General features: G+C 43.1%; 6 protein-coding genes across 8 annotated transcripts; 3 read left to right on the forward strand and 3 right to left on the reverse strand.

Annotated features, from left to right (window-relative positions):
• Positions 1-23,274: 23,274 nt before the first annotated feature.
• Positions 23,275-27,503, reverse strand: kynu (kynureninase). Of its 2 annotated transcripts, none has more exons than XM_022760626.1 (14): positions 27,275-27,503; positions 26,436-26,630; positions 26,203-26,323; positions 26,045-26,127; positions 25,372-25,433; positions 25,118-25,189; positions 24,811-24,885; positions 24,533-24,679; positions 24,355-24,453; positions 24,205-24,278; positions 24,066-24,118; positions 23,904-23,989; positions 23,578-23,808; positions 23,275-23,444 (listed from the first exon to the last, which is right to left on the reverse strand). In XM_022760626.1, the coding sequence occupies exons 2-14, from the start codon at positions 26,602-26,604 to the stop codon at positions 23,322-23,324; spliced, it is 1,395 nt and encodes a 464-aa protein (XP_022616347.1). In that variant the 5' UTR covers positions 26,605-26,630; positions 27,275-27,503; the 3' UTR covers positions 23,275-23,321. The 2 variants fall into 2 exon arrangements, with proteins under 2 accessions (XP_022616347.1, XP_022616355.1); XM_022760634.1 differs by having other exon boundaries at positions 23,361-23,488.
• A 4,050-nt stretch (positions 27,504-31,553) lies between these two features.
• Positions 31,554-57,079, forward strand: LOC111232294 (von Willebrand factor D and EGF domain-containing protein-like). Its single transcript, XM_022759744.1, has 33 exons — positions 31,554-31,653; positions 35,564-35,772; positions 35,943-36,171; positions 36,302-36,367; positions 36,479-36,711; positions 38,088-38,177; positions 38,274-38,415; positions 38,905-39,122; positions 41,159-41,232; positions 41,373-41,649; positions 41,817-42,019; positions 42,154-43,064; positions 43,206-43,342; positions 43,432-43,593; positions 43,696-43,800; positions 44,696-44,810; positions 46,129-46,400; positions 46,590-46,809; positions 46,997-47,134; positions 49,314-49,793; positions 50,059-50,229; positions 51,138-51,523; positions 51,634-52,129; positions 52,516-52,611; positions 52,738-52,833; positions 52,930-53,025; positions 53,259-53,354; positions 53,450-53,545; positions 53,667-53,762; positions 54,050-54,145; positions 55,218-55,313; positions 55,657-55,754; positions 56,354-57,079. The coding sequence occupies exons 1-33, from the start codon at positions 31,554-31,556 to the stop codon at positions 56,372-56,374; spliced, it is 6,321 nt and encodes a 2,106-aa protein (XP_022615465.1). The 3' UTR covers positions 56,375-57,079.
• Positions 57,080-58,858: 1,779 nt separating this feature from the next.
• Positions 58,859-62,503, forward strand: LOC111232303 (transcription factor 15-like). The gene is made up of 3 exons (XM_022759757.1): positions 58,859-58,945; positions 60,563-61,351; positions 62,468-62,503. Exons 1-3 carry the CDS (start codon positions 58,859-58,861, stop codon positions 62,501-62,503), a joined length of 912 nt encoding a protein of 303 aa, XP_022615478.1.
• A 2,689-nt stretch (positions 62,504-65,192) lies between these two features.
• On the reverse strand, positions 65,193-72,815 carry LOC111233010 (basic leucine zipper and W2 domain-containing protein 1-A). 2 transcript variants are annotated; one of them, XM_022760738.1, is made up of 12 exons: positions 72,719-72,815; positions 70,942-71,015; positions 70,646-70,822; positions 70,367-70,461; positions 70,152-70,217; positions 69,313-69,448; positions 69,112-69,221; positions 68,828-68,998; positions 67,912-68,058; positions 67,096-67,234; positions 66,517-66,639; positions 65,193-65,926 (listed from the first exon to the last, which is right to left on the reverse strand). In XM_022760738.1, exons 2-12 carry the CDS (start codon positions 71,003-71,005, stop codon positions 65,895-65,897), a joined length of 1,260 nt encoding a protein of 419 aa, XP_022616459.1. In that variant the 5' UTR covers positions 71,006-71,015; positions 72,719-72,815; the 3' UTR covers positions 65,193-65,894. The 2 variants fall into 2 exon arrangements, with proteins under 2 accessions (XP_022616459.1, XP_022616467.1); XM_022760746.1 differs by lacking the exons at positions 70,942-71,015; positions 72,719-72,815 and having other exon boundaries at positions 70,456-70,461; positions 70,646-70,723.
• Positions 72,816-73,893: 1,078 nt separating this feature from the next.
• On the forward strand, positions 73,894-85,466 carry LOC111232312 (aldehyde oxidase 3-like). The gene is made up of 35 exons (XM_022759769.1): positions 73,894-73,941; positions 75,045-75,102; positions 75,474-75,570; positions 75,866-75,974; positions 76,057-76,183; positions 76,313-76,380; positions 76,542-76,619; positions 76,706-76,786; positions 76,870-77,014; positions 77,156-77,248; positions 77,391-77,542; positions 77,718-77,811; positions 77,936-78,045; positions 78,164-78,348; positions 78,538-78,700; positions 78,794-78,883; positions 79,344-79,513; positions 79,699-79,825; positions 80,382-80,504; positions 80,583-80,679; positions 80,771-80,895; positions 80,993-81,126; positions 81,215-81,302; positions 81,692-81,778; positions 82,046-82,237; positions 82,365-82,595; positions 82,888-82,983; positions 83,082-83,210; positions 83,340-83,414; positions 83,634-83,686; positions 83,794-83,908; positions 84,033-84,098; positions 84,440-84,628; positions 84,751-84,918; positions 85,416-85,466. Exons 1-35 carry the CDS (start codon positions 73,897-73,899, stop codon positions 85,464-85,466), a joined length of 4,011 nt encoding a protein of 1,336 aa, XP_022615490.1. The 5' UTR covers positions 73,894-73,896.
• A 238-nt stretch (positions 85,467-85,704) lies between these two features.
• Positions 85,705-98,455, reverse strand: LOC111232447 (aldehyde oxidase 1-like). The gene is made up of 35 exons (XM_022759976.1): positions 98,384-98,455; positions 97,286-97,343; positions 97,072-97,168; positions 95,622-95,730; positions 95,265-95,391; positions 95,006-95,067; positions 94,769-94,831; positions 94,428-94,508; positions 94,031-94,175; positions 93,846-93,938; positions 93,611-93,762; positions 93,363-93,456; positions 93,115-93,224; positions 92,515-92,699; positions 92,061-92,223; positions 91,865-91,942; positions 91,599-91,768; positions 91,399-91,525; positions 91,092-91,214; positions 90,688-90,784; positions 90,450-90,574; positions 90,000-90,133; positions 89,709-89,796; positions 89,433-89,519; positions 89,100-89,291; positions 88,770-88,997; positions 88,492-88,587; positions 87,835-87,963; positions 87,638-87,712; positions 87,491-87,543; positions 87,293-87,407; positions 87,133-87,198; positions 86,802-86,990; positions 86,496-86,663; positions 85,705-85,954 (listed from the first exon to the last, which is right to left on the reverse strand). Exons 1-35 carry the CDS (start codon positions 98,432-98,434, stop codon positions 85,904-85,906), a joined length of 3,981 nt encoding a protein of 1,326 aa, XP_022615697.1. The 5' UTR covers positions 98,435-98,455; the 3' UTR covers positions 85,705-85,903.
• Positions 98,456-109,772: the final 11,317 nt, after the last annotated feature.

Genomic DNA, 109,772 nt, shown 5'->3' on the forward strand with positions numbered 1-109,772 from the left:
TAACCAGAAATGTGAACACAAATATTTGCTTGAGATCCATTATTTCATTTACAAGAGATCTGGGCCAAAGCGGAAGGTATCGCACGCACGCACGCGCGCGCGACACCCAGCTTGAAATCCGAGCGCTCCGAATCAAATATCTTAATATTTTTGAAGACAACCGTTGTAAAAGAGCTCAGCTGTGTACAGGTCTGCCCTGGATGCAGGTGATTTTGGAGGGTCAGACGTGGATTACTCCCTGTCTCAGCTTCGCCAAGTGTCCAGCAGAGACAGGGAAACGGGCAGCAACTCAGCCTCACGCTGTGTTTCCTCCTCGGCGGCCGGGCAGCGAGGTCAGTGAGATTACCGGACACTCACTCAGCCTCGCGTTCAACATCTCTCTGCACAAACCTCCTCCGGCCAAACAAAAGCCGCTATCAGAGGATGACACGAAACACCAGCCCACAGGGCATCCTCCTCCTCCTCCTCCTCCTCCTCTTTTTCTTCCTCCTTCCTCCACCGCTCTGGAGCAAACGCATCACTGGGTTTCACTTTAGCTTGTTTGCGGCCATGTTGGAGGCAAGGTGACAAGAGCAATACAAGAGAAACATTCCTATAATTTCCAAAAAGAGCTTAAGGTGGAATTGTTCTCCAAGGGGGGAAAAGCTGCCACCTCTCTTTCTTCTTCCCCTCCTTCCCCCTCAGTTTACCTAACTCGCCAAAAAAAAAAAAAGGGGGGGGAGGGGGGTTTTACCCACACACACACACACACACACACACACAAACAGACACACAAACAACCCTCCTGAGGAATGGCTGGCGAGCAAGGAAGAAATGCGCCCTGACAATCTCCCCTTCCCTCCGGCGGCTGGATGCCAGAAACGAGCGCTCTTTCTTCTGAGAGATCTTTTACCGAAGATGCCAGGGATTAAGAAAGAAAAGACTGCAGGACACTGCTGTGTCACCTAGCATTAAACAGCCCTAAACTCTCCGGTTATGAGATACTCTGTGCAAAATAGGTCAGGCCAGGCAAAATGGAGAGAAAAAAGGAAAAGAGAGGTTTTGATTTCTTATCTTTTTTCACCGTTTTTTGTTTTTCTCTCTCTCTTTTTCCTCAGAGCACCGATGCCTCCGGACTCGGCGGTCGGTGCCTTAACGCGCACACAATCGTACATGCGCATGGAAATCAGAATGAGATTTTATTTTACATGAAAGTATAAAAGAAATGTTATAATTAAAGAAAAAACGTCTCAAATGTAAAGAATCCCGCAACGGGATCTGTTTTCTAGGATTCCAGGCATGTAGTTTTACAACTGTTTTCCAACTAGTTGTAGATGCATAAAATGTGAAATGTATATTTGTAGTCTGATGTCAAGTTTTGTTCTCTCTCGCAGGCATCATACTCTGGTACATCAACGCAGAAAGAATCACAGGGGTGGAAGAAGCTGAGGTGGGTTAAAAAGAAAAAGTATAAGGAAGGCGCATCTAAGAATTTACCATAGCTTCTGTGTCGGTTTAGATTTTTTTTCATTTTCAGGTGAAACACGGAGCTCATCTCGTACAACGTTTTTCTTCTGGAGGTCGGTTGAAATTTCAGGTTTAAGGCCGGGGTCGGTAATTAAAGGAGGAGCACGCTTTACCAAGGGCTTTAATATCAAGTCTCTTTCGTAAGCTGTCGGTTATAATTGAAGAACTTTCCGTCATTACGTTTGGGACCTGGTGCTAAAGGCAGATTCAAAGTTTCTGTGGGCCGAAAGATCCATCTTTTTTCTGAAGCTTTTACCGGACAGTCGGTTAAGATACCTACAGGGAAAAGAAGGGGAGGGGGGGAGGGGGGCAGACTGAATCCAACTGGTGCGTCTTAACCACTAGGTCACCGGGATGCCCTAAATAAAAAAAACTTGGTCGACAAAGCCTCTTTCAAGCGGCGTCTGGTCGTGCATTATGAAAGAAAAGTTTCCCGTCGTCTTTGCGAAGCCGCTCGGCCCGCTCTGAATAATTCAGCGGCTGCCCGGTCGAATGCAAACAAACGGAATAAAACATAGATAGTTATGAGGCATAAATATGAACAAACAGCATCTAAAAGCATTAAGGAAACACAGAGCGTCGGGGGTTAGGAGCGACAGATGAGGACAGTGCGTTTGACCGGTCGGACGGAGCCGTTACCCCCACCCCCCACATCTCCTTCACCCCCCTAATGATGTGTGGCCCGTCAGAGAGACGCAGCCAAATTACATTCAGAACTACAAAGCCTTCGTCCGAGGTTTGCTCTCTCTGTGCAACACCCTGCAAAACAATAACTGGGATTCAGCAGCTGCAAATTGCACTAAAATTTCCCAGTCTCTTTCTGTGAATTATTAATGAGAGCCAAACCAAAAAAGACAAAAAAAAAAGGGAAAGGGGGGGGGGGGGGGGGGATCTACAGCATGCCCGAGCAGTGGAGAATGCTATAAAGCTGCAATTATGCCAGAGAATGAGAAATGGAACAAAGTTGTTGGAGCCAGAAAAGGCGAGGCAGAAACTGAAACTAAGCGCTGGAAATTTAGAGCTGCGAGGGTGAAAAGAAAAGTAGTTTTATTACATATGCAAAACGCCAAAGCTGCAGGATCGACACACAATTAAAACGGGAACGAACAACAGCATTTGCATCCGTTCCTGTCAGGTTTGTTCTGTGTGAAAGAGAGAGGAGAGATGTAAAAGAAGAAGAGGAGGAGGAGGAGGAGGAGGAGGAGGAGGTCATAACGGCAAGATACACGGGATCTGTTTTGGAACGAAAAGCCCGTTAACTGCAAACATGTCGACTTTTTAGGAAATATGAAAAACAGCCTCGTTTTCCCGGCAGGAGTTTGAAACCATTCATAAACTCGAGCGTCGTACAACAGAGACACAGAAAAACCGCCGGGTGCAACCTGACGCTCACGAATCCAAAACCTAACGACTAGAGATAATAACGTCAGCTCGTCTAACGAGACACAACTACAGGTCGCGAGAGGAGGCAGTGACCGGAAGCGACGCACTGTACGCGGAAGAATCTGAAGTATAAATAAATAAAACAAAAAACTACCGCTTTAGGAGAGAAAACGAAGAGATGAATCCAAAGCAGGGGGTAATATGTTAAAAGAACAGATAAGCGAATAAAACAGGTTATTAAACTGCAATTTAGTCAAAAAACACATGAACTTCACCAACAAGAGCTGATGGTAATCTGTAGTCTTTTACTTTTTATGGTACAAAAAAAAAGATGCTCACTCCCCATAGCAAAGCATCCATCCATCCATCCATCTATGTCTGTAAATGTGTGCACGTGTACATGATACATGCACAGAATGTATGTACAAATAAAATAAACCAGACAAATTGGGTGTGTGTGGGGTGGGGTGGGGGGGTCTCATAATCTGTCAATGCTGCTGAGTCATGGGCAGCTCCAGCTACAGTTAACTATCTCTTAGCTCAGCCAGTTAAGTAGCTTTCTAGAAAAAGCAGCAGTAGCAGTAGTAGTAGTAGTAGTAGTAGTAGTAGTGGTGGTGGTGGTGAAGAGAAATATTCTTCTCCATTAGTCTTAGTGAGAGAGCAGCCCCTCAACAGAAGAATTATTCTATATTACTTTATGTCACTTTTTGGTTTTTTAATCTTCCTTTAAAATGTCAAGATAATTGAATTCAAGATAATAACAAAGGTCTTGAAAGGGTGAAACTATTATAATAGTTTCATCCTTTCAAAACCTTTGTTTACTTTGTTTGCATGAGGACACGCTCTGCTGTTCTGCCTTCTTTTGGCGCGATTGAGAAAGTGCCAGCCAGAGTATCTCCCCCTCCCTTCCCTCTCTCTCTCTCTCTCTCTCTCTCTCTCTCTCTCTCACACACACACATACACACACACAGTTCAACCGAGGGCCTGGCATGGATCCTCTGCTCACAGGAGGCAGCAGCGTCCCTTAGGGATCCATAACCAACCAAATACCTCTGAGAGAGAGAGAGAGAGAGGGGGAGAGAGCAGCTCGCTTACCCAGCTGGGCACTCTCTCTCGCTCGCTCGCTCTCTCTCTGTTTGTTTCTGTGTGTGTGTGTGTGTGTGTGTGTGTGTGGAAGAGGAGGAGTATGGTGCACCAGATGACACAGGCGACTTCCAGCATACTGGGGGTGAAATGAGGTTGATCACCTGATGTGGAGAGAGAAATGAGGAGCAACAGCCAAAAGTATGTGGACACCCAATCATCACACTAATATCATCCAACCGCAAGAGCTATAACAGCTTCCAGTTTTTTGGTTGCAGGCTTCAAACGCTTCACATGAGTCAATGCGGAGTTAATAGGTCTGTGAAATTCCTGACTGTTTAAAATTTGTTATTTTAAGGTGTATGGTCTGAAGACAATTGTGATATCAAATCCCCTTCCCCTTTTTATCTGTCTGCAGGAAATGCTAAAAAAAAAAAAAAACAGGGCGCTTCATGGACCCACAGCAACGGCTCTGAGAAAGTCTGATAATCTGCAGGTGAGAGGATGAGTCAAAGAGTTCACAGACAGACAGACTTTTTACCTCGCACGGATCCTGTTAACTCCACCCGGTCGGGGTTAAAGGTCATCGTGTGTGTGAGACAGACACTCAGTATTTAAGAAGTCTTTGGCGGGTGTTGGGTTGCAGGTGTTTCCTGGTGCTGTTGTGCCCTCTTCTGGCTGCTGGGTGGAAGTGTCCACTCAGAGCCAATATTGCCTGTTAGTATTCATCCTTTAAGTCCTGTGTATGCGCTACTTAATATGTAAGCATTGATTTACTTTAATATACAACCTTAATCTGTGACTAGTCTAAATAGCAATTCAAAAAATGAAAGTACAAGTTACTCAAACGGTAAACTGTAAGTTAATGTGAGTTAAAGCTAGTGTTTTCCTAAGCCCTCTGACATACAGTATATATGTGCTTATCACGGGCGTCGTGGGTTTCTAATGTCGCTCTCGAAGCAGGAAGCGCCGCAGTGAGGCTTTGAACCAAGGGAAACATTGTATTTTTCACTGTGTGGGTTCTTCTTTAGTTAACGCGTGGAGTCGGTTAAGTTGAGTTCTGATAGTTTATCTTGACATGCGGCGTTGCTTCTCTGTTTGTGCATGAATATGTGTACTGTGTGTGTGTGTGTGTGTGTATGTTTTTTAGAGCTCCTGTCAGTCCCATCTCCTCCTCCTCCTCCTCCTCCTCCAAGAGTTCAAGGTCGCCGTGCGGCTATTTCCAGCTCGTCTTCACTCTGATCCGTGTCGCAAAATGACAAGGTAACGAAACTCGGGGGGTCAGCTGTGTTACAGGAACGCTTCCGAAGATCGGGAAAGAGGAAATCAATCCCGCCTGACAGTGTCTTCAGGATACTCTGACCTGACCGGACCACGACAGGAACGCGTAGACACACGCACAGCTTAACACTGGAAGTCTCACTAACACGCACACAGATGTACACAAACAAACACTCGTAGGGTACACAAACACAAGCCGTAACCAAATATAGCGCTCTCCAGCTGTCCGTCAGCTCCGGTCAGTCCGTCGTCTCGTCAAGGTGCATCGGAGAGACAAGGCGGCCGCCGAACAGTTTGTCACCGTCTAAAACCGCGCCGACGTTTCCAAAGATTATCGTCCTCTCCTCGGAGAGTTTGAGCGACGACCGTCTTCATATAATACAGATACAGAGATAACCGTATCCGCCCTCCTCCCTCAGAGGTTGTAACGTCCGGTGTTTGTGTGGCTAAACAATCCCTGTAAGCAACGGCAGCCATTAGACTCAATCTCAGGTCATTGAGCATTCCCTGCTAGCTAATTACAACAGGGCCCCCCCACCCCCCGCCTTACCCTGTCTGGAAACACACGGGCATCTGCGGAGGACGGTGGGAGGGTCGCGGGGGGGTGGGGGGTGTATTTCTGACAAATGTGCCATCTTCATAATTAGCTCGGAAGCAACATATGAAACATTAAACACGCCGGGCGCCGACGACAATCAAAACATTTCATTTGTTGTCAATTATTCATTACTTTGAAGGTTCTGAAGGGGTCGTTAATATGGAAATAAGCTTGCGATGCTAACAAGGTTGTAGTATCTGATTCCAAATCATCTAAGCGCAGAGCACCCCTTCCTTCCTTTTTTCTTTTAGGCTAATATTGTGCCTTTTTTGTCTTTTCTATTGTGATTTCTCGTCTTATTCACGAAGCCCGCTCTTCAAACAAAACCATTTTTCCGACTTAAAAACAAGCCGCTTTTATCCACTTTATTAAAGGAGGAAAAGCTGTACTTGATGGAATTGTTTGATAGCGTCAAGTTTAGCTCAGCCTGAAATGAAGTTAAACCACCCAAAAGTAATCCACTGCATTTTTTTGTTTTGTTTTTGCACCCGGTTTTATTAGCGTTCAGACCGAGAGAGCGGTCAGTAAAGTTGCCCCCGTCTGCACTTTTTCACAGTTTAGTTCCTTTACAATTAAGGACAGTCCCACACAGCATCTCACTGCTGCGTCCACCTCTGCCAGCTGTCAAATGGGAAAGATGCGATGTGGAGAAAAAAAAAAAGCGAAACAGAAGGAGTCGTTATTATCGTTATCTGGACTCAAATAGTATAACTACTTACTACAAGATATCTTAATCTCAGTTAAACATCGTTTCTCGTTAATTCATTTATTCCCACCGTTGTCAGCATTTGTTTAAGCAGCTTTTGATGACTGATAATGCAGTAAGGCATACAAACTTCACAGTACAGGAGGACATAAAAATGTATAGTCGTTACTCCCACCATGTAATCAATACTTGGAGGTAGTTTCTCGCACCACTTTGGAAGCTGCAGTGCAAATGAAAAGAGGCGTGTAGAAGAAAGTAAAAACACCGGAAGCAAACGGGCCACGCGCGGGGAGAAAACCACAGAGCCTGATCAGAGAGAGAGAGAGAGAGAGAGGAGAGAGAGAGAGAGAGAGAGAGAGAGAGAGAGAGAGAGAGTTTGAGTTTAAGTTTAATCGGGTCATTCTTCCGGCCAACAAACTGCGAGCGAATGTCTGAAATGTCGGCGAAACTACAGCGACTAGGAAATGGAGCGTTACCACAAGAGGCGAAGCTAATACGTAGGCTTGCAGAATACACTGAGCTATTTAGACAAAATGTTAATGTGATTCTATCCTTACATGATGTTCATTTTCAAGAAATATAAGATTTGCCACTGAGGAATAACGATTGTAATGAAGTTAAAAACTAAAAACGTGCCTTTGTTGACACATTATGTATTAATATAAACAAAAAAATGAAAGTATTTGTCATTCAGTAAATGAGGGTCATTTTCTGGAAACTCAGACGCGAGCGCGTAGTCAGGAGTCGGGTGTGTAAGAGGAAGCAGAAAAAGGCCATTTTGTTCAGACCGCGCGCCAGCATGGCAGTGAGACGAACAGCGACGTCACCGCGGAAGGCGACAGCGGTGACTTTCCAACGCATTTTCGACGAGGATCAGCCACTGTAGCTTTACCAGAAACGAAGTCCCAGCTAGAAGGAAACGTTCCCACAACATCGGCTAACGTTACCTACAAGTTCTAATAACGTTTTAAAGAAAATGTTTTAACGTAATGTTCAAAGAGCGTTTTAAGGATGTTTATCATTTCAAATAATGTTTCTATCAAGTTAAATGTTAACTAACACATAACGTTTTAACTGCAATATTCTGAGGATGTTGTTGAGGTAACAGATTGTAGAATGTTGTTTTATAAAACATTCCCACAATGTTACACGATAGCAAAGAAAGAACATTCTCAAAGCAACATTGTAAAAATGTTTTCAGGATGTTATCGAGGCCTGAGATGACAGAACATTTTTTATAAAACGTTCCTACAATGTGATAAGTTAAGAAAAGTAGAACGTTTTCCCTGCAACATTCTGAGGATGTTGTTGAGGTAACGGATTATAGAATGTTGTTTTCCAAAACATTCCCGCAATGTTACACGATAACAAAGAAAGAACATTCAAGGTTACATTGGGAAAATGTTTTAGGATGTTATCGAGGCCTGAGATGAGAGAACATTTTTCATAAAACGCTCCTACAATGTTATTGTTAATGTTATGTTGTTTTCCCTGCAACATTCTAAAGATGTTTTGAGGACGTTGAGGCAAAGCACAGTTTCAAGTTGTCATCGGTTCCGCCGATATGTCAATCAAAAGGACACAATGGAATGTTTTTTCATTTCTTTCACAGACCAATCAGAGGCATAGTAGGGCGGGTCATGACTTTGCGGACCACTACCGGGCCACAACGCTGACAGTGCTACGTAACGGTAAGATAATGATATAACTCACCACATTTTAAATGTACAGTACCGGTCAAAAGTTTTAGAACACCACACTTTTTCCAGTTTTTTACTGAAAATTATTCAGTTTATTGTGTCATTGCACTCTGAAATGAAAGAATAGAACAAATAAGCAATTTGAGTTGAAAAAATAATCAATTTATAGACCAAAATGTATTCTAAACTTTTGACTCATCAAGTAGCCACCTTTGGCAGATATAACAGCTGAACACACTCGTGGCATTCTTTCTACAATAGAAATGAAATATTCTTCAGAAAGTTCTTCCCAAGTCTGTTTCAGAAGTTCCCATAAATGTGTGGCACTTGTAGGTTGCTTGGCTTTCACTCTTCTAAAGCAGTCCAGTTCATCCCAAACCAGCTCGATGGGGTTTAAGTCTGGAGACTGTGCTGGCCGCTCCATGTTTTCAAGCTTACCATCTTGTCCTTTTTTCCTGAGGTAGTTTTGGCATAGCTTGGACTTGTGTTTTGGGTCATTATCTTGCTGTAGGATGAACCTCTGACCAACTAGGCGCATACCAGAGGGTATCGCACGGCGCCGCAGAATGCTGCGGTAGCCGTATTAGTTCAGGGCGCCGCTCACTCTGTACAAGTCACCGACCCTGGATCCAGCAAAACAGCCCCAGACCATCACACATCCTCCTCCATGTTGGACAGTTGATGTCACACACTGTGGAACCATCCTCTCGCCTACTCGACGGCGTACAAACATCCTGCGTGATGAACCGAAGATTTGAAATTTTGATTCATCAGTCCATAATACCTTCTTCCAGTCTTCAGTAGCCCAATGGCAGCGTTTCGTGGCCCAGGAGAGCCTCTTTGTCTTATTCTGACATCTTAGCAATGGCTTTCTCGCTGCAGCTCGAAGTCTTCTCTTCACAGTTGAAACTGAGACTTGCTTACTACGACCACTATTAAGCTGTGCTTGAATCTGTTGTCCTGTGAGCCGCCTTCACGCAAGCTCATAACTCTCAGAAACTTGCCAGACCACTTCCTGTCAGAGTTTCCCCCAGTTTGTGAGTGCCTTTTGATGGTGAAGAAAACTGTACTCACTGACACCTTGACTTTCTTTGCAATTTCCATGTAGGAAAGACCTACATTTTTAAGTGTTATGATGGTCTGTCTCTCTTCCATTGTTAATTGGCTTTTTCCTCACCATTTTTGTAGCAACGCACTACTTTCTGCAGTACAATACTGTTCACCTGATGCTCATGAGGGTCTGGTACCACAGTGTGTTCCAACACTGCTTTTATGCAGACAGAGTCAAGAAAAGTTGGAACACCTGTAGGAATTAGTAGCACCAGCTTTCAAGGCTGATTCAACCTTCATTGCTGCAGAATTGTTAACCCACTTTGTGTTCCCTGAAAAAGGCCTTTTTGTATAATTCTGAAATGTACATTATTTTTCAGTTTTGGGTAACCAAACCTTTTTTTTTTTTTTTTTTAACCTCTGGCTGTTCAGTACTTACCTTTGTACCATTTCAAGCTATTCATTGGACTTGCATGACTTGAATTGCAATAAATAAGTGGAAAAATTAGGGTGTTGTAAAACTTTTGACTGGTAGTGTATATAAGTAAATATTCAGAAATGAGGCATATTTATTAACAGTTCCAATTATTTTCATTCGTTATTACCAAGCCCGTCGTCGTCGTTTGGTTTAACGTTGTAACTAATGTTAGCTAAAGTAGTTATTAGCATGATCAGTTCACTGATGCGAAGTGTAAATTAGCCTGGGAAATGCTTATGGACTGAGGGGTATTCATTTTTAGTAAGCGCAGAGAGACGGGGAGAGAGCGGGCAAAAAGGATTAGTTCAGGGTGATGTGTTTTACTTAGTTGTGCATACAAAACGAAGGCAAAAGTAGGCCTAATTGTTGGAAATGATACTGCAATCGGTTGGCTACGATAAATACGATATGTTACATGTTGAAATACATATTTTACTTGCTATAGTCGACCTTATTGAAAAACGTTCCCAAAAAAGAAATATATAAATAAAAAGGTAATAATTCCCGCTCTAACTTTTGAAGGTCGCGCTCAGCTCTAGGTCCGCGCATGCCGATTATCGTACCGGTAAGTTAGAGAGCGTCGGCTCACCGTTCAGGGGTTTTACGGGTCTTACAAAAACATTTTTTCAAATTGAAGATTTGAAAAGCTATTAAAAACTGTAATTTTGAGAGATTGTAGGGCCGGGCCATTAATGGAATTTATTAGGATTAGATTATGGAGATAAAAGGATTATTGCGCCGCATTCCGTTTTGCAGCGAGAGCGTCTGAATGTAAACTGTGTAAACTGGATTAAAATGTACTTGACAAAGTAGACCATATACTCCATCTTCTTCTTGTGACCACTATAAAATGCGCTTTTTCAGGGATGTTGTGTCGTGTAGTTTTGCCCATTATTATGATGATGATGATTATTATTATTATGATTTACTGATATTTGATTTAACGTGAATGTTACTCATGTCGGCATTGTTTGCATTCTTCTCTCTTTACAGTGTAAACAGCATGGATTTCACATGGGGCTCGGTATGTCCTTTCTCCTCTGATTTTTCATAATTTTTTTTATTTATTTTTTTTTTGGGTGTGTTCAGGATTTTGGAAAGTTGCCATGTCAGATAAAAAGGGCAAAAAGATCAGAAGATAAATGTGCACGTGACCAAAAAACTGCATGGGAGTTTTTACCGGCAAACATTCCTCTTCAGTGTCCTTCACTTCACTGTTTCTACAGATCTCACTGCAATCTTTTGAGAGCCAACAAAGACATTTTCACTGTTAATATTTGTAGTTTTGACGGCTCTATATGACCGACCGACGTAAACAAAACCATCAGCGAGAATAGTGCCTATTTATAGAGAATTATTGGAGCTGTTTGACACTTTGTCTGTCAGATCCCTCACCTGAAAAGACAAAAGCCTCGGTACACATCTCTTTGTCTTTCTTTGTCTTTAGAGGCCTGTCGCAAGAACCACCCCAACGTGTTCCAGAAGACGATCGAAATGCGTGTAGCAGACACACTGAAATATGCTCACCACAGAGGGACTCAGGTCAGTGTTTGTTCAAGCATTTGTTCAAAAAAGATGTTGAAAAATGTGACGCCACCTCACGATCCAGACAGTCTCTAAAACAGTGGGCTTAAAGCAAAGATATCTCTAGCTAACCCTAGAGGCCAGCAAACAAGAGTTGAAGTAGCCTAGGAATGTGTCAGAGTGAGATGACATTGAATTGAGAACAAAAATTGAGTTAGTTAGTTAGTTTGAAAAGAACATTTCTAACATATATATAATATATACAAGAAATCCATCAAATGATAACCACTATTTAAATGGCTCTCATACTTGAAAGCTACCTTGCCTGTTTTAAGTGTAAGGTTCATCTTTTGAATAGTATTTGTGAGGAATTATTTACTGCCTTAGTCAAGGCGCTATCCTGTTGTAAAAAGCACTGTCGCTATTGTAGGTTNCCCTTAGTTTGAAAAGAACATTTCTAACATATATATATATATAATATATACAAGAAATCCATCAACCACTATTTAAATGGCTCTCATACTTGAGAGCTACCTTGCCTGTTTTAAGTGTAAGTAAGTTTCATTTAAGTATATATACATCTTTTGAATAGTATTATAATGAAGAATTTGTGAGGAATTATTTACTGCCTTAGTCAAGGCGCTATCCTGTTGTAAAAAGCACCGTCGCTATTGTAGGTTCGTGTGAGGTTGCAGCATACACGAAAGGCGACACCATCCACTATTTATGCATAGCGGCACTAGCTGCTGGTTGCAAGTTGAAAAGAAAAAAAAAAAAAAAAAAAAAGACTTGTGATGAATGAGAAATGATTGTGATTTGAATAAATCTTTTTGTCAGTCATAATGCAGGTGGATAATACAGACAGAACATCTGTGACGCTTCACATGAACGCAGCAGCACCTGAGGGGAGCCGAAGCTCTTCGCTGACTAAGTCCAAAAATATACACCATTGGAAGTAAGTTGAAAGTTGAATTTGTTTACGGTTAACTGTACAATGTTTAGTAGTGTTTAATGTTTTCACGCAGAATAAATGAAGGAAAAAATTTGTTGTTAAATTTGTTGAAAGAATTTTGAATACTTGTGTATTATCAACCTTTTACATGTGTTAATGATAATCATACTAGTGGCCACAGTGGTCAGTCCATAATGTTAAAATGTTTTAATGACACGTTACCAGAAAATATTTGTATCCTACTCTAAAATAATATTCTGGGAACATTAAAGAAACTTTCCATTGAAAACGTTTTAAGAATGTTGAGGCATAATGTTCAAGCAATATCATCATCAGTCAACATTCTGGGAAAACGTTTTAAGGAACGTTTGGGCATAATGTTGTAACACTGTTGTCAGCAAACATTTTTCGGATGTTTTTAAAGAATGTTATCCTAGAACGTCGTAGGAAGCAAAAAATGTCTAACCGGGGAGGTGGAGAACACGAGCGTGGGTCGGATGTCCGTCATTCCTCGGGAGCCGAGCGGACCGAAAACAAGCCGGCGCGTTTGGGTCTTTGCTTTGTTTCGACTTGTTTGATTGTGCTTTCTTCACTGACTTTGTCTTAATCAACTACAGGAATAAGTGAAGCATTTATATGACTTGAGTAATTAGTTTTGGAAATGTCTTGTCTTGTATTTGGACTAGATCCGTAATCAGCAGTGGCCTTTGAACTCCCCTTCCAGGACCCGGCGCCGTTTACGGGCTCCACGAGGAAGAACCGACACACGGACGAGGAACCGCGGCGCGCGGGTGCTTCCCGGGAAGTCGGAGACGGTTCCGGCCGAGTCGGGCTCTAACCGGAGCGTGGACCCCGGGTACGAGACACGCTACACACACAGAGCCCTGAGTGCGGTAAAGGTTTGCAGAATGTTTGTTAGTAGAAATACACATGTGGTAGAAAGTCATTGATGCTTTAGCTAAGAGGAATCAGCTGGTGGCAAAGAGCTCAGCTTGTAGTTTGTGCATCTTTCTCTGACAGACATCCGACCGGTTGTTCACGACTGGCGCATGTTTCATGGGCACCACCCATCTTCTCCTGTGTTTCCACTTGGAGAAGAGAGTGATTTTCCTCTGAAGTTTAGAGTTTACTTCTAAACTGGCACATGATAATAATGGCAGAGAGGAGTGTTGATTTCATACTGTCTGTGAAGAGTGTTCTGCTGGTCACAGTTTGTGCACGGATTACTAAGGATTCACACCTTAGTGTTAATCAATCAGTCCTTTTTGTTTGTTGTTACTTGTCCTATACAAGAAACAAAGTGTCCACCGGTTAATCCTCTGGAGTTGAGTTGACCCTTTGACCTTTGGTGCGGTTCCGTGCGGTTGGGACATGCTAAAAGCATGGTCCGTTTGCGATAGATGCTACAAGGTTATTGCAGTGAATGTCAGTAATGTGTGTTAAGTTAAAGAGTTAAAATGAATGCACGAGTCCAGGTTGTAGATGCAGGGAGAAGGTGCTCTGAGTAACAGTGTCACATGGCAGTCCACACACTGCAAGCAAGCAAGTAAGTAATGGAGATCAACCTTTTGAGTTTTGTACAAATGAATAATTGGACATTTTTGTGAGCTTGATGTTTGATAAGAAGTTTAGTTTGAGTAGCTTTGACTGTGAATGATGTGAAGAAAAGCAACAGAGCAATTTGTGTGTTGTGTTCCTGTTCCTGTTCCTGCAGGGAGCGAGGAGCAATCAGGAGCAGTCAACGAGGCGCACCTGTGAAGGCTGGGGTGCCGAGCCGCGATTGGCCGTGGGCAGGTGGGGAGCAATCAGCGGAGCGGTACTTGAGCAGCAGAGGAGCGCTGGAGCGTCAGCCCAGCGTCAGCCCCAGTGGCAGCCCCCGTGCTCAGACCTCCGGGAGTGAAGACCAACGGGAGTAAAGACCTGCGAGTCAACCTGCGCGAGTCCACCGAGCAGGGGCCGCCGGGGGCGCCCCTAGCCCCTTTTGCCCTCCATTGCTCGCAGCTGTGCGGGACAGACAATGGCAACAACCCAACACAGCAGGTAACTATCTGTTTGTTTGTTTGCTTGCTTGCTTGGTTGTCTGCCAGCCAATATTGCACTCTTATGTCACTTCACTGTTGTGTTTTGCTTTTACTTTGTACATTTTAGATCAATCCCAGTCCATTAGGCCCCAGCACCTTCTACACTCTTTGCTTCACAACTGCATCAACTGTGTGTGTGTGTGTGTGTGTACGTGTTTGTGAGCTAAGCTAACCCCACCCAATCAATCTCTCTCTCTCACTCAGGAAGTTCCCAGTGGCACAATTCCAACAAACTTTGACTCCATTGCTTTTGTAAGCATCCCACCTTCTTCCCTGCACAGGAGCGCAACAGGACAGCCGTGTGGAACTTTTACAAAGTCTGTACCACTAATTATAACATACCTCAAATAAATAAATACATACAAACATTTCCTAATAAAAAGCCCACAAGCTGCCTCCTGTGTGTGTGTTTGTTTGCCAGCAGGATTGAAGTGCAAGCGTGAAAGAGAGAACACAATCATTTACCACCTTTAGAGCCATGACCATAGGAGTTGAATTAATCAAGAGGTCACAACAGGCTTTGGTCCATAGGTTTTACTCAATGTCAAAAACAACTTCATTTCACTTCAACACTGGGCACAACAACTTTAAGTGGAAGTCTGCTGTAAATTGACCCATAGTCCTGTTGTACAAGCTCACCACAATTTGGGACAACATGGGCAACAAGTTAGCACTGCCCCCATGCCCCATGCTAGCACTAGTGCCAGTGCAAAATAGTGACAGCGGTAGCTGCGAGTTACGACCCCACATCCTTGCTTGGTGGCTAGTCGACTCCGTGTGCGATTTAACCGCCTTAACCCCCATCCACGTAATATGTATAGCCTTCTTACAGACTACTGGCCAAAGCCGGTCTTTAAACTCTGATTCCTCCGTCCGTTTGCCCATGTCTGCGGTAAACTAACAAACTCGCACAGATGTTTTGGCTGTGAGCCAGCCAGGTACCCACATTCGACGCACACGTGACCAATGCACGTACATCATTCCAATCACTCAGGTCCTACTCGCAACAAAAAATTAATTCACTAAAGTTTCATAACTTAATGGCCTGCAGGTAAGTTAAACAAACAAATTGAAAAACACATAGGTCCGGTTGGATGGAGGCTCAACATTTACTACTTTCTACAACCCCACGGCCACCCTGCAGAGGCAAATGACACAAAACAAAGTCCAACGGCTCTTACATATAGGTAGCTGGACAACCAAAGCGGTCTGGCTGGTGCAACAGGTCACAGTGGATAGCAGCAACAGCACTGGTGACGCAAAAGTACCCCTAGTCTCTACCAAACATAACATAATGAAGGGACCCTAGACACTAGCACCGTACATTCAGAATACCCATCTACAACCTAACCATACTGATATTCGCATACACTAAACTTTTGGCCTAATAAACTAAAGAAATACCCAACAAAAGCCAAACTTCATTCAAATCCATCTACCCACTCCCCTCTCTCTTTCCTGCCCACTTGGTACAGCCTGATAAGGCAATTGACACCTGCTGAGTCTGGTGGCTGCATTCCCATGTGTGCACCCCCCCCCCCGACAGAGAGAGTGGTTAGTAGGGGTTCCCAAAATAAGAGCACAACAAAAATCAACTTCCTGCATTAGCCAATGTGTTAGGGGTGGGCAATATGACGATATTAGATCGTGAAGGAGATCTTTCAAACTGCAGAGATCGTGGGATCGTCTAGGGCACATTCTATAAATTGCAGTTCTATGCTGATGCACCCACGCACCACACGTATTGACGTCGTCGACCTGACCGACCGATCGTAGCAAACTACGGGCGGTGAGGCGCTTTCCTACCCGCCTCCTTGTTTGTTTGTGTGTGTGTGTGTAGCGGTAGCACATGGAGAGTTGGTCGCTAAAAAAAATTCCACCTCCATTATATGAAATTGGTTTGGATTTTCCGCAACTGATCGAGCGCAAGCAAATGTCATTTGCAAAGTTTGCACGGAAACCGTTCGCACCTCGGGTGGTAACACGACGAACCTGTTTAATCGCCTGAAGAGGAAGCACTAAAGCACTACCAACTGTTGCACTAAAAGTGATAACCACAGTCACTTTAGTTTGTATTTTTGCCTTTCAATAAGCTATTTAGTGTTTTCATAAATAAATCCTCTTTAAATGACTGTCAGTAATGTCTTTGATTGATATTTTACTTTCTGTTACTTTTGCAAGAGTGCACTTTATTAGACTGTTATTGTTGTTTACCTTAAACTTTACATTGTTTGCACATGCAGGCAAAACTGTGACTATTTCAAATAAAATCTGTTAAGAAAGGGTCTTTGGTCTAAATTGTCTGTTTTTCTTTTTCCAATTTAAGATCGTGATAAAATCCAAATCGTGATTTTATTTTGAAAAAATCCTGATATGATTTTTTTTTTTGCCATATCGCCCACCCCTACAATGTGTATTGTTTTTTCACCTTAGTGAGGGGGATGCTTGCCAGCTCCCTCACCGTTTGACTCACCGGCATCTTTTGGAGCCACTCTACCGTCCGACTGACGACGCTAACGCCGTTCGTCTCTCCTACTTGCAGAGTACCTGAAGCGGAGAAATAACACGGTCATAAAAGCTCTCGGATAATAAAGCAGAGACCGGGAAACCCCGAGAGTTAACGACAGGTAGGGAGCCCGGCTAATATAACAAACAAGCAAGCAAGCAAGCAAGCAAGCAAGCAAGCAAGCAAGCAAGCAAGCAAACAAACAAGCAAACAAACAAACAAACAAACAAACAAACATCACTCCGGTATGATATGACAGTGAAACACATCATCTTTCTTTCACACAAAATCTCACCACACTGGCTAAATCAATAGCTGAGAGTGTTCCCGCAGACCTTGCCGTGCTGGCCGCGATACGGCGGTTGAGCTCATTCTGCCCTAGAAGAGACGGGCGGAAGCAAAACTGATTGATTACGCAACAACATCTTAGAGTACAGCACACTTTAACGCACTAAGCTGTTATCAAGTTGTGAGAAATCTTCTAAATAATTACATTGCAAGAGTGTTGTCAACTGCTTCAAGTAAACAATAACTTCCAACATGTAACCGCTTGCAGACTGTGCTTTTCAGATTGGAGGACATTTTCATTCTCTAATAGCAAATAAATATTGCTTTTAACTAACAACTCTTATTGCAAATAAACAAATGCGCTGACATCTCTGCGTCACACCCCCGGTCCCGCTCTAGAAACAAAGCCGGAATGTAGCGGGGAGCGTGACGGTGCTAAAGACGTGCTCGGGCGCAACGGAGACTTTCTATTTCGTTGTGACACTTGATGGAAAAACTTCTACAGCGCAATATAATGCCAGATCCTACATTTCCACTCCTGACATCGCACATCTTGCACCAGTTGCACAATATATATATATATATAGAAATCTATTCCTGTGATGGAACCTTCCTTGAGATAACAGACGGGGAAGTCTACTTGGATGTTGCAAATACGGTGAGTATCGCACGGATGTCAACGCTTCTCAAGCTGGAGGTCCCTCGTGAGAGGCAAAGACCGCCGCTGTTTGTTTGTCGTGTGTCGCTCGCGGAGCTTTGCGCCCGCCCGGACGTTCCGTCTACACTCTTCATTCATATGTCCTCAAGTGTACAACCCAGAAACTCGCAGCACTACAGCAAACTCATGTGCCTAAGTACAATTCTTGTCACAATGCTTTTTTTGTTGTACAATGGATGCTGGATATTTGTGTTACATTCGTAATACTCACCTGCTGTGACCTTTGAAGAGGGCACTTTGTGCTGGTACCGACAACTTACGGCTCTGGTTACGTCTGTCCGCAACATTTCACCATCTGGGGTCAAATGATAAAACCGTAAAATCCACAGCGTAGTTCCAGTGTAATAGTCTGCCATACGACTGCCTCCGTTCTGATCGTGTGTGATTGATTTAAGGATGGGACCCTAGGAAAGGTCAGGCGCCACGAGAGGGTGAGCGCCCCTTCCTTTTCTGTTTTTCAGACATTCCTAAAAGCTGACATTTGTCTTACATAAAACTATTTACGGTATCCTTTATCTTCATATAGAACGGGCATAAATCTTGGCTCTGTGCCACTATAGGTTATTAGGAATTGCTAATAGCTATGCCACGAATATACATTTAAGAGGATACTCGGCCTATAAATTGTATGGCTCTCGCAGGCTGTTTTGATGCTGTATATGTACGTGTATATACAACTTTCTGCTTGCGCTGATGAAGTACCTGAGGCCCGTACTACGAAGCGGGATTTCATCTCATCGAGGTTTTATCTTCGGGTTTAATTCTGGCTTTTCGGTACCACGACGGTAACTTGCGCTCAACTCCTAAACTGCTCCGACGCAGGTTCACTTCAGAGGATCGGATGGAAACCTTTCACCGGCATAACTACCGAGTCCCGAGTGTTAAAAATAAAGCAATCCGTGTGTCCGCTCTGGTTTTAAAACAGAGCTTCTAAAACGATGCGGTTTATCGCGCTAAATAAAAAGCCCTATATAATAACTATTTATCATAGCTTCGTTTTAATTGAACAGATATTCTTTCATCCGACAGGATTCCACACATTGATGAAGCTTTCGCCGTATTTTCCGCACTATAAGGCGCACTTAAAAGCCTTTCATTTTCTCAAAAAACGACAGTGCGCCTTAATTCTGGTTGTTATGGCTACCGTAGTCAGTCACCGTAATATTACAGTGTGTGTGTATGAAGACCCCAAAATGGCACCTGTCGAGAAAATGACCTGCGTCGAGTAAAGAAGACCGCGCAGAGTTTCCGAGGGAACGAAGCCAGATGGCTGCAGTTAGAGGACAAAATTCAACAGTGGGTTACTGAACAGAGAGCGGCGGGTAGAAGCGTCTCTACGGTCTCTATTCGACTGAAGGCCACGGCGTTAGCGCGGGACGTGAATATCCGTGACTTTCGAGGCGGCGCTTCTTGGTGCTTTCGTTTTATGAAAAGACGTAATCTCTCCATCCGCACGCCGACTACCGTCTCGCGGCAACCGCCAAAAGATTACAAAGAAAAGCTGGCCGCTTTCCGCACATACTGCAAAAACCGGATCGCCGAAAACAAGATCCGGCCAGAGCGCATCGCCGACGTGGACGAGGTTCCCCTCGCCTTTGATGTCTTTGAGTTCTCGGTCGCCCGGCTAATGGTCATTTTCAAGAGGAAGACTTTGCCCAAAGAAAAGTTTCCGGCCGGCGTCGTCGTCAAAGCTAACCCCGAGGGCTGGATGGACGAGGAAAAGATGAGTGTGTGGCTGAGAGAAATTTACGTCAAGAGACCGGATGGCTTTTTCCACAAATATCCGCCGCTATCTATCTGCCGATGGACCGCGGATGCCTGGGCTAAGGTATCGGTCTCGACTGTGGTCCGAGCTTTCGCAAAGACCGGAATCATCGCTCGACTGCCGGGTAACGGCGACGACGCCGACTCGGATAATGACGCGCGCTGGATGCCGTAATCGCCCGACTGTTAAACTCGGACACTGAAGATGAAGAATTTGGGGGATTTGTGGACGTGGAAGAAACTGAAAAAAATCAGACTGTGTTTTTTTTTTTTTACGGGTTACGACTCGACAATGTTGAGAGTTATTGTGAACGTGTTTAATAAAGTTTGACTGACTTATCTGACTGTTTTCTTTCGCTTAATGCGCCTTATAGTCCGGTGCGCTTTATATATGAAAAAAGTCCAGTGATTACAACAATTAGTCACACGCCGTTCATTATTTCACTCACTCTGACTCATCAGACATCAACTACTACTCTCCCTTTTCTTTCTCTCTGCAGCAGAAACAGTCTGACAAAAGAGCCAAAATACTCATATGCAATGATAATTCATGCACTTACATACAAATAAGAAATAATATACAATCATATTTTTTGTTGAATGTCACTTTTGGACGTTGCTATAATTCAACTTAGCGGCAAGTATCGTTCACGGTTCTGACGACGCTGCTTATAATGAACAACTCCGCCTCGTAACTTCTTTCTTGTGACATCGCAAAGTTCCGCAAGTCCTGACGGCTCAGTTTCTCAACTTTCACAGTACCTAGACCTGCTTTATAATCAAACGACACGTGGACCTTTAATGTCCCTGCTTCTGTACAACTTGAGCAAGGCTACAAATATAAATCATGCATGGTTCTGCACTGATAGAAAAACACGGACAAGTTTGTGAAAAGACTGTCGATGAATCTACACAAAATGTCACAACTACCGAAACAAAGAAAATATGACGAAAGACTGCGGCGTGTCGTATGTCTCAAAATATTAGCTTCTGACGGTATGAAGCGCAACGAGTTAAGATGCCGCTTGGAGACTTCACGTCCCTGACACAAAGACGAGCCTGTCCGTTCCTTCCTCTCTCTCTCTCCTCGACTGTCGTGCGCTACCGAGTAACTTTACTAAAACGGCATCGGTGCCTTCGAATGCTCGACTTGCCCCCTACGAAGTAGCCTACGGAGTTGCTCGGTGTAAAAAGCCACACGCTATAGCTGAGGAATTAATACTTCCTTCTGCTACTGATATGGTTTCAACTATGATTGATGAAGCGTCGGCCAGCAAACCAAAGGCTATCCCTCTGTCAAACAATACTATCTCCAATTTATGACATGTCAAAAGATACAGAGGAGATTAATGACAAAATTCACAGCAACAAAGACTGGATATTGATAACGTACTGCAGACCGATTATTCAAAATCAGTGACACTTACTTAAAAGAGGCTGATCTGTAAGAAGAGGACTGGAAGGGGGATCTGCGAAGACGGGGCTCAGGCAATGGCTGAGGTGAGCCCCGATGGCTGTCACGTTTTATCCGGGGTGTTTGAATTGCCAGATGAGATCAGAATCTTCTTGGAGGAAGGCTGTAATCAACTTGCCCACAAGTTTAACAACAACAACAACAACAACAACAACAACAACTGTGACATGTTTCAGAATTTCAATAAACTAAACCTGCAGATGCAGGGCGGCACCAACACGCAGATAAAATGCTTTAAAAAAATTATAGATATACAGAAAAGGTTTGGGAACCACTGACATACGTTTTATCAGTTTTGCACACTTTGTAAAAGTTCCACACGGTACACAGTGCTTCTCTCAGCCACAGACACCGGAGTGACTACATGCATTATTTCCCATCTACCGATCGCGTATTTTTTAATGAAAATCGGATCGTAGCCCGTGGAGTAAATAGGTCCTGGTCTTCTGTCAAAGTGACTGAGAAAGTCACATAAACAAACACACACTTACCCACGCGATATAAACGACTGAAAACGGAAATAAGACCTATAGTTATCACTAAAAGACAATGCTAACGCACGCTGCTAATTAGTAAGCTCATTAGCCTTACCTGTGCGCCTCAGGTGTGTTCAGCGTCCGATCTTTCCAGTCATACTCGACAAAAGCTGCTTATTTTAGTAAACGTTTGTTGCTAGCAAACCGAAGCGATCACTCAAATGTTGCTTTTACTCCGTATTTTCATCACTTTTTCTCTATTTGTTTCTCCTCCGCCGCTGTCCTCTTTCTGCGGGAAGGCGTGACGTCCGCCGATCAAAACCTGATTGGTCGGCTGACTCTGCTCTGCCTAACAACCGCTTCTGATTGGTGGAAATAACTTAGATCAGCGCAGACTGTGAGAGTCTTACTTATCACCGTGACCACTGGAGGGCAATGAGTCTCTTGTCGCTTTACCAGTCCGGTTCCATCCACATTAATATGAAGCATGGATGTTTGCATTAAAGACATCACTGTTGGTATCAGTGTGATTACAACAATTCTAATAACAAAATTGAAGTCTTTTCATTTCATCTGTGTTCATTAAACTGACATCATGCCATCAGTTTTTTTTTCCACCACCAGAGGGCGCGACATCATCGTCAATGAAGAGCAGGAATCCTTCACTGTTAATGGAGATATTAGTTCCGTTAGAGCTCAACTGATCGATAATCAATCATGCTACTGTTGCAGTTGTAACAAACAGGGAAGGTGGGAAAAAAAAAAAAAACCTCTGTAAGTCATCATATGATTCAGGAGGCTGAACGTTACATTTATATTCAGTTTCTCAACCAAACCATGATCATTTAGATGAGATATTCTTGTGATCATTTTCAATCATTTTTTTCATCTCCAACTTATAAAAAGTAACAAATGAAACAAACAAAACATAAAACACTCAAGTAAAAGCAGGGGGGTTACATACCAGAAAACAAGAGGGGGGGGGGGGGGGACATTTTAATTTAAATTGGATTTTAATGGAACATTAAGTTTACAACGAAACAATTATCAATGCTCTTGAGATTAACAATGATATAATGGTAACATACTTATACGGATGCAAATTACATGTACAGTTCTAAAAAAAAATGAGAAAAACTGTTACATGACCTACAGGTACAATTGTGTTTATGCAGCATAAGATAAGTATCATCGCAGTCCTACATAAGAGACATCTTATTTTAACCAAGAGCAAATGTATATATATCATCACATATTTTTATAAGTGAATTTAACTTCTATTTCAGTGTTATTGTTGCTGATATTAAAAACATATGACATTAAAAACAGCCACAATACCCAGCCTCTTTTCAATTATTTATTCTCACATCACCCCAAAAAGAAAGATGACAAATGCTAATTCTGGTCCATTCCCCAGCTGGCTATCCAAGTGCTCATTAGTTTTAAAGAAGGTTAATCCATTTAGGTTTTGCATATTGATATGCCAATTATGTCTGATCGTGGAATAGGCATCCGTCAAGGTAATAGTGCATAAACACATGCAAGAACATTAGGGAGAAGTCAACGTTATAATAAAGTAGGTGTTAATTGGTGAGGGGATGACTGTCGGGTAACTCGTGTGTGTAATGTACAGCTCCGGGGGGGCGGGGGCGGGGTCGCACCGCCGTCGCCGGGATCTCTTCCAAACCGCAACGCTAAGCGTCTACCTTTATGAGTGTGCAGCTGTCAGAGTAAATTTCAGTCCGCTTTTCATTCATTTGTTGCTGCTGGCGGCGAGAGCTGATCCCAGAGTTTCTATGAAGCGGTGAACGTCGCTGAAGGTGTTGTAGAGCGGCACCGGAGCGATTCGCAGCACGCTGGGCTCCCTCATGTCGCACTGACAGACAAGAAGGTCAGGTTCAACAAAAGGCAGTTGGTGAACTACGCATTACGAGGATAAAAGCACAAAGTTACCGCACTGTTTTTACTAAACTGTTACTGTTTAATGCCTTTATTTTGTCAGCACTCACAGCGACTCCCCTCTTCTCCAGCTCCTGGAAGACCTTCCTGATGGGGACAGAAAAGGAGAGCGAGAGCTGGCAGCCTCTCTGCTGAGGGTCAGATGGCGTGATGACTCGGACGTGAGGTTTGCGGGGCTGGGCGGGGTCTTCGGTGTAGTAATGCCGGATCAGATACTCCAGGTAACCTGTCAGCAGGAGGGACTTCCTGCGCAATGCCTGCATACTGGTCATGCTGAATACCTGGCAAAATAATTGACCGATGGATTCGTTCGTTCGTTCGTTCGTTGTTGTTAAAACCCATTAAAATCGCGGCATTAACCAGTTTACTGCACTACCTCTAAACTGGCCTGCAGGGGGCAGACCAGCAGGATGGGCTGGTTGGACAGTCTGAAGCCGCTCACCCCAGGCTGCAGCTCCAACACTACAAACAAACAGGAAAACATTTTGACACCTCAAGTGGGACTGAGTGGGAAATATAAAACGAGGATTTCTTTTACCGTTATTCATCTGGAACCGAGTTTTCAGGTCATGTCCCCACCATCCCAACAGCCTGATGGACAGAGAAAAAAAACTGTGTACCTTGGTACTGATTTTAGAAGTGAAAACTTTCTCTTGTTTTTGTGTGTAAGAACTCACGCCGGTCTGACGGAGTCTTTATGTTTCTCGTGGACGAACGCTCCGGCTAGACCGCCGGCACCTGAATTTAGATACTGAGAGAAGACGGTCGGTCGACACTTATACGTGTACGGTATCGTTTGCGTGTGCGAAAACCTGAGGTCGGCTGACCTTGTAGGAGCACCAGCAGGCAAAGTCCACTCCCCAGTCGTGTAACTTTAACTCAGCGTTTCCTGCAGCGTGGGCGCAGTCGAACCCGACGTAGCAGCCCTGATGGACACACGGGATCGTTAGTTCTTCATTAGCAGTAACGTTGGTTAAACTGTTGTGTTTAATGTCTGACTTTCACCTTTCTCTGACCGGCCTCAGTGATGGCGGCCATGTTGAACAGCTGGCCGGTGTAATACTGCACTCCACTGAACATCACCACAGCGATGGAGTGGCCCTCCCTCTCGATCACCTCCAGGATGTCCTCTGTTCTCAGAGTCTCTTCTCCCTGAACGGGAAGCGCAGACATCGTTCAGCCACAGACTGACAGACACAGAATTTAAACGGCTCGAAGCTGAAAGCTAATGATCAAAATCCCCGTGTGGAGCCTGAACCTGTGCCAAACGCGTCGGGACGTACCGGTCTGGGCGACAGCAGCAGCATGCTCTGCTGAGGGTCGAATCCCCGCAGCCTGATCTGAGACTCGACCGCGTACTGAGGACAGGAGAGAGAGAGAGAGAGAGAGAGAGAGAGAGAGAAAGATTCGTCGTCATTAGCTGGGCAGGTTATACGGCCTTATTTATCCAAGTATCCCACCGCCTTTTACACTTTGAGGAAATAATAAAACTGTTGTTGTTCGCTTCCACGATAAATTATCTTTATGTATGAACGTGTATGAATCTGAATATGAGAATCAATCGTTTCTTGCTTTTATGGATTCACTCACATGGTCGGAGGGAAAGGCTTTGTCTTCTAGAAGGATTTTGTGCCGAGCTGCTGTGGGTTTGTAGAAGGAAAGCTGCAGAATAATGCAACAACTGTCAGTCCTCAAACATCTAAGGTTTCATTATTTCATTATTGTGGCTTTATTATCCCATTTCCCATTCACAGCTCTATGACAGACAAACTCAGACACTTCACACTCTGGACATTTTATCCATAATATACACTCCAACGGAAAGAAAAGAAACAGTTTCTCACCAGTAGAAGGTGTAAATTAACTGTCAGGCCGTTCATCAGTGCCACTTCTTCAGTTTTAGCTCCTGGAAGAAACAGAATATTGATCACAACTCAACAGGAGAGGACAGACGGGACCGTGGCATTATGGCCTCATCGTTTCACATTCATTTTAAGACCTTCACTTGTACTTTGGACTCTACAAAACAGACCTGGACTCAAAAGTGCAGCGACCTTTACAAGCCACCTGACAGAAAAAGTCTGAGCAAGCTGTATAAGTAAGTATACGAGCGACACAAATACAGAATATGCGAATATTTCACTAAAGAGCTTTGTGAGTTTGTCTGGACACAAACAGAAGTGAAAAACACAGACACTGACTGACTGACTGACTGACTGAAGATTAATACACAAGATTATTATTGATTATTGAGGGGACAAGGCTCACACAAAGTTTTTTTCAACAAGAACAAGGGACAAACAAGTGGACTGAGATCGGTCCGGATACATATCAGCTTACTGCCGATGACGCATTCACTGTCACAGGAGAAACTCGGGACTGAATAAACGGTCGACCGATAACTTCACCTCCACATTTTGGTTTTTAAATGATAAACCAACGATTTCATCTTCTATTACTTTCACGTGCTCCTTACATGAACACAAATAAGCAGATTAGCTGAATAGTCTCTCTTACCAACAACATTAGCCATGAGTTCCTCTATGTTGTTTTCAGCCCACCCCCAAGGTCGAGAGCCCAATGTGTGGCCGTGAACACCCCTGTAAAAACAGGTTATTTCAATGCAATAAAAAAAACACCTTTAGGTAAATACGGAAATACGAGCGTTTACACACATTTTCGACCATTTATCCAGCTCCTCTTCCAGATATTTTCTGGCCATTTTGGGCTGAAGCCCCAGAGAGTTCCCCACCAGGTAGATGCAATCCTTGCTGCCATCAACCAGGGAGAGATCAGCTACAGACACGTCACAGAGGAAGGAGTCCAGATCATTTTCACATCATTAACACTGAAATCCAGAAAACACTCATCTCCGTCATCTCACATGTATGTGGTATCTTTTACTCACAAGGAGGCAAATCTGCTATTGTGGGCACCAGGAAGTTCTCTCTGAGGTGTCTCAGTTTGTCATGTTTGTCCAGATATGAAGCCACCTCTGCAGAGGTCGGACTGCAGCCCAGCGACGATGAAACTCGCTCCAGAGTTTCTCTCGGGGTTGAGCCGATGAACTGGTCCATTGCTGTGCGAATGGGAGGCCGCTGAGCTGCAGAGAGAGGAAATACGCCGCTTTATAAAGTCACCGTACAAACTACAAAGACCCTTTTTAACCCCTTTGGTCCTCTTTCTCTCCGAGACCTGCCGTGACATGTGACATGTGACATGTGACATGTGACATGTCCGCCTTCTGACAACACGCTATCGATTCAAGGTGAAAAAAAAGCCCAAAATAAATATTTAATCATGCAGATCAAATCACAAAAAAAAAAAAATCAAAGAGTTGAGTTATAGCAGAAGATACAACCACACAGCTGCTGTAAACAGAAAACATATGAGGGAAATGCAATGTTACAGTGTCCAAATTCCATTTTCCACAATGTAATATGTAAATGTAGGAGATGTTTCTCATAAACATATTGAAAGAAACGTGCATTTGTTTATGGGGAGAAAAGTCACACTTAATTAACTTAATCCAAATGACAGTAAAGTTAAAATGGCCTTTTTAAACACTGTTCCAGTTTTACTGGACACGTCCAGCTGCTTTCTTTGACTTCTATCAGCTTTTCTAGAGGGTTTTACTTTAAACAACTTCTGCTTTCATTTCAAAACAGACAATAATCCTCTGCCTTCAAGCAAATTCTATTGTAGTCCAACGCCAAAATACAAAAGATACTGAGAGCTGTAACTCACAGTCGGATCAGCTGATTTGTAGTGGAGCTTCCTTTTTCTCTGCAGTCAGACTGAGTGAATCCTCTGCTCTGGGGATGCTCTTTAACCTATCTGCAGCTTTCAGTTAATCATTGTTCCAGTGAACCGACCTCGAGGCTGAGATAAAACCACAACTGAAAATTTAACCCTCCATGGGTCAGACTAATCCCTGTTACTGGATGTGCTCTGCGTAACAAGCATGCTTTCACTTTCAAATGTGCCAGTCCAAACAGAGAGTGACACACGCTCACGAGGACTTCCCCGCTGGAGTAGTCAGTGGCATTATCCGGTTCTTCCTGTTCCCTCGCCCCGAGGTCTGTGGGGGTTTTTTTTTTGAACGGGTTTTTGGTTCGATGCATGATGTCTGCACCATCCGACTACTAGTGCACCTCGAACAACCTCGTGTGTTGGAGAGTCCGTCTCTTCTCTCCTGTGCTTCATTTTCTTCTTCTTGCCACTGGATGGCAGCAGAGTACTGTGATTGGGTGCGTTCCACTGGACTGAACAGATTGCATGCTGGTTAGAAATGTTGCCAGATTTTCGCCATATATTATTAAAACCCAGACGCCGGGGGCTACAGACGCTGCACAGACTGGAGACCGCCTCTGTGACGACAGCACTTTGTCCTGATTGGCTCAAGGCTCCACTTCTGGTTCTCCCTGTCAAATGGGCAATTTCTTTGATCTCTGATCTCTCACTAGTGAAGGAGGTGAAGGCTGACGCATGTACAGCTAATATACCATAAATTCACTATATAGAGTCAATACAGGAGCACTATAATTATAGATAAGGTACATTATTGGCAAACTGTTGGCGGACCATCTCTTTCAATGTTTGAATTCATTTAAAGAAGCAGATAAAACAAGATTTCTTTTCTTCTTCTTCTTCTTGCTGCTTTTCAGTCATTGAATGAATATTATTTTCTAGATAACGATGCACATTTGGTTTTTGTTTTGTTATGGAAATGTAAACTGGAGAAACCTTATCAGAAAAGCACTTGAAATATTCCTGTAATATGACTTTGGGCACTTGTATTTTGTTTTCCTGGAGTTTTATTGAACTCTATCACCTGTATTACCACTATAATTAACATTCAGTAAAAGTTCACTATGGAATTACGTATATGTAGAGGTATGATCTTACCTTATCAAAGAGGCCAGTGTTGTTCATCTTCTTCTTCTTCTGCCTCATTATTCATCTCTCCCTCACAGCTCACCAAGCCGTCAGCTTTCGTTTCATCACGTTAGCCGGAGCTCCCGCTCCTGCTGAAGGTGATATTTTCCATCCACACTGCATCAAACTGTGCCGGGGCCCGAATGAAAACACACACAGTCTGTATTAAAAGCTTAAAACTGACTCTTCTTCACAGCAAACTGACACTGTATCAGCGACACCTCGTTGTTTGGGAAATGTCCCGTAATCGAACTCGACGGAGTGAGAAAACCGGCGCTGGAAGTTCAGAGGTCACACTGTATTGTGATCTACAGTATGGAGGTGTAACCTGACCTCAGTGAGGCCTGTGTGTTTTGACTCCCGAACACAGTGTCCATATGGCGCCGATAAACCGACTTCTAGAGCCTCACAAACACGACACCTCACCTTCAGGGACAACTATGAAGACGTGCAGGTCAAGCTGATTGACCTCCGACCCCTCCTCCTCCCTACCCTCGACCTTTGCAGATGCTGAAGGATCATTTTCGGTTCATCATTGTCTATGCCAAAACAAATATGTGGCGTTTAAGACATGAGGTTCTCGTTTGTGTCTTCCACATGAGCTGCAAATTAGCTTGTTGTTTCTTCTCTAAGAAAAACCGACATAAACAAAGCAACCAGCAAATATGTTTTTAACTCCCCCCTGCACTCTGAAAAATCACATGTCGTTTTAAACACACAAGGGCAGCACATATTACAGCCTTTTTCCAACTCGTGCGATTGTAAGCAAACATGTCATGACTGCATGTGTTGAGAAAAACACGCCGTGTTCGGAAAGGAAGCGCGGAGTTGATGTTATGAAAAGCTGAGCGTGCAGGCGTGTTAAAAGTGACTCATGGTTTTTTTTTTTTTTTTTTTTTTTTTTTAAAGAGTGCAGAGACAATATGGTCGCAAGATGTTTTGGGGGCAGTGGAGCTGCCGACATGCCTCGTGCATGTTCCTCCCTTGCCTTTCTCACAGTAAAAGAGGATGTGTGACATCTGGAAGCGCTCAGGAGGCAGGACTCTAACCCCCCCCCCCCCGTACGTTTCTCAGGGCACAAACATCAAAGCAGGCGGCAGATAATGTTTTCTCTCAAAGGTGCTTCAGCAGCGAGCCGCCACCGCTACAGCCTCACACCGGGGGGGGGGGGGTCTAATGTGGATGATGAGGCACTTTTCGACACGTATAGGACAGGTGTGAAAAGGCTGAGATACGGGACAAACTGGAAGTAGCTGGAAAGTATTTCTGTTGAAATATCCATCTTTTTCTGCAGCATCTTATCAAACACTTTTCACCTCCTTGCCTCCTACACAGTCTATTTAGTAGTTGTTCCAGAGCTTTCAACTGTTTCACAAAATCTTCCTCAACAGCTGGATTCGGCCCAGATATGTCCCATCCAGAAACGTGTTGTTGATACACTCTGCTCTCGTCCTGGATAAAAACAAAAAGCTAAAAGGCGTTTTCTGGTTCAGTAACAGGTGAGCTTCTTGATGTGATGTATTTCCTGTTGAGAGAGGTGACTGAGGGGTCAACCTGAAGTATAAACCAATCAGCGTTAAACTACAGAGAGAAAGACAGTTTGATTGGATAAACAGGTAAAAAAGAATTTGGATTTTTTACTTCAGCTGACAGTTTCAATCCGGGGGCTGAAATAATATTGTCAGTCGGTAAATGTGAGTTTGTGTTAAAACAATCTGTGGAGGGAAATTAAAGGATGGCCGTGACATATGTGTGTGGTTCAAGTTTAAGCAAGCTTTTATTTTGTGGTTTAATTAATCACACCTCATTTCCTGTCTTCTTTTTTTTTTTGCTGTTATGTGTCTGATTGAGACCAAAAAAAACTAACTTTAAAGTTAAGGCCTCAGTATGCTTCACGTGAATCATCCAACGTGACGGTCTGAGACTTTCTCACAGCGCTGTGTTGAGGGTCTGGATGAGAAGGCGAGTGCAGAACACCTGCTGCTGCTCTCAGGTCTCTTATTTAGTGGAAAGGTATGTCCCTTCCTCCCTGAAGCCTCCAGCACCTGATATTTACTCCACAGCGCGGAGGCCGACCTCCTCCGTTTCAGCTCTGCAGGTTCTCGCTTTCCCCCGCAGTGAAACCATGTCAGCCACAAACTGTTTCCAGTCTCATGAGGAGCTAATGAACTGAGTGAGCAGATTAGGCCTTTTCAGCGGTTGGTGTTTAGAAGGGCCGTCCTGTCTTTTGGTCAATAATTGGTGTAATTAAAAAAAAACATCTTTGGAAACGTTTTTTCAGTTGAGTGCTGAAGAACAGGTCTGGGCGAACATCTGTGTACTGTTTTACCTGCTTATCCAATATCATAGGTGTCTACATTTTCTGTGTTTAAGATTAACATATGTTTATAGTTTATTTTTGTTAAAGTATATTAAATAGCAGTATAAGAAGAAAATCAGCAGCTTAAACTTGAAAATTACATTCAAACAACTAAAGTTTACATCGTTTTTCAACTGTTCGATATTTTGAATAAAGTCTTTCACACTTGTTAATAATTCATTTCATGTGCATCATTTCGTTCTCACGTTTCTCTGAATTAACACTCCCTTCCTCTCCAGATGTTGACTGCTGGGAGCGCATTCAGCTGCAGCAGAGTTCGTGTACACGCAGTGTAGTAACATGTGAAGAGACTCGGTTCGTGTTTATTTCTCTCCTTGGAGACTGAATGCGATGCTTTTATTTTGACGCTATATATCTTCATCTGTGTCTTGCGGTTTTACAGCAGTGACTCTGGAGGCTTTTCCGCTCGGACTCTGACAGTTGGGATGGATCCTTCATTGATGTGATTTGTTGGGCCCACCTACAGGAACAGACTCTGCAGTGCTTGGTCCCCTCCTCCCTAATCTTCTCTCTTTGTCATCTCGCGCTGCGCGCCGGAAAAAGCCGCAGTCTCCAGCGAGCTTAAGCCTCTTATTCTGTAATTGCCGGACGGAAGTGAGGAGATAAGTGCAGTTTGTGCCACTTTTGAGCTTTCGTTTCTCCAGACTGTCAATGGGACCAGACGACTGAGGCGAGTCTGTTGCATCACTTCACCTCGGAGCCGCAGCGATGGACTGTTGCGCATACGGTTCGGTGCGCCTCCTGTTCCCTGGATATTTACGCATCGCGCTGCTGTGCCTGCTGCAACTAGAAGCGTTCGCGCAACATGGTAGGTGCATGTAAAACTTTGTTGTGGCTTTAGTTGGGGAAAAGACTCTAAATCTTTTGGTCTCCATCTGTTTTCACCTCTTAGATAAAAAAAACCCAAAACAAAACACTGTTTCTCATCTTCATGACAAGAGGCTTTTCAAATAGAAGCAGATGTCTAAAGCAACTCTTACCTGTCTAAAGCAGCGGATAGAGCAGAGCTGGTGAGCTGGCCTGAGCTGCTGCATTCCCATCACTCAGCAGGTCCAGAGTCAGTGAGATGGACCTTCACAAGACAAGAGCAAAGCTAATCACACACAGAGGAGACAGTGGAGTCAGACAAAGGTATTTTAGTTCTTTCTCAGGGTCTGACTGATCTAAAGACAGACATGGAAAGATAATTGCTGCAGCAGTCATTACCTGATCTATTACTGATCTCAGTCCTGGATGTGTGGAGTATTATTCCCCACCTGAACTTTATTCATTTAGAACTAGCTGATAAAACAGTTCAAGAAACGCTGCAAAAACAACATGAATAAAATCAGCAGACTTGTAAACAGAATCATTAAATGCAGCTGTAATTGGAACAAGACTGGAAAACAGAGATGTTGCTTAACACCATCCAGTAAACCGCATCACACTCGTCTCTGTGTGCTGTTTAGTCAGATTTCCTCTCCCATCATGCTCTTGTCTTTCTGTCACCGCTGTCATGACGTGTGTGATCGTAAATTTAAAACAGGATTGTAAAAGCTGCACAAAACCTTTATGATTGTAGCACATTGATTCCTTTTGTGGGCTGCTGTTTTGCAGGAGGGAGGCTCTGATTTTATTCCTCATGTTTTCATATCATTTATATAGGATGAAATAATAAAGTTATATGAGCATATATTAAGAGTCCTCTCCATCTCGCTCGATCTTTGTCTCCAGGACGAACAACGACAGATGAAAGCACACAGTCGTAAACTTAAAGACAGGCCGTCGTAAAACAAAATGCTGTGGGTCCTCACAGAGCTTTGCACCAAGAACACCAGGGATTTCTACACCAACCACAACACATTTTGTCCAGTTTGCTAAAAAAAAAAAAAAAACAGTTCCGGTTTAAGTTGCTGAGAGAAACGTGTTTAAATAGTGTCAAGTCTTCTAAATTCTTCCTCTGGCAGTGAAAGCCCTTTAACCCTCCTGACCTTTCAATGAAAAGTCCCAATGTTTAATAAGATGCAAAATAACTTCTCGACAAGCAGCAACGTATCATTGTCAGTCTAAAGAAGGTGGGTTATCTGACTTTGAAGCTTCGTAACCAAGAGTATTTCAATCAAAAATAAACATTTTTTGGATCTTAGTGTTAGTGCGTGCTATGAAACAAACGCATCTATGGTACTCAAAGAAAAGTCATTAAGCCATCAGGAGCCTCAGCCCAAAACTGGTCTTTAAATACCATGTTATTAAGCTCTGCTCTTAAAAGCAGACAATCAAGTTAAAGTAGCAATTGACACCTTTCCCCCCTAGTGTTTCCAAGCGGTATCAATTTTGGCGCCTTCTTTGCGTCCTCTGACAACGGGGCTCTTTCTTTTTCCACAGTTATGGCGTTTGTTGCACCGTCTACCGTTTCCGCTACCTGGGGAAATTTACCGATAGCCACCCGGAAAAAGGAAAGCACCGTCCTCTCTCTCTGTTTAGGTTGTGCAGTGGTAAGCGCACTTCCTTAGTGCCGTAAATTGAGACTTCAATTTTCCACAAACCTTCGTGGCCGGTGGCTTATAGAGAACCAATCTGAAGGCTGATGGTGTCATTATACTAAAGCCATTACGGCTGTGCAGCCACAGTGTTTTCTGTTAAAATAAAAAAAGTTGTCCATCGTTAAGGCCTATTACCTTGTCTGTGCTGTCTGGCGGTGAGTGACAGGCCCTCTGGGAAAAGGACCTGTAACCTCAGTTATGTTAACACCACGCTCTCCCAAATTAATCTTCTTTCCTGAGAAACAGGAGAATTCCCTGCAGAGTCCCTGCACATCTGGGCTGCTGAGGGCCCCTCTCTCAGTGGGAGCTCCTCCACCCAGGGGCCGGTTCATTAGCTCACCACCCCCCCCACTCACCCGGGGCTCTGTAAACTCATTAAGCCGCCAATTGGAACAGTTTAGCCAGCAGCCAAAGTCTCGCCAATTGTCCTCCTCCCTGAAAACCCTGGCTGTTTGGACAACCTGTGACCTCAAGTGTTGTCAGCCGAGTTTCCAGACGAGGTGTACACGCAGACAGGCGACGACGTAAACAAAACCATTTGCTTTCAAAGGGCTGTCAACATGAGGGCCAGCCTGTAAGACCTTGTTTAGGCTTGGGATCACTGGCAGTAACTTCGCCCTGTCCATTCAAGGCTTTGACAGTCTGGAGACATCCTAAATTCCCTCAGTGTTTGTTTTCCCTGACTTTACGCAGCCGCTACCGCCGTCAAACTCAAGCACAAGAAAGGGAAGCGAAAGAACAATTTGTTCTTTTTGTTCAGGTTCGCGAAGAAAGGCCTCTGTTGACGACTCTGACCCACTTCACTTCACAGACGTCGAGCTTTTGAGAGTGTGCTAGTGTGGAAAACTGCATGTTCTGCTCAAGTAATTTTCCCCCGGTTGTTTCGGCCCCCAGCTGCAGGCGGTGTTCTCATGCGCCATTGGCTTTAGCGTCCTTCCCGGGGCGAGTTTAGAGAGGTGAGAGGCTCACAGGAATGTCTGTTATTCTTAGCAATTTAGATAACCTCTGGGGGTGAAATGATCTTTCCAACTCACCTCCTTAACGCCAACTGACACTTTAAAGAGCAGTCACACTCTATTCTGTCGCCTTTTTCTCGCCACCCCTTCTTGTTGTCCATGTTGACAGTGAAGTTGAAGTTCTTCAGTGTCAAATCATTCCCTTTTGGAGCGTCACAGGCATATAAACACACTGCTGGAGATCCTCTAGGTTGTTTCATTGCTACATGGAGGTGCTGCCATAACTTCAAATGTACATCGCTGGAATATGCTCAATTAAATCCTTCAGTCTTTAACTAGGACCAACCAAGACTAAAGGATTAACTTTTATTTTGTGTGCAAAATAATCTAAAACCTGGTTTTTAAAATGAGCAGGATTGAGCTGTTGAAACTCTTAACATGCATTTAGAGGCAAAAGCAAAAAATTTGAAAAGCCAAGTCTTCATTAGCATATGGACTTTACAACAGGACACAGGTTATGATACCTCCTCATGTAACCACCTGTTATCATGAGGCCAAAGTTGCATACTTAACTCCATCCGCTGAGGAAGACCATGAGATGGTAGATAGCCCTGGAAAATGCTATTAAAGGGGATCTTGAGTTAATAGTTAATAGTTCCTCAAATTACTATTCCCAAGGCCAAGAATAAACGTTCACATTCCAGTTTAAATGAAGTCTTTTCCCTACCGTACACTGAGAGAGAGATTCTCTGTCAGGCCAAGGACAAGGAGTTGCTTTTGTTTTGTCTATCTCTGTAACGTCTTTCCCCTCAGATCGGTCCTGAACGCAGCCGAACCAGCAGGACTGTGTCGCAGATAAAGACATGATCTAATCCTGACCTGAGATTCTGCACTTTTCATTTCCTCTTGATTAAACTGTTTTTTTGTTTTTTTTTTGTGGTCCACATCTGTCAAAGCGAGAGGAAGGAGGTTTTAGTTGGAAATATTGATTATTCAGTGAAGGAGAGCATCCAAAAAGATTAAACTTCGCCAGAAGTGGAAAATCATTGAAGAGTTTCACAGCAGGGTCACATCACTGCTCAGTGTGTTTGTCACTTTCTAGTTTTCTTTTTGCCATAGAACAACATCTGCTGAATGTGTGTGTGAAAAAAAGCAGCATATTGATAAAAAGCAATATGGGCTGTTTTAGGCATTTGAACCTTTCCACATTGTCTTGGTTTCATTGCTCTTCTGCTTTCAGCTGCCCAGAGTTCACCTCTCTCAGCGCCAGAGTGTTCCCCAGAAGGCCATCAGACTTTGCATAATCCCTACCGGAGCGTCGACTTCGACTCCACAGAGATCCAGAACACTGCCATCCAGGATCTGATCTGTGACCACTCGATGTCGCCGGGCTGGTACAGATTCAGGATCAACAACAAGCCGGCGGAGATGCCGACCACCTGTGTTGAGGTAAGACACCAGAGCAGCAGGTGAGCTCTGTCAGAGAGGTGGTTGTTTGTTGCCCGTGCAAACATCTAGCGCCCAGCAGGCATAATAAGCACCTTCAGCCCAGCTGGAGGGTATAATAACCCCCTCCCTGCAGGTAATGACTGTTTCTATCGACACCTCCACCTCCATAGATGAACCGCTGTGGCACACAGGCTCCGGTGTGGCTGTCGCTGAAGGACGCCTCCCTGCCGCGGCCCGGCGAGGTGCGCCAGCTCTCCGCCTGTGCCACCTGGCAGTTCTTCCACGGCAGCGCCAAAGACTGCTGCCTCTTCCGCATCCCCATCTCGGTGCGGAACTGCGGCGACTTCCTGCTCTACTACCTGCAGCCCACGCAGGGGTGCATGGGATACTGCGCTAAAGGTGAGCACACTGGACGGGCAATTTGTTGTTGCATACTGGCTGGAATAAGGTCCAGTACCTAGATTTTTCTGAAGTGTAAATTTAATGATCTTTTTTAGCCAATAATGAAGAAATATTTGTCATGTTTTAGTTGCTCCTGATTTGGCACCAAGACTTTGCCCACCAGGTGAGCTGGAAGTCAACGGCCGATGCAAAGGTAGGACTCCTGAAATGTTTATTAGAAACAAGTTGAATATTTGTACATTTAACTAAATTATTCGGCATCATGTAGCGCTCCACTGATGATTGCCCAATTCTCTGTTTTCAGTTGCCGTCCCGTCCCTGCCCTCCCGGCCGGTGATCACACCGGAGCTGATCGGCCACAGCGTCCACCTCAGGTGCTCCTTCATCCCGCCGCCGTGGAGCCAGACGCTGGGCTTCCAGGTGGTTTGGGCCAGACACATCGGCCACAGCATGAAGGCTGAGATCAGGCAGGAATCCACGCTAAAGCCCTTCTCTCTGGTGGAGATGGATGGCGTTCACTTCAGGCTAGGAGAAACGGTAATTCCTGCCAGACAGTGTGCTGAAAGTTTCGGGGGGGCACATGTGGAGGGTTTGACCCCTCGAGCAGGCAGCGTAAGCCATGGATCATGCTGACCTCCTTTTGCCTGGGTTCAACCTTACAAAGCAAAAGCGAAGACATAACGTGTGTCATATCCCGTTAAGAAAAGGCAAGAGGAGGGCGGGGAAGTGAAATCAGTTGCAGGTTGGAAAAGCCTCGCTCCACATGCTTCCCATTTAAACTCTCCATTCGAATCTTCACAATAAATTCAAGGGAAGTTATTTTTATATGGACAGATGCACACGTATACAATGAAGCTATTTCTTCTGATACACTACTACGCTACACTGTTTTCTTGACAACTCGGCACTTACTCAGCAGGATTTGCTGCTCTTGCTCACAGACACTCTGGCACTGATACAGCCGCAGAATCGTACGTGCACGTCAGCAGTCGGATGGCCATCAGCTGTAGTCTTTTACCAGAGGACATGAAGTGATTCAAAGCATCTGATCAGTCAGCTTTTGTAAGCACTCCATGTTTGAGGTCGGCTTGTTGTGTCAGGACCATCACACTGTCTCTTTGACTGCAGCAGAAGAGCTGCATCAGGGAAACGAGGACGTAAGATCCGAGTGCTGATGGGAAACAAGAGCAGCAATGCTCTCATTCAGCACCCACAGACTGGGACAGAGGCAACAATATTCATTGCTTCATGGCAACAACTAATTGCTCCAGGAAATGAGAGCCGTCAGCAGCCTCTGTGTGGAAACGGGGCTGAGCAGCAGACTGTGGACATGCTGGAAAGAATAAGTTTAATCATAAGTTAGATTAGATGTAGAAACTGAGCTGATGTCACTCTCGCTGTTCGCCCTCGTACAGCTGTAGACCCCTGCGCTGCCATATTTGGACACCGGGCTTGTATTAGTTGTGTCTGGAACATGTTGCAGAGGGCTGGGCTCGCTCACGGGGCCCGTCTTTAACACATGTTGATGCTGCGGCTGAGTTGGGTCAAGGGTCATCTCCAATTTTTTTTTTTTTTCTTTTACCCAGAGAGTGAGTTAAGTGTTAGTGCTCTTAAGAGCCGTGGATCAGAGGAGCGCTGCGCAGGGAGATGTTTTGATAAATCACAAATACAGTGTCAGCCGTACATTGTTAGTCTTTCTCACCAGTAACAGTCACACATCGTAGGAATTTGAAGCGCTGGTTCTCTTGGAAATATAATCAAAACCAGTTCATGTGATGTTGTGGGGCTTAAAATGAAAAAGCACTGTGTCATTTATAAGAACAATTTTGACTTGATGTGATATTTACGTTAGCTTTAAAGTCAACTCTCTGATTGGATAAAAACTCTATTATACATTTAACTTTTCCTTGCAGTTCTCCTGCAGCGTGGCCACTGTCAGAGCCAACTCCAGCACCAACAGATCTCCCCCAAAGGAAAGTGAGAGTTTCTATGCTGGACTGAAGGTAAACATTCTTGTGTGATGTTGTAACTGCACTCTACACCAGGATAACAAGTGTCCTTCCTTTTTACTCACCAAAGGCTGCTTTTTTTCCCTCCAGTTCTCTCCAGACTCGCTCCACATAGCGGAGAACAGGAAGGAGCATGAGGTGACCGTGCACAGCACCGTGCCCATCCCCTGCTTCACCCCCGACAGCGGCCACCAGTGTGGAGTCCCTTTGGCTCTGAGCGTCCACGACCCAGGTCGGACCTACAGGAAAACAGTGATCTTTATGTAACTGCAAGGAGTTAATGAAGCCTACAGTTGGAGTAGACTGCCAGTTAACCATCGTGTTAGGTTGTGGAGACAGAAAGTCCTGATTTTGGCAATGAAATGGGATGTGCTGGAGCAACCGCCACAGCTGACCAAACATAACATTCTTTAAACCTCAACATCCCCTTAATTTGACAGTTATTATTAAATTAGTGAGAAAAACACAAGTTAGAGGAGCTGAAAGTGAGCCCAAACATAATTATTTAAAGAATAATGAATTTATTAAACATGATTAGAGGGCCAGGTTGCCCTCCTCGATCTTCTTTCCTGTTGGATTGTCTTCTGTTGTGCTCACACTCTCACGCTCACTCTTTCTTCATCATCACATGAAAGCCAGGTCAGGGAGACTTTATTACAGCTCTGCAGGCAGCTGCTCGCCGTCCATTAACACTAACTTACCGCTGTGTTGACATCCACAGACAGTCTCGGACACGAGGCCTCCAATGTGGCGCTGTCCGCCTGCCAGGTGGAGCTCCAGCCTAACGCCTGCAGCGAAGGCAGCTGCGGTCGGGCGACGTTTTTTGTCACCGCTGTCACTGATTTCACACGAGATGGGAACCGTCCGAGTCTGGTCGGTGCTCTGCCCGCACCCAGCGCACCACGACTCTGGAGGAGCTACGTCCCAGTGTCCCTGAAAGTGAGTTGAAGTGAAACTCCTTTAATCTCATGGATAAACACACGTAACTCTGTTTTCTCGTTAGTGTCAACTCTTATCTAGATCTGTGTAGTTCCGGGGATCTGGAGACGTACAAATTGTCATTGTGACCCATAATGGGGTTCAAGAGATCCTTGAGGATCCCCGTTTTCCTGGGGTTCATGAAGACCCATTCCTGGGGCTATGCTAACAAACTTTAAGAGGTTTTATAGAAGGATTGATGAGTACTCCGGGAGATTCCCGTCATTCCTGGAGGGTTTCCAGTGGTCCTGGAAGTCAAGGAAAATTGGAATTTAAGGCGTAAAAGTTGCATGGGAAGTTACCGTAGGTCTTTCAGGCTCTTTTATGAGATAGAAGTGGTCTGTGGAGATCCAGGAGCACTCATAGATGTTCCAAAAGTATTTTTATTGGATGGATTCTTGATATTAGGCTCCTGTGTTATGAAAAATGCATAGGATACGGTCCTTACAGGGGTTCCTGGGTACTCCTTGAGGATATCCAAGGGGTCTTTGAGGAGGTTCCAGTGGCGCTTAGGGATTCCAGGATTCTTGGAGGGAAATCTTTATTGGGTTTTCATATTTTTTTACAAGAACAATAACAATAAATCACAGGTCACAAGAGCCGTGATTCATGAGTTCTCCTGCACAGTAATGGAAGAAGAGTCAGGTCCAAGATAGTTCAAGCAGGGCTGCCAGACTTTGTAGAACTGGTCTGCTTTGATATGTAGAATATTCGTAAGATATTCCAGAGGAACCAGCTCAAATATGACCTTATACCAATCATTAACAGAAGGGCTCTCATCACTAATCCACTGTTACAATATACTTTTCCTAGCAGCAAAAGTAAGAATGTTAGATAGTGGTTATACGTCTACTTGGGAGGCCCAAAATCAAATATATTGGATCCGTTTCTAAATCCCTACCAAATATTCTTTCCATTTCACATAGTAAGTCAGATCAATATTTCTGTAATTTATGACACACCATAGGCAACGGGTTAAGGTACCTATTTTGGTTTTACATTTAAGACACAGAGGAGAAAGTGATGTACAGATGGATATCTTTTTAGCGTAACTCCAAATATCTTCCCATGTCTTCTCGCCAGTAGTCACTGATAAGCCCTTCTCCCATACGTCTTTTATCCCCTGTGCACTAGTAGAAGACATACCACACATTGCATCAAAGCAAACTAAGAGACACCTTCTCTGGATGTTGAAACAGCATTTTCTCAATAGCAGAAATCCAAGGATGTTCAATAAGGGTCGTACTCTTAGCAATATAATGCCCTATTTGTAAGAAACGGAAAAAATCTTGTTTGGGGAGCTGGTATTTCTTTGTCAATTGTTCAAATGCTGTTAAACTATTATCTGAGAATAAATCTCCCAGCTTGGTTAAACCTTTGTTATGCCATTGCCGGAAGGAATGGTCCAACATTCCTGGCAAAAAATCAGGATTGTTAATTATTGGAGTAAATGTAGAAGTCGATTTGAGCCTCCCCTCCATACGACGAGGTGACCGCCATGCCTTCAGAGCATTTATTGTTACTGGATTGGCACAGTTATCTCTTATGTCCAATCTTGAATTTTTTAACAGGGCACCAGGGTCCAAAAACAAATTAGGAACAACAGCAGAGTCATTTAATAATTTAAGTATTACTTTAATTGGAGATTATTAGAAAGACTGTTGTAATTACAGGTGTCTCTGTCACTCTGTGTACATATACACACAGTTATACAGTGCTTTATGGAGTTGGTGGGGAGGAGGGTGGGGGTTTAAAGTCTAACTGTTTGATGGTTTGACACAATGTTTGAGGAGCGCTGCTCTAAAGTGCTCATTAGTTGCGTCCACACAGCTATTACGTTATGTAAGACGTGATGTCAGCCCTCCAGACATCGTGTCTCTGAGGAGTCCACAGAGGAGCTTTCCCATCTGTGTTTAGTGAAAACATCAAAGCCCAAAGGTCAAAGGGTCAGTGGGTGGGGCCCCCTTAATCTTTGTTCTCCTGACCTCTGCCCCCAGGTCACGGTCCAGGACGTTCCTACTTCCATCTGCTACTCTCTGACTGACCCGCATGTCATTACACTGGATGGCAGGTAAGTTCCCTCCTTATCGGTTGTTAGCAGTTGTTAAATGGTCATTTAATTCCATTTATAATGTTGTTATAATAGATAGTAGTTTCAGTTTGCACCAGATGACATAACCTCATGTCCTTCTGTAAATTTGCTATGTGCAGGCGTTATGAAAACCACCAGACTGGCACCTTTGTCCTCTACCGGAGCCTCGTCAGGGAGTTCGAGGTGCATTCTCGCCAGTGGGACTGTGGCAGCCGACACTATGCTGTCGCTTGTAACTGCGGCGTTGCAGTGCGAGAGGGGAATGAGGTTGCCGTCTTTGACATGTGCAATGGTCAGCCGCAGGAGACCAGGCCACAACTCACCCTGAAGAACGTCGGTGACGAGGAGGGCACTCGGGTCAGGGTCCTGGAGTCCCACCAGGGGAAGAAGGTCACCGTAGGTATCCGAACATTTTGAAACTGGTGCAGATTTCTTTGGAGCATCATTATATGTGGTTTGGCTTCTTTAATGCTTGAAGTGTAGCGTGTCCATCATGTACATTTGAACGCACAGCTCTTTCAGGTTGTAAATTTTAAGAACTGGATGTGACTCTCCTCTTGTAGTTGCTCTTTCCCTCCGGAGCCTTTGTTAGGGCCGATGTTGGTGACTGGGGGATGAGCCTGTCCGTTCGGGCGCCCAGCGTTGACTACAGCAATACACAAGGCCTCTGCGGCACCTTCGACCGCAATGGCAACAATGACTTCCACAGCTCTGATGGTCTCTCCTATGGCCCAGATGACCTGCATCGCTTCATAGAGGACTGGAGGTCAGTCTGTTTGTTTTACTTTAAATTCGAACTTCGCTATGTTCGGACATCATTCGACTGAAATGGTAGATTGTTTAAAGTCTCCACAAAGCCATTTGTTTGTGTGGTTTTCCCATCCTTTGTGTGTGTGCTAGGATAGCTCCAGGTGAGAGTTTATTTGACAGGACACCCCATGGGACGGCACAGGAGTTCAGGAGGCCGTTCTGTCAGTGCCAGCAGGGATACAGCACTTCTCATCACGCTAGCAGAGGGATGAGGAACCTCTACAATCCTTCCGCTCACTCCGCCTGCATATCTTACAATAATGTGGATTACACATCTGTGTTCCCGTCCATGGACACCACAGTGGAATACATCAAGAGTCCAGAAAGAGAGGAAAGCATCCTGGATACGTCTGCCTTTAACAGTCATCCTCTGGAGAGGAGGCACATTGGGTTTCACCGTGAGGACAATCCAAAAAGTGATGGTGATCTTGAGTTAGACGGTGAGTTCAAGGAGGATCATCTGCTTTCCGTCGACAGGCAGAGGAGACAGGCGTCATTTGAATTCCGGCCTGTCTTTGCTACTCAAAGCTTCACTCAGGCTGATCTGGAGAATTTCGCTTACTTTTTCCCTGAGGATCACCTGGCAGAGGCCCGACCGGAGGTGCGACCCCAGTGGCCCACGCCAAGCGGCCTAACCTCGGCCAAAGCTCTGGAGGTGTGCCAGATGGCTTTGGCCAACTCCACCGTCGGCGCAGTGTGCCGGGGGCTACTGGGACGCCGTCTGGACGAGGCAGTGGATCTCTGCATCCTGGACCTGCAGCTCAAAGACGATTTGGGCTGGGACGAGGCTCTGCTGCCATACCTGGAGAATGAGTGCGAGAGACGGTTGCTGGAGAACCGGACCCAGAGAGCTTTGGAGGTGGCAGGTCCTCCAGGAGCGTCCGGGGAGGTGATGATGGCTCTGCGCTGCCCAAACTTCTGCAATGGAAATGGGGAGTGTACGGAATGGGGCTGCCAGTGTTACCCCGGCCACAGCTTCTACGACTGCAGCCTGGCCATCAGTGAGTATAGACGCGTTCCTCTGATGAGCTTCATGTCTAAGAGTGGTTTGACATCTGATTACAAGCATTAAATAACTAATCTTCTCTCTTTTGATTGACCTGTAATTTACTCCTGAGCTATAATAACCTCTCCTCTAATAGGCCAGCCAGTGGAGATAACAGATCTGGAGAACGGTGGACTATGTGACATCCGATCCTTTGATTGTCGCAACGTCCGAGTCTTTGGCCTCGGCTTCATTGACTCTCCGGACCTCAGCTGTCACGCCACTAGACTGAAGGTGAGGAGAAGGAAGTTCAGACGCCGGGCTGAGAGGCTTCAGGAAGAAAGTGTGTTTTTAAAAAAAATATATTTCCTCTGCCTCCACAGTACATGAACGGGGTTTGGGTTGCAGGGGAAAAACAGAGAACAAAAGCCACCTTCCTCAGCTCCAAAGCTTTAGACTGTGCCGTCCCATCCTTGAGCAACACCGCCGTCAATACAGAGGATTTCATGATGGATGACAAACCATACGCACGCTGGGAGATTAAGGTAAAGCTGCTTCTCATATTAACCTGTGATTTAAGTGTCTCTTGTTGGTTGATGGCTGTTTTTTCGCAAGATGTTAAGAATATCTCCTCCCTTTTCTGTCAGGTGACCAATGATGGCTCCCAGTACAGCCAGGCCAAGGTTCTGACAATCTACGACGGTGTTTGCCAGGTCTGCGAGGCCTCGCGCTCAGGACTCTGTAAGTTAAAGGTAACTCACATACAAAAGTGAACCGTGTTCTTCTCCATCCAAGTTGTTCATCTCCTCCACAGTGAACTGAGAACCGCTTATTCTGAGTCTGTTAAAGACTTGATAACTGCGTGAAAAATATTTGCAGTATACACATGTTTTGGCCCTGTCGTCACTATCATCAAGGCTCAAGGTCACAGGTGCAGAATGTATTATCTTCCAGGCGCATTTTCCGGACACATAAAATTACAGAAATTAAAAAGCTCCCATCCTAATGAACTAATCCTAATCCATAGGTAGGACAAAGACACGCGAAGACAAGTCGGTACAGTCGTCCTTCAGAAAACCTGGACTCTGTGGTGTTTGTTTATTTGAGTAGGGAAACAGATTTATGAGACAGTGGGTGTTTAGTGGAAAAGTGTGGTGAAGTGTTTTATATGCTCTGTTAGGGGTCCACAATCTGCGCCCCGAGCAAGTTGAATGATTAAACCAGAGACAAGAGTGATTTCTCATCCTCTCAACACGCAGCATCTGACTAACAACTTTACATTCATTAAAAAAACAGGTACAGAGGGGGTTCTGTTGTTACTGGAACTGCTTTTTATGGGAATACAGACAGAAAAACATGTAATCTTAACAACCAGAGTGAACACACACACACGTGTACAAACAGCTGCAGACACCAAGAAAATGTTCATGCGCTCGCCAAAGCTGAAACAAATTGAATTAACTTAAATCGAGATGTAGCGGATGACGTGTATTTAGATCTGATTTCCTGTTCCACAAGCACAAACAGCTCGAAAAAGAATATGTTTTACAGTGTTGTCATTTCTGCTGTTTGAACATGTCAACGTTTCAAAGCGATGTTGTAAATATGAGCGCACAAACCTCTCTCCGTTCCACCTCTGTTGGCCAGGAGCGGACGTGTAACATCGATGGGATGTGTTTTGCAGAGGGAGACTCCAATCCCAGCAGCCCCTGCCTCCTCTGTGACCCGGACACCTCCCAGTTCACCTGGTCTGTGAACCAAGGTACAAACCAGTTAGTGTGTCTCTCATCGTACGAAAAGAGAACAACCTTTTCATTGCTATAACTGTATGGCCAAAAATATGCGGACGGGGGTGTCCTGTACCCCTTTTGTGTAGTTTTAGAGTGGATCTGTTTGTCATGGTTTGCTCAAGGCCCCTTAGTTTTAAAGAAGGGAAATCTAAATGCTACAGCATACAGTAATAGTAGTTTTTCAGAACAGTTTGGGGGGGGGGGGCATGGCAAGCCCCTGTGCACAAAGTCAGCCCCATAAAGAAATGGTTTATTGCAGGTGTTTTCTGTTCCGCTTGCAGCCCATTAATGATGAGGAACAACAGGGAAAAGCAGCATTTATCTGACTGTATTAGTGTATTCGTCCGTCACCAACTGTGGTCCTGTTTGTCCCCGTTAGCAGATCAAAGGAGCGGAGGTTTAAGTTTCCCAGCATGCCCTGACCTGTCGCTTAACCACCCTGAGAGAGAGAGAGAGAGATGGGAGGGGAGAAGAGGGGGGAAATCACATGTTTAATTTCCACGGCGACACAGACTGACAATCAGCATTCTTTACACACAACAAAGCACATGTCAGCTGTAATAGCGCAGTGCCATAAATTACCTAGAAATGGCCTGAAAACCTGAATTTTCTCAAGCAGTGGGGTGAGATAATCCCTCCTCTCTCCAGTGCAGCTGTACAGTTTGTTGCGACCAGACAAAACTAGGCAGATGAAAGTGACTGTATCAAGAAAACTTGAGGACACTTCTTCTACAAAAGTCTTGAGACAATTTGATTTATGTTGGATGCAAGAACGATTATGTCACTGCTCTGCCACACGTTTTGCTTATTTCTCTCCAGTTAGTTTTGGAAATTCAGAAACAGTAATAATCCTATAAATCAGCAAGTGTTCTCTTGACATAACATAAGACCGTCATGCTGCGCTGGAGTTTCCTGGGATTACCATCACTTTCTTCCTATTGATCGTCTGTGGTGAGAGCGTGATCTGAGCAGTTAGAGGATGTTAAGTAATTGTGCTGATTTAGCCGTAAAGAGCTCCAGTTGGAAAGAAAAGACGGAAAACCGTCCAGCCATGGACATGTGTGTTTATAAGGATTCTTCCAAGAAAAGCCTGGATGAATGTTTGTCAGACCGAATTTACTCCAGGACACAAAGTCAATTCTGTCATCAAAACACAAAGGCTTGTATTTGGACATGTAATAATAAATAAAAAGGTGGGAATAATTGGATATTTGGATTGTAACTTCAACATATAAATTGCATCACAAATATATTTCACCACTTCCCTTTCATGTTTTCTTCCTCTTCCAGTCAACGTGCCCCCGGCCTTCCACCGGCCTCAGAGCAACCTGCGAACATTTGCCGGGGAGAACTTCGTCTTCCAGTTTGCGGCATCGGACCCCGAAGGCTCGGCGCTCCTCTTCCAACTGGAGGAGGGTCCGGGGGGCGCTGTTCTCTCCCCCGCCGGTCTCCTTATCTGGAGGGTCCCGGTGCTTCCGGAGGAGAGGGGGCGTCACTCGAGACGCTCGTTCCGCTTCACGTTGTCCGACGAGTGCAACGCCCAGAGCACCTTCACTGTGGAGGTAGAGTTGGGGGAGGAGAGGGGAGGGAGGAAGAAACTGAGAAACTTTAAGATGCTCATAGCTCTGCTAGATTAGAGGGAGCAGGTGCTTAGTAATCGTATAAAAGGATCCCTATTCATTTAAAGATGATAAAATGATTGTTATACATAGGGATCTCCCTCAGCAGTGTCTCTTTTCCATGTGCAACAGATTGATGTGGTGCCGTGTGGCTGTCAAAATGGAGGCACGTGTGTGACCGATGTCAACTTCCCCGCCGGCAGCGGGAAATACCTGTGTGTGTGCCCTGAGGGGAAACAGGGAGAGCGCTGCGCTGAGGACGTGGACGAGTGTTTGTCGGCTCCGTGCACCGTCGGCAAGTGCGTCAACACAGCCAGCGGGTACAGATGCGAGTGTCCTGCAGGGCTGAGAGGTAAGAGGTGAAGGTAGGCGCTGGAATTTATCTGCGCTGTAATTCCTGGAAAAAAAAAAGTAAGAAATACAAGAAAAGCAGGTTCTGTTTATTTCTGCCATGGCATCACATTTGCAGCTGTAGAGAATCAATCATAGTTATATTTTATAATCACAGAATCAATTTCTCATGTGCGTGTTTTTGGCAGGTATCACATGCCTGGAAGACATCAACGAGTGTGAGAGAAAACCCTGTTTCCCAGGAGTCCAGTGCTTCAATAGCTTTGGCTCCTATGGCTGCGGCCCCTGCCCCAAAGGCATGGTGGGAAATGGGACGAAATGCACGGGTAAGTGTGGGCACACTGTACACGTTTAAGGTGTGTTTTGCCAGGACAGTTCCGCTAGGATGGCACTCACACGTTAAACATCAGCAGAGAGTAACCTGCCTGCTCCCTTGCCACATGTTGCCGTGGAGAAACGGCGAGTTTTTTTCATTTACGAGAGGTATTCAGTTGCAGTCGTGCCAAATCTGGTGTCCAGTCGTGAGATCTGATCTGAAAGAACATGAGACAAAATCAAAACATCATGAGAATGAAATGAGAACATTTTACTCTGAACAGAATGGTAAAATTACACAGTAAAAAAAAAAACACATAATTTCACCATATTCAGCCTTTACTCTCTCGCCAGGTTGTTGTTTCTTTTACAAAAATAACAAATTAAGACAGGTATAATGATGAAAGAACTTCAGTGTTTACATACTGTATAAATATGAGACCCTTGTACCCCAGCTCCTACCCACAAACCTGGATCCCATTAGCAGGCATAGCATGAGTTGATCAGATACTGCTGTACTTTGAGATCCTGCAGCCATTCCGTAGCGCTGTAAGGGTCTCACATGATAAAAGAAATAAACAGATCTTCATCATGAACAATCATCCGTTGGAATCTGTGATGTCGGTTGCCGTGTTCTCTGTGATTATTTGCATGCGACCCAAAAGAACATGTAGCTCATTCTGCTAAGTGCATCACTCCGGATAACAGCATCAGCTAAATGCCCAAAATGTGAAGGCAAATTTACTCATTGCAGCCGTGCTACTCTGAGGAAGAACTCAGCAGGGACTCAGTCCTCGTGCTGAATGGAAACCAGATGGCCTGATACCGCTGCCTCCCTCCACGTGCTCACTTTGCATCGCAGCGACTGCTAACTGGAGTTAATGCATTGCAAACACTGGTTGTACTGAGAGTCGTAAAGCCTGAGGTATTCCTACCTGCAGCTGCTGCACAGGAAGCACTTCCCAGCAGTGGGGAATCTGTCGACAAAAACGCAGGAATGAAGGATGCTTCTAAATCAAATTAAGTTTGAATTATCAAAATGTATCTGTCTGGACAAAGTCGTCGGTTAATGGGAAACTTCTCTCTGTTGCAGACACACTTTTGTTTTGACGAGTGCAATTAGGGTTCATTACGGTTCATGAAAGCTGAGTCATCCTACATTCATGCTACCAGCAAACACGTCACCACACTTTGGTTTCTGATTGGATGTTAGAGTCGCAATGTGACGGTGATCCTCTTCACATTTATCAAATCTTATCAAATTCACTTCAGTGTGTTTTGAGTTGCTCACTAGATCGATGCAGAACTTGTTTTAACAGAGAAGCCATGTTGCGTTGGGCAGACTGGCGCCACAGGTGTATTTTCAGTGTGTAAAGCATGACCTTAAAACAAACCTGGGCTGAACAAGCATTTACAAATCATCCTCAGTCAGTGTTTGTGTTTACACTGAGACTATTTAGATGTCAGATGAATTGTGGCTTTCTTGCAATTGCATTGTATTGTCCTTTGAGTAATCAAAGGACGTCAACACTTGGCATCTAAGCAGGGTGAAAACCAAACCACGGTGTACATCTCAAGACTTTATCCTCCGTCCTTAATGGAAAAGTTGGCCCACAGCAGAACACACAGCATAAGTTACTGTCAGTGACATGTTGTTTGTCACTTTTATGGAACTGTGTAAAAGTAGACTCATGAGGACAGATCCTTGGATTTCCACAATCCCTTTGTTTGACTGCTTACTCCTCAGTCCTCTGATCTTCTTGAGTTGAGAGACTTTGGTTCAACTTATTTCACCTCCTTATTCAGTTCAACTTTGTGTCAGGGGCCAGCGGGGGGTGGGGGGGGGCACCATGAAGTTCCTAAATCTTAAATGTTCTGTATGCAAAGCGAGCTGCCACGCTTGTGGTTTGTAAATGTGTTGATAGGCTGTGAGTGGTGATGGATCCTTACACAAACTCAGTCCAAAGTCTCAACTCTTGCTGTGCAACATTTTGACCCTTCCAGATTTATTTTTTCCTGTTGCTTTACTGCACCATCGCGTACACTGCAGTCTCCACTTCACCTCTTTGCTATCGGTTCATTGCAGCGTGAGTGATCTTGAAATTGAATAGGAAGTCATTCCAGATAAGAGAGTCTGATAAAGACATCACATGGCAATCCAAAACATAAACTGTGTCTTCCTTCATGCAGCAGTCCTCAGGCCGGCCACCATCACTCCCACATCTGCTCCTCGTACAACAGTCTACAAGATACCAGATGTTCCGCTGCAACCTCCCAAAATAAAGACAGACACTTTCCAGAAGACCTCGAGTGGTAGCTCCCAACGGACGAGGGCTGAGGCGGGGAGGACGATTCCAAGAATTGACCCGGGCCGATCACAAGCTAAGACCACCGCTTGGAGAAAGACTCCGGGAATTAGCCCGAATCCAACCCGGACTAAGGTGGAAACCAATGAGAGCGTCACAGCGATTGCATCAACCGTCTCCCAAACAACGACAGATGCTTTGAGAAAAACCCAAGGAATTAACCTCAGTCCATCCAGCAACAACACAAACACTATGAAGAACAGCTCAGGAATGACATCAGACCAAGTCAAGCCTGATCAGCCCAAAATCAGCAACACTATTATCAAGACACCGACAGCAGCAGGAAATGGCAGACCAGCTGCAGGTAAGTCAGAAGTTCCCAACCATCTCCACCAACTGTTCTTTTCTAAAGAAATATTTACTTCTGTTTCTGTAGCAGTCAGTGGTGGGTAGAGGTGTTTCAGGGGGGTTAGGGGTAAAGGAGTGTTTACTGCTGATCCTTTTCACTATCTTTAAAGAACTTCACAAGAAAAACCAAGAACGCATGAAGCAGAAACCACTTTGCTTTCAGAAAGACAGAGAGACGACTCAGCTCGCTCAGAGCTCTGACCGGTGTTTGTGTCTCTCAGGATCGGTTCAGATTCCGGCCGCCAACGCGGCGGCTACGTGTGCCAGCAGGCCCTGCTTCCCCGGGGTTCAGTGCATCAACCGCAGGCCGCCACACGTCGGCTACGTCTGCGGCCGCTGCCCGCCCGGCCTTTACGGCAATGGACGTGTCTGTATGAAGAACGCCAAAGCGGGTAAGGGCTTCACGCAACCACTGGACCTGCAGCTCCAACACCTAATTCACTGATTTAAAGCTTTTCTAAACCTGAAACATACATGAACGTCTACTGATGAGTCAACCACAATTTACCAAATGCATGCATGAATATAAAACCTTTTCTTCCTCTTCCTATTCTTCTTTTTAATCTGAAGACACTTCCTGTGTTGTTCAGGGATAAAATAAAACACCAGGCAGTAATATGACGTCTCTCCATATGTCGTGCGCCACTTTAAAGATCTTTGATTTTTGGTTTCCCTGATGTTGTTTTATGTGTTTCTCTTGGTTGGAAGGAATGTCGTTTATTGCAGCAGACAGATCAGAGCAACCGAGACTGCCTGCCTAGATGTATTAACCACCTCTGGTGCTTTGCTTTTTAAGTCAGCACCCGGCCACAAAGCTTCAACAGAAGATTGCTTGATGTTATTTTCTCACAAGCGGAGCCGGGGGGTGGGTCCTTACAGCTCAGAAGAGACGGTTTCATTCCAACTTAAATCCCTTAACTGTGGATTGTGTTTGTCTGGAAAGACACAAAGCGGAACAGAGTGTTTGTGCAGATGAGTGTGTCAGCCTCAAACAAGACAGGAATCGCTTAAATCACTTTGCGGTGCTGCTCTGAAGAGTTCTACACAAATCAGAGCCTGTAAAAATATCTTCTAAACATTATATTCACCCAAGGAGGGATTGCCTGTGCGCTCTTTTCCAACAACATGCTATTATTTAAGCAGATATCCCTTCTCTCTTTGCTTTAACTTGAGCCCACATTGCTTTAGCATGTGGGGGAATTCAGAGCTTGTTCCTCCTAGTTACAGCTGCTGAGTTCTGACCAGGCAAGAAGGGGTCAATTTGCCAAAAGCACTGATGCCAGCTCCTGTCTTTCCTCAGCATCCAATCACCTCCCTCAGCAGCAGACAGTCAGCAAGACCAGCCGATCCCCGCATGGAGGTGGCAGCAAAGTCTCCCAGCTCCACCTGCCCAACCTGCCCAGCAGACACGCCATCAAACACCTGTCCTTGTCTGTCACCAGACCCAATCAAGATAATGCACCACGCCAGGTTCCCACATCAGGCAGGGGAGGTGGTACTGGCAGGAGAGAGGCGGTCACTGCTTCCAGAGTTGTTACAAAAACATTAGTGAACCCCCTGCATGTCACTGCGAACACTCACATCATCCACCAAAGCACCAACTCTAGAGCAGACGCCAGGACACACGCGAGAACTAGCATCACTGCCTCCAGAGAGTTTGTCGTCCCCCATGCGACTGTCTCCAAGGTGAGTCTACCTCTGCACTGTGCATCCTCCTGATGAAAGACATGAGTCATTATTCATAAAGGAGGATGTGTGAATAACCCTCTTGTCTTCTCTCCATAACCATCTCCCAGCAGTCTGAAGCAGCACTGACGGGTGCCACGCCTCTGAAGGTAACTCCTCCTCCTCCTCCTCGTGAAGTGACACAGTCCAAACAGGCAACCGAGCCTCAGCTCAACCACCTGGCATCCACCCAGGCCAAACCCTGGACCCCTCCGAGACCTGTCCTCCCACTTACAGCGGCCCTCACCGCTCTGTCCTACTCTCTGTCCGAGTCGGAGTTCTCAGCAGACGGAGACGAGGCTGAGCCTGGGTCAGAAAGCTCAGAGATGCTGCAGGTGGTCCCGGCGTTGACCTTCACAACACCAGGCAAGACGGTCTACAGCTCCCCGCTACAGAGAGCTACCCCCGTCCAACCAGGTGTTAGGAGTGGTACCACGGCCGACAAACAGGCGACGACCTGCGCCGACCTGCCGTGCTTCCCTGGCGTCCAGTGTGAACCAACCGTGGATGGGTTCAGCTGTGGGAGGTGTCCCGTAGGATACACTGGTGACGGACACGCCTGTCGAGGTACAACTCCTCACCTTCAGCAGCCGAGAGATTTGTCAATTTGTTTGTTACCTTTTTGAAATTTCTTGTAACTGCAACTTGAACGAGGGTGATGACACACTCGCTGTCCCAGAGCTCCTCCTGTCATCCGCAATCTAAATCCATCACTGTGTGGCACTCATTAGGAACATTATGATGTCAGGTGACACCAGGTCAGGGTTTGTTGCATTTAACCTGGAGCAATCCCATTAAAGCCAAATCCCAATGTGCTTAGTGAGATCAGTATCTGCACCAATGCCAATCAGGCATATGGCATCTATGTATCCCTGATGCAGGTAATTAAGACGTATCGAGCCATCATAGATTGTAAATACCACCTCAACGGCGCCCCCTGTGTGTGTTTTCAGCCGTCTGCAGACATACATGTGGCAGGAACATGGTGTGTGCTGCGCCAAACACGTGCCGCTGCAAACCAGGCTACACTGGATTAGACTGTCAGACAGGTAAATAAATAACCGGCTCACATTTATTATTATTTTAGCATCTTCATACACATTTCTGTGTGTATTGGTTTGTTTTGGGTATTCTGGTTTTCCGTTGTTGATTTTTGTATGCCCATATTTTCTCAGCCATCTGTGATCCAGAGTGTATGAACGGGGGCGTCTGCATCGCTCCGGGTGTGTGTCGGTGTCGGAGAGGCTTTCATGGAGAGACGTGTCAGGAAGGTGAGGCTTGTTTCCAAGTTTCCCAGTTGTTCCAGTCACAGGTTTATAAATCAACTATTCTAAATGATCAAACTAACGGACGTCCCGTCTCTGCAGCTCTGTGCAGGTCGCCGTGTGAAAACGGAGGCACCTGTGTGGGACTGCAGACTTGCTCCTGTCCTTATGGGTTTGTCGGACCTCGGTGTGAAACCAGTGAGTTCACAGCTACTCATTCAGAGACTAAAGCTGCTAAGGCTTGTGGGAGTTGTAGTTGCCGAATAATTACACATTTACTTCCAAAGTTTTGTTTTTTTTTTTACTTTTATTTGATCAGATTTTGTCTGACATTTGACATTTACGATCAGAAGGTTTTTGTTTTAGGTTAAGTTGTTTTCCTTACCATCATGAATGTGATATACAGTATATTATTTTTCGGTGTGTTATAGTGGTGTGTAGCCGCCACTGTCACAACGGAGGCCAGTGTGTGTCTCCAGATGAGTGCAGGTGTCTTTCAGGCTGGACTGGACCATCCTGTGACACTGGTGAGTGTGTATTATGTGTATTGTGTTTGTGTGTGTGTGTGTGTGTGTGTGTACTGACCACTCAGTGCTGATGCTCTCGCCTCTCTCTCCTCCAGCTCTCTGCTCTCCCGTCTGTCTGAACGGAGGCTCGTGTGTCCGGCCGAACATCTGCGAGTGTCCTCATGGTTTCTACGGAGCACAGTGTCAGAACGGTAAATCAACGACTAAACAGTAATTCAAGCTTCATCTGCTAAATTTGAGTTTGTGTGGAGTCAATCCAGATCCCTTTATTTCAGTATTTGTGTAAGTTTTGTTTTCCCCTTCCTCCTGCAGCCGTCTGCAGTCCTCCCTGTAAGAATGGTGGTGTCTGTATGAGGAACAACATCTGCTCCTGTCCGCAGGGATACACCGCGAGGCGCTGCGAGAAAAGTCTGTCTTCCTGCATCGTCCACCTCATCATTTCTCTCCTCATCTGTTCTTGTCTGGCACTGCTTCCCTCACTCCTTTAAGTCCCGCTTCTCTTATTATCTTCTTATCTTCCATCTCTTCTTGAATATTTTCCACTTCATCCTCATCGTTCAATGTCCTTCTGCTTTCTCTTCATCTTCCTCTATTTTAAATTTACAAACTGAAAGTGTGTTACCTAAAATTCTTCACATTACATCTGAAAAGAAACGCTGGCTTTGAATCATTTCTCTCACTCTCTACCTCTCCAGGTGTGTGCGAGCCCATGTGTATGAACGGCGGCAGGTGTGTCGGTCCAGATGTTTGCGATTGCCCGTCAGGCTGGCGAGGGAAGAGATGTGATAAACGTAAGTTGCCGTGATACAAGAATCGAACACGGACTCTTTACATTTACAACATCGTCGTCCTCCAGGCCGACGCGCTGAATGCCAGGATGCATCGGTGTGAACACCTGCGCACGTCTGACTGCAGATTCACACCGGCCTCCCAGAATCAACACCAAAACCTAAACTCGTCTGTTTGTTATTAAGCAGTTGTTGAAAGAAAGAACAGGGAAAATCAAAGTAAAGTCACTCAAATGTGTTTGAAGAAGTGATTTAAAGTATGAATGGAATATTTGACAATCGTTTAGAATTGACTGATTCATTATTTAACATTTAAGAATGTTTTTAATTGCTATTCAAAGTCGTTGTCATTTTTCAGTCCACTGACTAATCTGCTCTATTAAAAAGAGACTGTGTTGGACAGAAAACCTACACCACTACCTCAGAATGGATTTCACCATCAAAACTTTTCCACCACGTTGCTACGAAACTCACCGCAGTGAAGCAGAGACTTCAGGTACAGTGACACTGTCCGAACCCTCCGGCCTCTGCTGACAGACGCCTCCACAAGTGGCGCCTCACATATGGGAACCATCAGCTCCAACGTCTGCGGTGTTTTATGGTTCCGACCTTCATGAGGCTGAGAAGGGGGGACGGGGATTAACCACAGATAACCATTATCTGTTGGAGCTCAGATCTGCAGCTTTTATTTTGAAGGAGGCGTGCTGGCAGCCTTGACGTCCTCCTTCATCAGTTCACACATCGACACCAGCCACTCACCAGGATGGACTGTCGGTGACCGTGAGGCATCTGGATATTCTCCACAGCTGCTTTTTCTGCAACATTTGGTTTCACTGTCCTTTTTTTTTCCTCCATTGTTGCTCCTGTTGTTTTTATTTTTGTTCTGCAGCCGCTGACCTCACACCCGACCACACCTGAACCTGCGGGCAGTGGCAAATGACAAAAAGACCATGAACAAACTGCATTTCAAGCCAACACCTGAGCAGAGAGTGTTTATACTGACACAGAAAATCCCACAGTTAAGATGCAAGTCAAATGAAGTGTCTCTAAGGTTAAGTGTTGTGTGTCCTCCCAGCCAGCTGTCTGCAGAAGTGTTTGAATGGAGGGGAGTGTGTGGGTCCCAACACCTGCCACTGCGCACCGGGGTGGCAAGGCATGCTGTGCCAGATCCGTGAGTATTACAACACGACCTCTGGAAGTTATTCCACGTGAAAAGGATTAGATGTCATACGCTAAGATTGTCATTAATGAAAATTATGCCATAGATGTGAAATATCCCCCTTTCTGAAAGGCTTTTTTTTTAACCTTTCTTTTACACAAGTTGTGTTGTACGCTAGATGAGGATATAGATTGTCATCCCAAAACCAACAGATTTGCAGGTCCTGATATTCATCTAAGTTAAAACTGGGATAAATTTGGTTGAAAAATTAAAGACAGTGTCCTGGCTGAATCATATAATTAAACTTTACTATATGTTCGTTCTGGTTTATTGTTTATTTCCTGTGATTTCTCAGCCCTCTGTGAACAGAAGTGTCTGTATGGCAGTCGATGTGTCCAACCTAATGTCTGCGCCTGCCGGAGCGGGTACTCAGGTTCTCTTTGCTCCAGGAGGGTAAGAAGAACTGGAGATTGTTTTGAAGCAAAAGACAGTTTAGCATGTAAACGGTGTCATTTAGGAACAGACCAGGGTTACTGGGTAGTGTAAAACTGGACTTCTCAACCACTTCTATAACTTAAAATACTAAATCTCCCTCCTTTTCTGGATTCTCATATGGTTTTAAACTCCAGCCCTGAAGTTATATGTTTTTATAGTGTTTTTCCAGCTGGTCTGAGATTCACACATATGTGAGTCAGGAGATCTGTATATGAAGAAAACTGGAAGCACGTGAAAATGCATCCATGAATTGACCAGTTACAGATGAGGGGGGGGGGTTGAAAAAGTTTCAATGATAACAGTGAGCCTGTGAACGCTGCAGTGATCAAAGCAATGTGCAGCACTTTGTTCTGGATGTGAATTCACCATTTTATCTGCGCAAACATACAAATTCAGCTTCCCTGTCTCCAGATGTTTAACCCAATCCTTTTTAGCTGGATTTCTGAAAAGAAAATAGAAAAAGAAATTAGTTTTTCACAGTCAAAGTTTTCTATACCTTCTACATCTTTCATTTCTGTGACTGTCATTGTAAGATCTCATATTCTTGTTTTTTTCAGCTCCCTATCGCCCAAGGTTGAGATCCACTCAGAACCAGCAAACACCGATCAGTACAGACAAACCCTTTAGGTCATCCAGAGCCATCAGCACAGAGTATCATCAAGAGAAAAAACCAGAGGGTCTTAATTCTCTCCACTGGATTACACTGCAAAGTTCAAACTCCAGGAAATCACTCAAATTCTTTTCAAACCAAGCCCACTAAAGTCTGAGTCCAAAAGTCAGTTTCATCTCTGTGTGTCCAGCACAGGACCTGGCTCAGCACTTAAACTGGAAACAGAGGGAAAACTACTTTTGTGCTTATTGCAGTTATTTCTTGACAAACTGTCCTGCATCTCTAGCTGCAGCAAGGGTTGTCAGTGTATAAATTCCAATACTGCCAAACTGTTAGAACATGGTTTTCACAGTTTCCCCTTGCTTCCAGTCTTTGTGCTAAGCTAGGCTAATGAGACACTGACTTGTTATTGTACTGACAGACGGAGATAAAGACTTTATTATTTACTTTTGCTACACATGTATTCTGCAGACAGGAAATGGGGGAAACCTGAATTTCACCATTTAGTATTTGGTACACGGTTCTTCCTTCATCGGTAACATTGATCATTTTGAATCTGCAGTGGAGGTTGTTCTCTCCTCTATAACACTTTATATTTTTCACTGTAAACGCCATCCTGTTCAGGTTTTACACTTCAAACCCAAACCTCTGTATGAGTATTTATTTATTTGGTTGTTTTATACTGTCCTATATTTCTTGTTGTATATATCTTAATCACTGTATAATCTATATTATTTCTTATTAAAGCATTGTTTATTGGTTGTTTTGTAAGAAAACAAATAAAGATCCTATTAAGGTATTGATTTCTTCACATTTCGTTTAAGGTATGGAGAGCAGCTTTAATTATTTAGATGTATTTTTTTAAAACTGTTAATAATTTTTTAAGGTTTGTTGAATCGAAGCTCTGTGGTCAAACTTGATATTTGCATTCTTTGGTGTGGAATGAACCGAAAGAAGGATACTTTTGTGTTTGGTTTGTTCGGTGACAACTGAAGTCAACCAGGAGTTGGGTGAAGTCAAATGACTAGTTCCATGTTGAGACTGTGTTTTTCCCTTTTGTGAAGGTCTCTGTGTTTAAATATATGATCATAGAGTCATACAATTTGATGTGATGAGACACAGGCTACACGTTGGAGTCAATCACGGCTTGTGATTGTACTGCGTCATGAACACAGTTGTCAAACTCAACGAGAGAAGACACAAAATTCTGACATGCTAGTTTTTTTTTTGTTAAGAAATTGTGAAGTTTCCCAAGTGAAGTTTGGGTTTTCCCCTATCTTAAACTAACCCTATCCATGTGAGCGGATGATCACACCCAAAGGTGGTGTGTTGCAAAGAGGAGGGGCCCCAGCACCAAGCCTTAGGGCACCCCTGTGGGGAGGCAATGGGATATAGACGTGTGCTGTGAAAACATATCAGAGAGTACGGATGCAGGATGTGGAAGTTCGATGTGTTAAAGGCTGCTGATTGGTCCAGCAAGATCAGAAGTGAGGACTGAGCTGCAGCTCTTGCTGACGGACTACAAATCACTTTATATGACAGCTGAAACAGGTACGATAACACTACCAGATGGCTCATGTTGGGCTCCTCCTAGTATCAGACATACTGTGGTTCCTTACCTTTCACACAGATGGTTTGAAGTTCTCCATCCGTCTCCTTGCACCCATAATTCCTTGTTAACAGCTATTCTTGGAACTGAAGACCTCCGACATGGCCACCAGAGGATGTGTGAGATCACCTGAAAAGTATAGATTTAATCAAAGATTATGGGGCAATCAAATAGTGTTCAAAAGATCTTATAACATTTATATTTTCTGATATTAGTATGTGTTCACAATCTGTTTGCGACACCCTAAATAGATTTTAGTTTGGTGGCGTTCCTTGAGGTTCTCTGGGACTGGCTGTTTGTCGGCAGCAGCGGAGAAGCATTTGACTTTGCTGCAGGGGCCAGACAAGTTCACAGCCAGCGGGTCGGGGCCACAGGGGCCGCGAGGAAATGAGGATTAAGAGATTAATGAGGCCACATTAGCTCCGCACCAGTTAGGATTCCTCCCTGCCAGCCTCTCCCTGACTCCTGCCTCCACCGTTTGACTTTTTACAACTGATTAGGATGAAGCTGGACGCTTTGTTAAACCGCAGCAGGAGCAACAAGCTGGGCCCTCTGTTGATATTTGTTTCTATCACTCTTATCCCCTTTAGCATGTTGCTTTAACACGTATCACAATTTTTCTTTTCAAAGTTATGGAGGACATTTCTGCTAAATATGTTGCTGTAAATCCTGTTTGACCTTGGATTAGGACTCCTGTAGCAGGAAGAATCCTGCAAGCAGATGACCCTTGACCTCAACCAGTTACTACATATCTTCTGTTTGGGTTGCCTGCTTATTGGAAGAAGACTTGACTCTGCCAAAATTCAATATTTTTGAAAGAAAAAAAAACACAAACGAACAGAAATGATCATTAAGGATTTGCTGCCCTCTGCTGGCAGCAGTTACGACATCAAGAATATCAAATACACAGAAATGCTGATAAAACTGGAGGTGTGAAACGTTCATGAAATCCACAGCTCTGTGATGCTGAGCCAAAATTTTAATGACCACTAAATCAATTTACAAGGCAACATCATTAAGTTTACATGAACTTTATTTCTCTGCTGTGATTTGAATGAAATTGACAAACCAACTTGAAGGTCATTGCGAGCCTTTACAGCAACACACACAAGGCATCGTCCGTTCAGATATTTATATCCACTCCCAAAGATGGCACTGGTCAAGGTGGAGGAGGAGGGGAGGGGGTGTACGTGTCCATCATGGTGGGTACAGACAGAACAGGACGGGACGGAACGGGACGGGACGGGTGGGTACACCTGGACTGTTCACTCAATGGAAGCTCAGAGCCGCCGGCCAAGGCAGCAAAGTTACCCTCCACCCTGGATGCCAACAGGCAGGACACAAACACATAACACTGGTTATTAGTAACCCACAGTGTGGAGGATTAGACTGCTGCGACAACAAGTGTCCATCAAGTCCATCAGCAAAGTTAGAGAATGTAAAGTCAGAGAGGGGAGTGTTTTTAAAAATGACATTCCACTGCTGAGGAAGGTCAAAGTTTCCAAATCCTTAGAAGAGGTTTAATGAGGAAGATGTGACACTTGACTCCCTTCACTGGTTAAATTTGTCTTTTAAAGAGTCAGTGACGTCCAGAGAATGCTGGATGCACAGCTGGATTTGCCCTCTTGCTCTAGTTGGCAGCATTATAAATCAACATCCACTCAACAGGTTCCTAAACCTCCAGTTGTTACGTTCGTCTTCACAGAGACACAAGACGCGTGGGATGGAAAAAGTTCATTTCATGGTGCCTGTGTCTGCACAGGGTCCACACAGATGTCTGAGGACCGAATCTGGGCTAAACTTGCCAACTGCAATTGCAAGTGTGTAAACATATCCACTACACATACACACATGTGCTGTCCACATCTGTACCCGTTTTGGAGCATCTCAGGGCTTTAATAAATAACACGCATGCCCTACAGTTTTCCACTCGGATGCTTGTTCAGACAGGACGGGGATTAGGAGGGAAAACTATGCTAATTAAATTGTATAGGGAGTTCAGGTCACGCTTCCTGAAAGAGCTTTTAATACTAAACTCATCCAGCCTGGCTTCTCCTCGGGGGGTGGGGGGGGGGTTTCATTGATGTCTCCATAATTTAGGATCAGGAAAAACATTCATTATAGGCCTGAGTAATTGTTTCAAACTTTCTGGTCTTAATAAAAACAAATTAAGCTTTCAAATACATGTTTGCTCCTTCACTTATTTAGTTAGTTATTTCATATTCAACTGAAACTGATTGTCAGATGGACATTGGTACATAATATCATCTTTGGGCTTCAAACCTGATTAAATATCTGTGTACAGTTATAGGAGGATTTTCCCTATTTTCTGCCAATGTTGAATTTAATAATAATAATGACAATAATACATGTTATTATAGACTCTTTGCCACCGTCACGAGAAGTGACAGATTTTCCTATATCCTGTCAAAATATCATAAGTGTGGATCTGGAGCTGCCAGTATCGGAAGCCCCATATCGGTCGAGCCTAATTTAAACCCCTATCCTCCAGACCACAACAGGTGCCCCCTCCTCCCCTCCCGTTAGGCTCCACCTGTCTTCCCTTCTCCTGGGCTCGCGACCCAGAAAGCAGCCGTCATTCATTACAAATGGTATGCCGATCCGCCGGGGGCCGGGCGGCACAAACCCCCTCGGTCACCGGATCGGCGGCAGCTGCTCGGCCCCCGGTTCTATTTTCACCCTCAGGATAAAGTGATGTGCAGCCGCCGCCCGCCCGCACGGCCCCAGAAGCTCCAGTCAGACCACAGCAGAGCCAGGATGAAGTCCACAGGCAGTGAGCGCAGCGCGCAGCCCGACTGCTTCACCTCCGACCTGGACGACCTGGACACGAGCAGCGACAGCTCCGACGGGAAGTCCACCGGCGGCTGCAGCCCGCGCAGAGAGCCGGAGGACGCTACAGGGAAGGAGACAGTCCCCGGTGGAAGTTCTCGTTCCGGTGCCTCCAGGCGAAGGAGAAGGCGGAGAAGGAACAGCTCCGGAGGTGGAAGAGGCGGCGGAGACGCGCATCTGTCCGGAGTGAGCAAGCAAAGACAAGCGGCCAACGCGCGGGAGCGGGACAGGACGCACAGCGTGAACACGGCCTTCACTGCGCTCCGCACGCTCATTCCCACCGAGCCGGCCGACAGGAAGCTCTCCAAGATAGAGACACTGCGCCTGGCGTCCAGCTACATCTCCCACCTGGCCAACGTGCTGCTGCTGGGGGAGGACTGCCGGGACGGACAGCCCTGCCTCCGCTACCAGAGCATCCTGCACGGCCCCGGCGCGCCCTCCCTGCGGCCCATCTGCACTTTCTGCCTCAGCAACCAGAGGAAACTGGTGAGTGGTCATTGACACGTGTCAAAACTGAGCACATTCCTGCACAAACTACCTCCCGCTCTCCAAGACTGCCCGGTGTTGGGTTTTACGCAGAACCAGACAGGTACATGTCCCAACGGGACTCCGTCCAAGTAAGAAAGGCCTGCTCTGTAAAGTAAGGCAGGTGATGCCACCTGTGCAGCCTGCATCCTCTTTATGTTGGAAATAGGTTTTCAAGTGCTGAGTTTGCATGAAGAGATCCGGTTCAAAGATGATGTGGGTTCACCAGAGTGGCACCTGTTTCTCCAGTGATTGACAACGCAGAATGACAACATGCTGTGGTGCCTTCACAGGTTTAAAACAAGTGTAGGCCTTTGACTCAGATCTAAACTCCAGGTTGTTTTCTAGAAGAAAACAGTTTGAGGTAAAAGTCTGGAACACTCTTTTTAATGGATAAATATTGTTTGTTAACTAATGATGAATTATACTGTATGCGATTTATTTTTATTTAAACATTCACGGTTCTTCAGACTTTAAGGACTCACAGGGTCCACAGAAAATTCACATATAAACTAATGTATGCCAAACAAACAACACTTCTACAGAAGCTGCAGATTAAACATTAAGTTTAAATTAAAAACAACTAAAAAAGCTCCATGGTTATAGAAAAATATTCTAACTATAAATATATATTACTAATATGATTATATTAATTACTATATTAATATATTATATTTAGACAGTGAACGATCATTTCTATCCTGAACAGACGTGTAGTAGTGGATTAGATGTGCTAATAGTACGTGGTGGTGTTTGGCTCCACTCTTGGCTGTTAAAAATAGAGACTAGACACTGGCAGCAGATCAGAAATATTATGTCACTATTACTTTTAAATGTAAAACTCTAACTCAATTCAAATTAGGAAATTGTGTGAGGCTTCATTTGACTTCTTTCTCACACTAATCAACCTGACATTTCTTCATTTAAGCGCAGTCATTTTTATACTACCTTGTTTCAAAGTATAGTTAATAACAGTAAACTGTAAATGTTTAGACATTTTAACATTGGTGTCTACAGGTTTACATGTCGTGATGCTTTCACTGAACTGTTGAAAATGACGTTTCTTTGCTTCCACAGCTCAGAGATGGAGGGAAGCACTCAGCCGCTGTGTGAAGCAAAGCGGCTCTGGACAGACGAGGAGTCCATCTTGATGTTGTTTACATGTAGACACGTGGCGTATAAACACACCTGTAGGACTTTGTACATATATAAATATATTTATTTTTGGATTAGACTAGAGAACCAAAGACACAACTAACACTGAAAAGCACTTTCTGTTCACGTTCGTGTGCTTCTGAACCTCTGTGTTTTGGTTGAGCTGTAACCTGAGCCAATGTGTAAAGTTGCACCTGACGGGGGGCTATTTTGGTCCCACGAATAGTACAACCCCAACCCCCCCCCCCCACCGTGTGTCTGACTAATAAAAAAAGCCTTGTCGCCTTCAGTCACATGAAGGAAACTGAAGAGCTGCTACTGCAGCGGTTGCTGTCAGTTGAGTGGCTTTAATGCTGCCTTCAAGTGCTGTTAGAATTATTGCAATTATGCAGGGGCACTTTAAAGGGCCAGTAACTGAGCTATCACCTCTAGTGGTGAAAAGTAGGAACTGCAATAACACTGCTCTGTCCACATTAAAAGCCTGGTCATGTTGCTGAAGGTTTGTAGTGACATCCTACACAAAGAGCAACAAGAGATCGCACTATTTTTTTTCGCAACACTATGACAAACGTGTGTTTTTGTCAAATTAACCACAGGTATGACATCTGTTTTTTTTTTTGGGGTACATTAAAGCGTCATCCTGTATTTCAGACAAAAAGCAAGGCCGACTTTAGACGCAACGTGACTGCACGGTGGGAAGACACCACCACACGTAAATTCTCTCCGGGTGGCACAAATTGATCCGATGGATCTACTTAATAAATGTAGAGATGAGAGGAAAAAGGAAAGAGTGAGGTGGAAAACAACAGAAAGAAGGTGAAATGAATGAAGCAAGGCCTTAAAAAGTTTTAATACAATCACAAATAGGTGGGGGATCAATTTGGGAGAGAGATTATACATATCTAAGTTACTTTGGATAAACTCAGGGGAAGATTTAATTTAGTTTTACTTTCGAAGATGGTGCCCTGGTTGAGTCCACTACAGCGACAGTTTCTGTACATATGCAAATTAATAGCTGTCACTATTTTGCACAAAGATAAGTATGAATTTCTTGAGAAATCGGGCTCAGTCACACGTGCGACAGCATGAGTTTTGAGCCTCCATTGATGTGACGTGATATGACTTTTCAGTCAAGTTTTTTGTGAGTATGTCACTCCTGCAACAGGCAAACGTTCTACACTGAGTGGTAGGCTGGTTAAAGGCAGACAAATATTTGACCTGCTTTATTATTTTTAAAATCTTAACTTTAACAAACAAAGGTGGATTTGGGATCAGGGATGATTTGATTGGATTTTGGTGACATGAAGGTGGAAATCAGACTGTTGATTTCAAAACATTGGAACTGAAGAGTTAATTAATGATTTGTTCCTAGTTTGACGAAGTCTCATGGGATACTACTTTTACTCTGTCTCTCTCTTGTTTGTCAAAAGTTTTGCTTTTGGCCTGAATTCAAGATGAACTGTTGAGATAACTATATTTGCAGTGTGATGAAATGTTTACTATTGCGTTGTTGCACAATCTCTGTATCACTTTAAAAACACAAAACTAAACGTTTTGTGCGCACATGAATGTGTGATGCCCCGGCATGCAACGTGCATTAGGTTGCCTTTTGCACTTATTTGGAAAGTATATAATCATTTTGCAATCATCTAGATCCCTCGATATGAATTACACAGCAAATATGGATGGAAACTATCACTGGAAAATGTTGCACACTACCTCAAACCTGTTTTAAATATGAAGGCCTACCTCTAAATCTAATGTGTAACATGACTGTATAAAAACGTACTTGAATACCTGACAACTGTGTCCTTTGCACATTGCAAACATTGAGAAGCTGCTTGAAGATAAATGTATTTTTGTACAATAAAGATAAAAATGAGAATATCAAGTTTTCTGCAAATGCTCTAAAATGTATTGTGTGGTGTAGTGTGTGGACGCAACTGCACTAAATCTAACGCAATCCAATTCACCAGCCTTCCAGTTATTTGTACTATTAATATTCCTCCTGGAAAGATGATGACCTCTACATTAAATGAAGTGCTCTAATGGAGGATAATGAAGCCAATCAGACTAGGTTACATCTGGATGGAAGTCAACTGCTGCCAGTAAAAGAAAAAGTGATTCAAAGCCACAGTAAACACAGAAATGCTCAGGATAAAACCATAGTAGAGATATTAAATTAAAAAGTAGACTTCAATCATGACTAACAACTATGTAAATCATAGATGTCTTACAATGAAATTTTTTGTGTTAATGACTTACTCCACTCTTCCCGGCAGCAATCAACTTCCACAAATGACAGTACATGTTTTGTGATACCTGAAGCTAAAATAATCTTCATAAATATTCTAAATTATTTTATAATTCGAGAAAGATTTAAGCGCGATTCAAATGCAAAAATATCAATGTTAAAAGTGATTTTGTGACAAATGTTTTGTTGGAAAATCTGACATCATGCTCACAAAATACTTTTCAACTTGCTTACTTGTAGAGTTCTTCAATAATCTAATAGAAACCGAAAGCTTGATTTCTTTTTCCATGCACTTTATTCTGATGTTTATTATAGCTAAGAAATTTTTGATCTTGCATCACAATCGTAGTTCTGTAGCTACTTTCCTACGTAAATACAAAGAACACAGGAAGATCCATTTCAATAATCTTTATTTCATAAAAAAGTCAATCGGTTTATATCAGATTAAAGAAAGTAGAAACCAATAATAATCAGTTAGCTGGCGAGGCATCTTACAGGGGTGCGTGTCTTCTGACGGACTGACCAGAGCGACCTCGACACGCAGTACAGGTTTACCCAAAAGTCAAGAAAGAAGGTAAGTTTAAGACCGAACAGGAGCCAAAAACGTGAGCTGGGCAAAATAAAAATAAAATAAAAAGGAGAGGGAGAAAAGAAGAAAAAGGAACTTTGGCTGAATTACATTAACATTTTTGTCAGCCTCGTAGTCGCATGGCAAAAAGGCAAACTTGAATTTTACCAAATTCTGGTTCAGATTCATACAAGCAGCGGCTATAGAGATCACATGGAATGTTTTGTATCCAAATTACAGAAGGCATTACAACAATAATACCAAAAAAAAAATAAAGAGAGGAGGATCCATAGTTTTCCGCTTCCACTGTCAGCCGCAACATCAAACATTACGAATAAGGACTGAGCCCTTTTTTATTTTGCTTAAATAACGTTTAAATGTTTAAGTGGAGGTGTGTGTGTTTGGGGATAAAGTATTAACAGGAGGTAGAAGAGAAAGAAGGGAAAACACATTCTACTGCTCCTGCTTGTAAAAAAAAAAAAAAAAAAGAAAAAGAAAAAAGAAAAGCTCATCTGGCGATGGAGGTTTTAGTCTGCTTCCTCCTCGTCCGACTCTGACTCTGGAGGGAGAACATGAGGAGTCAGTCAATAGTCAGACAATAATTTCCTCAATGGAGAATTCGCTTAGTTTTTAACCTGTCATACAATATTGAAGAACGACCATGGCAATGACTGAAAGCCTGACATTTTGTGTGTCCAACTGCAAAAACATTCACATGCAATAAATCTTCTATGATAGAAACTATTATTTATGTTCTGGGCTGCAGATTGGACAAAAGACGTTTAAATGTATCAACTTGAGCTTTAGGAAATCGTGGTTTCCAACATTTCGCCCAACGATTGATCGGGGGAAAGAAAAAAAAAAAAACCCACCACATTACATGATTTTGAAAAACATCATTACTCACAGTCCTATATCTGGTTTTGAGTTACTGACTTTCATTGTATGAACTTCTAAAACACCAGTGTAACTCTAATAAAAACTTCATCATCCATACACCAGCTCACTGACTCCTAAATGGCAGGAGAAATCATTAACAGCTCTACCTGTGCTTTTCCTGCTGTGACAAGTCCAAGTATCTAGCGTGAGAAATGTTTACTGCCTACAGGTGGAGGAGGGTGTGTGTGTGTGTTTTTTTATTTTTTTTACCTTCCTCTGCATTCTTCAGCCACTCAACAAATTTTTTCATCTGCTCCAGGAAAACACTCTTCCCCTTGGCAAGGTGGGCTTCGGTGTACCACTTCAGTATGGCCTCTTCGCTCAATACATCCGCTGTGAGGAGGGAAAGGGAAAGTGTCAAAGCTGTGCAGGACGACTGACCAGTATCACATTCTACATTCGCTCAAAATGCCTGAAAAATGCCTTTGTAATGGATCTTTCAGAGAAAACGTTAACTGATGCTTGGTGGGAAGTACTGCTCGTGGCTCGTTAGTCAAGGCTTTAAAAACCAGTTTTGAAGGGTTGGGCTTCAATTATTTCAAAATGTGCTACAGTTTTATCTCAATGGCGTAGCCTGCAAAGCTTGCAGCTTAAAAATGACACCAAGCATTAGAGGTACAACAGTCAACAGGTCAAGGAAATGTTGAAAAATGACCTCGTACTTCTCAGCGTTAAAAGTGAACGGACTTTCATAAACCTAAAACAAAATGAGACAAACTGTCAGTGGATAGTTTAGATTAGGTGACTTGGCATCGATGCAGAATGTTCCTCTGCGGACGTGACACCAACCTTTGTAGAGGAGCACCACGATCTTCTGAAAGGCCTTCATGAAGTGGATGTTGTCGTAGCAGTACTCCTGAATCTTCAGTAGCAGGCTGAGCTCAGACAGACCCTGGGAGGTGAAGGCTTTCAGCAGAGGGCTGTATTGCTGGAAGACAGAGAGACATGAATAAGGCTAGCGCAGAGGAAAAAATAGCTCTTCCTCTCAGGGGCAGAGTTGGAAATGCACTCAGCAAGCTCTCTGAGGAGTTATCATGGCTGTAGTAAAAGCCTGTTGGTGCATTAAAGCTCATCGATTTACAGCAGGATCAAGATTTTAATTATAGCAACAGCAGCTGAATGTTCCTCTTCCATTTTGTAACTAATGCGGCTTTATTTTAGAGAGGTCTGGCGGATTTTAACACCATGAACATCACATAAACTGGACAAACTACTCGAGCAGGACGACATGAAACAGAACGTTCCTACAATCTCAGATATCACAAAATCATTTACCTTATGAAAAAAAGAAGAAAAAAAGGTACATCTGCCAAAACTGGCTCCATTTTCTAAGGTTACACTTTTTGTGATTTCTTTATGAAGTTATACAAAAATAAAAAACTTTGAACCCTTAAATAAAGAGACGTACAAGAGTGCAGCAATTCCTAACAGAAACATGTCATCTCTACACGGTAGACAAACACTAAATTTCATAGCACTGAACAACTTATTAAGCCTGTTCACATTTTTCTCCATGGGTTCATTAACTGTGCCTTAAGTGCCACTTAAGTGCTTCATTTATCTATATTCAAGACATTCAAACCATTTCCAGGACACATGTCGCACCTTCAAGTGTTTGATGGCTTGTTCGGTCACCAGCTCTTCCTTTTTGTTCCACTCCACGGAGCTCATCACACTGGTCCAGATGATGCTGATCATGGCCTGCTCAGAGAGGCTGGCCTTTTTCATCTCCTCTTTGGTGAAGGCGATAATCTGAAGCGATGGTTAGACAAACACCGCTGGTTAGAGTTTCTAAACGTCACGTTCACATATGGAGAAATACCAGGAGCAGAGTCTCCAGGAGCTTGTTAAACTTTTCACCTCCATCAGTGGTCAAAAGTCAAATACAGGAAAATGGAGACTAATTTCATCCATTTAATGTCACCCAGAGCTAAGTGATAAAAAAAATTGCATGTTGCAGTTCACACACTGACTATATGGCCTCTGCCTGCCTGTTGGTTGCCTTGACAACCTGTGCATTAAATTGTTATTGTTAGGTCTCTATTAAAACTGAAACAGCTAATTTGCATTTAACGTCATGACTCATTGTGCAGACACCTTCGTCATTGTGTTGTAGAGTAACTGCTGCCTGAACTGCTGGTGCATCAGTCAAACACACAATTATGCGACATGACAAAAAAGGGAAGTGTCAGTAATGAGGACATTTGGCAAACGAGAAAATTTGTTAGCAAAGAGGAACAACAATGACATTCAGACCTTCACCTGTTCCGACTCAAAGACACTATGAGCTGCTTCAACCATAATGTTCAACATGGAATATTTGCCATTTTATCACCCTGATGCAAGTGTACTGGTATGCAACACTAGACCACAATCTTCAAATTAAACCTGGATATAAATACAAATAAATATATATATTTAACTTTATATTGCTTGCAGCAGTTCTGTTGGTGTTGTAGCCGTGCAGCTGCAGCCTTGCAGAAACCTTAAGTGTTTATTCTCCACCCTAAAGCAGCCTCACCTCCTTCTGAGGGTCACCGCGGGCCATCATCTCCTGTAGCTCCTTCTGCAGCTCCTTGCGGGCACCAATGGATTGCTGGTTTCGGGCGAAGTCAGATAGCTCCTTCAGCCCGGCGTCAGTGAAGTACTTAGAAAAATGCTCGCAGCTCCGTTTGTTGGCAGGAAAGAGTTCCTGTGGGGCAGAGATATTTTTTTAGGTTAATTCACATACAAATCAGTTGCAGCAACTGCTAAGAGCTTGTAATGATGTTAATGATTTTAGCAGATTCTTATCAGTTCGTTTACCATCAGCCTGTTGTCCATGCCGACTTTGCGGAGACTGGCAGCAACAGAGTTGATGTCCTTCTCATTGATCCATGACTTGAACAGCTTGACAGCGAAGGCTGCAGATACTCCTAAACAGAAACAAGACAGGTTTGTTTTCTGCTGTTAAAAACGCAATTGGAATTTTGGGATGATTGAAGAGAAGACCAAATGTGTCCTCACCCTCTTTGACAAGGTTCTCGTTGAAGAGGCTGCTCAGGATGGAGGCTGATATGTTGCCGTTGGCCAGCAGGATACCGGTCAGCATGGCCAGTTTGTTGCGCTCAGACTCGGTGAACCCTTTTAGAAACAGCAGCAACTACAGGGACAGATATATATACACATAGGTTTGTTGTGTTTTTAAGTTACAGGGGTCGTTTAATCCTACAACTGTAATTAGACTGGAGGCAAATTCTAATGGTTTATGTCTCTGTAGGTGTAGCAATACTTTACCGTCCACAGAGAAATTTGTCCTGCAGCTGCTTTACAACACATTATCTTTACTTCCTCACAGTAATAAGATAATAACCACTTAAATTGTTGATAATGATAAACTACGTTTGAAAAATTTCAATTCAGTGCTGACTGAGGTTAATTCCTTATGATTTGGAAATTACAATTGACAGATATTTCCTCATATTTTATTACACAAAAATGAGTATAAACAGATTAATCAGGACTGTAAGGAAGTTAGTTCCTACAATCCTAAAGTGTTTCATGTTACATTGCAGCTGTAAATTTAGTTTGCCTGTAAAAATGAAGTGTCTCTCTGAACTACAATCAACCGTGACATCGCCAACTAACACCTGCCAAATCATTGTGAAACCTTCAACACTGCAAACACAGCAATAGTTTGTGCTGCCTCTGGAGTAAGGTAACTGCACATTAAAATGGCAGATGAGAACCGCCCCTTTTAGAGACACGTCCAACCAGAACTACAAGTTGTGATCCGAGCTTTAAAATAATACATCCGTGCTCAATTGCACTCAGGATCCCGTTTAAAAAAAACGAAAAGAACCCACCTTCTTGATCTCCTCTTCGAAACCCTTCTCCAGGTACTTGTAACGCCTGATCAGCTTGTTAAAAACCTATTTTTGGTGAGAAAAAGAAACAGCATTAACTAAACAGTGTCTCCTGGCTTTTTTTTTTTTTTTTTTTACATTTCTATTGAATAAATATTTAAGTTAAAATATTTAATTCAATAAATGTCCATTGACTTGTATAAGCTGCCTTTTACCTGAGCATATGCTTGCATTGTCTCCAGGTCTTCTTGTGCCGTGAAGAGGCAGAACTCAGTGCGGGTCATGTCGTCAGATAGAGTCCCGCCTGGGGCTGTAGTAAAGATAATAAAAACATTCAAGCCACAAAAGCAACCGTCAAATTCCTGCCTATATCACATCGATATGAGTTGATGGCTTTATTCTGTTATTCAAGGCATTTTCAAATCTTTTCCAGGATTCACGGACATCAGTTAAAGCTCTCACACATATATAACCTGCTTCTTTTGACAACTTACCCAGCATCCCACCGGCCACCAGGATGTCAAAGAGTGTCTCTGCATACCGGCGGTAGTCAAGCTTGGCGCCAGAGGCATCAAGGAACTTTGCAACCGCTTCCAAATCAGTGCCAGTTTGATTCAAGCCTTGTACGATACTTTCTTGAAACTGAGTAGGGTCAAATCTCTCCTTTTCATCTGTGGGAAGAACACGCAAAGTGTTGCATTCAGGAAAAACCCCTTTAGGGACAGGGTAAGATTTGGTCACAGTCAAACATACAAAACAGAAAACAAAAGCAGCAACAATCAACACTGACCTCTTTTCCTCGTTTTGAAACGCTGGCCGGTTAGCGTTGGCTTTTGCTGCTTTTGATTATTCATAAAAGACACCCTGAAAAGGATAGAACAGACAGTTAATGTTTACTCAAGCCGTGCAGATTACAAGTTAACACACGAGTGAACAGTACACTGTGTTCCCTTAAATTATGTTTTGTGTTGCTTTCATTTGGGTGTAACTTGGGTTGGATCCATGTCAATGTCATGAGTTCAGAGAGTTTCACTCTTCTCCGCAAACTATTATGAACACACCAACAAGCATAAGCATTACACTGGGTGAAACGTTCCTTCACGAACATCAACCTGACCACTGTAGTTTTTATACTTCATCCTGCTGCTGAAAATACTCACGCCACCCAGTGTATATTAATATATAGGTGTGAATCCAACAAATTCACAATTTATTTGTGTTTGAGTACCGTTTGCTAAAATCACTGAGCCCTGTTTTAACCATGACACAAAATATCTTAAAACTGCAACAAATTGTTTTCAAAACGAACCTGACAATTATCCCCCTCAATTAATAGATTGGTTGTTTTGACCTGCAAATGTTAGAAAATGACTCAAAACAATGAATCAGTTGTCAAAATAGTTACTGATTAACAGATTGTTGAGTTTGGTATATTCATGGAATTTGTTTAAACTGATAAAAATGTAGAATGACACCCACTATCCTTCAGCTATGAGTAATTCAAGTATAGTTAGGGCCATGTTTGAATAGAGCTTTTCTTGCAATAATACAGAATTAGTGCAGTTTCTGCAGGGTTCACCAAATTATATTTCAGACTAAGAAGTTTTAACACCAGATAAAATGCAATTCAAAACCTATTTCACTGTAACACTGATCAAAAAAAATCCCACTTATGGTTTAAGTGTAAGGTATTGTAAAAGCATGCAATCAGACGCAATAAAGTTTATAACTTGTATTACTGTCCATGACAGGTTAGAGAAAATATTTAAGAATTTTGAAAATGAAACTTAGAACTGCAATACCTTCAAAGGCCCCTTGAATTAAAAGGACTTTACAATACAGATGCAGATAGAGTGTATCACGTAAAATAAAGCTAGTCCGTAAAATTTTAATTCATTACTAATGACAAATTACAGAAATGCTTTTTTAATAGTTACTAATACAAAATCAAAGGAAGACAAAACAAACAAAAGACAATGCCAGGAGGTACAATGGAGCTGGTAACCAATTAGTCATGTGTTGCAGGTTATATTTTAATTTTCGCCAACAACTGTGATCATGAAACAGAAAACGTTTTGTGAACCATTTATAAGTTTAAAAGACAGATATTAGGCACGATTTGATGAGGTATGGCATACTTTACAGCTAGCTAATTATGGGTTAGCATTAGCTAAATCCGGGCCTCACCATGCGCCGAGCCAGGGCTGCTTAGCCGGGCCCACTAGCTGGTTTGCTAACCATATTCTGTTAATTAATTAACAGCAGCTCGTGCTTTAAAAACCATCATGATTAGTTAATATGTCCTCAACGCAACCTTCTGCCGAAATGTCACCGCAAAATTTGGATTACTATCGACATATTGTGCGTATGGGCGCTGTAAGGAGGCTAATGCTAAGTTAGCTACCCGAACCGGAGTAAACCAAAATTCGCCCTCCAGCGGCGCCCATGATGGCAACATTCCCGGCTAAAAAACGTTATTTAACACGTCCTAGCCTAAGATACTAGCATCTTCACGTGAATTTTAAAGCGTGAGGGATAACGAAAATTGTGGAAATGCAGTTACTCACCGAAATTAATGCAGATAAAAAACGGTTGTTAACCAGGGGAATCAAACCAAGTGTCGAATCTCTCAGCGGCCCAAACAAAAAGACCTTCCCGTCAGGACCTACGTATGCTCCGCCCGCTGCGCATGCGTGATTCAAAGGGGGATTTCCGTTCAACAAAAAATAAAAGAATATTGTTCTTTATTTATTTAAATCTTTTTATTTCCTTTTATGTGAAAGGGATTATATTCGTAAACTGCTCAAAAGTTTTATGCCTGCGGCTAAAAATTATTTTCAATATCATTTGGTCTACAGACCTTTTACTCAACGACCAAATTCATCGTTTGATTATAAAAATTCCAAAAAGTAGCTAAAAATATGAATTATTCATGCATTATATTGTTCCAGAATCCTTGTTGCCATCTTCAGACGTCTTGTTTTGCCCAAAACTAGTCCAAACCCCAAAGATATGAGGTTTATAATCATGAAAGTCAAAGAAAGGTGGCAAATCCTTTCTCTGGAGAAGCTAAAACTTGGTTACAACGTATATTGAAATGGCTTTCCAAATGATCTCACTGTTTTCTGTCTCTGCAGGTAATTTTCTAATGCTTTCATGCTTACGTTTTGACAGTTTCCTTAGAAATGTATATTTCTGCATTAATGTATTTACTGATTCCCGTATTAGGTATATAGCCTTTGATAGTTTTTAGCTTTGTGAGTAACAGTTTTATTTTTCTTCTGCGAGTACATTTACTCAAGTACTGCACTCATGCTTAGCCTTGAAGTACTTGTACTTTACTTGACTGTTTCTATTTTCTTTTTCATACCTATACTCTGTCAGAGAACTGCTGTCAGATGTGAGGATTTGATGCTTGTCTCTGTTTAATATCATTATAAAGTGAATACCATTGGGAGGTTTACAATTGAATATATCATCTGTGTATAACAGTTACTTTGGGCTGAATCAGGAAAACAAAACAATGAATCAGAACAATAAAGACAAAGGTCATGAGAGCACACATACTTTATTTCATGTAACTGAGGTTGTGCTGTGAGGCTTTAGGAACTGGACCTGATTGATTCGTCAGCCTAAAGGCCATGTGACATGAAGTGATGTGATTCAGTACTTAAAGACATGACAACCAAAAATTCAGTTTCATACTGACCTGCCTGTCAACCGGTGACAGTTTACTCTCCGCAGTATGTCTTCACCAAGTGAGCTGATCATCTTTGTCAATGGCAAGAAGGTGAGAGCATTCATCAAACTATTTACTTACATTAATTAGCTACTACTGTAATCAATGAATTTAAGGTTAAAAAAGTCTAAAATCTGTGTTTCATCTCTTTGATTCAGTAATTTCCTGTAACGATATTCAAGTAATATCACATGATGTAAACTTGTCAAAATAAAACACTTAAGTCTTAAGTTACAGATACTTTCAAGGTTAAGGCAAGATTAGCTTAGCTTTAAAAAAAGACTGTGATCAGGGGGAAAGAGGTAGCCTGTTGGCATGAAACACTCACACCATGTAACTCTCTGTAAACCCCCATATTGTCATTTTTACATTCCTGTTTGTTTTAACAGAAATATGAGGTAATTAATGAGCTTCAGAGATGCTGATAGGCAGGTCTTTGAACTTTAAATGCAGCCCGGCTAGCTGTTTCCCCCTCTGCTTCCAGTCCTTATGCTAAGCTAAGCTAATAGCCTCCTGGCCCCAGCTTCATACTTCCTGTAAAGATTTTTATTCAGTAAACAACTAAAGATATACAACAGTTCACAAAATAAAAGCTGTTAATTAACCTATTTTTAAATCTTTTTTTAATCATGCCTGGTCAACTAAATGCTTCATCTCTCTCCTTTATCTCATAATAGAGGGCTAAGTAGAGGCTATTAGAGTCAGCTGGGTCAGCAGACTGCAGCTCCACCTGTGACCTGTCACACACATTAGTCGCACACTGTGATCAATTGTAACACAAAGAGTTAAATGTCCCTAAGGTCATATATATACACATACATGAGGTCACCTGATGCAGAGCTGATGCTCACAGCTGAAACCCATGAAGGAATGATGTACTGACTTTAATGTGTAGATTCATGTTTTGGCTTTCTACTATTTTTGAGTCTTTACTCCTCTTCTACTCATTTTTTTCTTTGCATTACTTTTCACACCGTATAACTTTATTTGAGTCCCTTCACATTTTTTCTCCATTTTTTGATTGTGATTTCATGTCTTCTTGATTTTCTGTATGTTTTCTCTTTCTTTCCCATCTTTACTGCTTTTATCTGTTTCTTTTCCTTCTTCCTCTTCCTTTCTTCTTTGTCTTTACTTCCCTCCTTCCTGTCTTCCAGGTTGTAGAGAAGAATGCAGATCCAGAGGAGATGCTGCTCGGCTTTCTGAGGAGAAAAGGTTGATTTTATTCTCATCTGTTCTTCAGCCATTTCAAAATAAAGCCAAAAACACCTGTATCATAAAACCATGATGTTAGAGCCCATTGCAGGTTGTTTTATAATTAAATAAAATTAGATGAGGAATATCATTAATAAAATGTATTTAAATGTATTATATGACACTCTGTAAAGTACTTGTGAAGATTTATTATTTAAATATAATGTAATAAGTGTTCATTGAGTTTGTTTTAAAATTTAATATAAATAATTTGAGCTACTAGTAAGTATTTTTGGGTTTAATTAAAGATGCAATTACTAAGTGACTTGAATGGATGATTATTGTACTATTATTCACATGTAATGCCCAGCCTGTCCTCTTCTGTCCACCAGTTGGTCTGACTGGTACTAAGTACGGCTGTGGAGGTGGAGGATGTGGAGCCTGCACTGTCATGGTGTCCAGATACGACTGTAACCAGGAAAGAGTCGTGTATCCTTCTGTACTTTCACAAGATGATTATGCGCTTTCATAACTTTAGATGATACTTGCCTTCATTGGAAAAGGTCCAGTGTCTTCAAAAGGGTTTTAGTTTACATGTAAATATGATTATACCTGTTTTTATTTTCATTTTAGACATTTGTTTTTTAACACTAACTTTTTCTAACACTAAAAATGTGTAATTTTTTTTATGTAAATGTCTTACCTAGTTTGGGTTTAAACTTTGAGGCTGAAAAAAAGAAAATCAAAAAAAGAGTTCTGTATCCATGACCTTTGAACCATGCAGACACTATACTGTCACCGCCTGTCTGCAGCCAATCGTCACCCTGCACGGCGCTGCTGTGGTGACGGTCGAAGGCGTCGGCAGCACCAAGACCAAACTCCACCCTGTTCAGGTAAGAGGTCTCTCTGACCCACCGCTGTTTTTATTCTACGCTGTTGTAACACCTCATTGTTTTCCACTCCTCTGACGTGCAGGAGCGAATAGCGAAGGCTCACGGCTCCCAGTGTGGCTTCTGCACTCCGGGGATGGTGATGTCCATGTACACTCTGCTGAGGAACAAACCTCAGCCCGGCATGGACGACATCAGGGAGGCCCTTGGAGGTAAACGGCTGGCTGACAAGCTACTGACAGATGCAGATGAAATCGTTATCAGTGCTGTTTGAGCTGTAAAACTGTCACAAGCTCTACAGTCCTTTTGCATTAACTGATGATCTCGTTTTTATTTTGTAGGGAATCTTTGCCGCTGCACAGGCTACAGGCCGATAATTGATGGATTTAAGACTTTTTGTGGAAGTGAGGTAAATGCTGAAACCTGTGTTCATCACTTACACCCAGTTTTTCCACATAAAATACCACAAACTGAAATATAATAACTCAAAACTGAGATGATTTATCCATTACAGTTATAAACACGTCACGATGGTAAAATAACTGGTAGTGAAATGAATATTTTCAACAGAGATCTGGCTGCTGCCAAAATGGAGGAGGAGCAGGGAAATGCTGTATGGAAAACAGAGCGAACAGCGGGGAAAGTGATGTGAGGTCAAAACATGTGAAGTCAAAACATGCTAATTTGATTGGATTCTGGATGTGACAGTAAAAGTTCTGTCTCGTGTTTGTCAGATCTCTCAGGAACTTTTCCCAATGGATGATTTTTTACCTCTGGACCCTTCTCAGGATCTTATCTTCCCTCCAGAGCTGATGGTGATTCTTTTTTATTTGAACTAAAAAAGATAATTACATTAATGTAGCTCCCTCCCTGATGTGAATTTTCCATTCTGTTGTAGATTATGGAGAAGAAACTGAGTGGAGGTGCTCTTTACTTCCAAGGACAGAGGGTGAATTTGGTCGCTCCGTCTGAGCTGTCGTACCTCCTGGAGCTGAAAGCCGAACACCCTTCAGCTCCTCTGGTCGTCGGCAACACAACCTTCGGTAAACATACGCTGACTTTGGTTTTCACAGCTGAAACATATGTCCAAACACCTAAACCCCCGCTGTCCATCTGGATGCTCAGTATGCTCATATTTTGCCAAAAAAAAAAAAGAAAAACTCATTATGAATCTTCCTTACCAGGGCCGAAGATGCTTCTAAAAGGAGTCCATCATCCTCTGGTGGTCTACGCTGGGAGGATTTCTGAGCTGAGAGCTGTGAGCTGGGGGAGCAGCGGTTGGTTGAAGCTCTGCTCTCTGTTGTTAGGCCTCTCTGCATAGCCTCACTGTTACCAGGCAATTCGTGACTCAACAAACCAACTTGCACAAAACAATCTCTCTGTATGTGTTCCCACCTGTCGTCCTCACCTGTCCTGCAGGTCTGACAGTGGGAGCTGCCTGCAGCCTCAGCACGCTGAAGGAGGAGGTGGGGAGGGCCGTGGTGGAGATGGAGGAGGAGAGGACCAGAGGATACCGGGCGATGCTGCAGACGCTTCAGTGTCTGGCGGGGAAACAGATACGCAACATGGCGGTAGGTCCGCTAAATAAAATCAGGTCGACTCTGCTGCACTAACTGGTCCTGAACGGGATTTTCTTTATCAATCCCCACAACATTTGGATTTGAAGTATCAAAGCTAATATTAGATATGAAGCACTGTAGTAGAAGACTCATTTATTAAGTCACTAATCTAAAATTGTCTTTTCAGACTATTGGTGGGAATCTCCTCAGTGCCAATCCCAAGTACGACCTCAGCAGCGTTCTTGCTGCTCTGGACTGCACTCTGCACGTCATCTCCAAAGGTAAAGAGGCTCATAAATGCCCTGACTAGGTCAAATAACACATCCATGTTTACCTGGGCTTGTTCTTGTTTTTCTGTCTGTCCTCAGACAGAAACATAAACTGTTTCCTTGTGTTTTTCTCCAGATGGGACGAGGAGCGTCCCCCTGAACGATAAACTCTTCACTGGCTTTGGAAAAACAGCGCTCAGGCCTGATGAAGTCCTGCTGTCCATCCACATCCCCTTCTCCAAACCTGTGAGACCTGCTGCTTTAACATTCACAGCTCACATATTCCATCTTCAGCTGCCTCTCACGTTCAGGCAAGACTCTACCTCCTCTTGTCTGACACTGTGTGGCTCTGTTGTGTCCTCAGTGGGAGTTTGTGGCGGCGTATCGACAGGCCCAGAGAAGAGAGTTTGCCTTCTCCTTTGTGAACGCTGGGATGAAGGTGGCCATTAGGGCGGGAACAGACATCGTGGAGTCGCTCAGCATCTACTATGGTGGAGTTGGATCGACTCTGGTCAAACCTGGACAGACGTGCAAGCAGCTTGTCGGACAGTATGTTTGCATTTCAGTTGGTCAGATGGATGCTGACATCTGGCCAGCAGCCAGAACATCTGAGATGGTTCATACCAAAAAGACCCACATTTAGATTCAGCTGCAGATGCTACTTTGCCTCATTTACCTTCAGTAACTTGCCTGCAGAGTATTCAGGGCTGTAACAGAGGTAACTGTGCTGTCCTCCAGGTCGTGGGGGGAAGATCTTCTCTCTGAAGCCTGTCGCTTCCTGAAGGAAGATGTGGACGTTTCTCCATCGATCCACGGGGGGAGGGCAGAGTATCGCAAGAGCCTCGCCATCAGCTTCTTCTTCAAGTTTTACATGCAGGTCGTCCTGGAGATGACAGAGAGGGTAGGAAAACTCGCAATAACAACCAAGTCTTAATATGTCTAAACATTTTCATCTATAGAACAGCAACTGTTGATTTGAATGCAACCATTTTAGGGTGTTTCAGATGTTGATCTTCCCCTGGAGTATCTCAGCGCACTCAAGCCCTTCAAGAACGAGATGCCCCGGGGGCAACAGTCCTACCAGGTTGGTGCAGAGATCCTAGATAATGGTCTGTATGAGTAATGTAATGACATTAACTTTTATTCACTATAACTACTAATTCATATTTTATCATTTTAAGGTTTTACTCTATTTTGTGTCTTCTTATATTGCGTAATTATGTAATAATGAATTGTTTTTTAAATGTCTCTTGGGTGGTTAAATGTGCTGTTAGTGCAGTGAAGTGTTTTTTCCTATTACAGTTGAAAACTTCAATTTTATTTTGAAAGAGAAATTGTGATATCTCAGCCTGGGGCGTGGGAGTGGATCACAGGCAGAAGGAAAATGAAACCTTCAGTGTGTGTTTGTTTCACACGTCCACTGAACTGAGGCTAACTGAATCCAACAAAGCCTCCTCTGTGCTGCATTCGCTCCATGTAACACTCATTTATTTATCTGATCAAACAAATCAGCTGTCAGACCGCTCTGTCCCATTCATCCACAGCTCGTCTCAGAGGCCCAGCCCTCCGCTGACCCCGTGGGCCGTCCCAGCATGCATCAGTCTGCTTTCCAGCAAGCCACAGGTGAAGCCAAGTACTATGACGACCTGCCACCCGTCAAGGGAGAGCTCTTCATCGTCATGGTGACAAGCAGCAGAGCCCACGCCAAAATCATGTCAGTATCACTCTCTATCTGGGAGCCAAAGCTTTAGTTGATTAAAAGTGATATCACACCCTCTGGTGGTCATATCAGAGAACTACAGCCCCAGCACTTTGAACCATCAGACAAAAATGACTCACTTTAATCATTTACTGTCTTATTGTTACTGTCTCAGTGTTGTGTCTCTCTTCATAAACCAGGAACGTCGACCCATCTGAGGCCCTGGAAATGCCCGGTGTGGTCACGTTTGTCTCTGCTGGAGACGTTCCCGGGTCGAACCGCAGACTCTGGTTCAACAACCCAGAGGAGCTGTTCGCTGAGGAGGAGGTCCTGAAATCTGCTCGTCACACACTACATTCATGTCCAGGAAGAAAACAACTAAGAACAACACAATTATCAGAGATTTTTCATGCCAATAAACAAGATTAACCTGCAATTTCTTTTTACTACAAAAAGATTGGATGAAGAAAATCAACCATCATCAATTTTGATAATCAATTACTCATTTACTTGAATGAAATGACACATTTGCTGGTTTCACTCTTTCAGATGTAAGAAGGATGTCACTTTGGATTCTGGGAAAGTGTGTTTCTAACATTCTATAGACCAAGTGACAAATAATAAACAATTAATTCATACAAAATAATAACAAATTACAGCTCTAAATGGAATCAAAAGTTTGGGGTAGAATCTATTAATTTAAGTTAATAGTAATAACTTACATTTGGAGTTATGCAAATGACAAAAAAAACAATCTTTAACTTGGAATTTCCTTTATATCAGAGATAGATGATACCAATCAACAAATACAACCAAAATACAGCCTTCATATGCTGTATTATCATATTTGTGATAAACAGCATGTGTTTCAAAATGTTTGCAGGTGCTTTGTGTGGGTCAGATCATTGGTGCCCTGGTGGCAGAGAGCAGGGAGGAGGCCAGGAGAGCAGCTCAGAGGGTCCGGGTCACTTACCAGGACCTGCAGCCCGTCTTCTTCACCATAGAGGTGCCATACACAACAATTCACTGTCCTGAGGTGTTTAAAAGAGACTTCATTTGAACTCTGTCTTGTTTTATCCTCCAGGACGCCATAAAGCACAAGTCTTACTTTGAACCCAAGAGGAAGGTGGAGAGAGGGGATGTGGACGAAGCTTTAAAGAGAGCTGAACATGTTCTGGAGGGTAAACCACCTTCACTGTGACATATTAAATCTTACATATTATAAAAATGTCTTCCTGCTCTTTACGGTTTAATATGTGATGTTGTCTGCAGATGAGCTCTACATGGGCGGTCAGGAGCATTTCTACATGGAGACTCAGGGAGTGATCGCTGTTCCCGCAGGAGAAAATGAAGAGATGGAGTTGTTTGTGTGCACTCAGCACGCTGCCCTCACTCAGGTCAAGAGACAAAGATCAAGTCGTGGTTTTCCCGTGTCACAGTTCATTGACAACCATCCCCTGAAACTGACCGAGCAGTTCTGTGTCTTTGCGCCAGGAGCTGGTCGGCGCGGCACTGGGCATCGACTCCAACAAGATCACCTGTCACGTGAAGAGGCTGGGCGGAGGGTTCGGAGGAAAGGTCATGAAGATCGCCTCCCTCTCTGCCATCACTGCAGTCGCAGCACGCAAGTATGAAGAGTCCACTTCAGACACAGATGTGCTCTCTGCTCGTCAGGGGAATTGTGTCATTTGTGAATTGTGCGGTTGTATTTTCGAGGACTGGGAGAGCTGTACGCTGCTGTCTGGACCGAGGTGAAGACATGCTGATCACCAGTGGCAGACACCCGTTCCTCGGGAAGTACAAGGTATAATGTCAATGTGTTATTAGTGTTTTTTCAGCAACAGAACACTGGATTTATTTGATATATTCAGTATTTGTTACATTGCTTGTGCAAAATCCTTTAAATAAAGTTTCATGTAATAATGTAATATGTAATGTTTTAACAGATTCTAAAATCATTGTTGTGTGATTTTTGTTGTAAACACCAACTCAGTTGTTTAAAGGATGCTTCTCTAAATCAGAGTTATTATTAATACATCTTTTAAATGTGATTGAAGTTATTTGCACTGAGTGAAATCTACAACTGAAGAATTTTAGCTGGATCTTTACTGTAAACTATTTACAAATAAGGGAGTTGAACCACTGGGTTTAAACTGGATGTAATGACAGTGGCCTCCTCTGTTCCGTCTCCAGGTTGGATACAACAGCGACGGCACAATCGTAGCAGCAGACGTTATTTACTACAGCAACGGAGGATGCACACTGGACGAGTCGGCGTTCGTAAGTTAACAGAGACATGGACGGTCTGTTCAACTTCTCTGTATTAAACATGAACCATCTGAGATAATAAGAATAACTACAATGTAAATCAACGATATCAATCAATATAAATGTTACAGACCGAGTATCTCCAAACTATTTATCCATTCATAAAAGAATAAAAAGCAAAGAGCTGCGAACCTCTGCTCATTTTGTCCATCATAAAAATGTATATTATGTGATATCAATCATTGTTCAGGTAAAGAGACAAAAACTTTTCTGTTTCAGATCATGGACAAAGCTGTGCTCCACATGGACAACGGATACAAGATCCCCAACCTGCGAGGTCAGGGTGTGGTGTGTAAGACCTACCTGCCGTCCTACACGGCCTTCCGCGGCTTCGGCGGTCCTCAGGGACTCACGGTGATCGAGAGCGTCCTGCATGAGGTGGCTGTTCGCTGTGGCCTGCCTCCTGAAAAGGTCAGAGGTCACTGGGGGGTGGGGCCCTGGGCTTGTTTGCTCGAGAGGTTTTAACAAGAGAGAAATCGGTTATTAAAGGGGATCAGTTGCTGTATTGCTGGATAGTTGCTGTGTCATTTCCCTCCAGGTCAGAGAGATAAACATGTACAGGGAGCAGCAGTGCTACACCCACTACAAGCAGCCCTTCTGCCCCACCGACATGGTTCGCTGCTGGGACGAGTGTCTGGAGAGAGCCGACTACCAGGACCGACTCCGAGCCATCCGACTCTTCAACTCCTCCAACCGCTGGAAGAAGAGAGGCATCGCTGCCGTGCCGCAGAAATTTGGTGTCGGCTTCTCCAAAGGTTTCTATAACCAGGTGAGGGGTCTGATTTGATGTTATTCAGTCCTAATTCTGACAGTTCTGAGGTAATTCCACTTTTGCCATTGCTGTTTCCCAAAGCTGAATTCATTAAAAACATAAAACAAAACAGATTATAAGAAAAATAATTAACAGGTTTCAAACACCACATAGTTAAATGTCATTCTTTAACTTCTTAAAGTTGATTTCCATTGGAAACCAGTGACTGTATTTCTGTACTGGCTTAGGTTTTTTAAGACGTGGTTACGGTTACTGTGAATCCGGTCTTTGATTCATCTGTGTTGTCCAGGGTGCAGCTCTGGTGAACATCTTCAAAGACGGCTCAGTGCTGGTGACACACGGAGGGACGGAGATGGGTCAGGGCATCAACACCAAGGCCACGCAGGTGAGATTGAAGCTTCTGATGCACTGTACTTCTGGTAGGCCTCTAAATGAAGTAAAGACACAACATTACTTCACTTGCATTCTTACCCGGTGTTCCAGATAGCGAGCCGTGTCCTCAGGGTCCCCATGTCCTCCATCTTCATCAAAGAGACGTGTACAGGAAACGTCCCCAACGCGGCACCGTCGGCCGCTTCCTTTGGCACCGACGCTGTGGGCATGGCTGTCAAGGTAGCTACGTCTGCTTAGTCTTAAGAAATGGCTTTGCTCAGAGGGGTGATGCAGGATTAGTCAGTTGTGCTCAGTGGTTCCAGTCAAAAAGTAAAGCGTTTCACACAGATACTAAAACATTTAAAACAGGATGCTTGTGAGAAGCTGATGAGGCGCCTGCAACCACTGATGGAGAAGAATCCCACAGACACATGGAAGCAATGGGTGAGCAAAAACGTAAAAGACGACAATGCTTTGCAAAACTTCAGAGATTAAAAACTAGTTTTTCACACCTGAGTGAAATTATTTGCTCCTGTAATTTCGTGCAAAGTAACAAACTTTAATATTTCAATAAGTCAGTGAAACTTTTGTTACTGCTTTTTAAACTTAAATTGGAACAAATGAATCAGCAAATGACAGTGGATGTTAATTTCTCTCTTGCAGGTCAACAAGGCTTTCTTCCAGAAGATCAGCTTATCTGCAACTGGATTCTTTACGTATGTTACTTTGTCTGAATTGTCTGATTGCATCACCGTAATTCAGGCCTGTATTCTCCTGTAACTTGTTCTGGATCTGTGTGTGTGTGTGTGTGTGTGTGTCGCAGGGGACCACCCACCGATGTGGACTGGGAGAAGGGTGAAGGTCAAGCGTACTATTACTTCACATTTGGCGCCTGCTGCTCTGAGGTGGAGATCGACTGTCTCACTGGGGATCACAAGGTTTCTTCCACTTCAGTCAATTCCCACAAATCAAAAAAATAAAATCAAATAAAATGCATATTCCATAATTAAAATGAGATTTAATGATGGTAATGGGCCACACGTCTTGTTGTGTTTGTTGCAGAACATCCGCACAGACATCGTGATGGATGTTGGGAAAAGCATCAATCCTGCTTTGGACATTGGACAGGTACCCATACGACACCCCCACCTCCAACTTCTCCTCCTCCTCCTCACATTTTTGGCCTAAAAGTTCCAGGAACTGTGGAAACATTAGCTCAACCCAGACACCAAATGTTTGTATTTACTCATGTGTAACTCTGATGTTTCAGTATCAGTTTCAGAGGGAACATACTGAGGGAATTTCACCAGGAAAACCAAACCTTCCAACCTCTGATGCATTTATCTAATATTCTCTCAACTTTACAGCCTGAGCTGATGCCCTCGGTTAAAGTCACGTGTCCTGTAGTAGGCCGGCACTATGTTAACATGTTCTCTTGATAAGTCGCACCTGTGCGGGATGTTTACCAGGTGGAGGGAGGCTTCGTTCAGGGCGTCGGCCTGTACACCATCGAGGAGCTGCAGTTCTCCTCAGACGGGGTCCTGATGACCAGGGGACCGTCTCAGTACAAGGTCCCAGCGCTCTGTGACGTCCCGGCCGAGCTCAACGTTCATCTGCTCGCCAACGCCGGAAATCCACGAGCCATCTACCTGTCCAAGGTACTCCCTCAAACACCCACACACTTGCCCACAGAACAAGTGTAATATGACACGAAAAGTGAAATTCATCTAAAAGTCTTGATGAAACCTTAAGCGCACTGCTGAATGTCTTCTTGCTCCAGGGCATAGGTGAGCCTCCAGTCTTCTTCGGCTCCACTATTTTCTTTGCCATCAAAGCGGCCATCACAGCGGCACGCAAGGAGAGAGGACTGGGTGACACTTTCCCTCTGAGCTCCCCCGCCACAGCTGAGAAGATCCGCATGGCCTGTCAGGACCGGTTCACGGAAATGGTACAAAACTGAGAAGCCAGGTTTAAGAAGTAGTATTTTTCAAACTAAGTCAGACTTGTTACGTTTTAACAGGCTGTAAAAACCGATGTCAGAAATGATGCTAAAACTCACTGGAACCAGAGGACTCCACTTCTGCACTCACTTGTAAATGAGAGCAACATGTGCCTGTCCAGACATGCCGCTGTTGGCTGTTTGGACTGTGGAGCCATGGCAACACTGCACTGTGTCACAGTGAAATGTGTCTAATGCACAACTAGTGGACAGAAGCATTAGAGAATGAAGTAATGCAACTGACTTGAGTGAAATCCTGCAAAATGTCTGTGTTGAAACTGCTTCATGATGCAATTCACATACTGTATCTACTAAAAAGGCAGGCTGAAAAAGAACTGCAGGTGAGGCCAGATGTTTGCCTCTTATAATGTCCCAGATGTTGTCGCCCTTATTTGCATCTCCGAACCTTTTCCTGTCAAGCACCTGATTTCCTGTCGCTCTTGCAGGCGTCATCTCCGATGGACGGGACCGCGACTCCGTGGTGCGTCCGCGTGTGATCATCCTCGGCCCACAAGAAGATAGATCAGTGTTAGTTTGCCAATAATTATGGATCTTTTTTAGTGTGGATTCAGATAGTTGGAGTTTGTCATTTCTTGTCGTTAGTGTTTTTTCAGCTACAGATGAAACACTAGATTTATATAATATATTCGGTATTTGTTAAATTGTTTATTGTGTTGTTGAAATAGTGATGGTGTGAGACAAAAACATTCAAATGTGCTGTAGAATCAAGTGCATTTATTTCACATTATACATGGTTGATAATTAGGATAAATGTGCAAAATAACATCAGTCAAAAGTAACATTTGTTTGTATGTTAAGATATTTTCTGGATTATTTGTAACATAATTGTATTAGTTAGTAACTGTTTAGTTCATTTAGTTCATAGTCAGTTTAACTTTAGTTTGATTATATTAAAAACATCTTTTGAAAAGTTTTAGATGTTCAAGGCCCACGGTTTAAAAGATCCTGGTTTGCTGGCTGGAATCTGGAAACAAAATAAAACAAACAAAAAAAACATCAGAAATGAATAATTCATTTTTATTGCTGCAACATGTGAACTTTTCCTATTTTCTATTATTAACAAAGAACTGATTTCAGTGATTTCACATATTCCCTTTATTTTGATTAAGTTTGCTTCCTTCATCTGGATTAAATCTGATTAATTTCACTCAGGGAAAATAAATAAAGTGTTTTGTACAGTAGCTTCCTGTGTGTCAGTTTTGTCTCGTCATCCATATTGGAATTTAACTAAATATCAGATAAAACCTGTGCAGGTCCTGAGATGAACGGGCTGGATAAGCAGGCAGAATCTTTTCTTTTCCTTGAATATTAATCTATTCAATCATTTCATTATTTCCATTGAATTAATAATTACTTTAAAGGCTGAATGCGTCCATGTATTCCTCCTGTCACTGAATGAAGTGTCTTAATTCATCAGTTTGGTTTTAGTCCAAAGGAACATTTTGGGAGAAACACAGGAACTTTGAAAAGATACAGATCACAGTGGATGGTTTCAGTATTATTACCTTCTGAGTGAACAGGGAGGCACAGGCCAGACAGGCCCTCTCTGGTGTCGCAGGGCTGTCCAGGGAAAACGGGCCGACTAGACCGGACTCCGAGCGCGCCGCGGCTACGGCGTCTTTGATGGCGAAGAACACAGAGCTGCCGAGGAAGAGGACGGGTTCTCCGATGCCCTGCAGAGAGAGAGAGGATCATCAGGAAGGTTGCTTGGCGGCGGAGACTGAAGCAGTCACAACAGGTGTATATCGGTTAATTTTATTTTGATATCTTGGGGATAAGTCCTCATTTTAACAGCCGTGACGACCTCTGACCTTTGAGGAGTAGATGGCGTGGGGGTTTTGGGAGTCCGACAGCAGATAGACGTTGAACTGAAGCGGCACGTCGCACACTGCAGGGATCTTATACTGAGACGGACCTCGAGTGTACAGGAGCCCAGAGGGGGAAAACTGCAGCTCCTCCAGAGTGTAGAAACCCACACCCTGCATGAAGGCTCCTTCAATCTGACGCAACATGCAAAATGAGCGGTTACTGGATTTTTTTTTCTATTGCAGCAAAGTGTAAAATAAAACGCGCCCCCTGCTGTGGTCAAGCTCACTGCTCCACCAGGACCCACATCCTTTAGGTGTGACAACCTGGTCTCACCTGTCCGATGTCCACAGACGGGTTCACGCTCCTGCCGATGTCGACCACGATGTCCGTCCTCACGGTCTGCAAGAAGCAAAAAAAACAAAAAAAAACAACAACATCATTCTCTCAGCCTTGTCTGATGTTTGTAAGGAAGATTGAAGGCGTGACCTCTGACCCTGTAGTCTCCTGTGAGGCTGTCCAGCTCCACCTCGCAGCAACACGCTCCATATGTGAAGTAAGCATAAGGCTGACCCTCCATCTTGTCCCAGTCCATATGAAGGTCTGGACCTCTGAGGACACACAGGAAGCCATCACTGATTCTTGACTCATTACATTAATTATTTCAGTGGGATAAAGTTTGAATCTGTCTCACCTGTAGAATCCAGTCGCTGATAAACTGATTTTCTCAAAAAAGGCTGCTCGGACCTGAGAACAGGAGACAAAAACACATAGATCCTTCTCTGTTGGCTGGTGTTGATTATAATGCTGCATTTTCCCAGGTTTCCATGTCAAATCATACCCAACTCTCCCATGATCCTTTGGGGTCCTTCTGCCTGAGTGGCTCCAGGCGCTGGTACAGAGTCTGGCATGCATTCTGAATGAGAGAAATTGAAAATAATATTTGTTTTATTGTCAGTGTGTCGTTTTTATATGAGCGAATCAAAAACACAGACCATAATATTCATCGAACAGTTTACTGCAGGAGCTGGACTTTACCTTGACTGCCATGCCATTGGCGTCGGTGCCGAAGGACGCAGCGGAGGGGCAGGTGTTGGGAACCGTGCTGGTGCTGGTTTCACTGATGTAAATCTTGGAGGGCGGGATATGAAGCTCCCGGCTCGCAACCTATCAGCACACAGGAAACAGACCCTCAGCTTTCAAAATAATACCTGCAATCCAAGTCCGATCTTTCCTAATGAAGAGTGTGCAATTGTTAGGGACTATTTTCAGTGGTGGATTAATACTCATTTGGTGCTTTAGTGAGTATGTGGGGCAGCAGGAAAGTGTATGTGTGTTCGTGGTGATGAAGGTCACCCAGTGAAACAGTGAGGTGTTTTTGGAAACAATGATGGCTCAGAGGAATAAGACGTATCAGGCTGAAGAAGCACAGAATCTCTCCTGACCCCTAATTAAGGAATGTCACTAAAGTGAATTTCTAAATTACAACTAACGCACTTTTTCTTTAATGTTAGAACCTTTTGATATATTTGGAAATTAAGTTTTCAATTATTTATGTCACTGTTGGAGAGCCAGGCGGCTTTGAAGGTAAGAGACACCATATTTCTAAGGTTATTATTGGATATTCTTCCAAACATTGTACCTGCAGTATTATAACTGCTGTACCTCAGTGACCTCAGTGCTGTGTCACAGTACCTGCTGCATCTTAGTGTGGATCCCCTGACCCATCTCCGTCCCCCCGTGAGTGACCAGCACAGAGCCGTCTTTATAGATGTGGACCAGAGCTGCAGCCTGTTGCACAAACATGCAGACAAGAAAAACACTCACATGACTAAACTTTTTAACAATAGACTCATCAACTAAACCACAGACTAAAACTGGCATCATCTTCTGTTCTTCTTCATTTCAACTACTAATATCCAAAAACAAAAACCAGGTGGATGCCCCCCTGATAAAATCTGGATCCCAGAGACCTGATTTAAGAAGCTCTCAGCAAACGCGATGCCGTATTTGATGGGAATGATGGACATGCCCTTCTTCTTCCAGCGGCTCTGCTGGTTAAACTGGTCAATGGCTCGGCGGCGGGCGCCATAGTCAGACTTGGCTTTACATTCCTCCCAGCAGCGCAGCATGTTCTCCGGGCTGAACTCAAACTTGTAGTGGGTGACCGACGGCCCCTTGTACATGTTGATCTCTCGAACCTGATGAATTTGAAAACAGGAATTAAATCTTTAATTAAAAGTAAGATACGGACACTTGTCTCTTTATCATCGAGTGCACAGCAAGACAAGACGGCGTCCAACCTGGTCGACGGGGCGTCCCAGCACTACAGCAACATCGTTGACCATGTTCTCCACAACCATGATGCTCTGGGGCACGCCGAAGCCCCTGAAGGCGGTGTTGGAGGGCAGGTTGGTCCTGCAGGCGGCAGCACGGCCTCGCAGGTTGGGGATGTTGTAGGCATTGTCCATGTGAAGCAGAATCTTCTCAACCACCTGCAGAAGAAGAAGAAGAAGAAGAAGAAGAAGAAGAAGAAGAAGAAGAAGAAGAAGAAGAAGAAGAAGAAAATCAGTGATTTACATTTTATGATTTTGTGGTTTGAAAATGCAGAAACAAGTAAAATCTCTTTTACTGACCAGAACAGATTCATCCACAGTGTTGCCAGCGTTGGTGTAGTACTGGATATCTGCAGCCACGATCCTCCCATCATTCATGAAACCCACCTGAAACAAACAGCAGTCGACCAAAACCACAACTTCACCACGTTAGATCATCAAAGAAAAACTGTTTGGATCATGTCCAACAGCCCGATCACATAGTATTTCCTTCACAGACTGTTTATCTTAAAAAAATCTTGTATTCCAGATTTTGGTTGTTTTTCTTTCATTGTGTTTTTAAGTGTGTTGTTGAACCTTGTACTTTCCCAGGACGGGGTGATGTGCTCCCGTAATCAACATGTCCTCGCCTCGCTCCAGAACACAGCGGACTGCACGACTGGTCCTGAACAGAAGATTTAAAAACATCAACTCTCCCGGCCTTTCTTGATTTCTATCATCTCATCCTGGTTTATACAACTAAATTAAAAGCCGCATTTAACTACTGTTTTCTGTTTTGTTTTCACCAATTCTTTCGTCTGAAAAGAAATTTCTGATCCTGTTTGTTGTTTTTCAGTCGTCAGGAAAATCCAGTCTGTCGTGACTTACTTCCACGCAGCCACAGAGGTGATGCAAGCCAGGATGGCGGTCTTGGTGACCTTCCCTCCAAACGCGCCGCCGATCCTCTTGACGTGACAGGTGACTCTGTTGGACGGGATGCCCAGCGTCTCCGCAATTGCGTCCTGCAACAAACAGATCCTCTTCGGCTCTGATTTTCTCTTTCAGCCATGTTATTAAACTCTCAACATTTTATAATAATCACTATTATTCTGAAATATGAGAAGCTTTAATCAAAGGTCTCAAATTTTTGCATCCAAGAAATGAGTATAAGTCAGAATCCAGGCCCAGGTTTACATTTAGCTCCGAGTCACAGTCGATCAGCAGACTCCAGGTTAGGTTATTAAAAGTCAACAGCTCCTCTATATTCAGGTCAAAAATTAGATCTTGGGTCACTGAAGGAAGGACAACAGCTGCCAGTGTCCAGGTGTCTCCGTGTACCTGAGTTGAAGTCGGCCACTGGGTGGAGACGTAAGCGTTGAACTCCGTCTCCTCACCGACAGGAACAACCAGCATGCTCTGCGTCTCCATGTAGAAGTGCTCCTGGCCGCCCAGTCGCATCCCTCCTGAGGAAAACACACACAAACAGATGAGAAAAATGAAAAAGGTCAAAAGCATGGTTCTGTTTTAGCTCAGATAAAACTCATGCATTGTGGTGTTAAGTAAAGAATATTTTTACCTTCATAAACCTGATCGACACTTTTAAAAGCCTCGTCTACATCTCCTCTCTCGATCCTCCTCCGTGGCTCAAAGAACGACGACTTTTCAACGGCTTCCTGCCACGGTGACGGAGGACAAACACCAGGGGAAATGAAAACGTACACACTTTTTACCTGAGATCACAGACGTGTCGTTTAAAGGGTGAATCCACACTGAAAAGACACGGAAAACTAAGGGCACTGTTCCTACAACGTTGTGCAGCCGAGCACCGTTCAAATTTCCAAAGCTCCAAAGCATTAAAAGACACCAACGTATCAGGCTGATACAGAAGGAAACATGTACAAAATGATGCAGAGGAGAGGATTTGACGGTGAATGCTGGATGATTTCAGTGACGGTAGCGGCGGAGCAGGACGCCACAGACCTCTGCGGTGAACACAGGCTCCGGCAGGTCTTCGTAGCTGATCTTCACGGCCGCTGCGCCCCGTCTGGCGTGGGCCCTCGTGTCAGCCACCACCGCACAGATCATCTGACCGATGCAGGACACCTGAAAACACGCGGAGACAATTCTACTGTAGATATTAAAACAAGATGATCACAGCATCTGATCACAGTTTTCACCAGGGCCTTGAAATTGAATTTACTGGTACAGTGAATAATACTGCATATCCAGTTATGTATTGTGAAATGTTATTGAAGGATATATTCTTCTTTTTGGAGCTGTTCTTTACCTCCGTCTCAGCGAGCAGCTCCTCGTCATAACCAAATAATGTACGGACTTTCTTCCCAGGAATATCTCTGGCCGTGATGACGTCGGCAACGCCAGGAAGCTGCAGAGCCTCGCTCACGTCCAGCCCTCTGTCGGACAAAAAGACACCTTTAGAACCAGACGTGGAGATTTAGCATTAGAGGAGCGTCACTGTCTCTTTACGTGATCTTAGCGTGTGCTCGAGAGCTGGTGACCAGAGCCAGGAAGAGCTCCCCGTCTGTCGTGGGGATGTCGTCGCAGTAGATGGCTTCACCTGTGGCCTGGCTGATGGCAGAGCGATGCATGATGGGACGCCCCACCGGGTCCTGGTCGCTCTGGCCCTTTGGCACATGCTGCAGAGGGAGAAGGGGAAGCAGTCAGCTTTATGTCACAGTCTCTCATATTTAAGATACAGGAACACACACACACACACACACACACACACTGACCTTAACTTCTTGCAGGCTGGGCTGGATCTCTCTGGACAAAGGCTGGATCCTCTCATGAAGCTCATCTGTGATCACACGCTGTAAAAACTCTTGTGTCAATATCCTGCAGCATCTACCGTGCTGCATTTCATTCCACCAGGGAGGAATTTACATTGGTGGCCTTTTTTTTTTTTTTTAACTCACTGTAGAGTCCTACCATTTCTCTGAGCTTGTGCAGGACCTCCAGGTTAAACCTGAAGAGGAAGCTGAGAGTCAGGGACCGCCGGAACTCTACTTTTCCTCCAGGAGCCGAGGGAGGGAGGACCAACTCGTCCAGGAGGACATCATAGGCCCGGCTGAGGGTTTCATCGTCCCATGGCCTGAAGGAAACACAGGGGGAGCACTAAGGAGTGTGGATTTCATTTCAGTGGCTAGTCTAATGTTTCAGCTGAGTTGAGACCAAATGTGCTTCAGGAGTGTGGGATAAAGATAAATGAGGAGTAAAGAATCAAGGAATTAAGGGAGGAAAGAAGAAGAAGCCAGAGACCAAGGAAGAAAATGAGAAAGGAAGATAAGAACGGAAGGGAAGGATTAAAGCAAGAGGAGGAAAGGAAATGGGAGAATTTTCTTGTTAAACTTTCCCATATCGAGCAGATAAACATCTCACTGACCGCATGATGAAAGTTGCGCAGGTTTTGGCAGCGCTGACTGTGCTCGGCCCCATTCCCCCGTAGTAAATACTGACATCCTGAACCACTCTGGATCCCTCCGAGAACAACACCCTCATCCCCGTCGTCACGGTGGCAAATGAGCTCTCCTTCCTCGGAGCCTGGCGGAAAGCTCGAACAAACTCCCCCTGCAGGACAAAAATGGCTTTAGATTAAACTTTTACATAGCGACCTTTAAAGTTTTTACATCTTATTAGCTTTTCTTAACACTCACAGCCACATGAGCAGCGAAATATTTCGCCTTTTAGGTTTGAGTTGAATAGCATGAGCAGAGACAGCAGTGGAGGAGGAACAACATCTGGAAATGAAATGTTAAATGAAGCACTCTGCTTTGTATTAGTCCAATAAATAAACGGCTCATACCCGCTGTGATGTTCCACAGTAGTTGAAAGGAAAACAAACACAGCTGATGACCTAATTCAAATGTTTGACTGAAACACTGAATACAGAGATTTAAGAGTGTTTTCTTTTCCCCAATAAGCACCTGACCAAACATAAAAACTGAGGTTGCAAATGGATTTTTCTCAGACAGAACGTTTGTACCTTTCTGGAAAAAGGGATGAAGACAGAGACAACGATCTCTTCTGGTTTTAGGACGGTTTTTCCAAAGCTCACGAAGAAGTCCTGGTTGAGAGGAACCTCTCGTCTTCCTCCTGGTGGATTCAGACGGAACTGCTCGTTAATCAGGAGTCAAGAGAAATAAGTCTTGTTTTTCTCCTGTCTGAACAGCAGAGGTTCCTCTAGAAGCCGTCACAGGGTTTCTGATTTCTTCATTAAATCTGGACACTCACCGCTGGAGATGACACTGACTTTGCTGTTCCCAGCAGCCAGAACAGGGTTCAGGTCTGAATTAGGGTACGCACTCATGATGTTGCCTCCAAGAGACTAAAGATGTAAAAACGAGAATCAACACACAGGAAATTCACCAATTCATGTGATTATTCATTTATTCTTTATTTTGTAATGTCAAGGACTCGTTTCCAGCCACAGGAGGCGGAAATGAATAAAGAACTGTCACATAAGAGTGAAGTATACTTACGGCAACATTACGGATCTGCCGGCTTCCCAGGTTCCTCAGCTGCTGGATCAGGGCTTTGAAGAGTTCGGTCTTCTCCTCTGGAAACTGAGGAAGCAGCTTCTCCAACAGAGACCGAACCTCGGACAGACAGCAGCCGGCTCCCACCCACACACCTGCGGGGGAACCCAGTGTGTTAGCAACAGAGCTGCAGGCTACTGTGTGGAGCAAGCTCGTGCGGAAATGGAAGGTGACCCACCCTGGGGTGTGCGAGCGACCTCAAACAGCTCCTTCACTCTGGTTGGAGAGATTATCAGTGGATGCAGGACGCCTTTGAACTTAATATCTGGACCTTCAGCACAAAGCAGACAGACAAAGGAACTTTGGCATCTTTCTCTGTAATACACAGGAAATGAAAAAGCAGAAACCGGTTCGACTGGTCACCTATGTTGGTGTTGCCCATGACCAGCGGGGCTTTCGGGTTACTGCTCCTCAGCTGGACCAGCTCCTCCAGAGAGACGGGGGACACCCAGGTCATCCTCTCCCCACAGAAGGTGAGTGTCTGTGGGTTCGCTGTCTCTGCCATCAGCTACGGACAGAGAGACGTTTTTAATAAATGCACTTTGTGGCATCAATAATTCATCAGCGTTAGACTTGGTAATATCTATGCAACATGAGTATAACATGGTTGAATTCAGCTCAGTTCTTTGACATCACAAGAACTCAAATGACCCCGTGTCAATTTAGGCTGTGTGTCAAACTCATTTCCCGAGGGTATGACACAAAATTGTTAACACCAAATAAACTAACCCCTCCTTGCGTGAAACATCTGACAACTTACAATCAGTTCAGGAGGGAAGATCAGCTCCTGTGTCGGATCCAGCGGCTGAAACTCCTCCGTGTCAAACAACTGGGGCTTCTCCTGCAGGCCATCATGAGAGCATGATGGGATGTTATCATGACATGATTATAGTAATGTTGTGTGGAGAGAAAGAAATGACTTATATGAAGTAAATCTGAAATCTCATCCAGTGTGAGCTCAGTCTTTCTGAAGAGGGTGTGACTGGTACTGATTACAAGTTAAACGGTGAATCTCAAAGGGAGGGAAAAAAATAGGAAATGCACAAAAGAGTAAAAGTACAAGAAAAGTAGAAAAACGAAAAAGGAATCAGTTGAACTCACAATATCTTCCTCTCCATTGAGGCAACAGTTTCCCTCTCCATTGGCTTGGCAGCAGCCGGTTTCCTGTCGGGATCATTTCACATGGACGTCACGCTGCATTTTCACGTTCCTATTATTTCATTTTTTATCATCAGATCAAAAGGATTTGTAACAGTTACAAGCCTCAGTTGTGTCGCCAGTCTCAGTGTTGATTTCTCCTGAGTGGTGTCACGCTGGCTGTAGAGCTCAGCTTCGTACCTGACAGAAGGTCCTGCAGCCGTCAACAATGGGCCGATATCCAGTACAGCGACACAGATTACCTGAAAACACAGTGAGGACAGGGGCTGGGTGCAGATCCGATTTCTGTGCTTGTACACCGACACACTGCACAGCAGAAAATCACTTGGTGTGTTCCCACGCACAGGAGTAATTTGATTATATCTGGATTTGTGATAAATGCGAGCAGAAAAACACTGAAACATTAATAGAACAGATTTAGCACACAAAGCAAACAAACCAGCAAGAGCCTCCGTGATGTCTTCCATGCTGGGCTGAGGTTTGTTCCTCAGCAGAGTGTACACAGACATCACCATCCCCGGAGTGCAGAAGCCACACTGGGAGCCGTGAGCCTTCGCTATTCGCTCCTGTAAACACAACATCCACAGCTCATTTCAAACCTATTATACATAGCATTTCGTTCCTGATGAAATGATTTGAAATCATTTATTTTTGTTGGAAAATGGAGGCCACAATTGTGCAAAACTGACTACACCAGATCTCCTGGACCCGTTTCACATGGTGCTGTTGTCATCTTTAGCTACTGAAATCAGATAAAGAGAAAGAGAATGAACGAGAGAGTCTGCGCTGAGCTGACCTGTACAGGGTGGATTCTGGTCTTGGTGCTGCCGATGCCCTCCACCGTGGTGACGGCAGCTCCGTGAAGCTGACAGAGCGGCAGGAGGCAGGCGTTGGCCGAGTAATGTCTGATGGTGCAGTGAAGGCAAAGTGTGATACAGGTTGGCAGGAAGGAAAACGAAACACAGGTGATTGAAAACAGGTACGAACTGAAACACACGAGGCACACAGGAAAAACAAGGTAAGAAAAATCAAAATAAAACACAGAGCGGGTTAAAGGGACTTTTTTTCTGTTTTACATTTGTGAAGGAGTATCTCCTCCTGTGCTGAAGGAAACAGATGCTGCACTGGTTTGCTGCCAGGAAGGGAAATTACCATCAGCCACCACAACTAACTCTCAGCTGTGGACGTCCAAACCACTTTGGCAGATAACCAGCGCGCAGTCAGGCTCCCTCTTGTTTTCTAAAAATCTAATTTAGTTTTTAAAAAAATGGTGGCAGTGTTTGGTATTTTGGAATTCCACCAACCTTGTTAATGGATGAACAAATTGATGTTCCGGTCTATGTTGCAACCAGTTGTAACAAACCACAGGCTGTGGTGAGAGTTTAGCAGACGGTTGTGTTTCCAACAGAGAGGAAACCTGAGAAATTTTCTATTTGTTAATAATTTATAAATATCACAACAAACACAGATCAAGCACAGTTTAGTAGCTGATCCAAATAAAACCTCTCTGGTGTATTTTGTCAAGAAGATGGTGTTTAAAGGTCCATTTGGATAAATCAAACACACCGGAGAATATGTTACATTCTTTTCTCTTGTGACGCAAAGGAAACATTCGTGTCTAAAAAAAAAAAAAAAACTAAAGAATCTCACACACCACCCATCACTTGAACATTATTAACACAACGTTTTTGGTCCTCAGATCTTCATCAAGCTAAAAATTCATCCAAACAAACAGGCTGTAGGTTTTCACAAGGGAAGAAAACTCCTCTGAGTTGAGTAAATAAAGTGAAGTACTGGACAGTGTGCAGGACTCTTGGGATTCTTTTCAACATGTGAAGCTCTGCAGGACGACCTACAGCAGTTAATACATCTGCCAGGTCCTTACTGATCGGGCTAATCAATAACTTCATGGTAAACATTAGTACGTAGTTTATCACAGTTTTTTGGCTTTTGACACTAGCTAATATGGACTAACTAAACTAATATTGTTTAATGTAAATATCTTACAGGCTCCTACAATTTAATTTATTTCACAACCCCTTGGCAGTAATGGCCCCCAGTTTTGTCACCAATAGTATAAACAGTATTAGTAAAGAGTGTAGATTAGGGGCAGTATCAGTCACCACTCCTCGTAACTCATATCATAACCCTGTTTAGCTTTTAAAAAGCAGCAGTTATGTGCTCACAGAACCAAAGAGTTGTGACTGTACAGTATCTGAGCTATCTGAGCCTGTAGTCAAGGATACATGATGGTTTTGCTGGCAGGTTGATAGCGAGACACCATGACTGTGCAGGCCCCGCAGCCTCCGCCGCCGCAGCCATACTTGGTTCCAGTTAACCTCACTGGAGTCACAGTCAAGGAAATAAAACAACATGAAGGTGGCGCTCACATGATCATTTGTGATTTGTGAAAACAATTAGTTGATTATGTGAAAGTGGATTTGGAGATTCGAAGGATACGTTTCTCTCTGAGGAAGGACAACAGCATCGTCTCAGGGTCGGCATGGTTCTCCGTTACCTGGTGTGACGGGAAGCAAAATCACAATCAGAGTTCACGCTGTGGTTCCGATGTAAAACATATTATATATTATATTTCTTTAAAGTCTTAAACTGTCTGGGTTTGAGTTCACTTAAACAAAACATTAACATATGGTCAGATAAATATTTGCAAAAGGTTGTTATGTTCCTAGTTTGTTCCTCTAGGAAGCCATTAATCATTTCTGGGTTCGAATCATTTCTACACATGCGTGTTAAACTGGACTGAATCCTGAGGTGAGGATATTTGAAGCCACTTTCTTGGCAGAGAACAAAAAAAAAAGTGTGTTCAGTGTTTCCTTCAGAATTTTCTTCTTGCCAAGAATAAAAATACTCTAAAACAGAATTTGAACTATCATGTGAGGCTAAAAAATATCCACTGAAACCAGACTATTAAAATGCAATTTAAATTAAAATGAGAAAATAACAATTAATTTACAAAAAAATTATTTAATTCACAAATGTGCAAAGAAATAAGTTGTTTTTTTTTTTGTTTGTTTTTTTCAAATCTGCTCTTATGTGTGTCTGTTCTGTGAGAAACCTACTTCAGTTTCTAAATTAAATTAAAATAACTATCTGCACCAGCCAAACTCAGCTCCATTGTAAAATTATAGACATAGAAAAAATAAAATAAAAAGTTGATCATATACTGTTTTTTTTAAAATAACTTAATACAAATTTCGAGTCATACGTTTTACAGTTGTGGTCAGTTTAGCTTTTACCCATCGGCCCTTCCGTCTCAGAACCTGATAAGTCACAAATTTCCATGTAACATCGATTGTTGATTTCAGACTATTTCAACTAGTTTCTGTTTAATTTACTTTACTATTTCAATTGTCTAAGTCTCTGACAACGTTTTATGAGGTGAAGGAAAATTTTGTCACCGCCAACGAGCAGCTAAAAACTTTATAAATCTTGAAAAGACATTTGTGGCCTACGATGGCGAAATTAAAATAAACAGTTAACAGTTAAAAGCCACACGACCACAAACTGCTAAATGTATGTCTCAAATGCTAAATGTACCTTTTTCCCGTTGACAAAGAAGCATAAAGCGTCTACTTTCCCCGAAAACATCTTTCAAGGGCATACGCCAACAGTTTAACAGTCACAATCTAGCTAGAACACTTCCGGCTGTCTAGACTTTCAAAGTAAAAGACATTTCTACTTATAGATAATCAACAGTTGAGATAGAAATAAAGATGCTAGTGTGTAGCATAAGTATGTGTTTATTATTTATTTATTGAGTATTTTTTATCTTGCAAACCTAGCATATAAGACTTACATATTTGCATCTATAATAATAATCACTAGGACTACATACAGCATTTAAATACTCTTTAGGCTAACTGATAAATGTATCAATACTTTTACACAATTATGTTTAATATTTTATAGCTTATGTTCTACTGTTTCTTCTTGATTTCCTCTTTAATAACTCCTTTTAATTAATAGGAGTATATTTACACGGTGGTATTTTATGATGCTTAAGGATTTAATTTCTTCGCCCCAAAAAAAAACATGTAAAAACACATTTTTAGCTTTTTGATGACTTTTTAAGCAGAAAATGATGATTGATTATTAATCATATGTGAAAATATTGTTGTTTTATTTTTACATCCAATAGGACTTTATTTCCTGTCCCACACGGCTGCATAACTCTGACTTGATCCATCCCATTTGCTTGCACAGGACCAGAAACGCCCACCTCCAACTATGTGGGACCTGGGTAACTTCAACAGACCATCCAAAACGCACAAAACATACTGAACTAGAATTACAGTTAATGTAGAATTTGCCGCTCCCACCTGTGGATAATACTGTGATTTTTCAGTCATGACTTTACTTAAAATATGGCCAATGTTTGTTTGTCATACAGTACAATCTCTATTTATTATTTTCTTTATGTCACTGATTACTGCTCTTTTTCTTTTTTATATGTTTTAATGTGATGATTAAATCTAAAGTCTAAAAATGAAGCAGCCTACAATTATAATTCCCTGCAAATGCATCAATGTCTGCAGCTGCTCTGCTGTTTCACAACAAGCTGTATTCTGTAATAATTAACCTGAACTCTGCTCTGTAGGTGCATCTGTGTTAGGTTTAAAGAGGTCAGTGTGTCCTGTCACAACTAAATAATGATCAATTTACAATTTACACACGTCACACACATAACACAAAAAGCACTGCCACGGGGCCAGGATGACTGCTTTAAACATGGAGATAATTCTTCCAAAACATGTATTTATGCTTTTATACAGTTATTATGAATATATAATCTATAGGTTTCATGCAATTTATCATAAAAGGAACATATTAAACAAAAAACAAGATATCTGGTGCAAAAATAAAACTTTACATTATCAAAAAGCTGTTTTCAGACACAGATTGCAGGTGCAGGCTGGTGCCATAAGAGGGAGCTAAAGGCAAAGACAATGTAGAAAATATCACCAGAGGAAGGAATAAAACTGGACCAACCATAGACTGTATATAAAAAAGAAACCCCAACCAGGTGTAAAATGGTGAAAAAATTCAAAACCATCTAACTAACCAACTATCTTTGCTCATTTCTCTTTTATTTCTTTTTTGTGTGTGACTGTGTTTATTATCTGGAGGGTTGGAAGCTCAGCCTTCTTCTGATTCATTTGACTAAACAAATACGTGCATACCAGGTCACAGCTTGAGGTTGTCTTTCAAGTCTTCTTCTTATGTTTTTCTCCTTTTTGTTTTCTTCTTATCTTCCTGCGTTGTAAATGATCTTCATCTCTTTCTTACCTGCGTCCTACCAAGTACGTTTATTCATTTACAGCCCTAAATGTAAGAGAAGTTAGAATGTATTAGAATCAGCCAGTGATATAAAACCTGATGAAGTAGCACATCACCTCCATCAGATTTTGAGTGTGGGAAACAGCAGTAGGAGCGCTCAGCCATCCCTGTCCCCGTTTGATCTCCTCCCAGTTTATTGACTCAGCTTTGTCCCAGGTTAAACATCAGTGGCTCTACCTTTTCTCAGAGGATTGAGTTTCTGTAACTCATTACACCAGGTATGATTCCCGAGGATGAAGAAAACCCCTCAAAGACTAAAAAACACGTCTTACTTTACAGCTCAACTTCTGTTTCTCATAAAAGATCATTTGTGGGTCAGTGGAGATGTTTTTTTGTTTTTTTTCCTCAGTTCTAGCAAACTGTCGACACAGCGTGAGATGTCAGACAGATTCACTTTATTTACACAAATCACAGCATGTTTGGTTGAGATTTACGGCTTAAGACACAGCAGACGGGTCAAAAGTGCGACAGCAACAAAACACACACACACACACACACACAGACAGACAGACACACCCTCAGGCTACTGAAGTCCAAACACTTTCCAGGCTGTTAACTCCTGCAGTCGTCCTGGAGAGGCTGATTTCAGCAGGAAACACTCACTATGAAAATGAAGGACACATTGGTTTGGCTCTAATATTTGTTTTCTTGTTGGAAAGATCTTCTTTTTTTTATTTTTTTTTGCTCCATTTAAATGAGAACTCTCAAGGTTCTGCTGTTTATAACGTTTCTCCAGTTTTATTAAAAGTAAACAGCCTCTAAATCCACAGTTATTTGGCTGATATTGGTGTGGGATTTCAATATGAGTGTCTACATGAATGAAATGTTGTAATACCATTGAAATCATTGAAATTCCCAAATGGGATAAGATGACACATGATTATACCACATATTACACAAACCCCTTATCCACAAAAATATATGACAAACTAGTTTCATCACCAGCTCCATTTAGTAGCTGTTCTGGAGCTTTCAACTGTATCACATGATCATCCTGATATTCAAATTTGCGTATATTGGTGCAATTTTTTTTTTTTTGGGATGGACTGAAGGATTAAATGATCATTTATGGCTTTTATTTCACACTTGATGTAAGTCTGATGCGCATGAAGCGCAGCATAAACAAAGTGCTCACGTACACATCTGGATGTTTGTGTACTCAAGCTTCAACAAACAGACCCGGACCTGCTGTGCGGAACATGTGGGGGCTTGTTTTTTCCATTTCTGTCACATGAAGTTATTCTGGGCCGAGCGTCAGTCAACTATCGTCTCTCATCTGCTGAAAACGGATGCGGACGTGATTTCTCTTGCTGATCAGTTGTTTTTTTTTATCTTTTGCTTCATCTCTTGTTGAGGGAACGTGGCTTTAACCTCCGCTGACCTCACTTACTTTTTTTGCGATTTAAAAGTGGAAGCAGTCAGCTGAATACCTACAGTATGAACTTACAGTTAAACCTTAGTAAAAATCTGGCTGCGTATTCTGGCCTTGTGGTGTCACAAGAGACACTGGAAACATTATGAAGCTGTAACCCAGCAAAGTGGTGCGTACAGTTAAGAGTCCTGAGCCAGTTTTCAGCCACATTTGATGGGCGGTGGGAGATAATTTCCCTCCATAAGTACAGCTTACATGGGCCAAGTGAGGAAACTACCACTTGTATTTACTTGCTTGGTAATTAAACACTCAGAACATAAGGAGGATGTGAGGGAAAAATGCCCAGAGTAATTGGAAAAAGTTGTGGATTTGACCCGAGGCTTAAAAATTATTTAAACTGGAATAGATGACTGCTTTAAATATAGAAAAGTATTTAAATACATCATGTTGTAATGATGTTTGAGGCATTACGTCAACAGTCTTATAAGAAGTCATTTTTCTGCACCTCTGAACAGACTGAGCTGAAAGCCTGTGATGAAACAGAAAGGTGGACTCCACATTTATGTGAACTGAAATTACATAAAGCTAAAAGCTCGATGCCTGAAGTGCATTTGATTCGTGTCTACACAAAGACATCAGCAACCACAGGCGGTGTTTTTGTTCGGACGTCCATTTATTCATTATTAACGACCAGAAGCACTCGAATGCGTGACCCGTTTCCACACGACGGATCCAGAGGAAGAGACTGAGGCAGCGTGTGTCAGGCTCAGGACACAGGAAACAAGAAACATCAGTGTGTCTGGTTGAAATTAAAGTTAAATAGACACAGCGGAGGATTTAGAATCTCCTTTTGGATCCATGTGGAGTCAAAATATGATGCGAGCAGAAAGCATCACTGTGAAACAGCTGGATTTATCTTATTTCAGCTTCATGAGATGAAAATCTGTGAAGAAATGGACTGAAATTTTAGATTTCACTTCATTGTGTTGATTCCTTTAATTGAACATGATGGATGAAAGCAGACGACAAGAAGCAGGAAACATGACTGCCAGGAGGGATTTGCTTTGTTTAGATACTACAAATAAAGACTAAAGCTCTGCTAGCATCCTCTGGAAGCTACAGTGGTAATGCCACACCAAATAAAATCAACATACTGGACAAATGATTTTGCTAAACACAACAATGCAGCACAAGTGGAGTGTATGTTAGCAGATATCAGGAAAGCACAGAGCTGACGTACGTACATCCTATCCTCCCACTGATGCATCACCAAGCAGAGAGGTCAGAGCCTCTATAGCAAGACTGGATATTTGTTGTTTGTTAGCTCAGTTCAGATACAAAACTACCACGAAGACGCAAAAGATGCAAAACAGCCACAAATACACTCAACATAACTACAAACAGACTCAAAAACAACTAGAGAGAGATACAAAACCAAGGAGACACCAGGTGAGCAAAACAACCACAAAAAGACCCAGAAGGAAAAGAAAGTGATGCAAAACGACCAAAAAGAGAGAGAGAACGAAGAAAGACACCAAATAACGACAATCAACAGACAAACAACTATAAATTCAACTCAAGAGGTTCCACGTAAAAACGAAACCCCAAGATAGCGCTGTTTGTGAGGTTCCTGGTGGAGAGGGCCCCCGCCCTCTGGATTACAGAGGTGAGCCGTGTAATTTCACATGTTAATGACACGCTCCACCAAACAGCTGCCATTAAAGTCATCAATCTGACGCCATGTCGCTCTGCATTTAAAATCTACTCTTCCGTTTGCACTTTGACTCCCTCTTCCAGACTTTCACCCTCATTTTTCTGCATCAATCTTAATTGGAAATGTTCTATGAATCTTCATTTTATACTTTTTCTTTCAGAGTACTTAGTGTGTTTTTTTGTAGAAGCCTGGTTTATACCCTAATTTAGTAAATGTGTAAATGAAACCAGCACAGAAAAAGATCGAGATGATGATGGTGTAACAGTTGACACAGACACCAACCAAAAAAATAAATTAAACACATCACTCTGCTTTTACACTGACCTGCAATGGAATGAATGGAAATACAATTCTTCTTAAAACATTATTTTAAAAGGACCATTCATCGTGTCTGTCACAATCTGATTTGCCTCAGCATCCTGCATATATGTGTGTGTGTGTGTGTGTGTGTGTGTGTGTGTGTGTTACATATGAAATAATTGGCTGTGACAGCAGCAGAGAGAGAGCCAGAGCTTCGCTGCCACCTACACGAGCAGATTAGTCTCACTGCAGCAGGAGGAAACCTGCAGCTGCTGCCGTTTCTGAATGCAGTGAACATGCTGTACTTCACAACCAGACGGCATGTTCATATCATGTGCACTTTGTTTCACAGATGAAAATTACGTTTTAATGTCCCTGTACAAAAATGTGGGTGGATTTTGGGAAATTCACTGGATTTTTTATGGATACAGTTTGTGTTTATTTACTGCTGTGTTTTCTTCTTCTATTATTCAGTTTGGTTGAACTTTATTGTTCTGTTTGTAGCTCTCTAATCAAATCTATCATCTATCGTTGCATCATGTTACATATCTTATCTTATGATAGAAAACAGTTGTAAAATTTGCTTCATAATTCATGAACAATGTGGGAATGTTGTCAGTTTGATCACCGCACTGCACTGAGGTCTGTACAGAGGCCGCAAACACAACAACAGTTTAGCAAACAAATGAAAAGTGACGGGAACATGATGGAATCGCAGAAAATGACATTTCAGAAAACACAACAGTAATTTATATTCAAGGATAGATCATATTATTTGTGAGACAGAAATGTAGCAAAGAGAGCAGATGACTAAATTAAGATTAAATCCAAAGACTGGAGTTGGACTCAACTGCTCGGAGAGTGAGATGTTTTTAACCTGGTTGAATCCCGGAACAATAAATGAGACTCCAACACGTCCTTTACCCTTCAGCTTCAGCATCCTTACTGACTGAAAGCTCCGGAACCTGCTACTAAATGGACCTTCTGGTTTGTCAACTGCTGTTTTCAAGATCAGGAATGAAATCTGAAATTTTAAATCATTCATTTTGAATTTATCTGTAATTTTTTTCTTTTGGTTTTTGGTTGCACTTTTGGAGAAAAGTATTAAATGTAAGAAATATTATTATGTTATTTAAATGATGCTAAGCTACATGAGACAATTACAGCAATTTTAAAAGGGAAAGGTACATATTAAAGAGACCTGAACACATTAACAGTTTTTCTTTACAGTTTTCTTATGAAGACTTGACTTCCCAGATAGCAAAATAATTCTGGCCCATATTTGGGCCACATGCTTGTTTTCTTCTGGCCCAGTATATGTCTGGTTCAATGGGCCGGAACCGGCCCATATACAGCATGATAGTCAGATGCTACTTCCAAATCTGGACAAATTCTAGGGCACACACTGAACATTTTCAACCCAATACTCCACCCCATGTGTGGAAGTATATGGGCCAGACTTGGGTTGAAGACGCAGGCATATGTTGGATCAGAAGTTTTATTTTGATAACTGGGTTGACATGTTTTCAAATTACTCTAAAAGACTCGACTTTGTCTTGTTTCAAAAGAATTAAAACAGCTATGAGAATGTGTCACATATTTCAGCTTTAAACCCTTAATTTGGCATTAAATGACTTGTTGATAACTTTCACATGGTTCCTCTCTCTCTCCTTCTCTTTCCCAGACTCCCCGTCTGTGATTAAATTATAATGAGCTGTGTTTCAAACGGAGCCTCGGTCGTGACGTCAGCTGTGACTCTCGTTTCACCCCGACACTCCGCTGGCAGGGGGAAACACAGCCGGATTAGCCTCCGCCTGAACCGGCTCGCAGCACTGCAAACCCTGAACACACTCCACAACCGAGAGAGTGTGTGTGTGTGAATGAGCGATGATTCCAAAACCAGCTGGAACAGCAGCACATAGGTGAAATTAGCATTTTAATAGGAAGAGTTCATTTCCAAAGTGCTATTGATCCATTTTGAACAGAAGAATAGAAATGATGATGTATTCAGAGTGGATTTGAAACAGCAGTCAGAGTGCTGAAGGAAGAATATTCATCTAATTTCCATTCCAGTCTTATTTTAGGGCGAATGTTGGGATTTTAAAGCTGAAATTGACCAAGGTCGGAGACCACTGTGTAGAAAGACTAGATCCTTCCAGACCCAGATCTGATTTTGGAGAGACTGGAGCTTCAGAAACTCCCAGAGCAAAACATACAGAGTATCTTCTACAGGAACAAGACTGAGAGTCTACATCCATGATAGCAGCTCTGTGAGGCCGTACTCAGACACATGCTGATGATTAGCTTGTATAATTATACTACGTTCACCATCTTAGCCTGCTGAGATTAGCTCATTTTCACAAAGTACAGCTGGGATTGATGGGGATGTCATTCATTTTGCAGGTGTTTGGTTAGAAACCAGATTAAGTGACCTGATGATAGTGCTAGTGGAAAACTAAGGGGACCACCAAAGCCAGTAGGTAGAATACATCCTCTGTAGAACATGAACATCTCTAAAAACTGTTGAGATATTTCAGTCTAGACGAGACCAACAACCAACCTACATTGAGCTCCCTACTGCTCGTGGATAAAAACAGAAACCACAGCTGACAAAGACCAAATCCTGAACTTATAAAGACCCAGACCAGAGCTTTGAAAACATGGAAACTAAATCTTAAAAAGACCAACACTTTAGCTAAGAAAGACTACAACTTTGACTGATGTCAGAGCTAATGAAGAGCAAGAGTTTAGAGCACATACTGTAGCTTAGAAAGACCTCAACTATGATATGATCAAGGCTAGAGAGTAGGAAGACCAAGACCTGATTTTAGAGGCAAAGACATTTCAGAAAGACTCAAATCAGAGCCTAAAAAGACGGACGAAAACCTGAAAAACTAGAATGATGACAATCACGGCGGCTTTATTGTCTCAACAACTTTTCTCCTGATCATCAGTCAGACTTAAAGCCTCTTAAAGCCTCTATTGACTCAACACAAAGTGATCTTATCGACAGTAAACTACAAACTGGGCTTATGTAACAACAGAGGCTGTCTGTTGGACATGAGAGAAGAAAGACTGAGCGCTGCCTTGAACCAAACACTGGATCTGTAGCTGACCATTGTTTTTTCCTCATTAATAACACTGTCAGAGTCGTTTTTTTTCTTTGTCCTTTTATGAAACTCTGACACACATTGTTGCGTTTGATGGGGAAACATGGATTGGATTTGGGTACTGAGACAATTAGCGCGTTTTCCATTCACGTCAATACAGCTGGAGATTATTAGAGAAACTGTGTAGTGGTCATTAGTGGTACTACAGTTCAGGGAGAGGTTTTAACGCTTGTAAAACAGGTTCATTTTTAAACTTAAATTCCTTTTAAATAAGAAGTATTGATGAAAAGAATAATTTTATTGTGACTTTTATTAAATATTTTTACTGACTAATGTTTCTCAGAGGCTACAGACTTAACATCAGAAAGAATGTCCCTTATTTTTATTTTAAAATTTAAATGTATAGATAGGATAGTAGCTTGAGTAATATTAATAGTATCGATAGGCTTAATTAAGGAAACTGAAAAATATACAGTAGAATCATTAAAATACATGCTCTTCCCATCAGATAAAAGGTTTGTGGCTACAACAAAAATCTGCTTCTGGCAACCCACTTTAAAAAATACGATTATAAAAATCTCGCTTGTGCACATCCAGGGGATTTTTAAGCGTGTTAACGTTGGCATCAAAGCTTTCCCGTGCTCAGCAGAAACGTGACACTCATCTTGGACGGCGAGGATGGAAGTGTGAGAGATTATCGTCCAGGAAGACGCACGGATAAAACATAAGATCCCATTGACAGCCACCCACAGAAACATACAGAGAAAGAGGGTAAAGACACAGAGAAACAGCTGAAACCTCTACGCTCTGGCAGCGCTTTGAGAAGGAGAAGGATTGATATACAGTACTTGAGATAAACTGGATTTTACAGTCCTGGGTTTGCAGCACGTTTGGGAACAGAAACCAGGCTCTGGATTAGAAAAAAGACAAACAAGGCTTTAATTGAGCATTAAGTCAGGTTTTTTTCTCTACGAAATGATCACAATAGAGAATATCTGTGGGTGTAGGTTAGGCTGCATATCAGTACCAGTAACTAAGTGATTACTTGTCCAACTGCTGAGGTTTAAGGTTTCAGGTTTCCACAACCTACCGGGTCTTAATCACAACAATACATAGATTCAAATGTATAAAACACAGCAGGATGGTTTCCAAACGGTTCATCTTTGATGCAAAGGAAGTTGAATTTATGATAAATGGGAATAAACATGTAAAACCACCATTATGGTCTTCATGTGTCTTGTTATGGGACCATTTTTGAGTCCTCTGATCCAGTCAGAATTTAAAATATTTATTTACACGTACAGTGACGTGATTCCCATGGCTGAGATTTGAACCAGTGACCTTTTGTCCGTCTGTAAGCCCAGCTCTCCAGCTCCAGATAAGTTTGATATTCAGATAAATCAACAAGAACATTAGTCATCATCCACACAGTTAAACCCCAGAGAGGAGAACAGAGTGTACAATGCAATTACACTAAACAGTGTCTCAAACATTTTCCTCATCTCTTGATCCTAGACTTAGTTACACAAACCATAATAATAAGACAGTTGAGCTGTACACAATGACTGCATAGAAGGTAAAATTTAGCAAGGAGGAAAACATGTAGCTACTCTGGTCTCTAGAAATAGTATTTTAGCCTCCTTAGATTTATAGAACAACTATGAATCCTTAAATATATTCATGAGATACACAAGTTTAAATCTAAAACAGTGGTGAGATAATGAAGGATGGAACAATAATTTTACATTATTTTATCTTACATAATATATATTATATATATACACCAAATCCTCATTTTTCTTGGGTTAAATGTATGTTTATAGTAACAAAATGGGACAGACACAAAGAGTCTGTTTCATAATCTCACTGTTTTATTTTTGTCCATGTTGTTTGTCGTAACACTGAATTTGAATAGAATTTTCTTGGTTATATTGTTAAATAATAGGGTTCATACAAACATAAATATAGATATTGGCTTTTTCTTTTAAAGACAGAAGTTGAGTTAAATTAAGTTTCTGCAGATTGTGGAATTTATGTTAGTTATACATTTAAAGTACTATCTAATTTTTGACAGGAACTCTCAACAAGATGCACCGTAAAACTGGCATTTAGCTGAGAGCTGCTGGGAATTTCCCACCTTGATTAAACTTTTGGAGAACAAATAGGAGCCAGACAAACAAACAATTTCATTTACAAAGAGTTTAATCCCAAAAATACTTTTTTCTTTTCTCCATTTTGGCATGTAATACATCGTTTGGTCTTGCTGTATCTTGGCTGTAACACTATACTGTATCATTTACATTGTTTGAAGTAGTGGCTGTCATGCAATGTTGAACACGGCTGGACTGATCACTGGAGAAGGATGCCACGTTCACGTCGCGTTTTTGTCAGACATATGATATTCTGACTGCGAAAAAATAACATTCAAGTCTGCCCCCCTGGTGGCACTTATAAGTATGACGTGTGGGAATCTTTGTAGCATTCCAAGATATTAAATAACGGTCAAGTTACCTTCAAAACACAATCAACTCTACTTAAAGAAATAGAATAACATGATGCAGTTTATGGTTTAAAATGAATAGGTTTATTATTTTGTGGACATCAAGCTGCAGCAATAAGATTTCGTCCAGTTTCTTCTTCTGTTTTGACGTGAACGCGGCATAAGACAACAGTTCGTTTGAGACATTCAACAGTCCAGTCCTGCTAACCTCAGTGACTTCTTACAAGCTATTCTGCAAGCAGTCAGTTATGTCAGTTTGTGTACTAAAATAGGTGGAGCTTAATGCTAACACTGTTGTTGTCTGGTCTGAATTAGATTTTTTTTTAAAAACCTCTCATACATAGCATGTTTTGGTTTATCATCATTCAACTGCAGGAAAAGTTTATGATTAAGTATCATTCAAGAAGAGGAAAAGTCATTTTTAGGAGCAGCTGAACAGGTTCCAGCCTGTTGATTTGTTTCACTACATTATCATTACAGGAAGACACTTTGCTCCTCGTCTCTGTCCTGCCACTGCCAGCAGGTCGACACAGTGTGGGATGCACTCATAACACTCACTTTCTCTACAACTCTGATAAACATCTGATACACAA

The sequence above is a fragment of the Seriola dumerili genome, unplaced genomic scaffold, assembly GCF_002260705.1.
Source record: "Seriola dumerili isolate Sdu_G_001 unplaced genomic scaffold, Sdu_1.0 BDQW01000018.1, whole genome shotgun sequence".
NCBI lineage: Eukaryota > Metazoa > Chordata > Actinopteri > Carangiformes > Carangidae > Seriola > Seriola dumerili.

What these genes read in the sequence shown, in the direction of transcription:
- LOC111232312 (XM_022759769.1), top strand. Translation starts at nt 73,897, where the DNA reads ATGTCTTCACCAAGTGAGCTGATCATCTTTGTCAATGGCAAGAAG. An exon ending in TGTAACCAGGAAAGAGTCGT is followed by an intron (nt 75,571 to 75,865) that starts GTATCCTTCTGT and finishes TGAACCATGCAG; the next exon opens with ACACTATACTGTCACCGCCT. An exon ending in CGAACAGCGGGGAAAGTGAT is followed by an intron (nt 76,620 to 76,705) that starts GTGAGGTCAAAA and finishes CGTGTTTGTCAG; the next exon opens with ATCTCTCAGGAACTTTTCCC.
- kynu (XM_022760626.1), bottom strand. Translation starts at nt 26,604, where the DNA reads ATGGACCAGTTCATCGGCTCAACCCCGAGAGAAACTCTGGAGCGAGTT. An exon ending in AAAGACTCCGTCAGACCGGC is followed by an intron (nt 24,119 to 24,204) that starts GTGAGTTCTTAC and finishes TCTGTCCATCAG; the next exon opens with GCTGTTGGGATGGTGGGGAC. An exon ending in TCGGTTCCAGATGAATAACG is followed by an intron (nt 23,990 to 24,065) that starts GTAAAAGAAATC and finishes GTTTGTTTGTAG; the next exon opens with TGTTGGAGCTGCAGCCTGGG.
- LOC111233010 (XM_022760738.1), bottom strand. Translation starts at nt 71,005, where the DNA reads ATGAATAATCAAAAGCAGCAAAAGCCAACGCTAACCGGCCAGCGTTTC. An exon ending in TTTCAAAACGAGGAAAAGAG is followed by an intron (nt 70,823 to 70,941) that starts GTCAGTGTTGAT and finishes TTCTTCCCACAG; the next exon opens with ATGAAAAGGAGAGATTTGAC. An exon ending in TCGAAGAGGAGATCAAGAAG is followed by an intron (nt 69,449 to 70,151) that starts GTGGGTTCTTTT and finishes CTGTCCCTGTAG; the next exon opens with TTGCTGCTGTTTCTAAAAGG.
- LOC111232294 (XM_022759744.1), top strand. Translation starts at nt 31,554, where the DNA reads ATGGACTGTTGCGCATACGGTTCGGTGCGCCTCCTGTTCCCTGGATAT. An exon ending in CGCTTCATAGAGGACTGGAG is followed by an intron (nt 42,020 to 42,153) that starts GTCAGTCTGTTT and finishes TGTGTGTGCTAG; the next exon opens with GATAGCTCCAGGTGAGAGTT. An exon ending in AGAGCACCTTCACTGTGGAG is followed by an intron (nt 46,401 to 46,589) that starts GTAGAGTTGGGG and finishes CATGTGCAACAG; the next exon opens with ATTGATGTGGTGCCGTGTGG.
- LOC111232303 (XM_022759757.1), top strand. Translation starts at nt 58,859, where the DNA reads ATGATCATTAAGGATTTGCTGCCCTCTGCTGGCAGCAGTTACGACATC. An exon ending in AAATGCTGATAAAACTGGAG is followed by an intron (nt 58,946 to 60,562) that starts GTGTGAAACGTT and finishes CCCTCCCGTTAG; the next exon opens with GCTCCACCTGTCTTCCCTTC. An exon ending in TCAGCAACCAGAGGAAACTG is followed by an intron (nt 61,352 to 62,467) that starts GTGAGTGGTCAT and finishes TTGCTTCCACAG; the next exon opens with CTCAGAGATGGAGGGAAGCA.
- LOC111232447 (XM_022759976.1), bottom strand. Translation starts at nt 98,434, where the DNA reads ATGTTTTCGGGGAAAGTAGACGCTTTATGCTTCTTTGTCAACGGGAAA. An exon ending in CCTGCCAGCAAAACCATCAT is followed by an intron (nt 95,731 to 97,071) that starts GTATCCTTGACT and finishes CTGCACCATCAG; the next exon opens with ACATTACTCGGCCAACGCCT. An exon ending in CTGTGGATGAATCTGTTCTG is followed by an intron (nt 89,292 to 89,432) that starts GTCAGTAAAAGA and finishes CTTCTTCTGCAG; the next exon opens with GTGGTTGAGAAGATTCTGCT.